This window comes from Ictalurus punctatus, chromosome 7, assembly GCF_001660625.3.
Source record: "Ictalurus punctatus breed USDA103 chromosome 7, Coco_2.0, whole genome shotgun sequence".
Taxonomy (NCBI): domain Eukaryota; kingdom Metazoa; phylum Chordata; class Actinopteri; order Siluriformes; family Ictaluridae; genus Ictalurus; species Ictalurus punctatus.
In genome coordinates this window covers 4,054,704-4,176,599 of record NC_030422.2, presented here as the reverse complement: position 1 = coordinate 4,176,599, position 121,896 = coordinate 4,054,704, and the positions used below count along the sequence as shown (strand labels likewise).

Below are 121,896 nucleotides of genomic sequence, written 5' to 3'. Positions count from 1 at the left end.
CAAATCTGAAAGAACACTGAAAAATAGACTCCCAGAAGGAAAAAAGGTATGGCATGTTCTAGTGTTGATATGTAATAACTTCAGAAAATAGCAATGATAAAATAATTAAATAGTAGCGTTGGTGGAATTTCTTTACACTCAATTTGTGATCAGAATTGACCTGAGATAAGGAGGGAATTCAGTGGTTTTGGAAAACCATGCTATAGCACCTCATTTCATTCAAACTCAGTTTTAAAATAGGAAGGCTGAAATGGAGTGTCAACCATCTTTATTCCTCACAATCTTGTTATAATGTTACAGAACAGTGACAACGGCAAAAATTCAGCGTCTCTGTGCTACAAAATATTGTTTACATCAGAGCGAGGCCATAATGGCAAAACAGTGTGGATAAACAGTAGTCATTGGCAAACATGAAATAAGATTGTAAAAGAGCAGGGCTTTGAAAGAAACTGATGATCTGACAGAATATCTGTCCGAGCCACTGTATAAAGAAGCACGACGTTGAGAGTGGATTAGTTAGGACTGACGATGTATTTATTAGGCTATGAATGGGAAACACTGGTGATGGATCAACACTCTAGACTGCACTAAGTGTAAATTTACACCAGAGGGATAAAGCTGAAAACATACTCAATATACTACATGGCCAAAAAGTATGTGGACACCTGACCATCACACCCATATATGGTTCTTGCCCAAACTGTTGCCACCAAGTTGGAAACACACAATTGTATAGAATGCCGTAGCATTACAATTTCATTTCAGTGGAACCAAGAGGCCCAAACTTGTTCCAGCATGACGATGCCCCTGCGCACAAAGTGAGCTCCATGAAGACACGGTTTGCCAAGGTGGTAGTGGAGGAACTCTGGTGACCTGCTCAGGCCTCCTCCACCGACATCAATGCCTGTCCTCACTAATGATCTTGTGTCTGAATGAGAAAATCCTTACAGCCACGCTCCAAAATCTAGTGGAAGGCCTTCAGAGAAGAGTGGAGGTATTGTAACAGCAAAGGGGGAAAAACTGGACTGGGAAGTTCAAAAAGCACACATGGGTGTGATGGTCAGGTGTCCACAAAGTCTTAGCCATATAGTATAGCATGAAACAAATATATTTCTGTCATTTTCAGTCACAAATTATTGGTGACTTTTTGTTATTTCATTGGTGTAAAGCTGATGTGACCCCCCCAAATAAAAATAAAAAAAAAAACAGTCAGCCAGTTTGTCTTCTGAACCTGAACTTAAATCAGACAATATTAAAGCAAACAACAACAACAACAACAACAACAACAAAACCCAACCTGAGTTCAAATGAAGCAGTTCAAATTGGAGATCAAAAACATGGAAAACTTGAGTTATAAAATCGAGTGCATAAAACTGCCTTCTGTTGGTTTGTCCACATTAGTAAGAGCTACAAAAACCTCTTCTATGTGCTTTCATGGCATCTTTCTTTTTTTCTTATTTTATTTTAAAAACAGTTCCATTATCCTGATATGTACATATCCTCAATATATCATATCATATATATCTTAGTTTCACAATACTTAAAAATCTTTTAGACTGCAATCTTAACCCTCATGTATGGTATTATCTGTATTTAAAACGTAAGATCACTAACGCAGTATAACAGTACATCTCTAAACCAATTTAAAACTCTTCTAAAATGATTGACTCCTTTCTGTACAAGCCCAATGCAAGATACAATCTATATACATTGTAACCAGACATTCCTTGCATAAGATTTTATGTAGTAGTCAGAGAACATGGCCACCAACACTGCATCTCAGTCCAAAGTCTAACTGGTGTTAGTGATCCTGTGTCTGAGCATGGACGAGCACAGTTCAACAAGTGCGAACGTCCTGATCAGCAGCTGCTGTTCTTGAACTCTCCATTCTCTGTGATGGAGAGCTTAGTGGGATTAGTGGGTGAGATGCCGTTGCGAAGGTTGTGCATGCTGTAGCGCTCTTTGACCTGAGTGAGGGCGCTCATGAGGCGTGAATTAGCTGCATCAAGGGAGCTGATCCGCTTTTCCTGCAAAACACAGACAGAGACACGTCAGTCCCTACAGACACAAGACAAGGAAAAGTAAACACATATCTTTTAATCACAAAATGAATAAGCTAAATAATGACTGGAATGGCAAGTAGCAGTGTTTGGCCACAGCCTTGGTGCATTTATTAAAATAACTCTATTCTAAAACAAATGTATTTTAAAGACCGAAAAGCAACTGAAAGAAAAATATCTTTGTCCAGCACAAAGCATGCTACAAAGTCTGATTACCACCTGTAGTGAACTCAGTGAAACGGATCTAAACATAACGTGTAAACATAAAAAACAAACATTTAAACATCAAAATGAAGAACAAGAGCCAAGGAAATGACAGAAAACTGGGCTGAGGGGGCTGGAAGAGGCAGGATGGGGGTACTCTGGGAAAGCAGCCAAAGCTCAAGCTCTCACACACTCACACACAACAGCTAGTGAAACTACTAAGAGCACCCCATTCAACACACATTCCTCAATATCAGCGTTTTATTAGGATGTGAGATTCACAATCAAATAGTTACAACAAAGTACGCATCAATACTCAGACACAGTAAGACTAAGTAATGGAATAAGCCTAGTTCAGGAGAAAAATCCCCGAAAGCCATGCCGCCCTCTCCGCTACGCCCAGTGAACTCTCACATTTATTACTTAAACATTGTCAGACTGTCATGAAATGAGCGCAAACACAATGAACTGGATGTAAAGCACCCCAAAGGTCAAAATCTCTCATTAATGGCAGGGAGTTGGGATTGGCCACACTTTGCTCTCGAGTCTTCATTAGACTTCATTAGTCTTCATTAGTCCATTTTGCCAGAGCGATCTCCTGAGTTACAGAAAAGCTCTTAGTACTGTTAGATCAACATATCTCTCCACCCTAATAGAAGATAACAAGAATAATCCTAGATTCTTAATTTTATACTGTAGCAAAATTAACGAGGAATAGGACCACCGTGGATGCGTGCACACCATCGGTATGTAGTTGTGATGACTTCATGAATTTTTTCAATGACAAAATGAAAAATACGAGGCAAATCATTACGACTGTTAATTTAACGGCAGACAATTTGATAACTAAACATGTAGACAACAATATAACCATATCAGATCAGCCATTAGAAGGTTTAACTCCCATTCTAGAGACCAAACTAATTTAACTAATCTCCTCATCAAAATCATAAACTTCTTTACTAGTCTACTTACTATTTCTTCAAACATATAATTCCAGCAGCAATCAAACCTCTTCGAAAAATAATCAATTCTTTCCTTAGCACTGGCTATGTACCTAAATCCATTAAACTAGCAGTTATCAAACACCAGATTGAAAAACCTGACCTCATCCTCCGTCAGCTGTCCAACTATAAACCTCCCTTTATCTCTAGACTCCTAGAAAAGGTTGCATCAGCTATGCTCGTACCTACATAGGAATAACATTCCTGAAATGTAACAGGCAGGATTTAGCGCAGAGACAGCACTGGTTAAAGATCAGTTTAACCAGCGACCTGGCTTACCTACTGCTAGTCTCTAATCAGGGTTGTGTCTCCTTGCTTGTGTTGCTTGACCTTAGTGCAGATTTTGACACCCTTATTTAGTCTACTTGATAGACTAGAACATGTTGGTGGAGTTAAGGGAGCAGCCCTCTCCCGGTGCACGTCTTAGTTTGATTTTTTTGTATTGATTCTAAAATACAACGATTGACCTATAAAGCACTGAATGGTCTCGCACCGCAGTACCTGAGTGAACGTCTGGTGTTTTATGATTTGTCACGCCTACTTTGATTAAAAGGTGCAGGCTCTTTGTTGGTACCTCAAATAGTGAAGGCTACAGCATGGGGAAGAGCTTTCTCTTACAAAGCCCCACAGTTAAGGAACAGCCTGTTTGTATTACCTTCTGGCTGTCCCTTTTAGTTATGCGGTCATAGCTAGTATTGCCAGAGTCCGTGCTTATACCTACTAATCTGTATTTCTCTCTCTCTCTCTGTGTCTCTCTCAATCTGTCAAGCAACAAATGCTACTCCCGAGATACCAGTGATACTTAAACCTTCTGCTCTCTCGTCCTGCCTGATCCATCTATCGATGCCTCACCTCTGGTTGGAGTTCTCACCACCTGAAAATCACTCGCTGCTGGAGCATGGCTCACACGGACAGCCTAAAGATCAATGAGATTACTGTGGATGGTACCACAGAAAAACCATAAAGATGGCTGTGCATGTTCTTCCTTGGATAGCCTTAGGACTGCAAATGCTAAGAACAGTTTTGCTCTCAAGTCTCCATCAGAAGTTCTCAGCAGTTGATAACGTCAACAAAACAGACTTCAAGTTAAAACTATAACAAATTGAAAAATTACTCATATTCATAAGTTCCTGTTAACACAATTACAGTTTTTGACTACATACGTATTATACAGTTATAAAATGGAAATTATCGACAATTGCACTATACGGTGTCACCCAGATGGGTTACCATTTGAATCTGGCTCCTCTCAAGGTTTCTTCATGTCAGCTCAGGCAAACTTTATACATTTATCCCTAACGAGCAAGCCAGACGTTGCTCATTAGTGATACATTTATACATTTAAAATGTAAATCTGGAATGTATACATTTTTGTAAAGCTGCCTTCTGACAATTTCCACTGTTAAAGTGCTATTCAAATAAAACTGAATTGTTATTACTGAATTGAGAACTGAAGTCTTTTTGAATCTGTCACCGTACTGCTTCCCTATTTCTTTCCTCAATGCAAAACTGTGCTGTATATTCACTCTTGCACTCGGGGGTTGGGGTTAAAACCTCAAAACAAAAAACTGAAGTTGTAGCCAGGCAGGGGTGTTGGGTTTTGGTGGCGCTCACACAAGCATAGCTGTCCTGCAGCAGTTCCAGAGTTCAGAGTTCACTGCTCATACTTGCCTGCTTGTATAACCTCAGCTCCTTTAGAGACCTGCAGTTTAGTGGGACACAAGTTACAACAAGCCAGTCAACAGCCTCTCTCAAGGCCACAGATGAACACACTGCTCCTGTCTTTACTGCACTAATCCACAGGTCACAGGTTTTATTCTCATAGCCAAAGATTCAGAATTATACATAAATAAAATAGAACACAATACACAGAAACTGCAGACGAGTGTACATGAGTTGTGATTTGGCCTTGTCGTACCTGTGCATCTATGATCTTCTGCTTTGCATCTATAACCGCCTGCATCTCTGCATGGTCTCTCTTCAGCTCCTCCTCCACTGCCATTAACCTGTTGTGCCAAAGGAAGACAGAACACCATAAGCAATAAGCAGACGTATTGACATGTTTGTTGCATGCTAATAAATTCTTAAAATGAGAATTGAGGTAAATGCCACAAGATCACAAGAAAATGAATTTCAATATGAGAACAAAAAACAAAAATATAGTCAGACCATATTATATTGTATAAAGCACAGGTGTCAGACTAATTTAACCTGCAGAAACTTATCAGTACCCAGAGGATCCACATTAAAGCAGAATTAACACAACATAATGAACCCAAATTTACAGGTTAGAGCAGTAGCATGTGCACAACTGCATTAACTCCTAGTATTTATGTTTTTATTTTCAGTGCTAGTGAAGCTACCTACAAATAGATCATAAAAGTTGGAATCGAATGAAATAAAAAGTGACGACTTTTATGGAAGTGCAACATCGCTTAAAGAATGCAGATTACATCACCACTATGACACAAAACTAAATATTACAACTAAAGATGAACTGATAGTAAATCAGATATTAAAACTGATTAAAACCTGGAGGATCATCACACTCACCTGTAGTCTCATTTATCAACTGTACACAAGTGTACAACCTTCTTCTATGCACACTTTGATAAATGTGACAAAGTCTTTGCAAAATACATATTTTTAATGCCCTTTGAGGGTAAATACATATACCAGAGTGGCCCAGGTAGAAACAGAGTTTGACATACACTTTGCATTGCTTTTAGTATACACACACATACCTGCAGATAATGCTCTTCATTTGGCTGTCCTTTTCATCCTGTTGCCGCCGCAGGCGCTCCTCACTGTCCTCCAGGCGAGACTTGTACTCCAGCAGCAGCCTCTGCATTTGCTGCTCTTGTGCCGCAAGCCGGCGTTCATACTCTTCTAAGCGACGGCCAGACACACGCAGCCGCTCTTTCAGCTTTGAGATCTCTTGCTCATACTACGAGTGATCATATATAAAGAATATGGTAAGAAGGAAAGGAAAATATTAAATATACATTTTCATACATATAGGGGTAGCAATTCTAGTGATTGATGATTTACTGTAGAGTCCGTTTAGTGTCATAGTACTAAGTAAACATTCTTTTGTGAAAGTCATGCCTAGCTGGCATATCTGAAAAACTCCGTTTTCAGTTTTTTTTTTTATTGGAGCAGTTTCTTGATGCCTTGACAGGTACCTTCTCCACATGCTTGCTTTCCTTCTTGCTCTGGCCATCCTCCTCGTCCTCCTCATACTGGCCATTATTCAGCACCCACGCTGCCGTCCGCTCAACAGGAGACATGGTGACCGACTCGACAGGAGAGTGCACCTATATGTATGTGTATATATACATGTATACATTATATATATATATATATATACATGTATACATTATATATATATATATATATATATATATATATATATATATATATATATATATATATATATATATATATATATATATATATATATATATATATATATATATTTTTTATATGTGTGTAAATGTATATATACATACACATACATACACAGGGGGAAATAAGTATTGAACGCGTCAACATTTTTTTCAGTAAATATATTTCTAATGAGATTATTCACATTAAATTTTCACCAGACTTTGGTATTAACTCAAGAAATCCTAACATTAAAGTCAATAAATGTAGTTACGTGTAATAAAGAGGAATGACAGGAAAAAAAGTATTGAACACACTAACAAATTTATTTAATACTTAGTGGAGAAGTCTTTGTTTGTAATGACGCTTCAAGACACTTCCTGTGTGAAGAAATCAATGGGCCGCAGTATTCAGGTGTGATTTTGGTCCATTCTTCTAAACATACATCCACTTACTTCTTTTCAGGGTCACGGGGAACCTGGAGCCTATACCAGGGAGCATCGGGCACGAGGCGGGGTACACCCTGGACAGGGTGCCAGTCCATCGCAGGGCACAATGACATACACACTCACACACCCATTCATACACTACGGACACTTTAGACACACCAATCAGATTACCATGCATGACTTTGGACTGGGGGAGGAAACCGGAGTACCCGGAGGAAACCCCCGCAGCACGGGGAGAACATGCAAACTCTGCACACACATGGCCCCGGCGGGACTCGAACCCCAGACCCTGGAGGTGTGAGGTGAACGTGCTAACCACGTGCGCCCTCTTCTAAACATATTGTCTTTAAATCTTGTTCAATTGGATTCGAGTCAGGTGACTGACTAGGTTTTTTTTTCTCTGAAAACAATTGTGAGTTTCCTTTGCTGTATGTTTGGATCGTTGTCCTGCTGGAAGTCCACCCACATCTCATCATCATCCTGGTGGATGGCAGCAGATCCTTCTCAAGAATCTCCCAGTAAAGGGCTCCATTCATCGTTCCTTCAATTATATGAAGTCTGCCAGTACCATGTGATGAAAAACAGCCCCACACCATGATGCTTCACCTCCACACTTCATTGTTGGTGTAGTGTTTTTAGGGTGAGATGCAGTGACATTTCTTCTCCAAACATGGTGTGTAGTATCACAACCAAAAAGTTCCATTTTGCTCTCGTCTGATCAGACTACACTCCCCCAGTATTTCATAGGCTTGTCCAAATGAGTTGTAGCAAACTTTAAACGAGCTTCGACATGCCTTTTGTTTAGTAATGGAGTATTGCGTGTGAGCGTGAGCAGTGGAGTGCATTGCCTATTGTTTTCTCTGTGACGATGGCACCTGCTGCCTCCAAGTGTTTCTGGAGCTCTTTCCAAGTCGTCCTTGGCTCTTGGGCTACTCTTCTGACTCCCTGGTCAGAAATCTTGTGAGGAGCTCCTGTGTGTGGCCGGTTGATGACGGAGTGATGTTGCTTCCACTTGAGGATAATGGCCCCAGTGGTGCTTACTGGAAGATTCAGAAGTTTTGAAATTCGTCTGTAACTGACTCCATCAATATGTTTCTCAACAATAAGGTTGTGAAGGTCTTGGGAGAGCTCTTTGCTTTTACCCATCGTGAGATGTTTCTTCTGTGACACCTTGGTAATGAAAAGCCTTTTTATAGACCATCAATTTACTAACCCAGCTGATATTAATTTGCACAGATAGGAGGTATAATTACTTATGGATTTCAGCTGGTTCTTTGCCTTGGAGAACTGCTTTTTCTTAGCGTGTTCAATACTATTTTTTCCCGTGTCATTCCTCTTTATTACACATAACTTTATTTATGGACTTTAATGTTGTAAATTCTTTTTATTTGTGGACTTGTGGAGTTAACACTGATATCTGGGGAAAATTTCATGTGAATAACCACATTGGAAATATATTTATTGAAAAAAATGTTGACCAGTTCAATACTTATTTCCCCCCACTGTGTGTGTGTGTGTGTGTGTGTGTGTGTGTGTATGTATATGTGTATATATATATATATATATATATATATATATATATATATATATATATATATATATATATATACACACATATACACACACACACACACACATATACACATACACACATACACTATATTGCATATATACAGTCATGTGAAAAAATAAGTACCCCCATGGGAATTGTTGGTTCTTTTGACATATTTACATTTACATTTATTCACTTAGCAGATGCTTTTATCCAAAGCGACTTACAGATGAGAAAGATACAAGCAAAATTTGGACAAGTAAATTTGGACATATTTGACCCTCTTTGAAACAGTGCCCATTAATAAAGTTGATACACTCAACACACAAAAGTGCCAGTTTGTAGTAATTTTCACAATTCAAATGAACAAAAAAACAGATCAGTCACATGGAAAAAGTAAGTACACCCCTACATTTATCACACCTTCCATAAAAATAGAATCAGGTGTTGAAGATTGGTTCCAGTGATTAGAACCTGTTTAGGGAGTGCAGGTGGAACCGGTCTTATTTATACCCCTCTCATATCTAGTGTCTGGTGTTCCTTTTGTTATTGAGGTGTGTGATGTCATCATGCCAAAATCTAAGGAGTTCTATAAGGCCTTCAGAAAAAGGTCGTGGATGCCTATGAGTCCGGCAAGGGATTTAAAAAGATCTCCAAATTATTTGAAATGCATCATTCCACTGTAAGGAAAATCATCTACAAATGGTGCAGATTTGAAACGACTGCCAATTTCTCCAGGACTGGACGCCCCAGCAAATTCAGCCCAAGAGCAGACCATCTGATGCAAAAAGAAGTCTCCAAGAACCCCAAAATTTCATCATAGGATCTGCTAGTAAGGCTAGTACCCTGCATGGGAGGCGTGGCAGGAAAAAGCCTTTCTTTCTAAAAAGAACATCAGAGTAAGACTACACTTTGCCAATGAGCATATGGAAACAACCAGGCCTTTTGGAATAATGTGTTCTGGACAGACGAATTAAAGATAGAGTGGTTTGGCCACAGTAACAGCAGACATGTCTGGCGCAGACCAAAGACAGCTTTTCAGGAGAAGCACCTCATACCAACTGTGAAGGATGGTGGTGGAAATGTTATGCTTTGGGGTTGCTTCACTGTCTCAGGGACTAGACAGCTTGAATTCATTGATTCAACTATGCAGATCATCAAAGAGTGCTTGACGATAATGTGTGGCCATCTGTCCAAAAGTTGAAGTTCAACCAAAAGTGTTATCAACAGGATAATAAGCACAAAAGGATCTTAAGCACACTAGAAAATCCACTGCTAGAAGAAATGGAGGATTATGGAATGGCCAAGTCGAAGCCCGGATTTGAATCCTATAGAAATGTTGTGCGGGAATGTTGTTGAAACGGGCAGAACATGCAAGAAAACCCTCAACCATCTTTCAACTGAAAGAATATTGCATGGACAATGATGCAAAACACCTACAAGAAGTTATTTCTGCTAAAGGGGGCAATACTAACTTCTGAGGCCAAGGGTGTACTTACTTTTTCCACAGAACAATATATCTATTGATATTTCTGTTGAATAAATGGTTGAAAAAAGCTATTTTTCCTTGTGGTTTTGTTCATGTATATCAACTTTATTAGGCACTGTTTCAAAGACGATCAAATACTTGCTTGTCTGAATATGTAAACAAACAAAAAAAACGACAACAATTTCCATGTGGTGTACTTTTTTTTTTTTTCCCCACATGACTGTATATAGTATATTGTATAATACTGTGCAAAGGTCTTAGGCACATGCAAGAAATGCTGTAAAGCAAAGATAGCTTCAAAAATAAGTAAATTAACATTTGTACAATTTGTGCACTTTTATAAAGAAACGAATTCTTCTGCAGACTTTGACTGTTCCACTAGCTTCTTTTTTTATTCATGCAAAACCCACCAGCCTTTGTTTAAAAAAAATGTCGGTATATGATGCTTTCTTTACTTGCATACATTCTTCTGCAACATTAAATTTTCTGTTGAAAAAGTAATATTTGGAAAACAATTTTTCGCCTGTTGTAATGACTCACTGATGCAGTCTTAAAATAAACATCTATAACAAAATTTGTACTGAAAATAAAAAAAATGGTTTGCTCAAGACTTATGCCATCACACCTATATGTTAGGAAGACCTATAGGTGTTCCTAAAACTGTTGGCACAAAGTTGGATACACACAATTGTCTAGAATGTCTTTAATGGAATGGAATTAAGGGTCCATATTGTTATGCATACCAGCACAACAATTATGTATAGATAAACTGTTCCATTTTGCCAAACTAAACTCAGCAAAAAAAGAAACGTCCCTTTTTCAGGAGACTGTATTATAAAGATAATTTTGTAAAAACTCAAATAAGCTTTACAGATCTTTATCGGAAAGGGTTTAAACAATGTTTTTCATAATTGTTCAATGAACCTCAAACAATTATTACACATGCGGAACTGTCCTTAAGACACGAACAGTTTACAGGCGCTAGGCGATTAAGGACACAGTTACAATAACTTAGGACACTAAAGAGACCTTTCTACTGATACTGATACTGATCTGATAAAGATTGGTTGGTATCAAAGGTATCAAGACTGCCTTACAATGGTTCAGCTCATATCTGAAAGACAGGTCCTTTTTGGTAGCGTTGGGTAATTTCTCCTCATCTTCTGCTCCTATTATTAGTGGTGTACTTCAAGGCTCCATTCTGGGCCCACTTCTTTTTAACTTGCGTCCTTTGGGGAATATTATTAGAGCGCACAATGTCTCTTCGTTTATATGCTGATGATACCCAGTTGTACATCCCGTTGTAAAGCTGGTGACTCCATTCAACCACTGTTGGACTGTCTCAACGATATAAAAAAATGGTTAACAAATAACTTTCTCCAAATTAATGAAGACAAAACTGAAATAATTGTTTTTGGTCCCCGGAGATTGAGAGATGGTCTCAGTTATGAGCTTCGTAATCTCTTCTCCTCAATTTCTTCTCAGGTTAGGAAGCTTGGTATCATCCTAGAATTATGCTTAACCGAGCAAATCAGTTCGGTCGTTAAGAATAGTTTTCATCAATTACGGATTATTTCCAAACTTAAAACATTTTTGTCTTTCCAAGACTTGGAGAAGGTTATTCATGCTTTTATCACATCGTGGATAGATTATTGTAATTCATTGTACTCGGGTCTTTAGTCATCTCTTGCTCGTCTCCAGATGGTTCAGAATGCAGCTGCAAGGCTGTTGACCAGGGCAAAGAAATATGATCATGTCACCTCAATTTTAGCATCGCTCCATTGGCTCCCGGTCCAGTTTAGGATCCAGTTTAAGATTCTGTTGTTCGTCTTTAAAACTCTTAATGATCAAGCTCCTTCTTATCTCAAAGATCTTCTTGCACCAAATTCATCCAGCGGATTTTTAAGATCTTCTGATAGGTTTCTTCTGTAAGTCCCTCGATCCCGTTTAAAAATGAAGAGGGATAGAGCTTTTTCAGTCTCTGCCCCTCGTTTATGGAATCAATTACCACTGGACATCTGCCGTGCACCCTCAATTATCATTTTAAAAAAGAGGCTGAAAGCATATCTCTTCTCCCAGGCGCTTTAATCTAATTTCAATCTAATCTATTGTCTGTCTTTATTTGGTTTTATTCTGTTTTCTATTTTACTTTTCTTACTCTGTTCAACACTTTGGTCCACTTTGCTGTGTTAAACCTGCTATATAAATAAAATTTACTTACTTAGATACAGATGTAGCCAGAGCAATAAACTGTAATGTCTGTAATGTAAGACGCCTAACACAGTGCTAGAGGAGACAGGAAGGACAGCTGATTGTACTTGCAGTGGAAAATTACGTGTAAACATGTGTCCGTCCCATCCCCCCCACCCCCCCAACCCCCCCAAGACGTGATGGAGAACTTGCAGATGGAGAACTTGCAGATGGAGAACTTGCAGATGGAGAACTTGCAGATGGAGAACTTGCAGATGGAGAACTTGCAGATGCCTTGGTGGAAGAGTGGAGTAACATCTCACATCAAGAACTGACCAATCTGGTGCAGTCCATGAGGATGAGATGCACTGTAGTACTTAAAGCAGCTACTGGCCACCAGATACTGACTCAGGGACTGTTCAGGGACTCATTATTCCATTTGTCTTCCTTAAATGTCTGTGAAACTTCTTCAGTTGTTGAATGTTTGATATTAATACAAATATTTACACGTGTTAAGAAAATAAAAGCAGTTGAATGTGAGAGTTTCTTTTTTTTTTTTGCTGAGTATATTAACCACACTTTCCAGATTTATATTGTTATCTGATACTGTCTTTGTTTGTGTTCATGCCATAATCCCATACATCAAAGCATACTGTGTGTGTGTGTTTGCACTCCTGTTGGAGCCATGGCTGTGTGTTTGTTAAACTGAATGAAATATATACTATATGACCAAATGTATGTGGACAGCTGAACATAACACCCAGAAAAAACACAACTGTCAGAATAACAGTGACAATTGACAGAATGCCTTTGTGTGTTGTAGCATTATGAATTACTTTCACTGGAATTACAGGGCCAAGCCCAAACCTGTGCCAGCATGACAAAGTGAGGTCTATAAAGACCTGATTTACCAAGGTTGGTGTAGAACAACTTAAATGGCCTCCAGAAAGCACAGACCTCAACCCCAGTAAAACACATTTGGAATGAACTATAATGCCAACTGCCAGTCAGGCCCTCTTGCCAGATATGAGTGCTTGACCTCACTAATGCTAAAGACTCCAGTTATAGCAGCAAAAGGGGAACAATTAATGCCCATGGTTTTGGAATAGGATGCTCAATAGTCAGGTGTCCATATATTTTTGGCTGTATGGTGTAGATACAAATGAATGTGCATACCTGTCTGTTAGTTCTGTTGCTTGGGATGGGGCTGTCTCGTGAGCAGATTGACTGTTGTCTGGAGCTAGCTTCACTTTGCTGTTTTGGGTCTGTATTGACACTGCTGCTGCTGCGTAGTGAGGTGCTATGAGGCAGTGAGCGTGACAACCCACCATTTGTTCTACTTTGCTGTTCCACCTTTACAATATGTGCTGTCCCTGCTCCACTCTGCCTGGCTACAGCCATTACCTGTGGCCCTGACTGGGCTTCAACTAGGGCTGTATGCCAGCAGGGAGAGCGTGCTTCCTCCTCCTCAAGACTGGTGGTGGAAGGTAACCTTTTCCTGGGCGTAGTGCTGGGGCTTGCACTGTGCAAGCTTGCTGTGCTCAGGTTCTCTGAGCTGGAGTGGGCCTGAAGTGACGTCTGAGCTGAGCGGAGTGCATGCATGTTGCTTAGCTGGTATACAGGGTTCTGAAAGCAGAGAGGCTGTAGGCTGCGTTGCTGGCTTAAAGATGGTTGCAGAGGCCGGCGGACCTGTGGTGCACTCTGAGGTACGTTTTCCCTTAGCGTGACCACTTTGGCCTGCTGTTGCTGTGGATGGTGGTGATGGAGGTGAGGAAGAGGGGAAGGCAGTGGACCGATGGATGCTTGGGAACCTACGCGACCTATTCTCGATGGGGCATCATGAAGAATGTGCGAGTCCTGTAGGTCCATCAGGGAGATACTGCGCCCGTTAGGGAGGTGGCTCTCTCGATCTTTGTCGGAGAAGCTTGTGCTGTGCAGGGATGGTTGCTGGCACAGTAAGGGTGCCTTTCCACGTGACAGAACTTCTACATGATCTTGCACTGGAGATTTAGCATTCCGAATTTCACTGTGAAAAATGAAAACATAAGGAAAATCCTTTAAGGCTCACATAACCCCAACTGCCACTGCATATGTACGCTATTAAAAACTATTCTAAATCCTCTCAGGCTGGCAAGTCCCAATAGCAGTACCAGTGATGTGCTTACAGGGAAGGCTATCTACAAAGCTATCCATCTGTACCTGTCATTTGGGTCCTCAAATATCCTCTGTAGTCCTGAAGAGACACTGCCATTGATGTTGTGCATGGAGCCATGGTCTTGGAAATGTCTCAGCTGCTGCTGGATTGGTGTGGGGCTGGACAGTGAGCGTGTGATGTCACCCAGGATACGTGGCAGAGGCCCCAGTTTGGCCACTGTCGCCTGCAGGAAGGAATTGTCACCCTGGGGTTGATGTATTTTTTCAGCCCGAGCAGTTTAAGGAAGGGGATGGCCAACATAATGGTGGAACAGCAGAACCAGGAAACACATTGCGTTGGGTGGAAAAATGGAGAGAGCAAACAGAGGAAGGTGGAAAAGAGAGAGAACAGAAGATGGGGATGGGAACACAGAAAAAAAAGATTTAAAATTAAGAATAAATAGAAAAAAAAAATAACACATGCTTGCAAAAATTATGAGCCATTCCAAAATAAACCAATTAAATGGTGGGATTGAAAGGTAAAATGCAGTGCATGCATCAAGGCCAAATATCAAGTCTGAATGTCTATGATGTAGGAAGGGCTAATGACCAGAGGTAAACATATCACAGGGAAGTCAATGTTAATGAAGTCAAAACATAATCAGGCTACAAGGTTGAGGCCCAGGACCAGCAGGGGTTAGAGTTGGGTTAGAGGAGTGGGAACCAGGAGTGTACCACCCATGTTGTTCCTGTTGACATCAGCAGGTTTAACCAATAACATATTGTAACCTGGAGTTACGGTATACTGTATTGTATACAAATGTAAAGATGAAATGTAAACACAAACAAGGAATTCAACAACAAATCATATCTAATATGAAAGATAACAAGTGGATGGAAGTGTCAGTGCATTTCAGTGAGTTTAATGGGGAAAAACCGAAACAAACAGATCCTCATGCTCGATCATTTGGCACAGAGCCCAAACACGAGTAGCGCTGCAATGACTACTTGATAAGGTCAATTAAAAAAGGTAAAATCGTTAAAATACTGGTTAGAAGTTTCCAGAGGTACTGCTGCAGTGCCTTAATTGACAGTTCTGTACCTTGTCTAGCTGAGACACCACCTCCCACAGCAGGGCATGCAGCAGAGACAGCTCACGGCCTAAGTCAATGTATCCCTCAAAGCCTGGGGTGTTGGAGATGGTTTCGAGGTTGGAGATCTCCAGCAAGAAGCGGGTCATGCCTGCCCACTCATGCTCCAGGAAATCATTCATGAAGGCCATGTACTCCTCTTTATTGCCAAACCTGAGGACATGATGAGATAGACAATATATGATTTAAGGGATTTATATATATATATATATATATATTTTTTACACTTTTCTGAAAGGTCTGTACAAAGAAGAGAGACAGAGAGTTCACAGCTTTGTTTTTTTTCATGATGATAATATAAAAATTTAACAAATAAATAAATAAAAATCAAAAGGCCTTTCATTACTGCAGAAAACACAACTAATAAATAAATAAATACATACATACATACATACATACATACTGGTACTTGTTCACCGGCTTTTCTGTCTCACCTACTGCAATCACACATGCTCTCTCTCTCTCTCCAATAACTGTCTATCAATCCAACAGTTCAAGCGTCCGCTTCGCCTTGAGGCCGCATTACCACGTCACGTGGTATTTTATTTTTCTAACAATTCAATGGCCTGTCGTCAATTATTACTTACTTATTTCTGGAAAATCATTTTGGCATTTTGTTTGTTGTTAAATGTGTGTGCTGTGGTGGACAGTAGGCTAACTTTTCCATTATTTCAGTTAACTTGATGAAGAAATATGGAACTGTAATGCGGTCAAGACCTGACTGGAACTACTTTAGCTGTGAATTTACTTAAAAATAATTGCACATCTCAGAATGTCTGTTAGCAATCGAGAATTCAGATTCGAGAATTCAACAGCGCTGTGGTATAAGTAAGGAATAATCCAGGGTTATGTATATATTGCATGATTTTAATCGGTAAAGAACCTCATGCTTATACCACGGTCACTTTCCAGCATTGATAAGTTAAAGCAATCATTCATGTTTGACTGAAAGAATAAAAATAATGGTTAATTTTAGTCGTTAGATCTAGAATTCTGCCTGCTCGGTGATAAGATAGTTATAGTTAGAGATAGAGAGAGAGAGAGAGAGAGAGAGAGAGAGAGAGAGAGAGAGAGAGAGAGAGAGAGAGCGAGGGAGAGCAAGGGAGAGAAAGGGGGAGAGAGAGTGAGGGAGAGAGATGGAGTGAGAGAGGGAGGGAGAGAGAGAGAGGGGGAGAGAGAGAGAGAGAGAGAGAGAGAGAGAGAGAGAGAGAGAGAGAGAGAGAGAGAGAGAGAGGGAGGGAGGGAGAGGGAGAGAGAGAGGGAGAGAGAGAGAGACTCTGTGTGTGTGAATTACCTGCATCTGTGCCGGGTCTCTACTAATAATGAACCTGTGAGTATAATTACTGTATGTAACTGTATGTGACTACAGTTTTTTTTAGGCAGAACTTTAATTCAGAATGGTGATTAAACTGACTGGAACTACCTGTGCATTATATGGTTTGAACACACACCTTCCAGCCAATCAGAATCCTGTATTCAGACAGCCCACGGTATAAAATGAATTAAAGCGTGTATACTCTGTTTGAGGTGTGCTGCATACTTGGTGAAGTTTGCGAGGTTCTGGATGACTTTAGCGATGAGGGTGAGTGTGCGTGAGGTACGGTCGTCAGGATATTCCTGCATGAGGTTGAACAGGGATGGTGACATGATGGCTGGACAGAGAAAGCGCAGAAATAGTGAGGCACTGATTAATCTTTGGCTGATGTCCTGCTTCCCCCGAGCATGGCACTGTTGCTTCCATGAAGAAAACACCTCCTTCAGCTCACGGGGAAAGACACTAAGTGAGAGAACACACAAATTAAAGGAGAGAGAATAAGTCTGGGTAAGGGGCTTTCATAATCTCTGTAAATCCATGTACCATCTGTTCAATCCACATCAGTTTTGGATTAAAAAAAAAGGATTTTTTTTTTCTTTTTTGTTTAATGATTTTAAAATATATTTAGTTTCATATTTAAGCATTCAAATCCTGAGTGTTCTTATATTGCATTTCCCACTGGAAATAGGAAATATGATTTAAAAAATGTATTTAATGGAGGATATACAGATTTAATAATAATAATAATAATAATAATAATAATAATAATAAAAAAAAAAAACTAATTTCCTACACACACAAGTCACCAGTAGGTTTGAGGATCTGAACAGGGAAGATGCAGGGAAAATAGCTAAAAGATGCTGGAAAGATGGCATCCTTGGAGCTATGTCAAAATGTTTGATGATGGAATTACATACACTGATATGTTTGCTAATCTGGCTCCGTGTAAAGTCAGTGTAGAGACATGTTCGGCCATGAACGTACGCAGGTTTTGCCAAGACCACAACTTGAGAAGGAAAGTGGATGACAACCTCCGAGAAATAGCAATGGCCAAATCAATCATCATAGTAACCACAATGATAACATGGGCTCAACAAATGTACCTAATTTACTGGCCAGGTCACTGCCATTTCTGTGACGTAGTCATCAACTTGTCCTTTCTTCCAGGTCAAAACTGATGAATGGTCAACCTGTGTGTCTACAATTCAGTATATAGACTAAAATTCTACAACCCATACAGACTGGATTGTTGGGTTGAGTTTACCAGTAGGAGTTGATGATCTTGCAGAAGGCTAGCTCACAGCACATTTTTAAGTTGCTTTGGTGTTCAGGCAGCTCACTGCTGGGGCACTTTGATGGATCCACCTCACAGTTCTCGTCCGACTCATACAGAGCTTTGATGAACTCTCCTTAAAAGAAGGGAAAAGGAATGGGTTATGTCTCGACAGGTGCTGGTTATTTTCAACAGACACACATCTACTGAACAATCAGACATTTATTTTAGGTAAATCAGTGGTCAACCAACATCGACGTTTTGGTTTGATGACAAACGTTGCCGATCACAGGATGCCTCATATAGAACAGTTTTAAATACAGAGATAATTGACAGGATTTTCATGTCCCTGTGTGAATGGTAATCTATATAAACTATATGATAGCTGCAGTGAGATGTGAGCTCAGTGTTCACCCAAGAACATAAAGCTAAACACCTTTTCTAGCTTTTAATGATTAAATTAGACCAGAGGTTCTCAACCTTTTGTAACTAAAGCCCCCTTAGCCTCCTTAGGGAGGCACAAAAAGGTACTAGATTTGTCGCTGTTGCAAAAAAAAGTCGCTAAAGGGGCCTGAAAGGTCTCTAAGTTGGCAACACTGGTCTGCACTGACAGCTAGTTGAAAGGCAGCTAAGCTCCGCCTCTTCCCCAACAAAAAGAAAATACAGAAGGAGATAGAACGCAGAGTTTTTCCCATTTATGCACAATATGTTTGAAAAGCAATAAAATACACAGAGTACCCAAATGATGCCCTGTCTGTGTTTTTTTTCTTGAAAACAATTTGCGCCCCCCTGGTTGAGAACCCCTGAATTAGACCACAGCTTAAGGAAACCCAGGCAGATGTCACTATTCTGAATGACATTTTGCTTAATATTACCCATATTCAAACCTTTACTTTAATTATCTTCTGTGAAAGATTTTCTATGTAAACCACAGGCAATCTGATGGTTTTCTACATGTTAAATAAATCAGTAGCAGTAGCATTCACCTACAGTGCATCACGCAGTCTGATTTTACCACTCCAAACCACCGGGGTACAACTTCTTATAACTTCTTGTGTGCAGATGCACACATTTGCGTTACTTCTTCGCACTTTCACATACACGTTGGGCATTTCTCAGATTATCTGCTTGGTCCTACGGTTGGAGCTACAAGTGAGCCTGTTCTCCAAAGATACCGTTAATCTTCAATCGGTTACAAGCTGTTGGATTAATGTATGTTCCACTTACATAACAATTACAGCTAGCTATGGCATCACTAGGAATGCTGAGCCCTCAGGGTAGTACTGTGGCATGGCAGAAGGCCACAAATGTAGTGGAGTGGATTGCTGTAATTCCATGCTCTTATCGCTGAGTCACTAAGTTAGTTAGTGATCCTCACTAACTTGCATATAAACTCAGCAAAAAAAAGAAACATCCCTTTTTCAGGAGAATTTATTTTAAAGATAATTTTGTAAAATCCAAATAAGATAATTTACAGATCTTTATTGGAAAGGGTTCAAATTATGTGTTTTTATGCTTGTTCAATGAACCATAAACAATTATTGCACCTGTGGAATAGACCTTAAGACACGAACAGTTTACAGGCGGTTGGTGATTAAGGTGACAGTTACAATAAGCTAGGACACTAAAGAGACCTTTCTACTGACTCTAAAAAACACCAGAAGAACCATGCCTAGGGTGCCTGCTCACCTGCGTGAACATGCCATAGGCCTGCTGCAGGGAGGCATGAGGACTGCAGATATGGCCAGAGCAATAAACTGTAATGTCTGTAATGTAAGACGCCTGAGACAGTGCTACAGGGAGACAGGAAGGACAGCTGATCGTCCTCGCAGTGGAAAATTACAGTGCATGCAGTAAGTATTCACAGCGCTTCACTTTTCCCACATTTTGTTATTTTACAGCCTTATTCCAAAATGGATTAAATTAAGTATTTTCCTCAAAATTCTACAAACAATACCCCATGATGACATGAAAGAAGTTTGTTTGAAATCTTTGCAAATTTATTAAAAATAAAAAACAAAAAAAAGCACATGTACATAAGTATTCACAGCCTTTGCCATGACACTCAAAATTGAGCTCAGGTGCGTCCTGTTTCCACTGATCATCCTTGAGATGTTTCTACAACTTGACTGGAGTCCACCTGTGGTAAATTCAGTTGATTGGACATGATTTGGAAAAACACACACCTGTCTATATAAGGTCCCACAGTTAACAATGCATGTCAGAGCACAAACCAAGCCATGAAGTCCAAGGAATTGTCTGGAGACCTCCGAGACAGGATTGTATCGAGGCACAGATCTGGGGAAGGGTACAGAAACATTTCTGCAGCATTGAAGGCAATGAGCACAGTGGCCTCCATCATCCGTAAATGGAAGAAGTCTGGAACCAGCAGGACTCTTCCTAGAGCTGGCCGCCCGGCCAAACTGAGCGATCGGGGGAGAAGGGCCTTAGTCAGGGAGGTGACCAAAAACCCGATGGTCACTCTGACAGAGCTCCAGCGTGTCTCTGTGGAGAGAGGAGAACCTTCCAGAAGAACAGCCATCTCTGCAGAACTCCATCAATCAGGCCTGTACGGTAGAGTGGCCAGACGGAAGTCACTCCTCAGTTAAAGGCACATGACAGCCTGCCTGGAGTTTGCCAAAAGGCACCTGAAGGACTCTCAGACCAAAGATTGAACAAAGATTGAACTCTTTGGCCTAAATGGCAAGCGTCATGTCTGGTGGAAACCAGGCACCACTCATCACCTGGCCAATACCATCCCTACAGTGAAGCGTGGTGGTGGCAGCATCATGCTGTGGGGATGTTTTTCAGCGGCAGGAACTGGGAGACTAGTCAGGATCGAGGGAAAGATGAATGCAGCAATGTACAGAGACATCCTTGATGAAAACCTGCTCCAGAGCGCTCTGGACCTCAGACTGGGGCGAAGGTTCATCTTACAACAGGACAACGACCCTAAGCACACAGCCAAGATAACAAAAGAAGTGTCTACAGGACGACTCTGTGAATGTCCTTGAGTGGCCCAGCCAGAGCCCAGACTTGAACCCGATTGAACATCTCTGGAGAGATCTGAAAATGGCAGTGCACCGACGCTCCCCATCCGACCTGATGGAGCTTGAGAGGTCCTGCAAAGAAGAATGGGAGAAACTGCCCAAAAATAGGTGTGCCAAGCTTGTAGCATCGTACTCAAAAAGACTTGAGGCTGTAATTGGTGCCAAAGCTGCTTCAACAAAGTATTGAGCAAAGGCTGTGAATACTTATGTACATGTGATTTTTTTTTTAAATAAATTTGCAAAGATTTCAGACAAACTTCTTTCACGTTGTCATTATGGGGTATTGTTTGTAGAATGTTGAGGAAAATAATGAATTTAATCCATTTTGGAATAAGGCTGCAACATAACAAAATGTGGGAAAAGTGAAGCGCTGTGAATACTTTCCAGATGCAGTGTAAATGTAAACATGTGTCCCCCCCAGACGTGATTGAGAACTTGAAAATGCCTGGAGGAACATCTCACAGCAAGAACTGACAAATCTGGTGCAGTCCATGAGGATGAGATGCATGGTGTTGCAGTTATTTATAATGATAATCTAGGCATCACAGGAAAACCTAGTGATACATTCAACTCTTACGAAGTTCTTTATACTAGTATAACACAAGTAGCCACAAAAAATATCTACTGAGTCGATTCCGCTAATTATTATTTACAGACCCCCAGGGCCATATTCTGAATTCCTTGGTGAACTTGCAGATTTCATCTCAAACCTTGTTGTTTCTCTAGACAAAGCATTAATTATTGGCGACTTTAATATTCATTGTGATAACCCAGAAGACCCACTGAGAACAGCGATTGTGTCTATTCTAGATTCAGTTCGGGTTAATCAGAATGTAATTAAAAATCTAAATCGTTTTTTAAAAAAAGTGTCATTAAAGAAATTGAGTGAGTGATCCCAAGGGGAGATTTGAGCATACAGTAGCGAAGAAACACGGGACGTTACTGTGGAAGTGGGGGTGTGGTCAGGGGTCGGCTGTGGACAGAGAGGAGTCTGGTCGAATTGCTGGCTGGAAGTTGTTGCTTGTATGCTAACCGTTTCTGTGGTAACATTGCAGTCTGGGTTGGCTGCCTGGAGTAATCGGGAGCAATAGGATTTTGTTGACAAGCTCACACATATTACTTGTGCTTTTCTCCTTCATGTGCGATTCCACGGCCTTAACACCTACAGAGCCAAGTTTAAAGCATTTCTTAAAAGTGCTACAGCAAGCTTCAAAATCATTTCCCGGTACTGGTTTTAGCCAGACTGAGAATTGATTATTTTCAAGCCACTAGCTGTTAGGCTTACATTTCCCCATTACTTCACGTCCACCTCGGTGCACGAAACTACCATCCCCATGTTTGGGGATACCATGGGGATGGTACCATGGGGATGGTAGTTTCGTGCTTTGGGCCCGTTTTGCTGCATCTGGGCCTGGATTTGTTGAATTGGGTTCTCTTTATCTACTTTTAGGACTCTAGGACTTTTAGGACAACCCAAGCTGTGATTTTTGCAGTAAATTGAGCGTGGTGTATGGGGTTAGAATCACAACAGGGTTTTGCTGTGGATTTGGTAGCAAAACATTGGTGAAAACATATATTCCCTTAAAATAAAGAACTTATGACCTATAATGTTGCTTGTTTTATTTTAGAATTTGTTACAATGATTCTGCTAGATGGTTAGAACCAGTCAGTGTGCGCAATGTGGCTCTTAGCTGATTGGTCTGAGTGGATGGTGGGTGGAGTCCACCTATTTGTGGAATTGTATGCACGTCTTGATGCTAGAAATGTTTCAAAATCCACAAATGCACAGGAAGTGATCCACAAATGAATGCCAGGGAGGACTCATGTGTAGGCTGAACAATGTTAGGAGTTAAAAGTCTCTATTATATGCAACTCCTCCCTAAGAACGTGATCTAGATATTTAGGGTTGGCTAGGTAGTTTCTTGATGTAGAGTTTAGGAGAGCTAGTTTTGGTAAAGTAAATTAGGCATGTTGGCTGACTGTTAAATTAGTAGCCCACCAACTTCTATCCTGCTTAGCGTGATGAAATGGGCACTGCAAAGCTGAGCTCCTTGGACCAAAATGATCCCTCCTAATCGGTGTATGATTCGACAATATGCACGACGGGACATTTTAGACAGCAAATTCTTGCTGACTGAGTGATGCATCTCATGCAGAGGTCCGGACTGAGCACAGTAGTGTTAACATCATGTTTAAATGCTGACAGTAAACAATACAATACCATGCAACAGAATACAACACACCACAAATAATATATTAAATTCTACTTCTCTACAATTAGGACTATTCATTCAGCAATATATTAATAGTATTGACTCCTGGTAGATGTTTATTTATTTGGTTTGCATGCCATCTTGTTTACAAATCATCGTATTAGTCTTTTTTTTTTTTTTTGTTTACTTTTAAAATGGCCTCTTTTGTTACATCACATTGCATCTGATTCTTCAGGCTGTACTTTCTATCACCTGTATAAAAGTGGTGAAATAGACACTAGACACATCTCAGACACCACTACTCAAGAAAAACCTCTCAACCTTAAAAGCGTCAACATTAAAACCTGAACTACTATCGGGTTCGGTTAGACTAGAGACACCCAGGCTTGATTACTGCCAGCCCTGTCGAGTCTAAAGATCACTTAAATAGAACTTTCCAGCAATATAAAGTAGATAAAAAAGTTCTCAACAAGCAGCACACTATGCTGCCGTCAAAAGGAATTATGGAGGTTTTTGAAATATATCAGTCTGGAATGGGTTACAAAGCCATGTCTAAGAGCCTGGGACTCCAGCAAACCACACTGAGAACCATTATCTCCAAAGGGCATACTCAACTTCCTCCATCGATCACTCATCCAGGAAGACCCAGGCGATTATCTAAGAAACTGCAGGACTCACTTGACTCAGATAACGACAGAATTCATGATTCCACCAATAGAAACAGGGCAATGGTACAGTATCAATGAGAAAGTTGCAACCAAGAGAAACACTGGAGACTCTACCACCAACATGCCAAATTAGATTCGCCAAACACACATCCTGATGACCCCCATGCCTTTTGGGATTATTTTCTGTGGACTGAGGGGTCAAAACTTGGCCTTTTTGGAAGACATGAGTAAATACATTGTTTTCTGTTTCCTCATGTTCTTCTCATCTTATATTACATTTTTTAATTACATTTGGCCAATGGCATCCATGGGCATGTCTCTGCCACAAGTCTAGTCTTTCTTGTTATGAATTTATGTGCTAGAAATACCCTTAAAATACTTTAGATTTGAAGAAAAACTGTTTCAGACATTTGACCTTGACCCTGTTTGGATAAGTATGTAAATACAATCAGTTTATCTGCTGGTCACAATGATAAATAATAACTTCATATGAATCCTATAATCATTCAACTACTCGTTCTGGAGATATCACACTAATGATAATCTCAGACGGATGGACGGACAACCCAAAAACATAATGCCAAACTGTAATAAATCTTCTAACAGCATTCATAATCAGTAAATCGAAATCATGATCTGTCATTTTAATGTCATTCATAGAAAGGATTTAATTACAATCCCAATACTGCCATCTTATGTGTCTTTAGCCTAACTGCACTCTACATACATCGCTCAAAGAGTAGTTACTGAGAATCTGTTTAGAAGGAAAATTTGCTCAGTTTATTTGAGCTACACAGGAGCATGTGTGTTAAGACTAAAAGTCTTACAGTGACATTAACCTCTGGCAGCTTTTCACTAAACATTGGCAGCATTTGTACTTTGTACAGGGTTGACACAATATATAAATAAATTTAAACAGGAAATACAAATATTAATATGCGCACATGTTCCTTACCTAGGGCATCATGCAAATACTTCTGACCCACAAGTTTGAGATACTCTTCTATGGCTTTGGTGGCCAGTGTGTTCTCCCGGAAGATCAGCACGTCATGATCTGCACACCGATCCACCTCAGACATGACCAGGTCTGTAAGAAAGTCCTGAGGAAAAGTGATTATAAATTGAAGACAAACACACTAGATAAAAGGAATGGTCACATGACTAACCTTGTTAGAAAGAAAAAGTATTGACAATGAAGGCCATTCACCTTTGCCCGGCCGGTGCTCTGCAGTATGTGCACGAGCGCGCTGGCCATCTCCTCCTTATTCTTCACACTGATTACAGGCTCAAGCACTGAACACAGCATAGTGTAGTTGTTGGTGATGAACTCTGCAAATTCCTTGTACAGCTCCATGGGAAGGATTGCGACACTCTGAAAGCGGCACTTGATACGGATGGAGGGGCCTCCGCCTTTCGCCTTGCTGCTGGTGGGTGTGCTCACTGGGTACCACTTCTCCACAAACTGGCGCCCACTCACGGCCTGCACCGGGATGTTCACCAGTCCAACGTAGTTGCTCTTGTCTTTTTTCTTTTTCTTGTCGGCGTCGCGGTACACGTGCACGGTGATGCTACTGATGGCAGGCAGACCACCGAACTCAAAGTGCTCACCCCAGAACAGGCAATCTGAGCGCACCTTGCTGGTGGTGCGTGCGTACAGTACATCATCAAGGCACAGCTCGCAAAAGTATCTCTTCTTGGGTGGCAAGTCTTTGGCCTCAATGATCCACAGGCGCAGCACATTCTCTGCACGCCGGCAGTTGTCCTAAAGATGATTGATGCACGATTTATCTTTCAGGAAGCTTTTAAAACTCAAGATAGCTTGACCTGCTTCTGTTTTGCCAACATCAGGAGAAACTAGCACACCATTCTTTTGACTTTAACAGTAAGCGACAGAAACCCATGGCGCAGAATGCAGAGATAAGAACTATACCGAGTTTTATCAGCTAAAAACAAACTGGAATTAAAAAGGAAAGAAGATAGGACCTTATTTGGTTGCACAGTCCTCCTGATGTTCTCCATCCATTTGTCTCTCTCAGAAGCTGAGGAGCAGCTGAAGCACTTACTGCCCCCTGAATATGTCACCTACAGAAAGGAGGACAAAAAAAGAGACTTCATAGTCAAAAATGAACCATTAAGATAAGAATCAAGTGTAATCCATATGTCTGAAATGAGTCATGCCACATGACGTGGACTAGAGATAACCAACATCACTGTAACGTACTGTTAGAATCACTGAAACAAAATACGAGGATATTATCGTAAATTAGACTTTCATATGTTTCATAGCTTATATGAATCCCAATAATATAAAAACGTGAATAGTACACATGATAATATATAATATAATATTATATATGATAATATAGAAATAATGTCAGGAAATCCCTCAGACTGTACCTCGAAACAGAACTCCTGTCCCAGCACGCTGCTGTGGAGCGGTTTAATGTACACATCCTCCTCCATGCTGAGGTCTAGTGCCTCCACAGCACTGCTCGGACTGAGCAAAGACTCGTGTGAACAGGACTCTTTCAGCTTGGGCAGGCCTCGCGACCTATAGTCATAACAAACGTCTTCAGCTAATTTGTTTAAAGTCAACCATATTCAAACATCAGTGAACAGGCTGGAACAATTAACTGAATCCTTTCACCCAACTCTCATATCTTATCCTGCTTCCTGTCCCTGTAAACAGTCACGAGACGGGGTGAAAAGGAAAACATGGTTAATTACACAATCAGCTGGGCGCAATTTTATCCAAAGGGTTTAGCTTTTTCTTCAGCTACTAAACAATAAATAAGAATACTTGACGGGAGCAAACTCTGTAGACTGTAAGAGGAAGTAGTTAGTCCTCAGAGACGAACACAAATGTTCCCGACATACCTAATCTTTAAACGTTCTCAAATGCTCAAGCATTCTCCTTATTTCGTCAAACATTAGTCACCCAGCTGGAAATTCAGTAATACAGATGGACCTTGCTGTTTTCCAGGAAGAGAAAGCTAATACCTACGAAAAGCAACTAAAGATCCACTTGAGGGAGTCTCCCCAGAGCATATCAGTGGCTCATATCATCTGCGGAATCCACAATCTTCTCTACGAAAATAAATGCCTTTCAGCTGGCCGCTCCATATCGGTTGGAACCTGCAGCGCGATTAAGGTGCGGCAGTAGGTGACTAGGCTTCAGCATTCGGCTGATAAACAAGGGAAACACTTCTGAAGCCCAGGAGAGTGTCACTATGGGGATGTGCCTAAGAGGAGTGGTGGCCAAGGAGCCTGGAATGAGTTGTATGCACAAACATCTCAAACAATACTGTCACGCACACACACACACTTATACCTGCACCGGTGCCAGCTGCTGTTGTGCACATTCAAACCTCACCATTTATTAAAGAAGTGCCTCCACCTCAAACAAAACATGCCATACAATAGTAACATCAGCGACTGTCAAAAGGAATGACCCATTAGTGATCTCAGCGCTAAGCAACATGATGTTCATGAATACACGGAGGTGTGAGAGATTCCGTCTGCTTCACCTAGACTCTTTAAAAAAAATCCCTCGGCCTGAATCACCACTCTGGTATTTCCTGCAATAAAGACTTGAATGAACTTTATGATGTTTGTAAACAAAGTGCCCAGAGATTTCCTGCGTCATTAGTTATCGGTTGCCTCATTTTCTACGGCTGTAACAAATCTAAACAGCTCAATAGATGTCCTCACGACAGCGTATTTCCACAGAACTGCACACAGAGCTGTTTCATATTGTTTATGAATACAATCAGAATGAAGTGGCCTTTTATGGGTTCAGGAAAGATAATCTCACGAAGAGAGCTAAATTATAGATTCATCAGCATAACGTCAGCAGTATTCCTACACTGCTCACCCAATTTGGATGTAAATACAAATTAAAGCTGAAAGTCTGCATTTCATCATATTTATGATTTAATTTCCACTCCAATATGCTGGGGCAGACCGCTAAAATACCACCACAAATGTCCAAATATTTATGGACACGGCTGTAACACCAAGTTTAGGTATATAAGAATGGGGTCTTGTTCTGTTTCTTTTGAAGTCTCTAAATAAAAATGAATTATTTTGATTGTCAGAATTATTTAAATCTAAAAAAAAAAAAATCTTTTCAGTATAAATTAGGACTAGTATTTCATTTTCATTTCAAGCAATCACTCTAAATATGTTAAACTGAGTATATCTCTGGTTTATTTGAAATCCACCTGTGTCTAATTGTACGGCTGTAAAAAAACAACAACAACAACAAAAAAACAAACAAACAAAAAAACACTGACAGCTAAAACAGCAGATCAAATTAGTCTTGCTGTCATGAGGAAAAAAGAAGGGGAAAAGCTGGGGAACGTTATAAAGAGATCAGCAAAGCTTCGAACCATCCGAGGAGCACTGTGAAATCCACTATTACAAAGTGGAAATACCCACACCAGCGAGATCAGGCAATTCTTCCAAACTGAGCACCCAGGCAAGAAGGGAAATTGGGAGAGAAGAGTCCAAGAGGCCAGCTGCGCCACTGAAGGAGCTACAGGGCTCACTGGATGAAATAGGAGAACCTCTGCAGACATAATGAATATCACCAGCTCTGTACAGATCTGGCCTCTGTGAGAGAGTGGCCAGGAAGAAACCACTTCTGAGAAAGGCTAACACAAAGCATGCTGGGAGTTTGCTAGAAGGCACGTGACAAAATCTGAGATCTTTTGGACAGAGGTTTCGAGTCATTTGGTCTAAGAGCAAAGCGTTATATTTGGAGGCAGACCAAATACAGCCAGCACTCAGGTAACACTATTCCTCCTACCATCAAGCATGCTGGTGGTAGCATCACGCGCTGGGTTGCTTTTTAGCAGAAGGAACTGGAAATCGTGTCGTCATCAAAGGGCAACACAGAGGGAGCCAAACACAAGCAAATTCTTCAGAGGCACCTGTTCCCGTAAGCCAGAAATCTGTGTCCCGGGTCAAAATTACATCTCAACAGGACAATGAGCCAAATCACAGAACAAAAACAAAGGAAGGGCGTGAAGAAAAGGCGGCGTTTGTTTTTGAATTGTTGAGTCAAATCCCAGACTGAAATCCAATTGAAAATCTGTGTCATGAACTGAAAACTGCTGTCCACCAACGATCTCCATCCAATCTGGAGCTGGAGAAATGTTGCATTAAGGAATGGAAGAAAATGTCAAAATCAAAATATGCAAAGCTGAGCGAAATATGAGAACTCTGTATTCAAAGATACACAATATGCCCAAAAGTATGTGGACGACTTACTGTCATACCCATATGTATTTGTTGAACATCCCATTCCAAATTTGGTCTGCCCTTTGCTGCTATAGATTGATAGATATGGAGAGTGGCTGTGGTGATTTGTGCTCATTCAGCCACAAGAGCATTAGTGAGGTCTGGGTGAGGAGGCCTCGGCGTTCCAATTCATCCCGAAGGTGTTCAGTGGGGTGAACATCAGAGCTCTTTGCAGGCCACTTAAGTTCTTCAACACCAACCTTGGCAAACCATGTCTTCATGCTAGAACATGTTTGGGCCACGTAGTTTGGGGTAGTCCATATGAATGCCCAAGGTTTTGGAATGGAATGTCCAACAAGCTCATACAGGCATGATGGTCAAGTGTCCACACTTTTGGACATACGCTGTATATAGTTCATGGAAAATGATGACTAAAGGGGCATTAAATGAAATTGGATTTTGTCCAAATAGTACAGAATGACTATAATTATTTACACATAATAATCTGCCTAATCTATGACAGTTAGTAATATCATGACTAGGCCCATCACAGAAACCATAATAGCGTAAAATTGATGGTTATTACACTTATTTAATATTAATTCTGGGTTAATATCATGGGTTCTTGAGACCTTTGTGTTCCCCATGAGCAGCAAGGCACGCATACCAACTTTCAGACGTTTTGGCCTGACAGAGTAGAAATGCCATTGTTTTGAACGTGTCACCTTTGAGTCATGGCCTGTATCGCTCCTATACTCTGTTCATGCCCATGCTTTCTGAGAAGTGTAAGTCTGGACTCTAGTTTAGATGGTGGCACAGTAGAACAAAATTGACAAAATTGACCAATCTTCATGGTTCTGGAGAAGAAGACTTACTATTTCTGTTAGCATTAGCTGTGGCCAATCAGACATAGAATGTCTGCTTATAGACGGTCTCTTGCCAGAAAGCCATGGATACGTGTGCGTGTAAAGGGCCTGAGGAGTCGGTGAGAATTTTGGCGTGCACGCGGATTGCGCAGGAACGGAGACATCCAGTGGCAGAGTGCACTAGCATTTAGCCGAGCATGCGTATTTCAGATATTCACGATAAATCTATTTTTCTTACATTCACCCATTTCTCAGATTTGTTACTCAACATTGTCAAGAATCTCCATATGAACTGGTGATTGAATCGGAGTGTCCGTTTTATGACTAGCAGATGTGTAAAGCATTATTTTACTTCTGTTTTATTCCTCCATCAGGAGGAAACCTATTGTTATTTTGTAACTGTTAGTCTTCTTTTTCTCCTCCTCTTATTATTATTATTCTCCTTATCTCCCTAAAATGCCCAATAACTCAAGACCAGAATGGTAAAAAGTTTTGAAATTTGGTACATTGATACTACAGGCCACGAGTAACTCACACTACGTGAGCATATAGGTGGCACTACAAGCCACGGCCAAAGTCTACGTGATTTTCCCTCTGCCCCATAAGTCCAAAATGTCTGAAAAATGGTATACATGCCTTATTTCTCATGGGGAACAAAAAAGCCATTGGGACCCATAAAGTCTGCCATGATTTAAATTTTCCACGACAGATGACAGCTTAAACTGATGCAGATGATCAGTGTGGCAGTAAAGAACTGGAGTGACAAGACTCATGCACAAAAACTACAAAAGTCAAGTTTTCAAGATCAACTCTTTGTAATAGTCTTCTGGAGTAGTTTTCCAGTTACAGTATCTCCAGGATCATCCAGTCTGAAGAATTACAAAAGACCGTACTGTTCTGCATACCAACCAACCAAACCAATAAATCACACCGGTTTTCATGCACGGACTCAAAATACAACTTTCGCAACAGGTGAAAGGTCTGCAATTAAATTCCCTTCGCTAACAGAGTATAATGTAATAAACGAATTTTAAAAGACCGGTCCCTTTTCAGGTCTAATGTCAGAAACCGCTTTGACATGGCTGTTTTAAAGTAGGTTTTGCTTAAATGCAGAGTGTGACATAGAACCGGAGTGATCATAAACAAATCGTCACTTTGAACAGTGGACAAAGAAAACGTCGCACCTGTCGTTCTCAGGAGCCCGCAGTGATGGTAGCCTGAAGCTTGGGTTCCGCTCCAGTTTGGTCTGGCTCTTTGTCCTCTTGATTGACCCTTTCAGTCGCTTACTGAAAAACCCCTGAGAGAGAGAGAGAGAGAGAGAGAGAGAGAGAGAGAGAGAGAGAGAGAGAGAGAGAGAGAGAGAGAGAGGGAGGTAAAAGGTGACAAGTCTGCTATTGTAGTATACCATCAATGTCTACTTTCAGTAGGTAAACTATTGGCTCTGAGTACGTGTCCACTTTGCTGTGTACAGGGACAGAAAAAAGTGTTTCAGCCTTTCATTTACAAACAAATAATGCATAAACAGTGCTGAGAAAAGGTTCCTATTACCGACACACATAAGACCTTTCAACAGACTAGAACAAGACTAGCCTAATCCAGGCTAATAAAACTGGCAACCTGGTCTTTCGGTGCACCTTAACTTGCAAATCACCCAAGAATGTGAGACTTGCTCAACGCCTCATGGAAAAAAACTAAAAAAATTAATCAGTAACAGAGTATGATCGTTCAAACAGCAATGTGCAGGTCTGACAAATGAGGACGTGTGTCAGTGTTCCTCATGACGTGTGGGTTAAAACTTCACATACCTTGAGGATTATTTGGGGATGTGGGGACAGAGCAAGCTCAGTCTGTCTGAACAACTGAAGAACAATGTTCAACCTTGTCATCTGTCTAAACTTCACATCATGATCACTGTGATCATAACTTAAAAAAAAAAAAAAAAAAGCCCCAAAAAACCGCCCACTGAGATCTGAAGCAATATCTGGCACACTTCCTGATGATTAAACCAAACATGCCAGCCAAAAAGTGACGTGCTTGAAGAACGACAGACCACTAAGTGAATTTGCAGAATGAGAATCACCGCAAAACTGCTGAAACGGTGATCATCAAACTGCACTTATAAGGCTGGTTTATATTCTTCGATTTCATGCTGATTCAAGATGGCGCTGTGCTAGTGGCAGCTGATTACAGCAGCTCCTGTCTCCAGAGACATTGTATCTTACTTACATTACCTATATGAGGTTTTTGGAAGTGGAGTGGTATGACACTCCGCTCTATACGTGTCGCTCAGTCGCTCACAGCACTTTAAAACGTCCCGCTCCGACATGAAATTTCTCTGTAGTTGACTTGTTTGTAATACATTGCTTGAATAAATGCCTCAATTAAAGCAGTAAAACATCATAATGAAGATATTTGTGGGTGACATTCTGTTACAGGCTGTGCCTTTTATTAATTGAGCTAGCGTTGGGCAGAATTGAGAGCTGTCAGCCAATAAGAAACGAGTATTTCAACGTGTTTTCCTGTAAACCCTGCCTGATTGGTCACTGAAGATAAAATGCAACAGTTCGTTCACAAAACTACAACACTGCCATCTTCTTTTACTGACGTTTAGTTACGTAGTGACAATGCATTATTTTTTATGGATGCACAAAAAAGCACCAATAATTAAACTACAGTCCTAAATTAATAATAAAATCTCACTTTACGGTTTCCGTTACTCACTGCCTTTAGGCATATTGTTTTACTCATGTTTAACATTGTACTTAGATATTACAGATATTACTAATGCTACAGTGCTCACCACATCTACATTGTGAGTGTGGAGCAATGCAGCTTCGTTACTAATAGATTGCTCCTGTATAGTAAACAACGGAAGTTACACTGCAAGTGCGCAGATACAGCATACAATGGACAATAAACTTGAATTAAACTAAACCTTTCAAGCAACTCGCACCAATTTCTCCAAGCCCTTGCAGCCTGTGGAGCATTTTGGATATCAACACAAGTTTGTGCTCGTGCATCACTGTTGTGTTTCCATGCTACACAAGCTCCGCTTTGTAAAGTTTCCCGACGTTTAATATAAAACCTTGAATTAGAGGAACTGGAGGTCGCACGCTGTTTTCCGCCGTCACTTGAAGATTACACTGCTCTGACGGTATTTGTCTGATAGTGACTGAGGTCATATTGGGAATAAAAGGTAACGCTGATATAAACAGTAAGCTGGAGAAATTCACTGTCGGTGACTCTGGGTATTCTGCTAAAGCTAACGTCACTACGTGCATTTGACATCGCCTTCGACTGGGAAACGGCTTATACGTCCGGTTAGCGCTCGTGTTCCATTTGAGATGATACTACCCTTCTGAAATGCATACATTAGACGGTAGAGTATGTAGTGCATAGTGCAAGTGTAAAGTACATCATTTGGGGAAAAAACTTCGGTCTGTACTCTCCGATGTGTGCGATCTCTCCGATCAGCTGCACCAAAGATCTGACATGCACTCCGGAATGCGGTTCAACATTCCTGAAGAACTGCTGTGTCTGTACAGATGATACGGAGCTGGAAACAAACAAAGGCAAAGAGACGGCGCTACAAGCCCTTCATTCCCATCATCATGGGAAATGTTACTGGCAATAAGATGGACGAGCTCAACATACTGAGCGGGACCCAGAGGGAGTATCGGGAATGCAGTGTGCTTAGTTTCACTGAGACTCGAATGCTTCTATTTGTTTTCAGACAGTAAGCGCGGACAGAGACGCTGAACTGAGTGCCAAGAGGAAAGGTGGAGGGGTCGCACTGTTTGTAAACAACAGATGGTGTAACCGGGGACATGTTACTGTTGGTTCACCTCCATATTATCTGCCAAGGGAACTCCCGGTTGCCGTTGTGGTTATTGTTTACATCCCACTTGCAGATGACGCAGAAGCGGTGTTTGACGTCATACACTCGGCTATTGCGACATGAGTGTACGGAGTGACTCCAAACTTGCCAGCTAAACTCTTTCATTGTCATTTCTGGGGATTTTAAATCATGTGTCACTGTCCACTACATTAAAATATCAGCAGTGTGTCAACTGTGTTACCAGAAATGACAGAACACTGGATCTCCTGTACGCGAGTGTGAAGGGGCATACACTTCCTCTGCTCTGCCCCCACCGGGAGCCAGCACACCGACCACATCCTGGTTCTACCGACACCCACATACCGCTCTGTTGTCTTAAGGCAGTCTGTTACAAAGAAGACCATAAGAAGATGGTCACAAGAGGCAGAGGAGGATCTGCTCTGAGACCACGGTCTGGGAAGTGGTACGTGACCCGGCGGGGGAAGACATCAACAATATGACAGAGTGCATAACGGACTACATCGATTTCTGCACGAACACTATAGTTCCAGTGAGGTGTTTTCCTAATAACAAACCCTGGATCCTCAAGGACCTTAAGGAACTACCAAAAAAACAAAACAAACAGGCTTTCACGAAGAAGGACAAGGAACAGATGAGCAGGGTGCAGAAGGTGAGACTGAGGGAGAACTTAAACGCCTACGGAAGGAAGCCGGAGGGTAGGCTTCATCAGAACAATGCAAAGGAGGTGTGGGCTGGCAGGAAGCAGAGCACCAGCTTGAAAGCAAAACATCCACCTGTGGGGTGCAATCTACAAAACGCTAATGAGCTGAATTTGTTCTTCAGTAGGTTCAGCATGATGCCTTCCCCCACCATCTCCTCCACTCAACACCACTCAACCCCAACTTCCCCCAGGATCAACCACCTTTTCCCTCCTGGTCATCCACACCACAGCCTTCTCTAGAGAACTCACAACTCTACCTTCCCCAATTACCCCCATTACCTATGGCACTAATATATATATATATATATATATATATATATATATATATATATATATATATATATATAAATATACATACACACATACACATACATCCAGAACATCCTGTTCACCTGTTTTTCACTGTAAAATGTTCAGCAATTTCACACACAACAATGTTAAACACACAGAGTAGCTCTGTTAAAACTCAATGTGATTGCTGTCATGAGCTGCAATTCAAAATAAAAAAAAACTATGACCTTACGTTCAAAAGTCTTTACTAATCGAAAAAAAAAAAAAAAAAAAAATCAGAAGACTGGTCTGTCAGACAGATCGTTCTGTTAGCGTTAAACCAGTTAGCGTTAGCACTTAATACCTGTCCAGAACAGTACATGGGTATGCAATTCTGAGACAATTGTTTGTTTAGTCAGTCGCAGACGCTGCATCACACGGCTACACTTCTCCCATTATTTACAATGATAAAACACCACATACAGGCACAGCGTTAGTTTCACGCCAATCGACTGCTGGATATATATGGCAGCCATCTTGTGTATGCATACACAGGAATAAAAGCAAGTATTGTTAACTGCCTTTAAAATACAGCACACCCGCGTTCCGGAACCTTTTAATGTGGATCCGGCACCTCTAAAATACAGCACACCCGCGTTCCGGAACCTTTTAATGTGGATCCGGCACCTCTAAAATACAGCACACCCGCGTTCCGGATCCTTTCTATGTGGATCCGGCACCTCTAAAATACAGCACACCCACGTTCCGGATCCTTTCTATGTGGATCCGGCACCTCTAAAATACAGCACACCCGCGTTCCGGAACCTTTTAATGTGGATCCGGCACCTCTAAAATACAGCACACCCGCGTTCCGGATCCTTTCTATGTGGATCCGGCACCTCTAAAATACAGCACACCCGCGTTCCGGAACCTTTTAATGTGGATCCGGCACCTCTAAAATACAGCACACCTGCGTTCCGGAACCTTTTAATGTGGATCCGGCACCTCTAAAATACAGCACACCTGCGTTCCGGAACCTTTTAATGTGGATCCGGCACCTCTAAAATACAGCACACCTGCGTTCCGGAACCTTTTAATGTGGATCCGGCACCTCTAAAATACAGCACACCCGCGTTCCGGATCCTTTCTATGTGGATCCGGCACCTCTAAAATACAGCACACCCACGTTCCGGATCCTTTCTATGTGGATCCGGCACCTCTAAAATACAGCACACCTGCGTTCCGGATCCTTTCTATGTGGATCCGGCACCTCTAAAATACAGCACACCCACGTTCCGGATCCTTTCTATGTGGATCCGGCACCTCTAAAATACAGCACACCTGCGTTCCGGAACCTTTCTATGTGGATCCGGCACCTCTAAAATACAGCACACCCGCGTTCCGGAACCTTTTAATGTGGATCCGGCACCTCTAAAATACAGCACACCTGCGTTCCGGATCCTTTCTATGTGGATCCGGCACCTCTAAAATACAGCACACCCACGTTCCGGATCCTTTCTATGTGGATCCGGCACCTCTAAAATACAGCACACCTGCGTTCCGGAACCTTTCTATGTGGATCCGGCACCTCTAAAATACAGCACACCCGCGTTCCGGAACCTTTTAATGTGGATCCGGCACCTCTAAAATACAGCACACCTGCGTTCCGGATCCTTTCTATGTGGATCCGGCACCTCTAAAATACAGCACACCCACGTTCCGGATCCTTTCTATGTGGATCCGGCACCTCTAAAATACAGCACACCTGCGTTCCGGAACCTTTCTATGTGGATCCGGCACCTCTAAAATACAGCACACCCGCGTTCCGGAACCTTTCAACCCGAGGTGACGGCACAAAAGCTGATAGAATGTGCGATCCGTACACGTTTCCCTTTCTACTGAGAACACTCACTGCTATTAAGTCTGTTATGCTTTACGTCACTGTAGCAGTGTGGTCGATTACAATGGCCTATCTATCAGCAGTGAACATCACGGGCTACGTGACATACTGGAAGCACTCTTACATGTCTGTAAGGTCGAGGACTGTGACCTTTCCCACGCCTCCCGACCTGCTCGAACACTACCCAATTAGTGTTTCGGGACCTTTACAAATTAAGCAAACACACGACTAATCTCTTAACTCTACCACAATGACTTTGATATAAAAACATAACCGGACGTGTCTCTTTCCCTCTATCCATCACGATGGGTTTGTTTGTTTACTAACAAATTTACTACAGGATATCACGATCAAAAAACATAGCTGTGCGTGTGAAATTAAAAACCAGTCCAGTTGAGATCATTATAACTTGAGTGATGCAGCTGAGGTTGAGGACCTGTCAGAACCAGCATTCACAAACCATGCTGACATGGCTGGTAGTTCTACACCTCTGGCATGGGGTTCATATTTAAATTATACTGCCTAAACGTTAGCGAGTGTTACTCCAGCGTAGATTGGTGCTGTACTGATCGATCATAATATTTAGTCCATTAGGATGCAGTTTTCAATTCTGCAATCGAGAAACCACAACAAATATAACCATTACTGCATCTTCTCTGTAAAAGACATAAAATCCTGATTATCCAGCTCGTAAACTGTGATTGTAATAACCGGTAACACTGGACGCAGTGTTACTCACTGGCACTTTGAAGGGTGAGGAGTTGGGCCCGTCCACTGAGATGTTCTTGTCAGAGCTGCCAAGGCCAGAGATGCTCCTCCGCCTGGGGGAACGATCTGAGGATACTTCTGTAGAGAGAATAGAGTAAAAAAAAAAAAAGATCAGACAAAGAAACAATGAGAAGGAAACAGAAATGATACACAAGGAAAAGTAATGTCTTTGTTTCAACAGATATGAAGATTGTAGTTAAAAACAAATAGACGTGTTTCAGTCACGTGACCTGACTCTCGTGGCTGCCATATTTATGCCCCCAGAAAACAATGCAGAGAATTTAAAAACATCTAAGGAACGACACGTACAAATACACCGATCATTGGTTTTGGTCCAAGGAAAAATATATACAGATCTGAAGTCAGCACAGACACTGCCACATCTAACATCTGCAGACATTTACATATACACTCAGCAAAATACTGCTTTTATTGTCTTAACACGTGTAAATATTTCTATTAACGTAAAAACATTCAACAACTGAGACATAAACTGAACAAGTCTCACGGACATTTGACGAACAGAAACGGAATAACGAGTCCCTGAACGAAGGGGGGGGTCAATATTAAAAGTAACAGTCAGTATGTGGTGTTCTCCAGCTGCTGTAAGTACTACAGCGCATCTCATGCTCATGGACTGCACCAGATGTGTCAATTCTTGCGGCGAGATGTTCCTCCACTCTTCCACCAAGTCGATTACAAGTTCTCCATCACGTCTGGGGGGAGAGACGTGTAATTTTCCACTGCGAGGACGATCAGCTGTCCTTCCTGTCTCCCTGTAGCACCGTCTTAAGCCTAGTTCACACGACGCGATTTTAAACCCGATTTGCACGTCGCCGCGCTCGCCGACAAAAACCCTTTGATCAGAGGGAACTCTGTCGTTACGTGTGAACGACTCAACGACGCATCACCGACGCCATGCAGATATTTGGCGTACTAAATATCTGGAGCTGTCATGTGACTCCACCTGTGGTGTGAAAAGTGTCATCACTGGAGGGATTGCGGCGACGAGCTCCGGCCAATGAGAGAGCGAGGCATGGGGTGAGGTCAGCGTGAGGAAGGGAAACCTGTGAAACCTACGGGGGATTAATGGGAGAAGCGGTTCGACGTTTCAACACAATCCCTGCTGCCTGCGTATGCTGATCCATTCTTTCACCAACTTTCTTTTGCTTTTCGGGGTTTCTTCAGCACAGATCATCACACAAACAGCTCGCACCGCTTGTTCCTGTCCTACGTCCATCTTCAAATGAACAACTCGTGTTTCACGTGTGGTTTTCACATCTCATATCTGTGTCGCTTCCCGCACGTGTTTTCGTGACAAGACGTACTTCGGACACCGGATAGAGTCGTGTAGAGTGTGACCCACTGTGGCTGAGCAATAGTGTGAACACCACAACGACGTCATGACTCCTGATTACAAAACAGGAAGTCGTGTGGTGTGGACAGCACAGCAGTCTACCCACGTGAACGCCATGCAGTGTGAACTTAATACAATAATTGTTTGAGGTTCACTGAACAAGCATAAAAACATTGTTTAAACCCTTTCCGGTAAAGATCTGTAAAGCTTATTTGGATTTTACAAAATTATCTTTAAAAGACATTCTCCTGAAAAAGGGACGTTTCTTTCTTTTTTTTTTTCTCCTGAGTTTATTTAATCCACATTCCATCTCCATACACTAGCGAGAGTCTGGTTGGTTGGGCAAAGTGAAAAAGATAAAACACTTACTATTATCTCCGGTCTGGTAAACAAACAGCAACATGGCTTTATAAGGTTTTCAAAACTGACACAAAAGTTACTTGCGAGCTAAACGTAGATATGGCCAGCAGATACAGAGCTGTATACAGCACACGCAGAGCAAAGATGCCTTCAAACATAACGAGATGAAATGTTTCTACAGTTTTTAAAAAAATCATAAAGAGCCGTAAACAGAAATAAATGAAAAAGTCGATATTTGTTGTGACGACCCTTTGCTTTAAAAAAAAATGATTAGTAATCTCTGCTAGAAAGAGTGCAGTTTAATACGGAAGTGAGCTGTAAGTGTTATTGAGCATCTTGCAGAAGCAGTCACGGTTCTTCTGGAGTCTTATTTTTGCAGCAAAACCCAGCAGGCTTCATTGTGGATTTTGTCTGAAAAGTGTCTCTTACCACTTACTACGCTGCGTTCTTTACCGACATACAAACGTTTTTCGGTACACATTTCATTTTGCACTGGAAATCTAACGCTCGTGAATCTGAAATGTTTTCGTACTGACTCGATAATGTAAAAGTCATAAAATAAAAATCTAAGAAAAAAATATTAGGGTGCTAAAACTTTTGCACAGAAGTGTATGCACATGATGTGATCATTTATTATTCATCAAACCCAGCTGTAAAGCAACAAACAATGTTAAACATAATCTGTCACAAACCATTTGTTCAGCTCAGCACATGTACCGCCACCTAGCTACCGTTAGCATGCGCAGCCAGTGTAACTAGCCAGCCAACTTAGCCCATTTTAAAGAGCTCACTACAGAGAATGAAGTGTTCTCTGGGTTTCTAACGTCACTGTGCTGGAAATCATCTTCAGTGTCATTCAGGGTCATTTGGAATGGAGTAACGCCGACCACTTTTAGGTGGTTATTGTCGTATTTGACATCACTGCACACTGAATGTGAATATATCAACACTGCTCAATATGCGCTGTCAATATTTCAGTCACAAATATGGTAGCATGGCTGTATCGTGACACGGAACAGATGAATACGATTTGGGATCATACGTGTATATGATAAATAATCAATAAGCTAGCATATTTAGAATATAATCACGGCCTCTCGGGCTGTCACATGAATAACAAATTTAGCAGTGATGCTCATAGTGTTTGTGCATGTTTCCCCCTCTCCTAAAACTATCTGTAATATCTCACCATCTTGGGGAAGTCTGGCAAATCATTTTCTGTTCCTGTCAAATTTGGCCAATTTGCTCTTTTGCACCATCATGAATAATGTTTATCTTAGAGGTGCTTCACTGTCCACCGTTACACAGACAAGTGATGGGACTAATGCGACTAATCGAGTGCTTGTCATGCAAGCCCCTATTCAATTTGAGTAATTCTGCAGTACAATGAACGTCACACACACTCAATAATTCCTCAGGTCTTCTCTGCCTACAGTTTATTTTGTATTCCACCACTACAAAATTCACTAAAATGCCAACTTGGGGCTTTACTGTGACTCATGGCTTCCACCAAAGTGCCTTGTACTTGAGCAGACATCAATCCTCCCTCGTTTTACCAACTGCAGCCTGAAATAACCCAGACGTGTAGTGTGGAGATAGAAAATAAATCCAAAACATTGTTGACCCCAAGAAAAATAACACACCAATTTTTAACTCTGAAATCAGAATCAAGCAAAGATCTCCATTTGGTTTTCTTTAGCGGTCGACTGAGGCCGGTATATCGGCCGATATTTGTCATTTTTTAATTAATCTCATCGAACGATAAATGTTCCTGTTCTGCTGATAGGCGACAAGCCAGACTTTTGATGCCATATACGTGCTTTTTTCCTTATTCTGGCCTAAAAAATGGCCACTCTGACATGAGGCGCCTTTTAATTGTCCAGATTAATGTAGTATCATGTGCACTCTGCCTTTTCATGTGTTCCAGTATTTTTTGATGCTGAGCTGCTACCTAAGCGTGTACTGGTATAAAATGTACACTTTTTGTCACGAGGGCTTGTGTAATTTTTGATAAAAGAGACAGACAAGCAAAACACACAGATCCACACACAAGGTGTATCCTGTACTTTGACATAAGAAAGTAAATCAACCCGTTATTGACTAAAGCATTTATGAGATTTAGGAGTAAGTATGTATTGTAGATAAAATACATCGAAACACACACGATATTTCTGTCTTTAATTCATGACTATTGGTAAGATTTGTTTATTAAATTAATTCTAAAATGTTATATACAGTGCCCTCCGCTAATATTGGCACCCTTGGTAAATATGAGAATAGAAGGCTGTGAACAATTGTCTTTAATGTTAGAACTTTTGATCTTTTGTTTAAAAAAATTCAGAAAAATGCTCTGCTCTCATGGATATCAAACAATTACAAACACAACACAGGTTTATAAAAAAAAATATCTTTGTCAAATATAGTTGTGCAACAATTATTGGCACCCTTTTAGTCAATACTTTGTGCTAGCTCCCTTTGCCAAGATAACAGCTCTGAGTCTTCTCCTATAACGCCTGATGAGGTTGGAGAATACATGGCGAGGGATCTGAGAGCGTTCCTCCATACAGAATCTCTCCAGATCCTTCACATTTCGAGGTCCACGCTGGTGGACTCTCCTCTTCAGTTCACCACACAGGTGTTCTATGGGGTTCAGGTCAGGGGACTGGGATGGTCAGGGCAGGACCTTGATTTTGTGGTCAGTAAACCATTTCTGTGTTGATTTTGATGATGTTTTGGATCGTTGTCCTGCTGGAAGATCCAACCACACCCCATTTTAATCTTTCTGTCAGAGGCAGTCAGGTGTTCATTTAATATCTGTTGATATTTGATGGAGTCCATGATGCCATGTATCCTAACAAAATGTCCAGGTCCTCTGGCAGAAAAACAGCCCCAAAAGATTAAAGATCCTCCTCCATATTTAACCATGGACATGAGGGACTTTTCCATACGGCTACCTCTCTGTGTGCTCCAAAACCACCTCTGTGTTTATTACCAAAACGCTCTATTCTGGTTTCATCTCACCATAGAACCCGATCCCATTTGAAGTTCCAGTAGTGTCTGCACACTGAAGACGCTCGAGTTTGTTTTTGGATGAGAGTAGATGCTTTTTTTCCTGAAACATTTCCAAACACCTTGTGGTGATGTCGGTGACTTCAGATTGTAGTTTTGGAGACTTTCTGTCCCTAAGACACAAATAACATCGGCAATTCTCCAGCTGTGATCCTTGGAGATTTTTTATCCACTCGAACCGTCCTCTTCACAGTGTGTTGAGACGATATAGACACACGTCCAATTCCAGGTCGATTCATAACATTTCCAGTCGACTGGAACTTCTTAATTATTGCCCTGATGGTGAAATGGGCGTTTTCAATGCTTGTGCTATTTTCTTATAGCCACTTCCCTTTTTGTGAAGCTCAACAACCTTTTGCCGCACATCACAGCTATATTCCTCGCTCTTACCCATCGTTATGAATGATTAAGGGAAACTGGCCTGAGTGTTGACTCTTATTTATACCCCTGTGAAACAGGAAGTCATGGTTAAACAATTTCCTGTTCCTAGTTAAATATAAAATATTAATGGGAAATAAACCTATGTTGTGTTTGTAACTGTTTGATATCCATGACAGCAGAGCATTTTTGTGAATTTGTTGAACAAAATATCAAAAGGTTAAACAATAAGGACCATGTTTCACAGCCCTCTCCGCTCATATTTACCAAGGATTAGAAAATCAGGTTATACATAAGTTTTTAACTAAAAAGTGTTTTCTTTTTTTTTTATTTATTCTGCTAGACGGCTGGACAGAAAATAAATCCTCTATGGGAGCACTACAGCCAACAACAGTACAATATTTACAGTGACATGCTGAAAACAACGGCTGCAACGGGGAACACAAGTACTGTGCACAATAAATGTTAATTTCGTTTCACCAATTTCCTGTATGTCTCCTTTACTGTAATTAAATTTGCGTTATCTGCCTTATATCAGCCAATCAGCCGCACTGCCTTCTAGATATCTGCCAGTTAAATACCCATATCGCATGACCACTCGTTTTCTTATTCATCAGAATAAAATACAGCAACCATTAAAGTCCTTCAGAAAATATTACAATTATTTAAAGCAACAAATTAAGGAATATAATTCATTTCCTTTCTTTTTTTATCTTATTAACAGGTTTCAAAATGTTTAATTTAATGACATCTGTTTTGACCTGCATGAAGGACACGGAGCTGAACGTGCTGCCGCGGCCCAAACTTTCGGGATTCCTTTAACTGAAAATGCAGCAGCTGCTGACGTAAACAAACAAACAAACAAACAAACAAACAAACAAACAAACAAACGTTAAAACTGAGTATTTTAAACTTTATGTCGGAGAGAGCCATCCACCTCTTACACCACAACGATTTGCAGACAATTATTATATTTTTATTTATTAATGAATGACGCAGCGAGCCTTTTAACCGTTTAAAGTTGCGGATGGCGCACGAGACTCAAGTCTACAGGACAGAGGAGTCGATGCATTCCTGTTTCTCAGGAACATGACAAAACAATAGAGCCTGTTGAGGGAATGTCTGGGTGAAGCTCCTAAAATGTAACAGGAATTAACTTCCTTGTTTGGAAAACCTACTGACTTTTACAGAGCGCCTACGCTTCAGACTTACACAAAGGTTAAACTTGTTAAATAAACGTCTCCTAATGATTACACACATTTCTAATCTGTTTCTGTGGAGTGTCCACCATACACGTCCCTGTGAAGGAGCCGTTACTATAGAAACCCGGAAATTTCACTGTCAGAGCTAGGGATGTCCCGATCTGATCTCAAAGATCGGTATCGGGACTGATCAAAGCACGGATCGGTAACGGCTTTATTCAGCACTTATGTAAGCCGGATCCTTATTTTTTTTTTTACATCGGCTGTCACAGAGAGCGCAATTTGTGGCAGGACCACACGGATAAAATGTCTGCAGTGTGGACATAATTTAAATAGGAATATGAAAGCAGTCCAACAGCCACTTGTAAAGTCTGCAATGCAAGCATTTCACGAGGCGGTAGCAATAGAGCTGCGTTCAATACCACCGGTTCAGTGCGGCACCTCAACACTCAACAGCGAGCTCACGCTTAACTCAGGCAAAGTCTGCACTGAAGCTAGACACACTGAAGGATACTTTGAAAAGGAGAGAGAAATTTCCTCTGCTGGAATTCTTAAGATAAGAGCCATATAAAAATATTTACTTTATTTTGTAAATAAATGATTAATTAATAAAAAAAAAAAAAAAAAAGATGTAACTATAAGGAACAGTTTGAATCCAGGCCATTTTTTATGCGCTGCAGAGCTATTCAACTGTCAAGCATATACGTACACTGGACTGATTTGAATAATTTTAAACGTACTTGAAGTGTGCACATAGCCCTAGGAAAAGACTAGTATCGGATCGGACTCTTTATCTGCTCAAAATGAAACGACTCGGATCAGGATTGAGGGCAAAGACGACTTGATCGGGACATGCCTAACCAGAGCTGCTGTTAGAAAATGAATCCACACCTTCTGATTCGAGAACTGAAGCGGATTTATAATCACTGTAATCGACACATAACCTCTGTTAAGAGAAATTATCTGAATATCATTTTGTGTGATGTCATAGCACGCGCCACATGCATCACTGCAGCACCCCAGTGAAGAACGCCTTCCTGCGCCTCTGGTCACATGTCTCCTCGACCTATCTTCAGTGACAGCAGTAGGTATTCATATTTTCACCAGTATATCTAGCCCAGACTAGGGGCCTAAATTACTTCCAGGGTGCCAGTGTATAGCCCAAAGACATAAGATGCGTTCCAAATCACACACTTATGCCCCATTCTATGCCATGCTGTAGTATAAATAGTGTGATTAGTGTGTTCACACTGAAAAAACCCAAAGTGCAGTTTAAGTTTCCGGATGATGCACTCATTCAACCGAAAAAACGAAGTGTGGAAAGATGGACACTTCATGCACACGACGGTCGCGGCGTTCCTTACGTAGCGGATGGGGAGGGGCTATATCAGGCTCAGATCCCGAATGAAAAACAGACGACGTTTACATTTCCAGCAGCCACAACTTACTATGTTGATTTTAAATCGTGCGAGGAAAATTCACCTGCGGAGACGATCACGCCCCCGTCTGACGGTGACCGAGGTTATCACGAACTTAAAAAATGAACATAGACGGTAAAATGTGCCAATACGTCAATACGTTTCCGTTATCCGTTTAGCTATTTCGCTAATGCGAGCACCATCGCATTTCCTGTGTTTGACTGGGAAACAGCATGCACTTCCTGGTTAGTACAATACAGAAAGTGTGCCATTTGAGACGATACTACCCGTCGAAAATACATACACTAGACAGCAGGGTATATAGTGCATAGTATAAGTGTATATAGAATAGAATGCTTTTTTCCCCCCATTGTTCCATTTTATGATTTCGGCACATTATTTTAATAAACACAGAGAAAAGAGATCATACTGAATTTCCAAATATTTTGAAATGGAAACAATTACTCTTCAACAGCTTTTTAAATAATCATCAAACCATTTGTTTTTTAATTTCAGTTTAAAAATACAAATCATGAATAAATGGCACCTCAAGTTCACAGACCACACGCTATACAGCAGATAGGCTACCGACAGCTACTTGCAGCACTGACTACTCATTCAACTAAAGAGGACAGAGTTAAATCCTTGATAAAAACATGCCAGAAGCTAGACGATGGCCTGGACACCCGGGGCCGATGGCTTAACCCTGATGCCGAACTGTCCTGAATCTGTCTGTGACTAGTACTTCTTAACATGGGGATTTCAGAAACATCTTTAAAGAGGTTAGTGGCAGTAAAATCTTTTTTTGGAAACGGATATTCAGTGTATGTGTGTCAAGGATGCACAGGGACACAACCTACATCTGCACTATTTTCCCTGCAGCAGCTCCACAGCACCACATCCAGCTCAGTTCATAAAACCTGGAGCAATCAATGCGGGTTTAAAGCCCCAACGAGGATCCCGAGAAATTTGATCTGTTCTAGTTGAATAAAATTTAGTAAACGTGGGGTTAACGTGGCCACTTAGGGTTTTTAAAAAAATTTTTTTTTAGTGTATTTAGTGATCAGAAGCTGCAATGGACCATGTGTGCTCAGAATGCTAAAGAGAAGCAGCTGCCAGTGGCTTGGTGCCTTGAGCCCATGGGGTGGCTGGAGTTTCAGTCTCCATGGACCCAGTGGTCCTACACAATGCATGCACGTTTTGGAGCTCGGCCCGGTGGTGCTCTGTTTATTTACTGCCATAGCCTTCTGACTTCCAAATAACGAGTGCTATAATGTATACACACATGCTTACTGCACAAGCCCGTGAATCCGTCAATAGCTGGTAGTCTGTCATTTTCTGCAACTTTCACACAGATGACATTGAGTATCACGACTTCTGTCCAAGCACTGAAACTTGGCCGAGCCGACTCTTCTTTCTTCCTCCTTTGGCTAAATTCATGGCTCGCCTTTAAATTCAGAGTGATGAGGGGAGAGATGTGGTGTGCAGCAGTCAGCACTACTGAATGGCTACTTGCCAAAAAGTGAACTGTTCAAATTCTCCCTCATTCTCAGTCTTACTTCAGAGAGCTGCATCATTCACGGCATCTCCACACTGTGCAGAGATTGTGTGTGTGTGTGTGTGTGTGTGTGTGTGTGTGCGCGTGCGTGCGTCTACACTCTCAGCTTTGCATAACCTGAGAAAGGAGAAAAGCCAAATGACTCAGCAATAAACAAGCCTAACACTTGCAGCGTTTAAGAATAAAAGGGACTTGACTGAAGTTGAGGGTCAGTGATGCAGATGCAAAGTTCAACTTTTGCAGCATGACCCGTACAACTTAACAAGCAACTCGCACTGGACAGAAAAGAAGGCATAAATAACCTTTATCTTACAGAGCAAAACAGAAATCTAATTAGAAACAGTAGATGAGAGAAAGGAGAGATGGAGAGAGAGAGAGAGAGAGAGAGAGATACCTCTATCACAGCTGTTGCCCATCACCTGCTCAGTAAATGTACCAAGTCAGCATCGCACCAGCCAGAACATGACCATCGCCCCTCATCCAATGAGCTGCAGTGCTTTCTTCCTAATTGTCCATTATTCCACTAGACACTTTATGAGTAGCCTCTTCACAGAGCCTCTGCCTTTTGTCTCTCCTCTCTGCTCCTATCTCCTCTCCCACTCTTTCTAGAGCTCCATCTCTCTCTCCTTCCTCCCAAATAAAGTCTTACTCACTCTTGCAAAGACCCTCCTGCATCTCTCTCAGCTGGAGTTCCAGCATTCAGTCCGCTGGCCTCTCCTCATTTCGTTTTTTGGCCCACCAGTAGAAGAGATTTTACCGCATTTATTTAATCAATCGCTGTAACCTCACTCCCCTGTTCCTTTCAGCAGAACTGTGAGCACTTCCTTTCTCCCTGCTCCTCGATCAGCCTACCTCACACAGGCTTTCTCCCACCCTCTCTTTCTCCTTATGCATCAGGCTCTTGTTGCAGTAGCCTCACACACACACACACACACATACGCATGCGTGCCCACACACACACACACTCACTCACACACTTTAGAAGGATAAGCATTAGGACAAATTAGGAGATGCACGCTGCCAAAGGCTTAATAAAAAAAATTTAAAAGCCACAGGACACGACTCTGGGGCTCTACATGTTGGAACTACAGATACAGACGAGTCAATGAGGCAAAAGCTACTGCTTTACACTTAACCATCGTAATTCAACAAAACTGCACATTCTTTGAACAGCTCAGGACATAGCACGCTGGACAGGTCACAAAATCATAAAGAAGATTTGTCACTCAGTCCCATATTTCGACAGCAATTTCAGAAAAATCATAAACAATATGTTCCTGTAACGGAATGAAGTTGGATCCTTATTTCTCTAAACAACAAACAAAAGCCTTTAGAAAGGAGTCCTGGCAAAACCGGCAGCACTTCAGTGAGGCACTATGACGAGATCAGCACAGTGAAGACATAAGAGCTACAAACAGGTGAACTGTTCTTCATCACCGTGATAGAAGGGGCGGGGTCACGCGTCAGCTGTGGACAGAGAGGAGGCGGGTCGGACTGGCAGGTAACAAGAGATGATTCTCCTCATTACTGCCAGTCACCTGCTTGTGTCTCTTTGCTTTCAGCAGCTGCTGTAACCGGTGAGAGACAGTGTGTTATTAGCGTTTTGGCAGAGCTAGCGAGATGCACGCACGCGCCCAGAAGTATGAACTTGAAACTGACTGGGCAAAAGCTGCGAGTCCGGAACAGACCGGTTCACTGTCATTGTGCCGTCATTGTTGAGCTTTGAGTGCAATGAAAGGCACAGAACTCGGCTTTCCAGAACTTGTCTCTGTAAGCCGAGATGCCAGAGCATAGCTGTCATGAGCATTTTGTGAACTATTTTTAACGCATTTGTGAGAATGAAGTTGAATGTATATAACTGAAAACACCCACAAGAACTCAGGACCTTGTCTTAGTTTGGCCCTTTAACAACCTCCTTACAGTGGATACTCGGAGAAGGACCTCGAGGCTTAAAGGAACCTAAAGCGATATCAGCGGCCAATACATGCGTAAATTTTCTTCATTATAGGTACATGTACAGTGACCATTATAGAAGCTGTGCTGCAATCCAGCTGCTGGCCGTCTGTATTAATCAAATCAAAGTATGGTCTTATTAATTATTAAGCATTAATCAAAGTATGGTCTTAATCGGGTTAAGAGTGGATTATTGTTGTCCATCTGCTAGCCAGCTCTATTGTTCTTGTATCCACCTGAGCAATATTGTCTTATTCAGAATAAGGTCAGTAATTAGATTACTGCTGTCCATGTAAACATAGTCAATGACTACATTTACATGATCAGCAGTAATCTATTTATTAACCTTAATCTGAATAAGACAATATTGTGATTAAGGTGTTTACATGAGTCGCTTTTAGAATACTCCTGTCATGTTCCCGTTTTACATGTTATAGATCATAATTAGATTAACGGCCCGCGTCATTACGTCACCGCGCCACGCCGTCCCTCCAGAATTTCACGTATCTACATACAGTTTTGGGTGTTTTTATTAAATTTTTTTTAACGAACACTTTAAGTGCAGTTAATTATTCGTCATGCTGTACGTGCAAATAGACGACCGCTTGAAGCCGTGGCTGCGTCTCAAACCGCGTACTTACCGTCTATACAGTAGCCGAGATACATGTATTTTTCCCCACTACAGACCTTATAGTAGGCAAGTATGCGGTTTGGGACGCGGCCGAACTCTCTCGTTCGCCGTAAAACGGTTGAGCACGGCCGTGTGTGATCGTGTCCTGTCGCAAAATGCGGTGAAAACTCTCACGCAACGTTAATAGTGTGATTAAGATGTTTACATGTCTGTAATACACATCAATAATGCCACTAAAACAGGAATACTCTACTCATCTTAATTCGATTAGAGCTTAATTCGAATGTGACCTTAATTAGATTAAGGTAAGTAAAAATAGCTGTTTAGATGGTAGTTTCTTAATCAAAGTATGGTCTTAATCAGATTAAGAGTGGAGTATTGTTGTCCATGTAAACGCAGCTAATGTGATGTCTGAAAAGACATAATTCCTAAGATCAGCTTTGTGCATTCGTTATGATGAGATAATACCTGATATTAAATGTACCACAGCGCACATGAATTATTTATATTCACTGGGACATCAGCTGAGGTGATTGTGAACCTCCACCCATACTGAGGTTTCTGCCCGGCACAGCTTCCATTTCTCTCTATGGAACCACAGAGTGAATGACTTACAGGAAAGCCTCGTATTGCAGCCCTCATCGAGTTTTGCTCAGTAGAAGCTTGTCCTACTACATCTTGTTACTCATTTCATCTAATAATTATAGTGAAATTGTCTGTAAGCAGATCTCAACACAAGCACAAATGTAGCGCTTATCTTTTCAGTGTTTAGCTTCTGCACTGCGTGTGTTTGTTGTTGTGGACATGTAGGGAATTTGATGTCACAGCACACTAATGGCTCTATACTAGAGATGCACTGATGTATTGGCTGATAAAGGCTATTTTTCACGCGATCGGCCGATAGTTTAAAAACATGTGATGATCAGGGCCGATTATATCCTGTCAATCAAAAGAGGGCGGGAAAACACATGGGTTTGGTGCTGTGTGTAAAGATGATGTCTCTTGTGTGGAATGAGGACCAAAACTGCAGTGTGTAATCTCTGCACTGATAAAATTTTACACCGGACGCTGCAGCAGTGAAGCGGGAGTTTCAGTGTCGAGTCGAATTTTATTTCCCCGAGCTACTCATGCTGAATTAAAGGGCCAGTACACCGCTGAAAGATTTAAATGAAGATGAGTTGACAAAAAAGTAGTATATATTGCACAGAAAAATATTTGTAGAGTAGTGTATTTCATATCCAGTTAATGTTCATATATAAAAAGTTGATATTATATATGACCCGTTTGATGCTCAGTGATGAAGTAGAAATGCTTGTGTGTGTGGAGAGTGAATGTGAGACGAACAGGAGGTTTTTAGAATTCAGTCAATGTTAATATGAATTAATAACTTTCAATAAGTTAATAATCTTACTTTAATCTTCAGAATTGAGTTCATGTGTTCATGTTCATTAGAGTAATGTGTTAATGTTTATGAGACCGGTTACTGTGAAACAACTTGCTGACATGGAGAGAATAAAGATTTTATTCGCATTTCTTTCAGAATTGTGGAATTAATTATTATTCATTTAAAAGAAGGCATAAAAGGCAGAACTATCGGTTATCGGTATCGGCCGATATCACTCTGAATAATCGGTTATCCGTATCAGCTGAGAAATTTAGTATCGGTGCGTCTCTAGTCTATACTCAAATCTGTGCATCTGCAGAATGACCAAACAGACAGTAATGGAAAAGTACAACTTCGCTGCCTTCTTTCTGCATCAAACTTTACAAACATGGCACTTCCTGTACACAAAGAAATCTCACCAATCTGATGAGTGCCAAGGCATACTCAGATACCTGGACTGATCAATTTAAAATTTTTTTTAAAAAACCCTCCAAAAGCTTAACATAAATGAATAATACTGACAGGAAAACGTCCAGCTGTGAACTGCTGTTCTAACTGTGCAATCGGAAAACTCACCCATATACTCCATATTAACCTCGACAGTCCAACATTTCATTTACATCCGTCAGACCAGACGAAACCAACTGACTGGGGAATTAACAGAGCCACTGTGATTTTCTGCGCTGCTCCGTCTTTCACCCTTGGCTGGAATGCAGAAATACCGGCATGCCGGATCAGTCAAAGCCACCGGGCTTTCTGTCAGACTACTGAAACGAGCCAAACAAAAGCAGTGCTGACGCGCGTGCCGGCAGAGCGCTGCACTTTGTGAAACATGCGCGCAAAGCAGTGCTGCGGTAATCAACACAGACGGACACAAGCGCGAGGCTCAGTCTCAAATACCTACCTGTTGCATAAAACAGTGCGCCACAGCAGGTAACGCCATAATTTAATACTCAACGTGGAGAAACCTGGGAGGAATTTCGAATAGGAGCGAGCGATACTGATATTTTACTTCGCATTCCAAGTACTTGTGCCTGAAATCAGTTCGTCGAAGCCCGATGTGATGCTACAGTAATTAAGAAAGCAAGACTAATACAGATAATTAAAAAGAAAAAAGAAAGCTGTAAGAGCACCGGTTTTTATAACCTGCTGGTCAGCTCGTAACGAGTTAAACTGACCTTATTATAGCTCAGTAAACAGTTCCCATTCAATCATTCCTTCATCCCCAGTAACCACCCTATCCTGGTTAATCCTGCTAACACTGGGCACCTCGGGTGGGTACGCCAGTCCACACGTTCAAACCTGGGGCAGTTTAGAATAGCTGGGGAGAACACGCATAACTCCACACAGACAGCAACCCAAGCTCAGGATGGAACCAGGGCTCTGGAGATGTGACGTGTCACACTACATTTATATCCTGTCTTTTGTTGATATAAAATATTACACTGTGCTGATGAGACAATATAAAGCAGAAACTGAGGAAATCATACGGGAGTTTAGGGAAACACCTGAGAAGAGACATAAATGAAAAGACCCACCTGAAGCATTACTAAATAACGCACATTAAATACGTGCTCATTAAATCAGATCACTTCCAAAGTCAAATAATCAAGAATAGATTATCAGAATCTAATACATACATGTCAAATTTAGAGTTCGGGTCTATAATAAACAGAAGTATTGCAAAAACACACACAACCCTGTATTCCCTTGTGTGTGAATCAGACGTTCCACACACACCAACCGAACAGAAAATCCCAACGTGTTAGCGGTTCCTCCTTTTATCAGGAGGCTCACCATACTCGTGTGAATAGCCACAGAAATCCATTCCTTTCTCCGAGCCCCGGGCGACTCATTGTTGAAACAGCACATACATTAACATCTAAATAACCCTCTCCCTCTGTTCGGACCTGAAAAGGTCAGGGAAATGAATGGCGCTCTCATATGCAGGAGTTTGAGGCATTTTTGCAGCCGTTGTCCTCAAACACAATGCCCAGTGCCCTGTTTTGCACCCACAGGGTCAGCGGCCACAGTGAGGCATGCACGCTTCAGAGTGGCAGAGAGAGAGGGACAGAGACTGATATATAACGTCTAACACAGACGACGATTCTATTTTCAAATTCCAAAACCCACCCCTACTTGCAAGTATCCACCCGCCCACGTTAGTGAGAAAGTGTAGGACTCGGTCCAGTTTAGAGGACAAGTTTACCGTGTTTATAGGTTTTCGTTCATCGGCTACTGTTAAACAAACAAAAGAGAGGAAGCGGCTGAGATACGTTTAGAGAGAAAGAACAAACATCTGTAATGTTGCACCTCCTGAATTTCTTCTGAAGCGGTCTTGTTTTCAGACGTGCTTGGTGGTTCCGTAAGCCGTAGTCGAGCTGCGAGGCGTCTACAACCCGGTTCCTCACTGTAAAACTGCCGTGTCCTCATAAGTCAAAGTCTTAAGCTGGGTTTACACTTCACGATATTCAGCCTGACAAAACCAAAAGTCTGCAACTAAAAGCTGAAATTACATACGCCTCATGTTCTCTGTGGTCCCACAGCAGTGATATTTAACATGCCCAAGTTTTCCTGCATAGATCCCCCCAAAATTGTACATTTCCTGAAGTGTCTCACCCAACATGGATGCTGCCTCTGCTGGATACTCTGGGAACTGTCCTTCAGAGGGCACGCTGACTGTTCTCCTCAGGCTGCGGCCCTGGGACGAGGACGCTGTGGGGCTTTCGTGCACCTCCGCAGGCATCTGGGAAAAGGTCAGAGGTCTTTTAAAAAGAGGTCACAAGGGGGTGTGCACTTTCACAGCACAGCAGAAAAGGTCGAAAGCAAACTGGCAGTTACTATGACAACATTTCAATTCAGCCCATTATACGTCAATATAAATGAAATCACAGCCTGAGTAAATGCAGCTCAAAGTGACGCTGCATAGCACCACAGATTAAAGTCAAATCACAGGCCGGCAGATTTATCTTCCTTTCATGAAATGATGCTACAAAAAAATGATTTTTACTGGGTACTGTAGCATTCTATAAAAATAGTAACACTAATATGTAGCAGTCTTGTATCTTAATGACACAGTTTCACCCAAGTCCAGACTCGGAAGTTCAATCAAAACAGGACAAAACAAAGCGATGGCCCTAATCAACTGCTTCCTGAGAAAGAGCACCACCTCACCTTTTACAAGAAAAACATGCTATAAAAACTCAGTGCTCAGTATCCCCTTCCTCTCCATATCCCTTATCCTGTCAGCGGGAGAAGGAAGGAGTTACAAATAAAGGGGTGCCGAAAAAGCTCTCACCTCTTCCTCACGGTTAAGCAGGATGAGCTGGTTGTCGGTCAGAATGCAGTACTTCTTCTCCCAGATGCTGGGCTCGGAGAAGGGTGACTGGCCACAGGAGAAGCGGTGGCTTGGTGGCCCTTTCACATCTGCACACAGGGGAAAGAAGAGACTCCTTGGTAAGCAGAACCACAGCACTGAGCATTCCGGGAAACCAAATACTGGAAAAAAATGCTCTCAGAATATGCAACTTGGCTTAAGTTTATTTTAAAAGGTTTTTTTTTTTTTTTTTGTAACAGGGTTTAATCTGAAACAAAATTCATCTAATCTCAAAAACATGCAATACTTCCGTCATGGTGGGAAAATGAAGTAGGAGTGTGTAATGATGCATCATCAAGTGCAAACCGTGGGAATGTGCGCTTCATATTATAGGATTGTGTATAGGAGTATTTTATTGATGTAATTGCACTGCTTGAACACTAGAGGTCCCAATCTGCACAACCTAAAAAATATACACTGAGCACACTGACCAATAGCGATCAGCACACATATTATAGGTTATAAGGTTACACAACATCTTATAAGAGCTACAAAGAGCTCTTCACTGGCTTTCAAAGCACACCAAATCTCATTTTTATCCATAATTTATATTCTTAGACGGGGATAGAGAGGTTTCGCGGTTAGCACGTTTGCCTCGCACTTCCAGGATTGGGGGTTCGATTCCTGCCTCCGCCCATCCCTCTGCTCCGCATGTTCTCCCTGTGCTTTGGGGGTTTCCTCTCCCAGTCCAAAGACATGCGTAGCAGGCTGATTGGCATCTCTAAGTTATCCGTACTGTGTGTGAATGTATACATATACATTTTATATATACATATATATATATATATATATATATATATATATATATATACACATATACACATACATACATACATACATACACATATATATATATATATATATATATATATATATATATATATATATATATATATATATATATATGTGTATGTATGTATGTATGTATGTGTATATATATATATATATATATATATATATATATATATATATATATATATATATATATATATATATATATATATACACATATATATATATATACACACACACACACGCACACACACGTGTGTGCATGCAAATGGGTGAGTGTGTGTGCAGCTATGCCCTGTGATTGGTTGGCACCCTGTCCAGAGTTTCCCCGTCTTGTGCCCCAGGAAGAAGGATAGGCTCCAGGCTCCCTATGACCCAGTGTAGTATAAGTGGTACGGACAATGGGTGGATGGATTTAGATTCTTCTAAATATATTTCTAATAATATAAATGTGTTTGCTTATGTTTAATATATGGCGAACGTGTAGTACATTTTGTTTACAATATTAAAACTCTGTCCAGAGCAATTCTTTTAAAAGTGAATTTTACACAGACAAAAGTGCAATCAATTTTACACAGACAAAAATGCCAATCAGCCTGCACACTATTTTGCATTGTTTATTATACAGAAATTTAAAAAAAGTAGTCTTTTCAGTCATAACTTTTCTTAATCTAAATTTTGTTCAAAACATTCGTAGAATCGAACTGAATCTTGTCTGGTGAAGGCAGCCAGCAGTGAATGGAATGGTGTGTAGTTGCACTAAAATGAAGTCATATTGAATTCATTATAAAGCGATGTGATCTGCAGGGGGCAGTATTGGACAATTCACAATTAACTGCAAATAATTTTTTTTTTTTTTTTTTTTTTTTTTTTTAAAAACACCTACAACCCAGGGACAGCACAAATTGAGGAAAGATACACAAATAGAGTAAGACGTCAGACATTTTCAGAAAATGCCCAAGACAATCAGCTAGTCAGTGCAAGTGAAAAATCACATCCACTTGGGCGTAGTCCTGAAAATTCCTGCCTTATTTTATAAATACACAGCTCAGGAGGCTGAGGTCAGAGGTGAGCTGCCCGGTGTCTCTCTTGATAAACAGAATGGCCTATTAACAAGAGATCCAAATCACTGAAATGCATGGCTAACACTACCACACCACAGTGCCATTTAAACACCGAGTGAATAAACCACGATAGAACGACTGGCCTGAGTGAGAGGAGTTTGGGAGGAAAAGGAGACAAAAAGAAAGATAAAGACAGAAATCCCAGAACACAGACACATAGGGAAGTGGAAAGGCTCGGCAGGCATGAAAAGGATACTAAAGAAAGCTGCCGCTCCAATTTGGCACTCTCACAAGATGTTTTTCCATCTACTGCTTTTTCCATCTTCTGTTACACAAACATGGAAATAATGACCAAGTAAACATACATGTTTTTATAGGCACTATGACAGAGCGGGAGAGAGAGAAAGGTGTGGGAGAAATGGAAACAGGCCTGGGAGGCTGAGCGACTCGTTCTTTGCACGAGATGCTAGCTTACGTTGGGTACAGCTTCATGCCAGAGCAGCATATGGCATCGTAAGATAAAGAGCTTCCATGAAACAGATCATATGCCATTCACAGACGCGTTAAAACCGATTAGGGAACCGGTCCACAGCTCGGGTGCCAACACTCGCTCAGAGTGATGTCACACGTTTGTTCTTAATCAGTGCGGAAACAAGACCGTGAGCTCCTGAATCACTGCTCTCCAGCAGCTAGCACAGTGACGTCCTCGTGAATGCTAATAAACCTCGGCTCTGTAAGACAGCGTTAAAAGGGATTTTGTCCATGAGAAATGACGTGTCATATTACCAATATAACAAGCTACTGTTCCAGACTGCAAGCAATCTTAAGTGTTTATATAAGTTGTAATAAACTGGTTGCATAAGTATGCACACCCTTTCACAACTGCTCAGAATGAACCTATCACATTCAATCTCATGTGGAAAAGTAATCATTATACAGCTGTCGTCACTGAGATGATCCTGATTAACCCCAAATACAGATCGGCTGTTTCTGTAGGGGTTTCTTCACATCTTCTTGGTTTCATCTGAAAGCTGAAGCCATGGTCTTGCTGAGCCTGTACAGGATCTGACAGTTGAACGGAACCGATCAGGAGAGCATTACTCTCTGCATGTGACTACAATCTCTCTCACGGTCCGCCACAAACACCGGCCAACTGTAGTGCAAAACCTTCAGGTAGTAATCTGAATGTCTTACAATCTGAAGAGAGAATCAACATGTTGACAACTAGCGTTGAATAAATATAGAATATAAACTCGAGACCAAATCCCTTGTGTTGTGAAGACACACTATACCATGAGCCACACATTCTTCTGTAGTGTGTGCATTCTCCGTGCTTTCCTGAGGTTGTGCCATTGCTGTGTGTAATGCTTAAGTGCTGACGGTGATGGTGTACCGTCAGCGTGCTGGTGGTTGTTCGGCTCTGCCGAGGTTCTATTCAACTAGTGTCCTGGACACTGCTGTGTGTGTGTGTGTGTGTGTGTGTGTGTGTGTGTGTGTGTGTGTGTGTGTGTGTGTGTGTGTGTGTGTGTGTGTGTGTGTGTGTGTGTCTGTATGGCTGTGCTGCCTAAAAACAATTATGGAAGGGGATGTGTGCCAGATCAACACAAGAGCCACCAGTCTATGACCCATGGTGGGGGTTGAAATCCACAAATAGCTTGCCGCAGGGAGGGCAGGAAAGGGTTTGTCATAAACGCAAAGGACCGTGTGTGTGTGTGTGTGTGTGTGTGGGGAAACAATACTATCTTAGTATGTTAGACTAGTCAGCACTATGAATGTGGTTAAAGGCGGACTTTTTGGGGTTCTGAGCGGATTCACTGATCCACAGTGACTAGTCCGTCATGCTGAATGACCGGAACACGTGCAATAACATTAATGAACATTCGCTTCCTTTAATACTGTCTGTGTCTCATCAGGAAGCAACAGAACATCGCAACAGAAGCTCTCACCAATCGTAAAACGGTGCCGATGTGCGTTATAGCCATTGATAAGAACTCATTAACATGTTTCTTGTTACATTCATTTATCCAAAGTGACTTACAAGCGAGACTAGAACTGTAAAAATAAGGAATTAAGAACGTGAGTTATCGCTCTCTGCACTTAATCGCACAACTTCCACCGCAAAACCTTATCTGCTGACCGACTCCTCCTTATACAGAAAGCCGTATACTCGACTGACTGTTACAAGCGACGAGACATGTGTCCACCTGTATGTGTGCGCCTGTATACGAATGTGCAGAATGTCCCTGACGAGGCCCAGACTGGTCCGCGCGAGTGTGTGTAAGAGTGTATGCGTATAGCATCTTGTCCCGTCCGGAATGTCTGTTACTTGGGGAGTGGCTGTGCCACCTGTCCAGGATGGGGTTTCACAGCCAGATTGCGTCGGCCTGCTAATCACCACCAAAACAGCAAGAGCTCAACAATATGCCCTCCCACACCCACACACACACACACACACACACACACACACACAGTTCATCTTATTTATACTAGGCTAAAGCAATCCTTTCTGAAACTCTGGTAAGTGTGCTAATTAGCAAACAATGAACTAAACCCCAGAGCGCGGCAACAGAACACAGTGTTTTTCTTTATTATTTTTTTTTACATAGCAGTCAGTAGAAAAGATTTCTCATTCTCTGTAGAAAATTGAATTAGCTTGTTAGCAAGGTTGTGTGAGAACCAGTGAAAGAAGAAGTATCACACAATCACACAAACAGGGAAGAAGCAGCTGTTGGGGAACTTAAAATATGGATGTTGTTGCTGGTCAAAGGACCTATTTACAACCAGACGGCCACAAGGCACGATTCTATACAGCACGCACACGCTCGTCTGCTTTTTATTATTATTAATGTTTTAAAAAATATCAATTAAATATTAATAAAAAAATTAAAATGATTATAAAGATGATTTCATCCTAAGGCCTGGGTTGCACAGATTTTCACCAAAACAAACAAAAAATTCTTTGCCCTCATATTTGTAGACGAGTATAAAAATAGTAACAAACTCATAATCAGTCCCTATATTTGGCTTTTTTGATTTCACCACCTTACTATGCCAAATTCCCACAGCATTTGCCAGGTGCAGGCACACACACACACCCCAGCGTAGAGGAGAACAGAAGATGCTTTGTCCTGTATACAACTAGCTGGTTGTCATGACAACCTATAAACACAAACAACTCGTCCAATGACAGCGCTCTTACATCATCAGAGTGGAGCGTGCCGGGGGGATGGTTGTATCAGAAGGTAAATAATACAGTGAGTGGATTGGTTGAGTGTATAGTGTGTGTGTGTGTGTGTGTGTGTGTGAGAGAGACAGAGACAAGGTGTGGTACTGATACTTCCTTAATGCCCTTCACTGCATGTTGCGCTCAAAAAGCTGAACGCAGTTCACTTATCCCATACAAAATATTAGTGACACGCAGTTGTAAACAATGATTTAACAAACAAACAAAAAAAAGAGCTTTTGCCTGAGTACGGTGGTGACACCTTACGATCTCTGAATTCAGCATCCAATATATTGACTATAAGACTGAATAATAAAAAGCAAAAACTGACTCATTGTCAACAGTGATCATTTCACATACACAACTCGGACACATTTTCCTATCATTTCACATTTTCATCATCATCATCATCATCATCATCATTTCATTTTACATGTCATGGTGTCATTAAAGGCAGAGTAAGTGGACTCATGCCTGCTGTTGCCTTGGCTAGAACATCTACTGTAAATGCTCTGAAGTGACGGGCAACATGACCTACAGGAACGTACAGCATGCGTCGATCGAGGGGTTTGTGATCTTTTGGGAATTCTGAAGGGACAGGAATTTATTCTTCATAAAATCCATACTAGCAAAAGTCATGAAAGAGTCAATTAATGTAAGAAATCAGTTGTAGAGACGTTTCAACACTCTCACTGTAAGTGGTGAAGGATCTGTTGCTCTAGTATCTCTTAATTACACTGATGCTGACTACAGAGCTGCACATCGTGATCCCACTTAGAGACGGCTATTTATCAGTGCTGTACGTTAGCAGCGTTAATTGCTGTCTGGGGAGAGGGGAAAGCTCACAGTCTGTACAGTAAGGAGACGGCTGAAAGGAACAGATCAGCAGGTCGCTGTAGCTTTGTCAGAAGGTTTATATGCGTGTGTGTTGCCTCTAGCTGACGAACACGAGGGATGCTTAGAGATGCTGGGCTTTGTTTGGACATGGCTGGTTGTAATGGGCAGGTTAGTCCATCGGTAAACTAACGGAGGGATTGGATCTGTAGAGACACGTCACATACTATCCCGCATTCGCACTAGCAAGCAAACAAAGCAACACACAACCATTCAACCCGTGGTGCTGATTTGCACAGTTCCGTAACAACCGGCATGGTCACAAAGCAGCTTTACAGAAACCTGAATGGAGATTTAGATCTCGAACGGGTGTGCCAAAGGAGACAGGGGCAAGGAAAACCCCCCTGAGATGACGTGAGGAAGAACTCTTTAGAGGAACTAAACTCACGAGAGAATGAATGCTCTTCTGAAGGATAGTGAGATTACAAATCTTCACTCTTCTACAAACACTAAAAGGCAAACAGTTCTCAGTGTGTTGAAAAGATGTTTGGTGTGAGAATACTGGAATGAACACAGTATGATTACTGCAGGTACAAATCAGGATCTGGAGACCGCAACATGCTACAAACTGAAACGAGGCAGTCTTAATTTGATGCAAACTAATAACTGTGTTCACTTATAGTAGTGTCTGGATCAAACGGAATAATATTGAAAGTATACGTTACAAATCTCAAGGATCTTAAGTCTTCAGTACGTTAGCAGCTAATCTGCTGCAGCCTGGTCTTTGTAACAGAAAGGAGGCGGAGCCAACTGTGGGTGCTGCGGGTAATATTTCACTGAAAGGCTGATGCACAGAATAACACAGCTAGACCACAAATGTGGAGCGAAACATTGAAATAGGGGTGGGTTTTACAACGGGCTCTTTTGCTCATGTAGTATAGTTCAGTGACAACAGGTGAACTCGGAGAGTTAAAATCTCACGACGTCCGACACGGTAAAGTATAAGGCCTCCAATGATTGCCACGAAATAAGCTGATCTATTCAATCTTGCTGTATTCGTATTAGCATGAAGGACCACCTAAAAATAACACAATGGCTTTAGACTGTCTTCTTTAATGAAGAAATCATTGAATACGGTGGACACGGTTATGTCTCTTTCAGCAGAGTGCACGTGTGTGAGTGTGTGTGGATCTGGAATGCTCTGGGGGTGTGCCATGTGAATTACAGGAGAGAACAGGATCATTTATAATTGAGTTTGGTGTCACATGCTGCTGTAGTAGAGAGGGGTGCTGTGAGAAGACATTCATGTATCTGAAGACACCACAGGGCGGAGGGAAAGTCAGCTCGAATTTCATTATAAAGGAACGAGCTTTCCATCACTCACACTACAATGCTATTGTACAGCTTGTGAATATTAGGTGTTTATACATATACTAGAGTAAATTATAGTAAACTTTGGATATAGACCTGGAGCCTCTGACAACTGCCCCAAGTTATTACCGTAGGCTCTTTGCATAAATACAGAACTGCTACAATGCTGTGTAGAAAGATTTCACTCCTTCCGTTTTTGTGTTTACCTCATACTAAAGAGTTGTAGATCATAAAATGAAATACAACGTAAAACAAAGGCAACCGGAGTAAACACACAATACAGTTTTTATTTATTTAATCGAAGCGCAAAAAGTTATCCAACACCTATTACCAATGTGAAAAACTAATTGCCCCCTTAAACTTAAAATCTGGTTGTCCCACCTTCAGCAGAATAACTGCGACCAAACGCTTCTGATAACTGGAGATCAGAGTTTCACTTACTCCTAGGACTAGGATTTACTGCTACGCTTTGGAGCGTTGTCTTGCTGCGTAACCCAGCTGTGCTTCAGTTTCAATTTACGGACTGAAGACCGGACGTTCTCCTTTAGGATTTTCTGGTAGCAGAATTCATGTTTCTCTCAATTACTGCAAGTTGTCCAGACCCTGAAGCAGCAAAGCATCCCCACACCATCACACCTCCTCCACCATGCTGGACCGTAGGTATGATGTTCTTCTTGTGGAATTCGGTGCTTGGTTTAAGCCAGATGTAACGGGACCGCTGTCTTCTAAACAGTTCCACTTTCGACTCCTCAATCCACAGAACATTCTCCCAAAAAAATTTAAGGATCATCAAGGTGTGTTTTGGCGAAATTCAGACGAGTCTTAATGTTCTTCTGGGTTAGCAGTGGTTTTCACTTCACCACTCTTCCATGGAGCCGTTTTCCCCCAGTGTCTTTCTGATAGTGGAGTCATGAACACTTACCTTTACTGATGCAAGAGAGGCTTGTAGTTCCTGTGATGTTGTCCTTGGCTCTTTTGTAACTTCCTGGATGAGTCGTCGCTGTGCTCTTGGAGGAATTTTGGAAGGTCGGACACTTCTGGGAAGGGTCGCTACTGTGCCGAGTTTTTCCATTTGGAGATCCCAAAGAGTCCCAGAGCCTCTGAAATAGATTTGTAACCCTTCCCAGACTGATGTATTTTAATCACCTTCTTCCTCATCATTTCTGGAATTTCTTTCAACTTTGGCACAGTGTGTTACTGAGTAAGACCTTTTAAACAACTGCACACTGTTGAAAAAGTTCTATTGAAGTGTAGATGTGATGGAACAGGGTTTGCAGTAATCAGGCCTGGTTGTGTTTAGTCCAGCTGAACCCCGTTATCAATGCAGTTTCATAGATTTGGGGAATTAGTAACTATGGGGGCAAATACATTTTCTCACAGGTCCAGTTGGTATTGGATAACTTTTTTGTTTCAGTAAATAACATTATCACTTAAACACTGTATTGTGTGTTTACTCAGGTTGCCCTTGTTTAATCTTCGATTTTGTTTTAATTTCTGAAACAATTCAGTATGAGTCACACAAAACAGAAGAAATCGGGATAGGGACAAATACTTTTTCACAGCACTGTGTGTCCATCATGTAATTAAGATGGTATTTGTGTTTACACTCATTATGCTGTACAGGACAAGCAGTGATATGTATTTATTTTTAGCATCTCATTAAGACTGGCCTAGGTTTGATCACTGTTTATTCATAAACTAGTCTGAAGACCTGACGGGGTCTTCTGCCGCTGCAGCCCATCCGCCTCACTGTTCGACATGTGTATTCCGGGTCACCGTTGTTGTAAAGAATAGCTACACTTCTCTGATTTCTCTCATCACCAAGGTGTTTCTGCTCACAGAACTGCCACTCTGGATGTATCTCGATGATTCTCAACCTGTGATCCCACTAGTCATTCGCGTAATTCATTTAGAGACAAACATCTGTTATGCTAAATAAACTGCACTGTTGGTTTGCACCTCGTTCATTGTGATCATGATTGGGTTTCTGAGGCCGGGGGGCAGAGAAAGTGCTCTTTTGCATCTCTGGCTTTTCTTTTCGCCAGAGCAGGAATACCCGTCACCACCCCAGTTTCCACAACCCGGAACTGTACTGAACACTGAAGCCCAGCACTGAGTAAACAATAGTAGTGTTTTGTGTGTTGTGGCTCCATTATACAGCTTAAAACTAGACAAGTGGTATGAGAGCAGGTTCAGTGAGATGATAGTGGCTCTTTCCAGCAGCGGTAGAGGTTTCACATTGGGCTTTTCCTACCTACTCTGGGCTGGGAAACGGGGACATTCCTGGAGCTATTCAACACTCAGCACGAGGAGAAATGTGTTTGCTAAATGAGTCCTTAAGACCGTTAAGAAAGGTTTAAGTAACACTTTGACCATCCAGCGTTTCCCTGAGATCAACTCTATGCATCCTGCTGTCCATAAACTGCCTCCGGTTTGAAAAAGCAGAGAGCTTTGTGGTTTTTCTCATGACTTCTGCTAACCAGCCTTTGTGACGATAATAATGCTTCAGGTGGTGTGGCTTCATTCTTTGTTTGCCTGCTGAAACAGTTATTTGCATACAAAAAGAGCAGAGCAACTTCCCTCCTCCCTCTCCCAGGAAAAAAGAAGAAAACTGGAGCAATGAGCAGATTTGGGGGATGGAAGGAAAAGGACACGCATCAACCAACAAACTGACGGCCGACTCCAGGAAGTGCCGTGATATTGCTAAAGACTCTCAGGAACCCAGAGTACTCCTGATTAAATTTATTGCATCCAACACAACACTCGAGTCCTTTCGGATTAGCGAGTTTGACATGTTCTTCTTTTGGGTTTTAGGAACTTCTTATTTCTGGTAATTCTAAAGGGAAAATCCAGTTAGTTGCTGTGGGGAAAACAGCGACATCAAATAAGGAAGAGAGCCTACTTACCTACAGTGAAGTGAAACACCAACGTTAACACCATAACCATACTAATGACATAAGCTGGAGTTAAGCTTAAATAAATCTGTCAACTTTAAACTTAATGATATCTACGTGGAACAGCAGGAAATCCCCTAATTTTCTGATGACTAGTCATATACATGGTGGATTTTGTGGTGAATTCCAGTCCCATCCAAAGAGTTGCATAAGAAATATTCACTTCCTGTCTCAAAACTCTCAAAATACACAGATGTTAGTGGTGATAGGACAGAATGCTTGGTAGGCTTTTAAAAAGCTTGTTTCAGCAAGAATATCTAACAGAGCAACCCGATATTGTCTCTTGTGATATGGACACTTTCACTGTGTCATCACTGCGTGTAGTAACATGCCCCAAAAAAAAATAAATTTTTTTAAAAGGTTTCTGTTTAAAAGAATCCGGCTTATGGTACACTCATTTGGACAAATGGGTTGATGGTCTCCTCTTATAACTCACAAGGGCAGTTAACACATCTGCCAATGCTAATGTTATTCATGACCTACAACGTAACCATAATAAACCTCTGAATTCCAGGTCAACATGGATCTAAAAGACATGCTGTACTTTTGAATAAGAAGTTCCTACCAGCTTCTGCTGTCTCCATAGACTCTGGCTCCTCTCTGGCTGTCAGGATCCTACTTATGCGCCGTGACATGGACAAGAGTATCCCAGAAAATGGAAGGCTACTCGGTTTCCTCTGTAGGGGCTGGGGTTCCGTTATAATGCTGGTACCTGGTTCAGAGGCTGAGCGTAAATATGGAGCTCTTTTGTAGGCTGAGCAGGGCAGGTCAGGTGGAACGTGTTCCAGTAGCATGCCTGAGCTGGTGACGTTACGGACATCGGGGAGGTTGGCAGGTAAGGTGTAGCTGCCGCTGGTAGAACAGGTCAGATCCTGGACGAGAACAGGATGCTTGGACCGGATTCTGCTCTGAAGAGTGTCCAAGGACTCCATTGGGGCAGAGTTGGAGCGGTGTTTTAGAAAGGGCCTGCTGAGGATGCCCCATCGATGAGGACTTTCTCTGTCAACCAGGCAGCGAGTTGGGTTTCTGCTAGAAAACAGCTGTTCAGCAAGGGTAGCTCTCCGTTCCAGACTCATTTGGATGAGTGAGAAGTCAGATAATCGCACGAGGTAGAGAGCTCCACTCACAATATACAAGCAAGACAACGAAGTCTCCAATGCCAGAGTTCTTCAAATGAAGATCATCACCTTTGTTTCAATCAGTCTTGTCTGCCATTGGAGTTTTAAATCCGAGTCAACTGGTGTAACCAGTGTGGCCTATTTATATGGCAAAAATGTTAGAGAAGGAGATACGCAATAAAAGGTTTAGATTCCATTTTGTCTAAGAACACATCCACACATGTTGCTTCCGCTATCACTTCCTACTTGAAGTGAGCAGTAGTGCGCTGCTACTCTGCTTCCTGGGAGGAAATGGGGTATGTATACACATTGACGTTTGCTAATGCTATCCAATCAGACAGCATAACCCCACAACGGTGCCACTGGTTGAGGTTTTGCTCATGAAATTCTGATGAATTTTAGTTAAAAAAAAAGAGAAGATGCCAAGAAAGAATAAAAAAAAAATGATTGTCTAAATAAATCAAAAGTCAAAAACCATGGACAGCATAGATTTAGTTTGGGGCTAATGTACATCAATGTATGTTAATGTATTTTATTCACTATACAGTGGAGGAAATAAGTATTGAACGCGTTAACATTTTTCATCAGGTTATTCACATGAAATTTTCCCCAGATATCAGTGTTAACTCCACAAATCCAGAAATATAAAGAATTCACAACATTACAGTCCATAAATAGAGTTATGTGTAATAAAGAGGAATGACACGGAGAAAAATAGTATTGAACACGCTTAGAAAAAGCAGTTCTCCAAGGGAAGGTAAGGCAAGGAACCAGCTGAAATCCGTAAGTAATTATACCCCCTATCTGTGCACATTAATATCAGCTGGGTTAGTAAATTGATGTAAATTGATTAACATACATTGATGTACATAAAAAGGCTTTTCATTACCATGGTGTCACAGAATGAACATCTCACGATGGGTAAAAGCAAAGAGCTCTCCCAAGACCTTCACAACCTTATTGTTGAGAAACATATTGATGGAGTCAGTTACAGACGAATTTCAAAACTTCTGAATCTTCCAGTAAGCACCATTGGGGTCTTTATCCACAAGTGGAAGCAACATCATTCCGTCATCAACCGGCCACGCACAGGAGCTCCTCACAAGATTTCTGACCAGGGAGTCAGAAGAATAGTCAGAAGAGTAGCCCAAGAGCCAAGGACCACTCGGAAAGAGCTCCAGAAACACTTGGAGGCAGCAGGTGCCATCGTCACAGAGAAAACAATAGGCAATGCACTCCACTGCTCACGCTCACCACGCAAGACTCCATTACTAAAGAAAAGGCATGTCGAAGCTCGTTTAAAGTTTGCTACAACTCATCTGGACAAGTCTGTGAAATACTGGGAGAGTGTAGTCTGGTCAGACGAGAGCAAAATTGAACTTTTTGAGGTTCATGAAACATCACGGCCACACTGTGCAGTGAAAACTCAAAAACTTCGCAATTTAACATCGCCAAGGGCTTTTGGATAAGGCTGACCGAATAGGATGTAGATCGGATGAAATATCGAGGAGGAATTCATTAAAAGTACTCCTAATTACAAAAATTTAGGAGCACGTTTGAAGTTTAGTTTTTTTTTTTGTTTTTTTTTTTTAAAGAGATGGTAACGTTAATGTGCCACAATATAACACACAAGTAGGCATGAGAAAACTTGAGCTTGTCAGTTATAACAGAATTTAGGAACATAGTGTGAGCCATGACAAATTAATTTACCTTCTGATAAACTAAATCTAATATTTTCAGTTAATTTTACAGACTGTATGCAAAAAAACAACCGTTAACCTGTTCCACCTTGTAAACAAATACAATAAACCTCAGTGTTCAGTCTTTGACGTCTGCTCCTCTTAAATATATTTAAAGCTACACTATTAGACATTTTCCACGGTCATGGTTCTGGGCTGGAGTCAGTTCTCGACCCGCTCTGTGTATATTGTGTATATATCTGAATAATCTCATATAGGATGTGATTGGGTGAGTTCATTTACCCGTCAGATGCAAAGCGCTTTAGTTTAATGGTGTTCATTACTGATGCTCTGATCAGGATTTTTACAGCCGAAACCGATCCAGAAACCAATCTTTTTTTAGTTTAAGCTTTAATCAGGAGGTCTATCATAAACAGTTAAATGTAAGCTCTCTGCTCATGGTCACTGTTAATTGAGTTAAAATAATAGCAATGAGAAATACTGTTGGTTAAATAAACAATTATTAAATATTTATTTAAAAATATCTTGAACAATAAAGAGTCCTAATTAAAAGTAGATTAACACAAAAATGATCCATATTAGGAAAACGGCTAATAGCTTTCTAAGGAAATAGCGGACTAAGCTTAATGTCAAATTGATATTAAATGCAGCCCATAGTAATTAAATATTAATTCATTTATCGTTTTATTTATATTTTATGAATTATTATAATCTCTATTTTTTTTATATTAAATGATTTATTTACAACTAAGCACATTTTCTATCTTCTTATTCATTTTTTGTTTGTTTATCAGTTGATCCTTTTAGATCGGTTCCCCAGTACAGTGTTGCCATGTCTGCTGATAATATTGTGTTTTTGGGGGGGTTAAATTAGAACAGGAAACTGGAGTTGACTTTTCTAGTGATATCTGGCAACCCTGAGTTTAAATTAAGTGAATGCGCGGTCTATTAGAGTTAGTGAAGAGAGTGAAGGAGAGCGGCAGCGTGCTGTTTGTTTACAGACTGAACAGTTGCTACACTTGATTATGATTGGTGAGGAATTATTTAATAAAGAAGTCTGAATTAAACCCATCTTGTAGTGTTATCATTATTATTAATTTACTGTCTACAGTGTCTACACGAGCAGGTCAGTCACAGGTGCAGGTCATTTTGCGTGATCAATAAAAGATGGCGGTTTGTGAGATCGGGAAGTTGACAGAAGCAGATGATGTTCAGTGTTACTCTTCATCATAACGGCTTCTTTACTGTGTTTGCACACTTGTTGACTGAGGAGATGAAACGCAGTGCAAAAGTAACTGTTGCACATTTTGGACTTCCTGTAGTTTTTATTCCGATCGTACTATACAACTCCGAACAGGTCACTCGCACCAGTGCGCCTATATATTTTTTCACAGTCGCACAAAGTACTTTTCAGTCGCAAATGCGCATGAATTGGTCGCACTATAGAGCCCTGTTTGAGTTATAACAACCTCCTTTTTCATGGCGAAACATCAAAATTTGTGAGAGCGCCACGCCCACAACTCAAAAGCTTCGCAATTTAGCGTCGTCAAGGCCTTTACATGGGAATGACCAAATATGATGTCGATCTGATGAAATGTCTGGGAGGAGCTCATTAAAGTCCGAGGCCTGGAAATGGCAAAAACACAGCAAAACTTTAAGAGAAGAAAAAAATCAAAATGGCTGACTTCCTACTGAGTTCAGCACATGGGTTCATGAGACTTTTTTGTACACATTGGCATGTTGCACACGTTTACCGAATTTCGTACATGTAGGTGAAACGTAGTGCGAGGCGCACATTTTGTAGGTGGCGCTATCGAGCCATTTTGCCAGACTTTTCCAATTCTGGAATCCCTATTGGATGTAAATTTCACCAGTTCTGATGCGTCTGCAAAGATTTGTGAGATTTTTTGTATGGTAGGCCCTGTAAAATGCGATTCATTTGGGAGGAGGACGAGGCGGTGCACGGGGAAGAGGAGGAGAAGAAGAAGAAGAAGAAGAAGAAGAAGAAGAAGAAGAAGAAGAGGAAGAAGATCCGATAGGGCCTGCTCGGGCCCTAATTAACTGCTAATCCTAGAGGTTCACATACTTTTGCCACTAACAGATGTGTCATATTTATGCAGATAGAAATAAAAAATCCTACAGGGCTCACAAACTTTCAAGCACCACCTATTTGATCATTTTAGCTATTTTTAGAGCTGGAGTATGAGAATGAAGGACAAGTCAATATGCTTCCTTTAACCCATTTACATTTAAGTTATAGCAGATCAACACCACTTACGGTTTATTGGACTCCAAACATGAGCACGGTCAAGTGAGAAACGCAAACCAACAAAATACTCCATTCTATGGTAATAATGCCAAAAGAGTCTGGACACGGACCACGACTCTCTTCCCAGTCCACACCTAGCTTCAAAACATAGCTCAGGATACTTGGTATTCACCATATGCACTTTTTATATAGCCCTGATAAATGACTGCTGCACTCGCACCGTCCCTGACCCTCACCTGCACTCTCCAAGTGTAACTGAACTGCTGTGTGCTATTTCCACTCCACATGCAATACCCAAGATACTGGTGAGAATCTGAAAGCATTCATAACCTCAGAGACTGCTTCATGTAAATGCTTGAAGTACAGCGTCGAAAAAGCCCACCAAGATCACCGAAGATTGTGTTTATAGCCTTGATGAGAGTTTCACGAGTTGGTACAAACACTGACAATGGCAGTTTAGCAATTAATTCTACAGTCACATTTGGTCATTTTGCCATCTAGGATCACATACAAATCAACAATGTGGAAGAAGAGCGTGGTTTATTTATTTATTTATTTATTTTAAATACCGGTTTCTCCATCAAGGGGGTGTGTTAACTCATTATCTTGGTTAACAGCACCTGAGCACATGCAAATGATTAGGTTCAAGCTATGCAAGAAGCAACTGGAGAAACATGAGGGAAATCTATTCAGGAGCGCCACGTTCACCACCTGCCCCAATACAGCCCTGGAGTTATTCTTCAAAAAACTGAAAAATGGTTGACCCATATCTGTTTTTTTTGTTAGTCGTGAGAGCAGTCTCAATGAAGCAGCTGATACGTGCAAATGTCAGGGCCGCCTGCAAGGCACACGGCCGTTTCCTTACTCCTGTTTCCTGTTTACATACACTTTACACCTCTTAACGCTACCAACACAAATCTGCCACAGGGAATGTGATATATTCTCAAAGAAACCAAATGCAAGTAGTTGATTTTGGTTGAGAATGAAAAACATGTCAAATATTTGGACTTGGACTAAAAAAAAAAAAAAAAAAAAAAAAGAATATTTTATTATTTCAATAATGCCGCAAAAAAGTTGTTTTTTTGTTTATTTTGCAGGTATCCTAATTGTTTAGAACATGAACGTCATCTTATTCAAAAAGATGACTGCTAAAGGCTTGGATTCGTGTAACACTGAGCATTTCCGGTGTTCTGAGAGCCCTCAGGAGGAGCTGTGTCTGGACTGTAGCAATTAACGCCTTGTTATAGCTGCAGCACGAACCAGGTGCCCAAAAGCTGGGTGTGAAGGCGGTCATTAAACACCAGCACCCCCTGAGCACTACTGCAGGACTGAAATAGTTCCAGCACCAGTGCTCAGGGACAATAAGAACATCATCTACCCACAGGATCTAAAGCATGACAGGCTAAAGGTCACTTTTCTTTTTAGCGTTTCAGTATGAGTAATCTGAAAAGCAAACAGAGCCTGAGAAATAGGCTCAGTCACAAACTTTACACTACTGTACTGAATAATATACCAATAGATTACGCCACACCTGCTTAAACAAGCAGGCTACAATACACAACTAAACAGTAGAGATCATCATGCAGGGCTACCATTTAGTAGTACCGTATGTGGCTCTGGATGTAGCTTTGGATTATTTATCATTGACATTTGAGTTTTTCATCACATTTACATTTATGGCATTTGGCAGACGCTTTTATCCAGAGCAACTTACATTTATCTGATTTTATACAACTGAGGGTTAAGGGCCTTGCTCAAGGGCCCAACAGTGGAAGCTTGGCAGTGCTGGGGCTTGAACACCCGACCTTCCGATCGGTAACCCAGAGCCTTTAACCCCTGAGCCAGCACTGCCCGTCACCTCTTCATTTCCAAGCATTTCAGCATCATTAAATCTCCATATCTCTGTGCGTTCACACCGTTTAACCTCTCCTGAATAGTGGGATCGTTCAGGACCTCACACACATTTCAACTCAATTTTCATTCTGAGGATCATAATGTGATTATTTATCAATTGTCAAGATTTCATGGTTTTTTTTTTTTATCAAGGTTTATGATAAGAGTTTGATTTGGCCTTTTTCTTCTCCTGGCTTAAACTATATAAAATATGCAATGGAACATTATGTCTTATGGAAGCTGACAGCTCTAGTGTAGAGTGTTTATCTTGCTTCAGAGATATTTGGCATAGCGGACATTTAAAAAAAAAAAAAAAAAAAAAAAAAAAAAAAAAAAGCATTTATGCACAAGAGTGTTGTGAAAAGTATTTCTTCTGTTTTGTGTGTCTCATAATAAACCGTTTCAGAAATTATAACAAAATCGAAGATAAAACAAAGGCAACCTGAGTAAACACACAATACAGTGTTTAAATGATAATGTTATTTACTGAAGTAAAATAAAGTTATCCAATACCAACTGGGCCTGTGTGAAAATGTATTTGCCCCCGTAGTTACTAATTCCCCAAATCTACAAAACTTTTTCAACAGTGTGCAGTTGTTTAAAAGGTCTTACTCAGTAACACGCGATGCCAAAGTTGAAATAAATTCCAGAAATGATGAGGAAGAAGGTGATTGAAATACATCAGTCCGGGAAGGGTTACAAAGCTATTTCAAAGGCTCTGAGACTCCAAAGGACCACAGCGAGAGCCGTTATCTCCAAATGGAAAAACTCGGCACAGTAGTGAACCTTCCCAGAAGTGTCCGACCTTCCAAAATTCCTCCAAGAGCACAGCGACGACTCATCCAGGAAGTCACAAAAGAGTCAAGGACAACATCACAGGAACTACAGGCCTCTCTTGCATCAGTAAAGGTCACTGTTCATGACTCCACTATCAGAAAGACACTGGGGGAAAACGGCTCCATGGAAGAGTGGTGAGGTGAAAACCACTGCTAACCCAGAAGAACATTAAGACTCGTCTGAATTTCGCCAAAACACACCTTGATGATCCTCAAACTTTTTTGGGAGAATGTTCTGTGGATTGAGGAGTCGAAAGTGGAACTGTTTGGAAGACAGGAGTCCCGTTACATCTGGCTTAAACCAAGCACCGAATTCCACAAAAAGAACATCATACCTACGGTCCAGCATGGTGGAGGCAGTGTGATGGTGTGGGGATGCTTTGCTGCTTCAGGGTCTGGACAACTTGCAGTAATTGAGAGAAACATGAATTCTGCTACCAGAAAATCCTAAAGGAGAATGTCCGGTCTTCAGTCCGTAAATTGAAACTGAAGCACAGCTGGATTACGCAGCAAGACAACGCTCCAAAGCGTAGGAGTAAGTCCTAGTCCTAGGAGTAAGTGAAACTCTGATCTCCAGTTATCAGAAGCGTTTGGTTGCAGTTATTCTGCTGAAGGTGGGACAACCAGATTTTAAGTTTAAGGGGGCAATTAGTTTTTCACATTGGTAATAGGTGTTGGATAACTTTTTGTGCTTCGATTAAATAAATAAAAACTGTATTGTGTGTTTTCTCCGGTTGCCTTTGTTTTACGTTGTATTTCGCATGATGATCTAAAACTATTTAGTATCTACAAAAAAATATAAGAAATCAGAAGTGTATTTAAATGTCTAATAATGACATTTCATGCACTGATTCAGAATTGTTCAAGAAAGAAACAATTATTTTCTCCCAATTTCCCGATGTGTCCTCGTACTCCTGATGTAAAGTAGAGTTGAGAGATGTTGAATTAGAGGGAAAATGAAACATTCAGGACGTTTACATGGACAACACTAATCCGATATTAACCCGAATAAGACGATACTCTGATTAAGAATCTAGCATGTAAACAGAGATTATTGATGACCTTAATTCGACTAAAGTAAACACAAATGGAATTAAGACGAGCGGAGTATTCCTGTTTCAGTCGCATTATTGATGTGTATTACAGACGTGTACACACCTTAATCACACTATTAACGTCGCGTGAGAGTTTTCACCGCGTAGTAGGCGAGATACACATATTTCAGCTGCTATATATACAGTAAGTACGCGGTTTGGGACGCAGCCCACGGCTTCAAGCATTCGTCTATTAGCACGTACAGCATTACAAATAATTAACCGCACTTAAAGCTTTCGTAAAAATAAAAACAAAAACACCCAAAACTGTATACGGTACCATAACGAAGACCAACTGTATGCCGATACGTGAAATTCTGGAGGGACGTCGGACGGCGCGGCGTGGTGACGTAATGACGTGCTGTTAATCGCTCTATGTTCTATAAACAGGAACATGACAGGAGTATTCTAAAAGCGACTCATGTAAACACCTTAATCAGAATATTGTCTTATTCAGAATAAGGTCAATAATTAGATTACTGCTGTCCATGTAAACGTAGTCACTGACTACGCTTGCACTGAGGCCACTGTGCCAGCATCTGCTTTCAGCATGCCTATACACTGTGCAGGAAGCTAAGGGGAGTAAATATATAGCATACATAGCACCTCACTACAAACAGGTCCTGTAAGGCAGAGAGAGAGAGAGAGAGAGAGAGAGAGAGAGAGAGAGAGAGAGAGAGAGAGAGAGAGAGAGAGAGAGAACACAAGAGGCAGAGGTAAAGGCTGCATTTAAAAGGCTAAAAGCTCGCCAATCCAGCACTAACAGAATTAATTTCCACACTGTATTGGTTCCAGCTGAAACATAAATCCCTCTTAGCTGAGCACTAAAAACAGGCAAGTTGCAAATGGCTTCTCACTATAAATAGGTCCAGGAAGTCAGGTGGAGCAGAGAAATCTAAAGTCTGCGTTAGGAGGAAAACAGCTATGCTGAGGCTGGACAAATCAGCATTAGAACGGAATTAATCTTTCTGGATCTAATCTGTTCACACCGGGACGTTTTCTTCAACGGCCCATTTAACGCCCCGTGTTCACACCCATGCATAAAACACGCGTCATCACAGTGTCGAATCTTAACGTCTCGAGGTCCGTGGTTTTTTTTGACGCACCGCGTTAGAAACTGGCCGACCAATGGGATCTGCGCCTTTGTTCTCGTGCCCGGAGTCACTGAAGTCACATTTAAAAAAAAAAAAAAACACGACTGGAGGCACGCAAGCGCCAATAAAATAATCTGGGTCTTCCCACAAGCATGTGAATGCTATTGCTGTGACTGATATAATTCAAATCATTACTTATTTAAAAAGAGCACATTGTTTAAAATGAAAGCTTTAAGGGTTTACCTTTAAATTTGCAGTGACCAAATCACCAAACACGTTCGCAAACGTGCGTATGTGCTTCAACTTGGATAGAACATGTCATGTCAAAAATATTATACATCAGTGGCTGTAGTGAGCGCTAAAAAACCTGACACGTGGAGGCGATAGATATGATTCAGATTTATTCAAGTTCACCAAGAAATTATAAGTAAAGAGAAAAAACCTTCACGATACAGCTTCAGCTCTTGTATCAGTCGACGGAACTCCACGTGTCCTTCTCTTTTCATAACTATGGGGGTGTATCCAATATCGGCGTCTTTCCCCTCGTCTTTCCTCGTTCAACAGAACAATTATTTCTTCGTCGCTGCTGCCGTTGCTTGAAAAATCCATTTCCTGTTAGCCGGTTCGCACAAAGCATGTGAACGTCTTTTTACAAACGCTGTCTCTTGTCTACTCTAGTGGTGTCAGAAACGGAATGTTGTGCAGTGCCACCTTGTGAACCGGGGTATTCCGATAAGCGCCACCTACTGTCAGGGAGTGAATCTGCGCTTTCATTCAGCGCCTCAGCCGTGTCTAACACGCGAGTGTGAACACACAAAAAAAAAAAAAACACATCGAAAAACGTAGCATTTAACGCGCTGAAACAGTCTCGGTGTGAACCTGGCTTTAGGTGAGACAGATTTTTTTTTTTTGTTATGATCCAAGCTCACATGCAGTAATAAAAACACACATGCAGTCACCAGTGGAACTAAGGTAGGGCTCGACATTAACGCGTGTCCACTAGTCCAGGACAAGTGATTTTTTGGACAGGCAGGTGAAAGAGAATCTTACTTGCCCGACCGGACAAGTTGCCTGAAAATGTCAATAACAACAACAAAATCTGCCTTCGTAGGCTGCCGCATACAGCGGAAACCAGGAGAGTGTAGGTTTAAACAAGCAGTTGCTTAGAAACAAGCTTGACCAATCAGAATTTGATTCGACTTTAGCTCGAATCACGCGCCTCGTAAAGCATCAACCCCCCCAAAAAAGGACCGCGGAATCTAATGCAGGTTATGAAAATAAAAGGGAGAGAGAATTTATCCCTACCTGGAGAGATGAATCGGACAGGACATGCTAACTGTAGCTAGCGACATCGCTACCCAGTGCAAGTCTACTTTTCTGCCGCATAGAATCCGGTTTATTGCATCTGCACTATGAAGGGGTCTTTTATCATTTTAGAGGACATAGAAACAGAAAGTTTGACATGAGCATGTAACATGTTATACAACGAGGAAAGTAGCTAATATATTTATATTGTGACTTTAAGAACGTGAGAAGTATTCCTCTATTACAGCTCATGTTCAAGTGCCTTCAGGCATGGCACACTTCTGTCTCATGACAAAAGCAAACAGCACCAGCACAACACGAAGGCAAACAGGATTAGAAAAATCAAGTTGAAGCGTTTGATCTTTCCATGACTGAAGCTGTGACATCACTGATTGGAGTGGTGCTGTTTAAAGCTGAATGTCTCAAGTGAGGTGTGAGAACACTGATGAGAGTATATTGCTTCTAAATAATTATTTACACCACAATTCATTTCCCCCCTTTTCTTTCTCTCCCGGCAAGTAACTTTATTCATTGGAAAAGTGGATGACAACCACATGACCATGCTTAATGTCAAGCCCTGACATGCATGCTCATAGAACAGTAGTAGTGATCGGTCGAATGTGAGCAAATTGCACCATGTGTTTTTCCCACTAACAAGGGCAAACCTCCTCCCCCAAAATAGGTGGGAGTGTATTTTTAACCGACTGAAGAGAGTAAAACTCTTGTTTCGTCGCTCGACCGAGGGAAATCCTGCCACCCCCACCAATGAAGAGGCCATCAGACCTACACAGAGGCAAAGGGAGGGACACACTGACCTCTCCATTTCCTTTCACAGCCAGGCCAAAGCAAACGGATTTCATACAAAATAGTTGCTTTAGTAGCGGGTCCCACATTTCCTAATGAAGAGGAATCAGATGGGGTGCAAAACAGCACTACAGCATATCAAACTAGCTTCATCTTTTTAAGAGACAGACATTCTGAGGGGAACTGAAGGAAGGGCCTTCATTTTTCCTGAAAGTGGCTGATGAGCCTTTGTGTGTTGTCCTGCCTCTCCTTATGGCGTCAGAATGCGATGGGAAAAGGATGTGCAGGACGAGAGAGAGAGAGAAAGAGAGAGAGAGAGAGAGAGAGCGAGAGAGCGTGTGTGTGATTACTCCAGCAGAGCTCTGTTCTAAATCTGTTAACTGCACACCCCTGATAACAGACAAGAGGGCACCAGAAGTTCTGTGAGATATGTGACCTTCGCTTCACCACAATAGAGACGTTTCCTGTTTGAACACATGGCATGACTCTCACAATTAGAAAATTAAACAGAGAAATCATTTCAACATGATTACCGACTGAAACTCTATACACAGCGTCTAGACGGCCGGTCTTTTCCTTCTTTTCTGTCTGTTTATTCAAAGGCGCCACATCAGTAAGCAAATTGTACTGGTGCCAGTGATCACCTCGAAGAAACCTATTCGTCACTGCACCTACAGTCCATCAACGCGCCACATGGCACTCGATCGGGTCATCAAACTGTGCTCCCACATATCCTTTGTACAATGCTACCTACTGCTTTACAGCATCAGACAAGCAGATACAGGCCACACACACACACACACACACACACACACACACACACACACACACACACACACACACACAGACAGACCTACAAGTAGGACAGTCTCCATCTTTTATGATGTCCAGATATTTCTTTCCTAGTAATTTCATATGTGGAATAAAAGAAAGTTTACTGTTAAAAGTAAGTCCTAAAAATGTGGCCCTCAGTCTTTTATTTATTTTGACCTTTTCATATAATAAAGAATGTGATCACATGGACAAAGGCCGTTTACAAGCAAGGATTTTCTCCAGTCTGAATAAATTCATTCCGACTGCAGATTCCTACTAAAGTCTTTGTCAACAAAGTCCAGTTTAGCTTGCTTATAATCTTCACTTATATGTAAATTACAGGATTAACTGCAGGGTTAACTGCCAACTTTATAATAATAGCAAGATTCACTCTGCTTGTGTTTTTAAAGAGTTTTATATTTTTTCCTTCTCAGAAAACGATCATCCAATTGTGTGCGATTATTAAAGCACACCTATTATTATTTTTGAAACGTGCCAAATTTTGTTTTAAAGGTCTCAAACGATAGTTATACGCATCCGAAATAAAAAACACTTTAACGTGCTCATCATTTAAACTGCAGCGTTACCTTTTCCCCCCACAGTGTCACAAACGACTCGTTCAATGATCCGTTCTAAAGGATTCATTCTAAACCCCTCCTTTCAGAGAGTATACTCTGCTCTGATTGGTCAGACGTCCCAGTCTGTTGTAATTGGTCTGGTGCTGACAGCGTGTGTCGAAAAGGAAACGCCCACTACCGTAACGAGTTTCAGCTCTGTCCGTCAGCGGGCAGGTGATGAAGACCAGAGGCGGGGCTTGGTAGTACAGGAAGTAAGTCTGGAATCATTAATGAATCGATTCAGCTGTTCAGAATCGCTTCCTTCTTTTGGGAGTCGATAACTCCGCTTTGAATTTTGAAACTTTGCAGACTTTTTAACATTCACAAACAGCTCTATAACACACTACATGAAAGGGGATATCTGAAAAACCATAGTAGGTGAACAGCAAAAAGAAAAGCTTGTGACTGAATAAAGCTGCTCAACATGAACTATTTGTCTGAAATTCTGGAGCAAGGATGCTTCAGAAAAATGTACATACAATGGAGATAAAAAGTCTACACACCCCTGTTACAATGGTAAGTTTTTGTGACGTAAAAAAAAAGGAAACCAAGATAAATCATGTCAGAATTTTGCCCACAACGCCCCCCCCCCTTTTCAGGGGGAAAAAAATGACAGTACTCCACTAAATTAATACTAAGTTGAAGCGCCTTTTGATTTTATTACACCACTCAGTCTATCACTGTGGCACATCTTGAATGTTTTTGCAAGAAAGTGTGGGAAAATATGTCAAGAGTCATCAAATGGTAAGGGTATCTCCTGCGCCATTCCTTTGTTGATTTGGATGTATGCTTTGGGTCAAGATGAAATTCCTTTTCATCTCCAGCTTACTAGCAGACACCTGAAGGTTTTGCGCTAAACTCAGTGGATCTTTGTAGCTATTCATGATTCCCTCCACTTTGATCAAACTCACAGTTCTGGCTGAAGGTGTTCATGGTACATGTAATGTTTTTGGACATTCTTTTATACCCCTCTCCTGATTGATACCTCTCTACAAGTGAGATGCCATGCATGCTTCGTAAGCTCTTTACAGGCCATGGCTTCAGGAGTCAGACAAAACCGAAAAAAAGTGAAGCAACTCCTACAGAAACAGCTGATCTTCATATGGGGTTAATCAGAATCATTTCACTGATGACAGCCTGTCTGATAATTACTTTTCAACATGAGATTGAATGTGATTGGTTCATTCTGAACACAGCCATGTCCCCAATTATAAAAGGGTGTGCAGACTTATGAAACCATTGTAACTTTTGCATTTTCCCCTAAAATGTTTCGGAGAGTTTTTTCCACTTCATTTGTACACGTTCTAATTTCACACTGAGCGTGGGAAAAGTTCCGACAGGATTTCTCTTGTTTATTTATTATTTATTTTTAATCACAAAATCTTGATATTTTAAACAGGGGTGTGTAGACTTTTTAGATCCACAGTGTAATATAAACTCACCGAGCACTTTACTAGGTGTTTTCTTGGCACACTTTGGGCCTTTTAATACCAATCGTTCATCGCTTGAATGCCAACAGCCTATTTGAGTATTGTTGCCGAGTATGTTTCCCCCCACTTTGTACCTCGTATGCACAGCTAAATTGAATGCAGCATTAGATCAGCACTCTGAGAACACTGTTAATAAGACACTCAGGTCGGGCCATGTGAAGACTTGATCATGGACGGCATCGTCGCACGCAGTCACCACCTACAACATATTCCACGGTCTATGATCTGTACTTGGACACAAATTTTACTTTAACTTGGGGCACAGGAATATTTATTTAACGCTGAAGACTATGCAGAGAATACTGCTTGACCTTGAATAACTTAATAAACTAATAACCCATAATAAACTATAACCCCATTTTAGAGTGCAAGCTGCATTAGCCACGTGCTGAGAAAGTGTAATTTAATTGGTGTGATCACATTACAGAGATTCATAAATGCAAATCCCCAGATACAGCTGTATTTCAGGTGAAATGAGTAACAAGAAATCTGAGCTTTAGGGCTGTTTTTACAGATAAACCAATTATGTCAATGAATCTGACATTATTCAATATGTAAGCATTGGTCTTTAGGGGCTTGTGGAATAAAGCTGGTGAAGTAGGTAGAAAGCATGCAACATCCTAGTTGTGGTGGTGAAATAAGCTAATCGATAGCAAACAGAATCATGATGTTTGCTCCGAGACCTGCCCCATTGGGAATTAATGTCCAAGTGACAAAGCCGCCAGCAACGGTGGCCTTACGGGCTATGTGAGCTCCCAGAGAGCTGCCTCATGCAAATAACCCCAAGCAGAAAAACATGAATGTTTACTGAATCTAATCTGAAAGCCAAGAAGCCCGTGTCCAAGCAGCTGGAAATACTAAATTCAAATACTATGTCCGTTGTATTTATGGTTAGAAATCAATTCTGCAGAGATGCATTCACTAGAATATTAAGATGACTCTAAATGTGACCCTTGACCTTAACCATTTCCCTACTGTATGTAAAGCAGACAGACACAGCTCAATGAAAGATCAGGAATTGGAATTGAAAAGAGGAACTCGGAGGATTATTTCTGGTGTACCCAGTTAAGGCCTGAGAATCACTGCAAATGACTCTAATACAACTCGGCAAAAGTTTCCTTGATAAATTGAACACAGTGGTGTAGGCCACATAAAGGTATCATACAAAGTAATCTAGCCTACATCCCACCACACTCTGCTGAATGTTATAAATGTAAACAAAGAGACTTTTAAGACTGGACTAGGTAGAGGAAGCAAGTCTAAACTTGGTTTGAGACCATGTGAAGTTCGTGTGACTACAATGAGACAAACGCCATGCAAACAATTTGGTGCTCGAGACCTTTTCACCAATAAGCCTTTGTATCAGCTGACTTCAAAATGTCCAACACGAAAATAAATGTGAGCCTTGAGTTTCCTTGATAAATTGAATTCAGTGCTCAGGAGCAGAGATCACAGATCATGGGGATCAATAACTGTCCCTCGTAATATGGTCACTTGTACAAAGCAGAGAAACACAAAAGATAAACCCTTGCCTCATCTTTCTCTACATTCATTCATCCATCCATCATTACTAACTGCGTCATGGTGGATTTGTTGCCAAACACATTCACACACTTATTTACATCTAAATTTCTAGCAATAGTCGCAACTAAAGAATCGAGTAAAGAGCAACAAAACAATTTCAAGAAAGGGGGGTGGGAGACATTGCCCTTGAATGTCCGTATGACTTCAAATGAGTCATGTTGACAAGAGGAGCCAAGAGGTGGGCCATGCTTTTCCTAAGTGAGGAAAGAGACATACAAAAGAGGAAAGGAAGAGCGAGAGAGCTGCAGTACGGGCCTTATTGAGTTATTTCAGCTCTGGAATGCAGTGACGAGCCCATTGGTTCCTGCCCACTGAGGTCATTCACGGAATGGCTGCTTACATCATACCCTCAATCCTGGATTATGACACTCCCATCGAACCGAGTGGCCGAAGGGGATTTGAGGGTGGAGGGAGGGATGATGGGAAGAAGGTGGGCGGAAAAGCAGGGACACACATCTCGAGAGACGAGAGGGCAGGAGTTTTACACAATCACACTATTCACAGTAGTACTAAAACCAAACCTTTCCTCCCCCGTGGCTCTCTTAGCGTCCTCAATAAGACCAAACACTTCTGAGCAATGACGTTGTAAATACAGCATACATTAGACTCCTGTAGCTTTGGACAGAGAGAGCCATTCACCTTCACTAGAAGATCACTGGCCCGTGCGTTTAACAAAACTAGGAATGGCAACTGTGCCAAGAACTAGAAAACATCCTACACTGGACAGCAGGCTTTTGAGCACACTTTTAAGCTCAGGTCCCATCACCTTTTGCCTTCCATTGATAAATCAGGGACACTGATTTCCCAGGTCTGTAAAGAGCTTTGTGTGAGGGAGCGTTTTAACACAGCTCTCCATTTGCAATCAGCTGCCAACAAAAACAATACTTGAGCCACAAAGACCAAGCCTATGCCTAAAACCAAACATGTTCGCGTGAGGAAAACACAGAATCCTACAAAAGATCGTGCTGTCTACTCAAATGAAGAAATGTGCTCTCAGTTTCCCAGGGACAAATAAAAAGACTATAAATAGAAAAAGACACTGCATGAAATTCACGTCTCCCCCAAAAGAACAATACACTCTAGATAATTATCTTTCATTTATTTATTTGGCTTCCTTTATAAACAATCTTTCCCCGCTATAAAACACAACTTTTCCATTGAGTAGAATTCATGGCAACTAAATCTATGGTAAACATGGAAGAGGTTGTGATCACGGGTATGATCTGGCTATGACTCATCCCTGTCTTAGCGCTGCACCAGTTTCAATCAGCACTGGTAGAACTGCAAGAGAGAGTGATAACACCATTGTTATAACAACACAATGGATCTGAAAAGGCCGACAGAAGTATTATGTGATATGAGGAAGCAAGTTAACATAAAGCCAATCGTCAAAAAAAAAAAAAAAACAGGAAGAAGAAGAAGACAAAACATATCTGGCATTACTGAAAATGTCTGCAAAACTTCGACATAACATTAAGACACTAGTTTCCTGATGATGCCTTGAATCCTCTCTTTTTCCTCCAGTATGTAAATTTAGGAGATTAAACTAAACACTGAGGGCATCTACAGGTAGACAGAACTAGATGGTTTTTACATTACAGGACTTCTATAATACTTCCATGACAGCGGGACTACAAGTACCTGACACACACTAAACACTGACCCACACCTACGCCACATTACCTGCTTCAGCCATGGAATATTACTCAAAAAACATCGTACACGTGATTGTGTGTTGAACACTGGACAGAACCCGCTTCTGATGTTTCGCAACAAACATAGTGTGAGGATGTCAGTGTTGGGTCAGTGTCAGGTTTCGGCTCACGTTCAGAGCTCTGATATCAGGATCGAATTGAAAATTGTGGAAAAAGTGGGATTGGTGCATGGTTATAATGAGACCTGACGTGTTTTTTTTTCTTTTTCTTTTTTCCCCCCAGGATTATCCAACGTGTGATGAGATAAATCACATGTAAAGAGATTGACAGATCCTAGGTGTCAATACAAACGAATGACTAATCCCCAGACTTGAATGCTGTCAAAGCCCACTGATGGCCATCCCCTCCAGCACTTTCTTATGGCACTCTCTTTCTTAAATCACATTACACACATCCTACGCCAGCCAAGCACATCAATGGCATATGATCTGGAAGCAGACAAGAGATTAGATTAAGACTAATCACAGATGTGAACAGTTACAGTGAAGCCACAGGCCATGTTATATTACAGTGACTACGTTTACATGGACAGCAGTAATCTAATTATTGACCTTACTCTGAATAAGACAATATTGTGATTAAGGTGTTTACATGAGTCGCTTTTAGAATACTCCTGTCATGTTCCCGTTTTACGTTATAAAACATAATTAGATTAACAGCCCGCGTCATTACGTCACCACGCCACGCCGTCCCTCCAGAATTTCACGTATCTACATACAGTTCGTCTTCGTTATGGGACCATATACAGTTTTGGGTGTTTTTATTACATTTTTTTAATGAACACTTTAAATGCAGTTAATTATTTGTCATGCTGTACGTGCTAATAGACGACCGCTTGAAGCCGTGGGCTGCGTCCCAAACCGCGTACTTACCGTCTATATAGTAGCCGAGATACATGTATTTTTCCCCACTACAGACCTTATAGTAGGCAAGTATGCGGTTTGGGACGCAGCCGAACTCTCTCGTTCGCCGTAAAACGGCCGTGTGTGATCGTGTCCTGTCGCAAAATGCGGTGAAAACTCTCACACGACGTTAATAATGTGATTAATGTGTGTACATGTCTGTAATACTCGTCCATAATGCGTCTAAAACAGGAGTACTCCACCTGTCTTAATTTGATTAGAGCTTAATTCGAGTATGACCTTAATCAGATTAAGGTAAGTAAAAATGGCTGTTTAGATGGTAGTTTCTTAATCCCAGTATGGTCTTAATCGGATTAAGAGTGGAGTATTGTTGTCCATGTGACTCTTCACATGAACTCCTCAGCCATGAAAGGGAGCCTTTATCATAACGAGGCATAATATATATTGACATGTATGAATCATTTAAAGTATAAAAGTAGAAATCCTAGTGAGGAAGTCATAGGAGAGGTGTTTTGATGATGAGGATGATGAGGAGGAGGAGGAGAGTGAGGAAAGGCGTGACGCTAACATGTTGCTTTGTTTACTCTCCGTGTTCTTCACGGTCTCAGACACGCTGACTAGCCCGCTAGCGTCCCCGCTCTCAGTTCCTCAGGATCAACACCGCACATGTTGAGTCGCCGTCATTATTTTCGGCACAAGTCCTGCCTTGTAGTACGGCTTGATGGGACGTGAGGTGAACAATAAATGCGGGGATTGTTAGAGAACACTGAGGTGTCCGTGTATAAAACTTACCATAGACACGCACCCATCCCTGCTGCTGGCAAAATCCGTCCAGCAAAATGCCGTCGAGCGGCGGCTCCACAGAAAAAGAGACACCCTGAACCGAGTCCACGTCTCCGGTCACCGAGTCCGTGTCCATGCCGGTTACACCTCCACGGTAAATTCCCGACAGAGACTCCATCCCCGGGGCGAGCTGGTTTAACAGCGCTCTCCACAGCAGTCGGTCCGCGCCGGCTTCACTCCCGTCAGCACCGGCTGGGGTGGGTTTACCATGGGGAGTACACGAGCTAGCAGTTAGCTAGGACCGTCCGGTTAATAAAGCTGGACATGTAACCTCAAAACGGCGATTTTATTGGCGTGTCTAAGTATAATCCGACCCAGGAGGTGTCTCTCAGCGTGTCCGAACATTAACTTCTCATCTTCTTAGCTGTGTACTGATCATTCAGAGTGGAAGCAGGAGGAAGGACACGCCGTGCGCCGTGTGCCGTGTACCGACTCAGAGCCGGCAGGGGATCGGACACTCAGGCGCTTACTCAGTCTTAAAAAGAAAAAAAAAAAAAATCCGATGTCGGATGTAATGTCCTGAATTCACACCCACAGCAAAGCGTCAGAAGTTTTTCTACTAAAGTTTTCCGCGCGTCTGGTCGGACAGTGATGAGTTTAAAGCTGTTCACAGATCAGTGCTTCAGGCGCGACGGCTTCCGGTCCGTGAGGAGATTCTGACACGGTCCAGGTGATTTCACCTCGCGGGTGTGTTTGAAGTTACTCTTCCTTATTCAGTCCGTGACTCGCAGAGCTTTCCTTCGGTTTAAAAGCCAGTCCGCTTCGCAGCTCGATCACATGGCGGCGCGGCTCGGGACTCAGGGGCGATCAGAGGATATCCGAAACAGTCGATCAGATCGGACCTGTCTGAGTCTGGGGGCAGTGCTCTGAGCGTTTCACCAAACACTTCCTCTGAGTTATTTATTTAACTAAACAAACAAACAAACAAACAAACAAATAAATAAAGCATGGGCGATTTGTTCAACCTCTGGGTAAATCTGATTTACTTTGACTTGTGATATTGTTTAAAACACACAGCTGTGTGTTAGTGAACTCCGGAGACACCTGCTGGATGAAATCAATATCGAGTGGTACAGCTCGCCTTTTCTTTCTTTGGGAAGAGTTTGTTGTTATAATCAGGGGATTGTTAGTGAGATTGTACATGAATAACGTGTGGAAGAGTTTGTTGTTGTAATCAGGGGATTGTTAGTGAGATTGTACATGAACAACGTGTGGAAGAGTTTGCTTTTCAGTTTGAATACAGAAGGAAGCAGATTTCACACAGAACAGCTGAGGAAGAGGGAAGAGCTCACCTCCGCAGAGGCACTCTGTCGCCATCTAGTGTTCATTCTAATCAGAAATCCTCCTTCTGGAATCTGTCGGTGTTCTTGACTGATGGGGAAATGGGTGGAGTTTACAGGCCTATTGGGTGAAGTGCAGGTTTTTAGGTCAAGACCACGCAAACTGTCAAATGGCCTTTATTGCATTACCGCTTTTCATAGGCAATAATAATCAAGATGATAACTATAATAATAAGATATAGAAAAATGTAAGAAAAAATAAAAAACAAACAAACAAACAAACAAAACAAACCTTTTGTTTGCTTTCATGGCTCTGCTAGCTGAGAAGGTTCCCGATTTTGACTTCAACATCACCACCACTAAGCTTCATAACACTACAATAAAAATAAAAAAAAACCCACTACAACTGGAAAATACGATAAATTGATCTACAATCTACAAGTTGGAATAGTTTGCAAGAGCACGAGTATAAACACAACGAGGCTGTAGTGGATGAGTTCCTGTGATGATGTCTGTAGTCCCTTGCCCTGCGATGGATTGGCACCCTGTCCAGGGTGTACCCCGCCTTGTGCCCGATGCTTCCTGGGATAGGCTCCAGGTTCCCCGTGACCCTGAAGAAGGAGTAAGCGGTAGAAGATGGATGGATGGATGGATGGATGGATGTCTGTAGTCCCATTTAGCCACTTACTTAAAAAAACTGAACAAAATCACGAGTGGGGGATTACTGATGTACGTTATGTCACAGAATTGTGACCTGTTTACTAATACGTGTTGTAATACTTCTCTCGGGAGACTGATGTAAATTGACTGATAGCGCCATCTATTGGTGTGGAAGAGGAAGTTGCTCAGTTGCATTTGTGAGAAAATCAAGCCAGCCAAAAAAATTTTCACATTTCTCACAAACATAACAGAGAGGTAGGCTATGTATTTGTATGTGCTGGATTTTTATTTGCTCAAAGATTTGTAGAATGTATTGTATATATTTTTGTGAAATATATATATATATATATATATATATATATATATATATATATATATATATATATATATATATATATAATTTGTGAAACACAGGACATTTATTTGTTACACCTCTGCATTTTCTCTCTAATTGCCATTTGTATTTGCTTTCTGTTTGTTTGAGAGTCGAGTTTTCCTTTGCAAAGCAGATTTGTGAAATTGTGTGTTTATTTGTTTAGTTTTGGCACAGATTTAACTCCATATAATTGAATGTTGCAACCTGATCACTGCAAACGGTTTCAAATATAAATACACAAGCAGTATGATCATTAAATATACACAAATACAATGACGTTGTTTTGTGGCGATGTTAACGTTGTATAAAAACGTGGGGTGAATTTAGGGTGTATTGGGTCATCAAATTGGGAAAATTAAACATAGCAGCATTTAATTTCCGGCCTGAGAAATGAAACTGAAAACTTCTGTTTCTAAACCCTTTCAGTGGAAATGCCTGCTAGAAATAACATGACTTGGTGTGACATGACATACACACCAATCAGCCATAGCATTAACACCAACTGACAGGTGAAGTGAATAACATTAATGATCTCATTATAGTGGCACCTGTGGAGGGGTGGGATTTATTAGGCAGCAAGTGAACAGTCAGTTCTCAAAATTGATGTGTTGGAAGCAGGAAAAATGGGCAAGTGTAAGGATCTGACCGACTTTGACAAGGGCCAAATTGTGATGGCTAGATGACTGGGTCAGAGCATCTCTAAAACGGCAGGTGTTGTGGGGTGTTCCTGGTATGCAGTGGTTAGTCCCTACTAAAAGTGGTCCAAGGAAGGACAACCGGTGAACCGGTGACAGGGTCACGGGCACCCAAGGCTCACTGATGCGTGTGGGGAGCGAAGGCTAGACCGTCTGGTCCAATCGAACAGAAGAGCTTCTGTAACACAAATTGCTGAAAAAGTTAATGCTGGCTATAATAGAAATGTGTTAGAACATACGTACCACCTACCTAAACATTGTTGCAGACCAAGTACACCCCTTCATGGCAACGGTATCCCCTAATGTCAGTGTCCTCTTTCAGCAGGATAATGCGTCCTGCCACACTGCAAAAACAGTTCAGGAATGGTTTGAGGAACATCACAAAGGGTTCAAGGTGTTGAGTTGACCTCCAAATTCCCCAGATCTAAGTCCAATCGAGCAATCTGTGGGATGTGCTGGACAAACAAGTCTGATCCATGGAGGTCCCACCTCACAACTTACTGGATTTAAAGGATCTGCTGCTAACCACAGCATACCTTCAGAAGTCTTGTGGAGTGCATGCCTTGGTGGTTCAGAGCTGTTTTGACGGCACAAGGGGGACCTACACAATATTAGACAGGTAATTTTAATGTTATGGCTGATTGGTGTATATGCATAATAACATGATGCTTTATGTAGTCCAACCAGCACAGATCTAACCCCTATTTAAACTACGATGTGGTCATATGCCTGTGATGTCAGGAGGCTGTAGACCTTAAACAGGGACTGAGATGCAATGCCTCTACAACCCACCGTGTAAATATTTATACATTTAATAGTTACATCCCAAATTTAGATATTTCTTTATAGCTGCTTTGTGACAGTGTACTTTGTTAAAAGCACTATACAAACGACTAAGCACAGCACTAAACATAGCAATCAACATACGGTGAGGATTTTATACAATATGTTGAGCTCTGTGCTTAGTGCTGTGCTTAGTCAGTGTTTGTCTTGTTTGTAAACATCGCGCAGAAACCTATATTAGTTAAAGCATCTTGAGGTTAAAAACTCCACACAAACTCCACACATTTTTGGCAACTACATTTTCTGTTGTTTTTAGGTCCAGCCACTGCTGTGCATTATAACAGAAAGTTGGTCCAATATTTTTGTAGTGGAGGCTACATGCATGCACCTCACGATTCTTCATGCTAATTTTTCAATGGGTTTATTTTCAGACGTGAAGCAAAAATGTTTGGGTTAGTGGGCACATTTGGAGAGATAATGATAACTGAGTCAGTGCTTTCTTTTTCTTTTCTATTGCATACTGACTAGACCAGTGTATTGTGAAATGACACATTCCCTCCAGCTGGTTCCTTAAAGCCATTCAGGCTAGGGTTCTGTCATCGCTGGCCTCAACTAAAGTGTCATGAGATTTTTGCATATAGACCATGACGCTACGATGCCGTCCATTTTATTAAAACTAAATTGATTTTCTTCCATGTTAAAATAAAATGTTTGATATACCACCTCTGGTCATTCATTTTATCCCTGCTTCATCAGACTGAATTAAATAAATGCATTTCCTATGCCCAACAGTAGATGGTGCAATTTAGTAAGACTTGCTACCACTAGTTCCTTTTTTTTTTTTTTTAACCACATCCTCATGAATGGAACAAATCAATGGGCATGGATATGATTCACGCTTTGAATGAATAATCCTTTTCAACAGTTTTGTCGATGTCACTGTCAACCATTTTAAGATCCATGCTTGTAATGCTGGCTAGCTAAAGGAGTGAATGAATACTTTACTATAATACATTGGTTTAATATTGGTTTAATATTGGTTTTTGGTAAGTAGCCAGTCATCAGTGTGTATATGTAGCTATTCTTGTTCTTGTTATTAGGTGATATTAGATTATATCCTCTCTTTCACCGTACCAGTGTAGATTTAAATTTTATATTGCATTCCAGATTTTTTTTTACAGTCTTGCAGTCTTGGCTAGGCCTACTGCTGAAAGATGTGTACCAGCTATTGTGGACCAAGATGGGTCCAGATATTTCAAGTTTGTCGGGATAGATGGCAGATGTTCACATTTGTTTCATATCTATGGAAATGTTGGGGGGGGGGAGGGGGGAATGTATCCTAATGACTCCTGGGACTGTTAATCGAGAATTGATTTATGACACCTGAAATTATTTTCTGTTATATTAGCCTACAATCTGTAAATTATAAATTGTGCGTTTAATGTGTTTGATATGAATAACAGTGTCATTAAAATTCCAATGTAGAAATTCTAAATAAAATGTTCAAATTCATAGATCATTACACTATGATATATATTACATTAATTAATATATTATATTATATATAAAACTATTAGTTGACACCTCATGTGCTCTCTCTAAATAACGTGTGTGTGTGTGTGTGTGTGACCTCAGCTGATGACAGAGAAAGGAAAGTAATAGAACAGAGAACTGAGTTGTTGCAATGATTTCCTTGCTGACTATATCAGAGTATTGCATAATAATGGCACATTTCCTCAAGCTCGGTCCTTAAAGTCATTCACTGGGTTTTGTCATCACACATCCGGTGAAGGGTCATGTGAACCTTGTGCAATGTGCCTTGATTCTGTGCCATGATCATTCATGTCAAATGGCTACACTGGAACATTCCTCATCGAAACCACTGAGAATGTCCAAAAAACAATGATCTTATCAAATGCTTATGTATATGAATCCTGATGTCCTTTCAAGGTCGTCAGGGAAATCTCACTTCAAAGATATCAGGAATATTTCTGGCCTTTGTTTTAAACGTTGTTCTTCTTCAGATAAAAGATTTCTGTCTTCTTTGGATTATATGCAGTGGATACTATTTGTGGGAAAATTGGTGAGAAAAGTTACATGTTGCTGCCTTTAGGTCTAAAATGCCTCTGTTAGTGATACCAATATATTTTATGATATTGTATGTCTTTTAGGACCAGATGATATTGCATCATCTTACCACAGAGAAATCTCCACACAAACTCAGACATTTTACACTTCTTTAAAAATCACACTCCAGCAGTTCCTTATTTAGATAGCAGCCTATTCATTGTAATGATTGTCTGACACCAGAGACCTTAATTCCTGATTTTATCGTGTAAAGGTGTAGTACCCTTACTGCATCATGTCTATATAATCATTTACAGTAAAGTGCTTATAGAAAAGCTCGAATTCTCCAGCAGGGGGCAACATTACGTTATAAAAACAAAACGTATCCATGGACAGATGAGTCATGCTTTTGGGCGAATGCTTTATAAACAGTACCAAAAGGCCCCTGTATGTCTCTGTCCTGCTGATAAGGATGTACCAGAAGAGGATGGGTTCTGCTTAATTTTGGTCCATCACAAGATTTTTTCCTCCTCTCATTTCAGGGAGTTTTTCTTATCATTGTCGAGAATCTAAATCTACATCTGGATTTCTATAAAGCTGTTCTGTGAAAATGTCTATTGTCAAAAATACTGTACAAATAAAATGGAATTGAATTGAAGTGTACCTGAGTTACATACTGCTAAACTGGTGATAAGGGTGTAAACATAGTTCTGGTAAAAAAAAAAGAAAAAGAAAAAAAAGAAAGAAAATCCCCCTAAAAGGTAGAAAAACGTTGTAATGGAATGAGTGACTTTGAACAGGAGTTAATATTCACTACTGATGTAGGACCAGATCCACCTACAATTTGAAAGGTTAGAAGATCATCTGAATGTAACCTTGTAGGTTGTGAATGTAACGTGTTGGGTGTGAATCAATCTACTGGAATACCCACTGAGCAAAACAAAAAATGTTTTCCCTTCTTACCTACAAACACCTTTCTATGGATGGAAGATTATATCCTGCCTTTATTCAAGCAGTTGGAAATGAGAATTTGGATGTTACCCAGTGAGTGGTTTAAAATGAAAATAAAAAGGTATAGCTGGAATGCAGAAGCATGTAGTCGCCCCACCTGTAACTGCCAACTCATAGCTATTTCTCCACAGCTACCACTGTAATTGAGTCCTTTTTTGTAGCATCAGAGTGAAACGTTAGAGGTAATTGAGTTTCCAATTGCAGACTCTTTGATAGAAACATAGCAAAGGATCTGAAGTTGCAGGGCTGTAATTATTGTAAACTAATGTGCAGGCGGAGACGAACACAGAGAGGAAGGGAGAAATGCAAGGAAAGCATGTGACAACCACATGGGTCTGAGCACCCTGATTCAGATGCACACTTTAAATCCTATAAATCCTAGAATTTATTTCAAAAAATACATTTCAACCAAAGAAAGAATGTCTCTAAAGACACTCCCTTAAACTAGATTCCTATAAACCAGCAAGCTGGTGCTTTAATAAGATTCATCCAGTCATTAATCTCTGATAAAAGGAGACACATCCTTCGTGTCTCACTGTCAGTTAACAGCTGTATCCCCCTCTGTTTTTAACATTCAGTTTCAGCCTGTCATTGTCCTTCCTCCAAGCCGTTAAAGCCCTGTTTCATCTCGTTGGAGCGCTTTCACATAACAACATCTGTGCTTAGTCAAGGACATCAAATGTTACTGAGCTTACCAAGACCTAAGAGTTGAATTAATACAGACAAACACAGAGCTGCAGGCTTAAATGATGTATATTTTATCTTTCAGTTCTCAGTCCTTGACCCTGCTCCTCTTAGGTTCCTTGATGGATGCAGGAGGATCCCATTCATATATTATGTCTGTCTTGGTTTTGCAGTTTCATTAGATTTAAGACCCTAATCATTGAATGTTCTTAAACTATTTTGAGGTTATTTTAGTCTCTCAACTCATTACACTGTATTCCGTCTATAGAAAGCACTGGAACTGTTATATCGACTAAAGCCCTGGCATTAAACACAAACATATTCACCTCACAAACACAGAAGAAAGGCCAGAATAAGGGTCTCTGACGGGAAGACTTGAGCAGTCAGGAAATAGAAAAGCCCCCCATTTCAACATAGGCAGTGTTTCCCACATCAAGAGCTCTCAGGCAAACTCCTGCCTTTTAATTACACTTGAATCCAGGGCTGACGTCACACGCTCCCTCTGCTTCCACTTTTCTTCGTCTTTCGTAATTACTGGCTTCATTCCACTGTATGCTGTCCTGAGCCAGGCTTCTAGTTGAATTACACAGCATGAACTGAATTCTGAATATGTTTGTGAGAAGGATGATCAACCAAAGCGATTAAAGAATGACACTCCCACAAGCTTCATTCATGTAATTTAAAGTGAGACCTCAAACTGTAAATCAGGGTGTGAAATGTCTAGCTCGTGTGAAATGCTTTGAAAAACAATAATAGTGCATTGATTCTCACTATGCAGAGCTTATATGTGCTAATATTGGGATCCTGTTTATTGTCAGTGACATGTTGTGTTTGATATTTATTTCTGTTCGTTTGGGATTTTAACCCTTGTTGAGTAGTGACATGATGGATGAAATTTTGGCCACACCTGATATGGGTTAAAAAGTTCCATACCTTAAATACACATCAGGTTATTTGGGAATGAAAACCCTGGTGAGACCTAAGGTATTGACCTTTTAGTCAATACTTTGTGCTAGCTCCCTTTGCCAAGATAACAGCTCTGAGTCTTCTCCTATAATGCCTGATGAGGTTGGAGAATACATGGTGAGGGATCTGAGATCATTCCTCCATACAGAACCTCTCCAGATCCTTCACATTTCGAGGTCCACACTGGTGGACTCTCCTCTTCAGTTCACCCCACAGGTTTTCTATGGGGTTCAGGTCAGGGGACTGGGATGGTCATGGCAGGACCTTGATTTTGTGGTCAGTAAACCATTTCTGTGTTGATTTTGATGATGTTTTGGATCATTGTCCTGCTGGAAGATCCAACCACGGCCCATTTGAAGCTTTCTGGCAGAGGCGGTCAGGTTTTCATTTAATATCTGTTGATATTTGAGTCCATGATGCCATGTATCCTAACAAAATGTCCAGGTCCTCTGGCAGAAAAACAGCCCCAAATACATTAAAGATCCACCTCCATATTTAACCGTGGACATGAGGGACTTTTCCATACAGCTACCCCTCTGTGTGCTCCAAAACCACCTCTGTGTTTATTACCAAAAAGCTCTATTCTGGTTTCATCTGACCGTAGAACCCGATCCCATTTGAAGTTCCAGTAGTGTCGGCAAACTGAAGACGCTCAAGTTTGTTTTTGGATGAGAGTAGAGGCTTTTTTCTTGAAACCCTTGAAAATAGCTTGTGGTGATGTCGGTGACTTCAGATTGTAGTTTTGGAGACTTTCTGACCCCAAGACACAAATAACATCGGCAATTCTCCAGCTGTGATCCTTGGAGATTTTTATCCACTCGAACCGTCCTCTTCACAGTGCGTTGAGACGATATTGACACACGTCCAATTCCAGGTCGATTCATAACATTTACAGTGGACTGGAACTTCGTAAATTTTTTTTGCCTTTTGCCACACATCACAGATATATTCTTTGGTCCTACCCATTGTTATGAATAACTAAGGGATTTTGGCCTATGTGTTCCTTCATATTTACACCCCTGTGAAACAAGAAGTCATGGTTGAACAATTTCCTTTTCCTAGTCACCCAGGTGTACTAAAAAATGTCAAATATCAGTGGGAATATACTTCAAATATATTTTATCTCATATGAATTCATAAAATGTTTGATATCCATGACAGCAGAGTATTTTTGTGAATGTTGTTAGCAAAAGATCAAAGGGTTAAACAGTACAGACAATTTTTCCACAGCCTACTTTGTTTCTTATATTTACCGTGGGTGCCAATATTAGTGGATGGCACTGTACTTGTATCAGTGGTGGCGTTCCCGTACTGTTCTACCACATCTTTGTTTTATTATTTGTCATTAGGGGGCTTTATTGTCACTCAAGAGCAATTCCAATTCTTCATTAGCTCAGATGAAGCTTGTTTGACCACATGAAGGACTGAGATATTGACTCCACAGAACTCCACAAAAATAGTCGCACTTGCACAAAAGACAGCATGAAACTGCTGTGAATGTATACAAGAGCAATAAAGTATTAAACGCTTCAGAAGACTATTTAAATTGCATTTTACTTACAGTGAGACCACTGATGTCACTCCACTCTTTCTACTACTAGCTAATAGTTATGCTAGACCGTTAACATATATACGTTAAATATATTATTTGATCATTTACTTGTCTTAAAATAGCATTATTTTACACAGGGGAAGTTTTCAACGCAGCATGCCGTTTATTAGCCTGCACAGTATAAGCCCTGTCAGGTAACTTCAGGTCAGTTTGCACCACTTGCCTATGCAGCTAAAAGGTTGCATAACATCAAGATTTAGCATAAAAAGGCAAATATCATAATATATTTCATGAAAGTCTATAAACACTTTGGTGTGTTGTCAGTGGGGGACCGAACAACAACGGGTGCATTGCGCAATAACTACAGCTTGCGAATGTGCACCAGTTTACAGTTTTCCATTAAAGCAATACAAATACACCTATAATAACAATAGTCATTTCAGTAATTCCTCTTTACAGAAAAAAACAACAACAAACATTTACACAGCAATTCACACATTCATTTATTTAATTGATGGACACAGTGACGTATGTTGTTCAATGACAGTTGAGTTTATGTCACTGAGCCCAGTCCTTGGTTTATTTTGGTCTGCTTTCACATTTCATTCAAATCATCAGTAGGTCTGTAGTACTGTTCATCCGAGTTATACAACAACAGAATACAACACAGCATCATGATTAGCAATTCATAGCTACCAGCCTTTTCTTACATTCTTAGAAAAAAAAAAACACCTAGAACTTTTAATGGGCTTCTATCTGTTGCAATGGGGAAACTCTTATAGGTTATATGTATGTAGAATACAGTACCAAAGAAAGGGCTCGAACAAGGGTACTTTTAGGAAGCTGCAAACACTTAAATTCTACCTTGTGCAGTAAAACATAAATAAAACAAAACCTCTCTCACTCTTGTGAGAACAGATTGCAATATTCACTGTATATATTGCAGTCAGTTACCATCACACTTTGGCATATATAAATATATATATATATATATATATATATATATATATATATATATATATATATATATATATATATATCTGTCCATAGCAACACAGGTGGTTATGGAACCGAGCGATATCTTTCATATCATGTGTCACGAAACAGTCATTCAGAGTCACGGAACGAGATACTTATCAAACAGTAGGAAATTCTAGTGTGTGCAAACACACACAACTTTTTGAGTTGTCTCATGTCTCGTTTGGGTGATGCTAAACCACTCATTGCAGTTCACTTCTCAGCCTCCTTTTTCCCGTAGAGGGCTTTGAAGTCCTACTTAGGGAATGACACATATTCATTTGCTGTATGTGTTCCTGTAAGCTGACAGCACACACCTTCAAATCTTTGGTGTTGTAGGTAAAATATGTGTTGATGTCAAAGGAATCACTTCTGTTACTTTCTTCAGGCTATCTTTAACAGATATAATAAATAAACAAACAGTCAGTATTGTTTGAATACAAATGTTATGTTCTGTTCGTATCTACAGATAAATAGGCCTCCTCATTACAATGGAGCCTAACAGCCAAATGTCAAGTTGTCTACCTCACCATCATCTGACACTTTAAGTTGATTAGTGTTGATGGAGTTGACAGTGGTCGGAAAAATATAACTACTATTTTAAGAATGCTGCTTCAGTGCTGATCACACCACGCAACCACAGAAGTCAACAGGAAGCTGACTACCCAGAAAATATTGCACTGGTACACATTTATGTAGGCAGGAAACGGTACACAAACAACTAATGTATCAAACAGGCTGTAAATATAATATAATATATATATATATATATATAATATAATATAATATAATATAATGGATGTTCATATTCAGTTTACAGTGGCATACTTTAGAAATGGGGTTAAATTGGAACTGCCTGATGAACCTTGCTGGCTTGCAGTATAACCCCAATACATGACCTACTCCAAAGCATGCTCTGCACACACAACCGAACACATCATTCTATTTATAGTCATAGTTTGATGTATATTGGGTGCACGTTGATTGTATTTAACATCTGCAGATGTACAATGTGGTGTGTGATTATCAGCATATACGCTATATGGCCAAAGCTGACTGACCATCATGTCAATTGAAACAGCCCATTCCAGATGTAGTCTTCTCTATGCTGTTATAATATCCTCCACTCTTCTGGGAAGGCTTTCCACTAGATTTGTGTGTGGCTGTGGGGATTTCTGCTCATTCAGCCCCAAAAGCATTACTGAAATCAGGCACTGATATCACTCGAGGAGGTCTGTGGTGCAGTCAGCATTCCCATTCATCCTAAAGGTGTTCAGTGGGGTTGAGGTCAGATCTCTGTGCAGACCACTTGAGTTCTGTCACTTCAATCTTGGCAAACCATGTTTTTATCTGTCGTGCTATCTGCACAGAGGCATTGTCATGCCGGAACATGTTTGGGCCTCTTAGTTCCAGTGAAGGGAAATTGTATATTCTAAATACATTCTATACAATTGTGTGCTTTCAACTTTGTGGCAACAGTTTAGGGAAGAGCCACATATGGCTATGATGGTCAGGTGTCCACATACTTCTGGCCATAGTGTATGACACAGTAGGTGGGGTTGTATTGTTCACACACAACTGCTACGAGATTGCTTTTATACACCTGCGCTATCACAGAGAAATTCAGCTTATGAACTGTGTATTTTGTGGATAATTAGGTGGTTGTGGATTAGCACATCCAGCTAAAGCTCTTTTCCTTGCAAACCTATCAGGCTAAGTTAGCGCAGTGCAGCACTCCAACTGCAGTGAGAGAAGATTGATCACACTGACGGCCTGACAGCTGGGTGTGCTCCAGCGTTCTCATCTCTCTCTCTCTCTCTCTCTCTCTCTCTCTCTCTCTCTCTCTCAATATATATATATATATGCGCGCACACACACACACACACACACACACACACACACACATATATATATATATATATATATATATATATATATATATATATATATATATATATATATATATATATATATATATATATATATTTGTGCCATGGACAATAACTTCTAGCTAGATGTTACCAAAGGTGTTTCCAGTTGATAGAGTTAAATGCAAGGCACTCATAGCATGTGGTTAACACACATATTTCACATACCTTACATTCAGGAACAGATGAGTAAGAAACGGTTGGAGGGAAATATGACAGCTAACATTCAGCTCACACTTGATAGTCAGGATTTTGTTCTCAGGTGAAGAATTTCTCTGTAAGGTTAAGTAGTGAAAGTTCACCAACATACAAAACAGTAAAAGATGTGACAGTAAAAGTTTTGACAAATATTATAAATATATCAGGGTCATGGGAATACTTCTGGTGATGAGAGCAAAAAAGCCAAGCACAGTGATGAAGTAATGGAAGTAGAACCTTTGTCTAAATAAGCAATATCCTCTTGAACAGGGAGCTAAACAAACAGTCCTGCGTGGTACATCCTGCTTGCTAACCTAATGACAATAATAAGTGCCACTATAGTGAGTGCTTCAGTTGCTTAGTACACCATTTGATGGATTTCTGTCAGTCCTGGATGGGTGGGTAGGGGGGCTGAGCGTACTAATAGAGTCCAAAGCGTCAAATCTGTGTGGCTAATTCACTACATTGTCAAATAGCAAAAAAGTGACAATGTACGTCATCCTATACAGAACAGAAATATACACTCATCGACCACTTTATTAGGAACACCCATATTCATGCAAATACCCAATCAGATGGCAACAGGGCAATGCATTGAATCATACGTATACAACGCTGTAAAAAAAGTATTTGCCCCATCCCGATTTCTTCTGTTTGTGTGTATATCATACGAAATTGTTTCAGAAATTAAAACAAAATCTAAGATAAAACAAAGGCAACCTGAATAAACACAAAATACAGTTTTTAAACGATAGTTATTTATTGATACAAAAAAGTTATCCAATACCAAGTGGGCCTGTGTGAAAATGTATTTGCCCCCGTAGTTACAAATTCCCCAAATCTATGAAACTGCATTGATAACGGGGTTCAGCTGGACTAGACACAACCAGACCTGATTACTGCAAACCCTGTTCCATCACATCTACACTTAAATAGAACTTTTTCAACAGTGTGCAGTTGGGTAAAAGGTCTTACCCAGTAACACAGTAGGCCAAAATTTAAAGAAATTCCAGAAATTATGAGAAAGAAGGTGAATGAAATACATCAGCATTATGTTATTAATGCTGTAATAAAGCATAACGTTGATTTGGACAATTTAAATCATATATCAAACCTTCCCTTTTTGGCTAAAATTTTAGAACATGTTGTGGCTTTGCAGCTGCACAATCACCTTACTGTTAATAATCTTTTCGAGCCCCTTCAGTCTGGTTTTCGTAAACTTCACAGTAGAGAGACAGCTTTGGTCAAGGTCACCAATTATCTGTTAATAGCCTCAGATTCTGGTTCTTTCCATCCTTATCCGTCTTGATCTTAGCACTGCTTTTGACACCATCAATCACAACCTCTTACTCAACCGACTTGAAACTGTCTTTGGTGTTTCTGAGACTCTTATAACCTGGTTAAGATCTTATCTCTCTGATCGCCGCCAGTTTGTTTTTATGAGTGTTTTCAGGTCTGAGATTGGCTCTGTTCCTACTGGTGTCCCTCAGGGATCAATTTTAGGCCCCTTACTGTTTAATATTTGTATATTTCCTTTTGGATTGCTCTTAAGATCACTCAGGCTTAATTATCACTTCTATACTCAGATTTATATTCACTCTAAGCCTGGTCAAAATGTGGATGTTTCTTTTCTCTCACGTTGTATTTCTGAGATAAAAACATGGATGACACAAAACTTTTTGTGCCTTAATAGTGATAAGACTGAGGTTTTGCTTATTGGCTCTTCTTGAAGATGCTGTGCTTCTTCACACAAAGCTTCACACAAAGCTTCACACAAAGCTGTGCTTTGGGGTTCCAAAATAAATAAAAAAAACCTAGGAGTCATATTTGATTCGAGTTTGTCTTTTGACCCACACGTACAATATACTGTCAAGGACTCCTTTTTTCATCTCAGAAATATCGCCAGACTTCGCCCTATGCTATCTTCTCCTGTGACTGAAGGCTTATCAACACTTTTGTTTTTTCTCGTATTGATTACTGCAGTGCACTTCTTGCTGGGGTTCCTAAAGCCACACTAAATAAACTGCAATGTGTGCAAAATTCTGCTGCTAGGATCCTGACTGGTTTCAGGAGAAATGTACACATCACTCCAATACTGAAGTCCTTGCACTGGCTCCCAGTCTGGTTTCACATTCATTTTAAAATCCTTATGCTCATATAAGGCACGGCATGTTCTGGCCCCTCAGTATCTGTCTGCGCTTTTATCTTTATATACTCCCAAGTGTCATTTGCGCTCCTCTCGAGCAGGTTTACTGGCTGTCCCACAGACACCGTTGAGATCTGTGGGGGACAGGGCTTTCTCGTCCTATGCTCCCAGACTCTGGAAAGCACTCCCTGATCATATTAGAGATGCACAGAATTTGATCATTTGTAAATCTAACCTAAAAACGATTTTTTTTTAGGTTAGCATTTTCTTAATGGTTTTAACCTTATTGTATTCAAGTCCGTTTTTGTTTTTTGTCTGTTTTGTGTTTTTATCTGTGTATTTTTTTCTTGGTATTTTCTTATTGTGTAAAGTGCCTTGAGAAACTGCTTTAAAGGCACTATATAAAAATAAAGTTGTTTCTTCTTCTTCTGCTTCTTCTTCTTATTATTATTATTATCAGTCTGGGAAGGGTTACAAAGCTATTTCAAAGGCTCTGGGACTCCAAAGAACCACAGCGAGAGCCGTTATCTCCACATGAAAAAAACTCGGCACGGTAGGGAACCTTCCCAGAAGTAGCCGACCTTCCAAAATTCCTCCAAGAGCACAGCAATGACTCATCCAGGAAGTCACAAAAGAGCCAAGGACAACATCAAAGGACCTACCCGCCTCTCTTGCATCAATAAACATCACTGTTCATGACTCCACTATGATAAAAATGGCATCCATAGTGATGAGGTGAAAACCACTGCTAACCCAGAAGAACATTAAGGCTCATCTGAATGAGCGCATCACCTTGATGATCCTCAAACCTTTCGGGAGAATGTTCTGTGGATTGAGTCGAAAGTGGAACAGTTTGGAAGACATCTGGCATAAACTAAACACCGAATTCAACAAAAAGAACATCATACCTATGGTCAAGCATGGTGGAGGGAGTGTGATGGTGTGGGGATGCTTTACTGCTTCAGGGTCTGGGAAACTTGCAATAATTGAGGGAATGGGGAAAAACTGTGAGTTCTGTGACTTCTGTGACTTGTGCACATGGCCTGATTATTGCTGCCAGACTGGCTGGTTTGAGTATTTTAGAATCTGTTGATCTCCTGGAAATTTCACACACAACAGTCTCTAGTGTTTACACAGAATGGAGCAAAAAAAGATAAAACATCCTGTGAGCAGATGGTCTGCAGGCTGAAACACCTTTCTGATGAGAGAGATCACAGGAAAATGACCAGACTAGTCTGAGCTGACAAGAAGTTTATTTCAACTCAAATAAACACTATTTACAACCATGGGGAGCAGAAAAGCATCTCAGAATGTACAACACAACACAACACAACACAACACAACACAACACAACACAACAGAACAATCGGATGGGCTACAACAGCAGAAGACCACATCAGGTTCTACTCCTGTCAGCCAATAACACGAATCTGAGGCTATCACGGGCACAGACTCACAGAAACTGGACAGTTGAAGGCTAGAAAAAGAGCAAGTAATTTTTTTCCCCACATAAATCACAATATTTCTCCATTCTGATGTTGGATATTCACTGAAGCTTTTGACCTGTCTCTGCATGATTTTATACATTGTGATGCTGCCACATGATTGGCTGATTGGAAAACTGCATAAATGAGCAGGTCTACAGATATTCCTATTACAGTGTGTGGTGAGTTTATATTTTTATTTATACAAACAGGACTTTGAGTTTGACTTTGATTTTGAGTCTTGCCTGTCTCTGCCAGTTGACATTTTTAAACAATTTATGTCTTAACAGCTTGTACAGTCAAGACTAAAACGAAGGCTAACGTCTCATAAAGCAGCATTGGATTGATTTTATTCGGCACTTCTAGTTATTCACGTCCTTGAAGACTCAGTCTCAGGTGGCATCTGTTAGACCCTTAAATAGATGTTTACTGAATAGAAGGGAATGTGTGGGCTTGAGGAGGAGGTGCTTTTGTGGTCATGCTAATCTGTTTGTATTGCCACTCTGATCCTTTTCTCCTCCCATTCAGACCACCTGTACATTTTGCTCAGGGTGACAGTGACACCAGACTGGAAGGGCAACAAAATTAATGGCCTGCCTTTGAAAGACTCAGAGGCCTTTCCGCTAAGAACCCAGGGTGAAATCAACGTGATGTGAGATGCAGTATCCTCTGAAAGGAACAGCAATATTGTATTATTTTTGCCATACACTGAAGACATTTGGGTTTGAGATCAAAAGATGGATATGAGACGATAGATCAGCATTTCAACTTTCATTTCGTGATATTTACATCTAGATGTGTTAAACAACTTCGAATATGGCACATTTTGTTGCCAATTTGTAGGTGAACAAAAGTATAAGAACAGATAGTATTAAAGTAAATGAAAGTAAATAACACTTCACATTTGCTTGCGTATCCCTTGCTTGCAATATCTGCATCAAGACAGACACCCAGTGACATCACCAAACTGTTGTATTCTTCTTCTGTGATACTTTTCCATGCTTGTATTGCAGATTCTTTGGTGTTTGTTTGTTCATTATTGTCGTTAGTTTAGTTTTTCCTTCAGGAAGTGAAATGTATGCTCAATTAGGTTAAGGTTGTTTGAGTTGGCCAGCCTAAAACCTTCCACTTTTCCCCCCTGATGAAGTCCTCTGTTGTGTTTTGGGTCATTGTCTTGCTGAATGAAGAAGTGGATGCATTTCTCTGTAAAGTGGCAGACAGGATGTTTCTGCTGCCACTGTTATGAGTGAGCCTGTTCCAGAAGCAGTCATGCAAGCCCAGGCCATGACACTACCTCCACCATGCTTGACCAATGAGCTTGTATGATTTGAACCATGAGCATATTCTATTTTTCTCCACACTTTGGCCTCTTTCTTTCCATCACTTTAGTATAGGCAGAGGTGGGTAGAGTAGCCAAAAAATTTACTCAAGTACAACTAAAACTACTGATAAAAATGATGAATCAAGTAACAGTAAAAGTAATAATGTTAATAATGACTTGAGTAAGAGTAATAAAGTATCCAATGAGAAGACGACTCAAGTAGCAGGTTACTAGTTACTTCGGATCTGATTAAAATGAAGGGAAAATCCTGAATCTCAGACTACATGAAGCACTGAAGTCACACCTCTCCTTCAAAGTCTGTCTGTTCTGTTTATATGATATAAAACCTGGGTTCAAGATGAAGCAGCGTCTCCCGGTCCTGTGACACAAAAAATCTCTCTCACACACCCCAAAAAAACCAAACATTTTCCCAACAAACATGTTCTTTTTTCTCAATTTTTTATTTATTTATTTATTTATTTTTTTACAACATGTTAACAACATAAGCTTGTCAGTATCTGCATTGAAACAAGACAACAGAGAAGAAAGGAGCAGACTGTGGAACAGAACAGAAACAAAAGTGTGTGTAGAGAGAGAGAGAGAGAGAGAGAGAGAGAGAGAGAGTGTGTGTGCGTGCGTGTGTGTGTGTGTGTGTGTGTGTGTGTGTGTGTGTGTGTGTGCGGCCATTACCAGGACTGAGTCACTAAAAAAATGAGCGGTTGTTGCGTCTGCCTTCAGACCACTGCAGCTTATCACAAGACTCGCAACCTCATTATACGTGATATAAAATAATGATCAAGACTACATATATTCATTAATAAAGGGTGCACGGTGGCGTAGTGGTTAGCACGTTGGCCACACACCTCCAGGGTTAGGGGTTCGCCGCTGCCCTGTGTGTGGAGCTTGCATGTCCTCCGGGTACTCCGGTTTCCTCCCCCAGTCCAAGGACATGCATGGTAGGCTGATTGGTATGTCCAAAGTGTCCATAGTGTGTGAATGGGTGTGTGAATTGGTGTGTGAATGTGTATGTGATTGTGCCCTGCGATCCTGAAGGATAAGATATAGAATATGAATGGAAGTAGAGGTTCATCTTGGTTCCAGAACTTTTGTGGCTCATCTCTGTATTTCTTTGTGAATTCCAATCTGGCTTCTGATTCTTACTGCTGATGAGTGATTTGCATCTTGTGGTACGGCCGCTATATTTCTTCTATATCTCTATATACTTCTATATTTAGGGGATTGTGATTCCTTGACCCCTGCCCTGTGGAGGTTGTTGGTGATGTCACTAAGTGTTGTTTTTGGGCTTTTCTTAACAGCTATCACAATTCTTATGTCATCAACTGCTGTTATTTCCCTTTGTTGATCTACTTGATGTCCGGTTGTTAGTATACCAGTCATTTCTTTCTATTTGATGACATTCTGTTGTATGTTTTTGTAATGGCTCGGATCAATTTTCCCTGTTTTCTCAGCTTCAATATGGCTTGCTCTTCTCCCATAGACAGCTATCTGGTCTTCATGTTGGTTTATCCTTTTTAACAACAAATGCAGTTTTCACAAGCAAAACTCAAGGCTCAAACCAAGAGCAGACATTCAGAGCTATGAATTGTTTAAACAATCAGTCTAACAGGACACACCTGCGCAACAAGAAACATCTGTCAGTCAGATGTTCCATTATTTTTGATCACCGGAAGAATGGGTGGGTTCAAACCAAAGGTTGTTTAACACATCTAGATCTAAATATCAGGAAATAAAAACAGATATTCTCAGCTGTCATTTCATATCCATCTCATATTCATCTTTTGATCTCAAACAAAAATGGCTTCAGTGTATAGCAAAAAACAAAAGACCTGGCCTTGCTGTTCGAATACTTTTTGAAGGGGACTATATGTAGACATACAGTTTCCTGTTTGGTTTGGTGAATCTCAGTTATGTCATCACTATATTATAAACTTTGGGGCAACAATTGTGTGATAAATGCTTCACCAACTTTAAAAAGATCATCTCCTTATAATTCAAACATCCTCATCTTATTATTCATCCATCCATCCATTTTCTATACCACTTATCCTACAGGGTCTCGGGGAACCTGGAGTCTATCCCAGGGAGCATGGGGCACAAGGCGGGGTACACCCTGGACAGGGTGCCAATCCATCGCAGGGCACAATCACATACACACTCACACACCCATTCATACACTACAGACACTTTAGACACACCAATCAGCCTACCATGCTTGTCTTTGGACTGGGGGAGGAAACCGGAGTACCCGGAGGAAACCCCCACAGCACGGGGAGAACATGCAAACTCCACACACACATGGCCCTGGTGGAACTCGAACCCCCGACCCTGGAGGTGTGCCACTAAGCCACTAAACCACTGTGCGCCCCCCATATTATTCAAATCAATTCAATTCAATTTTATTTATATAGCGCTTTTAACAATGGACACTATCACAAAGCCACTATACAGAACTGTGGATATAGATTTAAATTATAATTAGCAAAACATAAGAGATAGTGGCAAGGAAAAGGAAGGGAAGGAGAGAGAGAGAGAGAGAGAGAGAGAGAGAGAGAGAGAGAGAGAGAGAGAGAGAGAGAGAAAACACAGATTATTAGGTATATTCTTGTCCTGACATAGAAGATGTAGATGTGCAAGCAGGGACTCCAGCAAGACTAGCTATGACACAAAACTAAAAGACCAATAGTAGGCCATTTACCACTTTAACCAGCGCTGTCTCAGTGCTGTGATGAGGTTGAAAGATTTTATGAATGTTGTTCCTCTGCACATATGAGTCTAACTGCTGTGCTACAACCATTTCTAGGATCTTAGCGATAAAACAGCGGTTTTATATAGGTTTATATTTAAGACAGCTGACAGGGGATGAGGTCAGACTTTTTTACGAGGTGTTTGATTAGGTAGTGCCGAGAGAGGAACTGATTATTGTGGTGAAAATCAGTGAAATTAGTTTGTGTTAGTCATTAGATTGTGACAATGTCTATTGTTCAGCACTATACAGAAAAAAAAATATTAAAAAATGTAAAGTTTAGTCACTTGAAGGAAAGTAAAGCATTCTAATCACTGAACAGATGTGTATATTGCTGTTTACATAGTTATTTATCAAATTGCGCGACTTTGTTAATACTCTGATGTTTTTGCTTCATATTTTGAATTTTGTCATTTAGAAAAACACATAAATTCATTACGCTACTCCTCATTAGGCTTCTACAAACTGTGCCGTTTTATGCTTCTATGCTGGTCTTGTTCTTAGTTAACTCTGCTACAGTATTAAATAAGAATCTAGGATTATTATTTATTTTGTTATCTTCTATTAAGGTGGAGAAATATGCTAATCTAGCATATTAAAAGACTTTCTATAGCTCAGAAGGCTCTCGTTACATTTCATTTGGAATACGACTAACTTAGTTTGATGCCATTTACATACAAGATATGGCTTAAACTTCTCTCTGACAATGGTCTATATTATAGTGTGCTACTTATTTTCGGTACACTCTACGCAGAGACGTAGCTGATTGCGTTGACATCCACTCTAGGGTGGGCGATTACATGAGTACTTAAACTTCAGAGAAGTGCTGCATCTGGGTTAAGTCCACAGCTTTCTGACGCACATGGTTAAGCCAGACATTGTTTAGATCTGCTTGTGGTGTCAGTCACACCCAGTTAGGTATGTGTGAAATACACACACATATGAGTGTCAATATTTTCATTAAGTGAGCCATAACCACAAGATTTTTCAGCCAAAACAAAACCTGTTTTGTTTTTTGGTGGTTTTGATGCCGGAAGTCAGTGCTCATAAACACCATAAGGGTTACATGCAGTTGCTGGTGTATTGTAGTGAGTGACTGACTGCGTGAGTGAGTGAGTTACTCAGTATATTTTATTTATAAAGCATGCTCGAAACAATGTCCATTAACAAGTGCTGCACAAAGTGTTATATAGTATTTTCCACCAGTTACTGCTCTAACATACATTAGACAATAACTTTTTCAAACATTTGCATAAATAAACACAAAAATCATGCACACACATATAACATGGATTCAAGCATTCTCCACAGCCACGGAATGAAAATATGTTTTGAGCTTTGATTTAAAATGGACACGGAAGAAGCATGTGTGACGTCTTTTGGACTGTTCCGGAGCCTCGAGCAGAAGCAGCAAATGCATTTTTACCTTTCTGTTTTAACTAATGAGGAACAGTCAGCTGTAGCAGTGTGGTGGACCTTAAAGGTCTAGATGCAGTATGTATACAAAGCATGTCTGCAGTGTAAGAGGGGCCCAGTCCAGGGCTTTAAAACAAACGATAAAACCGATACACTTAATCCTAATGTCCATGATCAATGGAAATTTCGTGATAGTCTTAGGATAAGAAATATTGTTGTTCTTAGTAAAGCGGGAGGCATAGATGGAGCATGCAAGAACATATTCATAGGCTGACTTCAGCGTGAGTAGTGTTTGTACTGGCACTTTCACCACAACTGCTTTGATTTTTGTCGGTAGAACATTCAGCTGCTTTGACGGGTTTTGATTAGATTGTAATTCTGCTTTAGTGTTTGCCAGATAAATAACTATAATGTAACTAATTTCATCATCTCTAAAAATCAGTGTAAGGTGTACAAAACGTTTCACAGATATTATCACCTTCATATCCTTTCATATCCAGATACACCCAGTTTAAGGTGTGTTCAAGATAAAGCATGCTAACCATGTGACTGTGAGTATGATTGCATGTGTTTATGGCAAGTCTGAGCACGCCGAAGAAAAGTGTGACAGTGTGTGTATCCACAGCAACAGCAAGTATCATGCAGCATAAAGCTTATCTGTGAGTGGGGGTTCCTCACACCTTGAACTTCTGTGCGTCATCACAGCGTCTTTTCTGGCGTTTCACAACCACCTACGGGCCTCTGGGTTCCTCGGCGTCTTCTGACAGCTCACACTTTCATTGCTGCATCACTACCAGGTGCTAGAATCATGACGTGAGCTGGGCTTTCATACACATACACAGTGAAAGTTACTAGTAACTTTATTAGCTTTTATAACTCATTCATGTTTATTCCATGAATAATTTCTCAAGAAATGCTGGAGAGTTTATCAAAAACTTATGTCAAACTGTAATATCAGAAACTACTATCATAACTAGAAACTATGTTTCCCATCAGCCACTGCACCATGTTACATGCCTCAGTCATCTGTTTCATGTTTAGCTCATTAGCACTGGTGTGTATATATAGTCATGTTCAGCACTGCACTGTTGTCTTGCGTTGTTTGTTCTGTCCCCATGTATCACGTTATGCTTGTCTTTGATCCATGTTTTGTGTTGTGCAATGTTTGTCACTTTATTAAATGTTTCACTTATATTCTGCAATTCCATCCACCTCTAAATCCAAATCGTGACAGAACACAGGACCGAATCAATCGATGCAGTAGATTTTTTTCAGTGTGCAAGAGGCCCTTTTTGTGTGGGAAAAACCGCAGTTGGAGAAGGAAGGGAGATTCTCCATGATCAAGGCTAAGACGTCCTTCTTTTCTTTGCTTCGTGTCATATGTCACGCCCCCTTCCTGGTACACAGAGGACATCGCTCCCCCCTCATGCTTCGCAGGGAGCATCACTCCCTCATCTTGCCTTGTGGAGAACTTCGCCCCCATCCCCCCACCTTAGCTTCACGGAGAACTTCACTCCCCCCTCTGACCTCGTGGAGAATGTTGCCTGTTTCTGTGTATATCACACACTATATTTTTTTCAGAAATTAAAACAAAATCTAAGATAAAACAAATACAACCTGAGTAAACACAAAATACAGTTTTTAGACGATGATGTTATCCAATACCAACTGGACCTGTGAGAAAATGTATTTGCCCCCCGTAGTTACTAATTCCCCAAATCTATGAACCTGCATTTATAATGGGGTTCAGCTGGAGTAGACACAACCAGACCTGATTATTGCAAACCCTGTTCAATCAAATCAACACTTACATAGAACTTTTTCAACAGAGTGAAGGTGGTTAAAAGATCTTACTCAGTAACACACTATGCCAAATTCCAGAAACGATGAGGAAGAAGGTGAATGAAATACATCAGTCTGGGAAGGGTTACAAAGCTATTTCAAAGGACTCCAAAGAGTGAGAGTCATTATCTCCAAGTGGAAAAACACGGCACAGTAGTGAACCTTCCCAGAAGGGTCCGACCTTCCAAAATTCCTCCAAGAGCACAGCAATGACTCATCCAGGAAGTCACAAAAAAGCCAAGGACAACATCACAGGAACTACTCTTGTATCAGTAAAGGTCAGTAAAGGTCACTGGTCATGACTCCACAATCAGAAAGACACTGGGCAAAAATGGCGTCCATGGAAGACTGGTGAAGTGAAAACCACTGCTGACACAAAAAAACATTAAGACTCGTCTGAATTTTGTATTAAGGAGTCGAAAGTGGAACTGTTTGGAAGACAGGGGTCCCGTTACATCTGGCTTAAACCAAACACCGAATTCCACAAAAAGAACATCATACCTACGGTCCAGCATGGTGGAGGGAGTGTGATGGTGTGGGGATGCTTTGCTGCTTCAGGGTCTGGACAACTTGCAGTAATTGAGGGAAACATGAATTCTGCTACCAGAAAATCCTAAAGGAGAATGTCCGGTCTTCAGTCCATAAATTGAAACTGAAGCACAGCTGGGTTACGCAGCAAGACAACGCTCCAAAGCGTAGCAGTAAATCCTAGTCCTAGAAGTAAGTGAAACTCTGATCTCCGGTTATCAGAAGGGTTTAGTTGCAGTTATTGCTGCTGAAGGTGGGACAACCAGATTTTAAGTATAAGGGAGCAATTAATTTTTCAAATTGCTGATAGGTGTTGGATAACTTTTTTCCTTCAATAAAAAAATATTTAAATTGTATCATGTGTTTACTCAGGTTGCCTTTGTTTTATGTTGTATTTTGTTTGAAGATCTAAAACTATTTAGTATGAGATATACATAAAAATATAATCATACTTTTTCACAGCACCATAAATCCACCAATGTTGTTTTAGAAAATATCCATGCAAAGCTTATGATTGTGTTATGAAGGCCCAATGTAGGTATCCTTAGTGTAAATAAAGTGCTACCAAGTTACCATTTTAAGGAAATTTATGATCATTTTGAGATGACTTGACTTTATCCACGCTATCCTGGGGGCATAGGGCAGCCATCAATCGCCAATATTCTCAGTACTAAAACATAGTTAATGTTACGATTCCTTTGTGGATTCGTGATTTTATTTACAGCAGTTTGTATGTTTCGACAAAAAAAATAAAATTTAGTAAATCAGGAGCTCTCTGTGGAGTTTTGTATGTTCTCCCCGTGTGTGTGTGTGTGTGTGTGTGTGTGTTTGCAAAATGAAAGTGTGCCCTGTGATACACAGAGAATGCCTGTATCTTTCAGGTTAATCAAGTGAGACTGAAGACCCTGCCCCATTCACCCCAGGAGGGAAGTGACAGATGGGGCCTCTTGAACAGCTGCACAGGGTTGGGGGTATGAGAAGGGCAAAGGTCGGCTCCTTTAGACAGACACAAGAGCCACACACATCACACACACTGTATCAGCACTAAGATCAGACACTGGCAAGTTAAATAGTCACCACTGAGACTTTGAGTGTGGAATTCAACCTGGTTGTTTTCTCCTGACTACTGTTACCGTAAATCATGCAACTTGTAGGACCCAGGTGTGTGTGTGAGGACAGTTTGAACTGACAGTGCTGACCTGTGCCTTAGGACAACTTGGAATAACCTTCAAAATAAAAGGCTTGTTTTCCTCTTCTCTCTCCCCTAATGTTAGATCAGGTCAGTTTAACTTACTACCAGAAGCCTAGTCTGGCAATAACATTAAACGTTGATAATACACATGACTTATATACACTAGTATAATAATTTCTAATATCACTCCAAAATATGGACACTTTGAGCTTTCAGCCCGTGGACAGGTACAGACAGAGATGATTATTGAAAAATATTGATTTTGTGTTTATACCATTTCTGTGTTGATTTGGAAATATGTTTGGATCTTTCTGTTATTGAAAGCTCTATGTATGGCCCAAGGGCATTCTCTATAAATAAAAAGCCAAAAAGCACAGAGGAGTGTGTGTCCTTTTGTCACCACTGATGTGGTATAAAAATAGCAATGTTACACACCTCATTAAGATTAGTAGAGCTTGGCTTGAGCCAAGAACAGCATAGGTCAAACCATCACTTCCCCTCAGCTCAACTTTCATCATCAGAAGCTGGTTTAGGGCACATTTCTATTGAGAGGGAGAGAAATATCAGTATAGGGTAAGAAATGAAGTTTGTTTGTGCTCCTGAGAAACAAGAAACCCAACTTACATTTACACATCTAGCAAGTTAAGTACAAAATTCTGAAAATGTTGTAAACATTGTACACTTTAGATGGCTGTACATGTTAAAGCTCATTTCACACAAGGAATTATGAATTATTTGTACAACCCCAATTCCAAAAAAACAGTTGGGACGCTGTGTAAAATGTAACTAAAAACTGAATGGAATGATTTGAAAATCTCATAAACCCATATGTTCTTCACAATATAACATAGAAAACATCAAAATGTTTAAACTGAGGAAATGTACCATTTTAAGAAAAAAATAAGTCGTTTTGAATTTGAAAAAGTTGAGATGTGGGCAACAAAAGGCTGGAAAAGTAAGTGTTATTAAAAAGAAACAGCTGAAGGTTAATTGGGAACCGGTCAGTAAGATGATTGGGTACAAAAAGAGGATCTTAGAGAGGCGGAGTCTCTCAGAAGTAAAGATGGGCAGAGGTTCACCAATCTGCGAAAAACTGCACCTACAATTTGTGGAACAATTTCAGAATAATGTTCCTCAACGTAAAAATTGTGATGACTATGAATATATCATCATCTACAGTACATCATCATCAAAAGATTCAGAGAATCTGGAGAAATCTGTGTGCAAGGGACAAGGGTGAAAATCTATACTGCGTGCCCGTGATCTTCGGGCCCTCACGCAACACTGCATTAAAAACAGGCCTGATTCTGTAATGGAAATCACTGCATGGGCTCAGAAACACCTCCAGAACTCATTGTCTGTGGACACAGTTCACCGTGACATCCACAAACGCTAGTTAAAGGTCTATCATGCAAAGAAGAAGCCATATGTAAACATGATCCAGAAACGCCACTGTCTTCTCTGCGTCAAAGCTCATTTAAAATGGACCGAGGCTAAGTGGAAAACTGTTCTGTGGTCAGGCAAATTCTTTTTGGAAAGACATCATCAATGCTGAAGGGTATATAAAGTTTTTAGAGCATCATCTAGTTCCATCTAGATTCCCATCCCATCTTTAGTTGAGAGACTCCGCCTCTCTAAGATACTCTTTTTATACCCAATCATGTTACTGACCTGTTGCCAATTAACCTAATTAGTTGCAAAATGTTCCTCCAGCTGTTTCTTTCTAGTAACACTTACTTTTCCAGCCTTTTGTTGCCCCATCGCAACTTTTTTGAGACGTGTTGTGACTATGAAATTCAAAATGACCTTCTTTTTTCCTTAAAATGGTACATTTCCTCAGTTTAAACATTTGATATGTTTTCTATGTTCTATTGTGAATAACATATGGGTTTATGAGATTTACAAATCATTGCATTCTGTTTTTATTTTCAATTTATTTACATTTCACACAGCGTCCCAACTTTTTTGGAATTGTGGTTGTATTTGCATAAGGACTTTTGTTTAAAGAAACCATGAAAACTGGTTTTGAGCAATGCTTACAATGTGTTTCTGGCATCAGGGAAGAAAAATGTGAGAGCTGGTATGAGAATGAGAATTCCTGTCATTCTATATGACCTTGATGTTTCATACCTTTCAGATGTCACATCCAGGTGAGTCACATCTCAGACATTTCATGTTATGAGAAGGAAAACCTTCGCACAATGTCAGCTCATAACAGGAGTCGGTAAGAAAAAGAGCACTTTAGAGTAATGCATTATTATAGATGCTGGTCAAAGACCAACACCATTTGTTTAAATGATTTTGACTTTTGGCTTCAAAAATAAAGCAAATTTATGTTTAAGTCAAGGGCTTCTGAAAAAAACAAACAAACACATAAGAACTTAAACTCAGTGTGAATTCTTTTAACACCTTTAACTCCCAGCTCTTTATTCAGTTATTTGTCCTTAAGCATATTATTGAGTAATTACTATTAACTATTCAGGAACTGTCTGTAGTCATAGCAATGAGAAATGTCGATCTGTGCCTGCCAGTTTAAGGTCATATCTCTCAAGATTCGATTCAATACGTGGGACTGCATTTACCATTAACACCAGACATCTCTTTTGTTTTGTAGCAACGCAAGTGTGAAATATTTCTTTTCACATTTACAAACGTTTTAAATTCCACATTGAATATCTTCAACTGAAATATGATTGTAAAAATGTACTTGTAGTAAAAAAAAAATAAAAAATGAATGAAAAATGGGCACTTTGAGCTGAACAATACATAAGAGTCATGTTAAGACAGGTGCACACACACACGCCTACATGTGCAGTCAGTTGAATAGTTGTGTTTAGCTGAGTGAAAGGGTGCGATGACGGCCTGCGCACGTTTCCTTATGATTGACGGGAGAAGCAGACCCTCTATTGTGTGTGCAGCAGCTCAGGGCCCCTCTCTCCTAGACAAGCTGGAGGAATGGCAGATGGAGGTTAGACCCCTGTCTCTTACACCAGACCTCTACACACAGAGTGTGTGTGTGTGTCTGCTCCGCCTTTCAAACATGCACAAAAGCCCGGGGCCGCCTCCCAAACGGGATACCACAGAACCTCTTTTTACGCAGGGAGAAAGCCGTGTAAACACAAAGCACACTCATATTTAAAATAAGTCCATCAGAGGTCGCATGAATACTAACAACATGCAGCTGTTATTGACCGCAGACCAACTCTTCTTCTGCAGTTATGCTAAAACTGAAAACCAATGAGAAATAAACGACTTAAGTGCTAGAATAATTACGTCCTTGTCTTTCAGGCCCAAAGCTAATTGTTTTTGGTGTGTCATGGTTACGTTATTGTACAGTGCTGTATGTAATACGTTACATATATTTTTTGAGCTATCTTCTTAACAGACCCAATCACTTCATTATTGTCTCTTTTATATATCCTTTAAATCTTGTGCAATGAAGCTGCATTTTGAGCATTACAATGAAAAAGGGTTTCGGCTGAGTATTTTGCACCCAGTTGCAGAATAACAGGATTTAATGGCCCCTTCTGCTAGCTTTGCCAAGAGAGATGACTATTATGTAAGCATGCACTTAGCTGAGCTCTGATGGGATTGTGCATGGCACACGCGTCTGGTGGAGATGACATCATTGTGCAGTGTCACGCTTGTGTTTGGATGTGTGTATGTATGGCATGCTGCAACACTCTAACCCAGCATCAGGCCTTTTCACTCTCCACAGGCACTGCATCCAATAGACTGCAGTCAGGGTTGACAGCAGGGGTCTGGATGCCCAATGTGAGTACAGTCTTTTAATCTCTCTCTCTTACTCTCTCGTTTCTCTTTATGCTTGACATGTGTAGCGTTCTAAAGTCTGGCAAGTACTGGTCACTCCCTGCATATGACAATACGCTCTTGTATTCTTCACATGTCTGGGCTGTGAGGTAGGGTGGCTAGATGGAAGCTCTTTCTCACAAAAACAAAACAAATCCAAACATCCAAGCCCTCCTAAATCACCCCAAACTATGTGGCAAAATGTGTTATGGTAGAACTTTTGGACATAATTTTAACAGAATATGTTTTGTGCAAAAACAAGACAGCTAATCGTCCAAAGAATACCATACCCAACGTGAAGCATGGGGACGGCAACAGCATCATGCAATCTGACTGCTTCTCTTTAGCTGGGGCTGGGGATAAAGAGACACAGCCGCACTGCATAAGAGAGAGAGCATTCTATGTTGGCACAAAAATGTAGGCCTCTAGAAGACAGCTAAAGATGAAGAAAAAGTTCACTTTCCAGCATGACAACAACTCAAAGCACAATTCCAAATCAACAAAGAAATGGCTTCAGAAGATCTGTGTTTTGGAATGGCCCAGTCAGACCTCAGCTCTACGTCCTATTAAAAAAAAACGGTGGAACGACGTTACGAGGACTGTGCTCAGGTGATCCGCTCACATTTTGATAGATCTGGAGCATTTTTGCACGGAAGAGTGGAATAAAATAGCCAAATCAGGATGTGCTAAGTTGGTAGATGTTCACCCAAATAAAAAATGTACTTTAACAAAGTATTAATTAAGGGTTGTGCACACTTCTACAGACAGGTTTCTTATCCTTCTATTGTTCTAAACGTTTCAATTTGTTTTTCACTAGAACTGTGTTAGATCTGATATGATTTATCTTGGTTTCATTTTTTACATCACAAAAAACCTGAAATTATAACAGGGGTGTATAGACTTTTTATATCCACTGTACTGAGCATCATACTAAAAGCATCTATTTAATGTACTATAGGTGAGTTGCTTTGAAGTGATCTAATGCTGAAGAGAGATGTTGTATGTCATGAATATGTGTGATAAAGAAACACTAAAAAAAAAAAAGGCCTGATGTTATTAAGTGCAATAAAAACGGCATTTTGTCCATGTTTTCCACTTTGTTTCCTAATTACTACTCAGCCTGTGTAAAGTACCCTCACTCTGAAGTGCTCAGGGACACTGAATGAGCGTGCAGTCATGATCATCCTCTCAACCTATTCCTGTTATTTTATTTTTCTGATGTGCATGTAATACGACCTCACACCACTTATAGACCTTCAATGAATAAATTAAAGAATGAATGAATGGACGTGAATGCACTGCCTTGAGAAATCCAGGAAGGGTTTCTTAGTGAGAGGGGAGCAAGAGACAGAGTAAAGTGGGAAAAGAGCAGGAAGTCCATTAAAGTATGTGATGCATAACCTAATTCCTGTGGCCGAAGAGTGCACCTCACAGAAGAGGAAATGATGCCATTCTCCCAAGCTATCATTGATCTTCTGTCAGCCCACGATTGATTTGGTATACAAGACAGAGAGATTTCTGCAGGAAATATGGCTGCTCTCAGCTCTAAACAACCTGCCAGTTCATTTGCTGGTGGAAATGATGGATAACTTCAGAGAATTGGGGAGCTTAAATTAGGTAATCCTGCCAAGAGGTTCAAATGCATTTAGCTTTACTCTAAAAACTTTTTCAGGTGAGGAAATACTCATCAACAATCAGAAATAAGAGCATGCTGAAAAACAACAACAACAACAACAACAACAGCAAAAGGCACAACTAAACACTAGAAATGCTAGAATATATCATAGTCTATCTCATTTAAAAGGCCTCTATATATTTTATATATGTATTTAGCCACTATAGAGAGTGTATGACTCAACATATAACTCATGCCTATATTTTAGCCTTTCTCTGAATCTCCGACACCTTTCACTGACCATTAATATTCATAAAGAAGACCCACAGTGTTCATTAATATTCATTAGCTTGTAGTATTCTTCTTAGAAATGATCCTCTTGTAATTTGTTACAATTTCAGATCTGACTTTGTGACACTGTATACATACATATATCCATTTCACATTTACTCAGCATTTCTGCAAACCATTTCAGTCTAAAAACCACCAGGCTATTAAAAAAAACTACATTTAATATATATATATATATATATATATATATATATATATATATATATATATATATATATATATATATATATATATATATATATATATATATGTATATTTAAATAAAAGCCCATTTAACTAAATAACCTGTTTATGTAATATCCCCCCTTGCTGGAATGCATTTTTAAATGTAATCAGACCTATTTAGACCTATTGCAGAATGTCTCTAACAATATGGCCTTCACTAGCAATGGTTTACACCAGTAATTAAAACATTAATTGTATTAATGTTTTAATGTATTGAACAGGTTTAAGACAATAAGGCTGTAGCATCACAAAAAATAAAGTTTCTGCAGTGCTCTCGAATGGTTTTCCTCGCATCATTTTATTTCAGTTGGAAAAATATCATGTGAAATATGTTTGCATTAACTTTCTTTATATGATGTGAAATGATGTGAAAAAGATCAGCAAATCAGACAAATGAAACATTATTAGAGCCAAATGTTCCATAATGTTTGGATAGCATTCTGTTATTCCAAAGATATTTGGGATCATCTTTAAAATTTCGTACCACCTCAATTGGACCAGCCTTTGCATTTCATAAAATAGCATAGAATTCATGCCCTGCACAAATGCCCTCCATAGCAGTCTTATTTACAGTACAAGATGTTAAACATGTCTGTGCTTCCTCACCGTTTTTTTTTTTTTGTTTTTTTTTTCTAGATACCTGAGCAAACCTCCAAAATAATGTTGAATGTTGAAATGAACTTCAGTGACCTTGGCACACTGACTGTAGATAATCCATAAAGGATTGTTAGTGCTAATAGATAATGATATTAGGCCATTTGAGATAACTTCATCCTAAATTTGATCTGTGGCAGTGAGGCTTCAACAGTCTCCTTGAGTAAAATGAGTCTGAAAAAACTCTTCCAGAGACCAAACTGAAATCTCTAGGGCAGTTTATGCATCTCCTTGCTAATCATTTGAGACCAAAGTTAATGGTTTCTGAATGCTCTGGGCTGTTACTGGCCTTTCCTTCTGTAATATAACTTTTAAAAATACCATCAAGCTTTATGGAAAACGCTACTGACTTGTTCAGACTTCCAAGCCACATACTCATTGTGCATCTGTAAAATTTAGTAAGGATTATTGTGTCTGTATGATAGAAACAAAGCTTCATTATGCTTATGATTTATTCATTGTCTTATTTGGCTGATTTAGATTATTCATTGCGCCACAACAAACGTGTGAGTTCACTGACAGTCTTTTCTGACAGTCAGTTCTTTATGTATAGATAAATGACAAGAACCTATTGGTTCTTCTGTCTCAAGTATGACTACCTCTGGGTCCCACTGGGTCAGGTGAACCCACTGTCTTCCTGGCAAGAAAACTGACGTGGAATTTTCTATAGATTTCATATTATAGTGACCACAACCTACAGCATATACAAACACTCCATATTTTGTATTTTCCCACAGGATGTAATATATATATATATATATAGTATTATATAAATAAAATATAGTTTGTCAAAAATACAACAATTGTTTTATTTTTTTTAAACATATTACATTTTGTTTAGTTCTGTACATCCCCTGAACTTATCAATACAATACATAGTTACATACTGTGCTAACCCATTGTGCTAAATGTAAAGACAACTTACACCAGCGTGATGAACTCAAAGAGTTTATTCAATCATTGGTATATTTCTGTAAGTAGTGACTTCATGTAGCCCAGCAGTGCTCAAGAATAACCTCCAGCTCATCCCGGAGCCTCGTCAGCAACGCCAAGCACTCTATACGTCCGCCCGTGTGTGCGTATGTGTGCTGACGTTTACTCCTTTGAACAATTACTGCATGTGGTACATGGCCAGTGATATGACAATGCTGCTGCTACTGCTGTTGCCATGGCAACCAGGTTCTTGGGGCTTCTTTTAAGTGGTCTGACGAGCTGTGCTAACACTGACAGTCAGTGGGGAAAGAGGACGGAGAGGAATTAGTGTAAAAGTGTGCCACCTAACATTAATGATTCATTGCTAGTCACATGATCGGCTCACACGAATAACTGGCCGCTTTTGGATTTGAAAGATGGCGAGATGTACCAGTTAACTGGCAGTATATTTAGGCAGTGTAACTAAGCCTTTTCCTCAAAGCATCTTCGTTTAAAACAGTATGCTTTAAACTACTTTGAGAATTGGCTACTTCTGTATTTTAAACAATTAAAAACAAATAATACACATCCTATAATTAGTTTACCATTCATCATGTAAAGTGTTGCGATTTTCATTCTGCATTTTCTGAACACACACTGCCTACAAAAGAGCCCCCCCCATTTCCATGCCACTGTATAACTGATTCACAGCATTGCTCACTGTCTCCTAAAACACAAGTCATCACATATAGCACCCTCTGTTTCACAAACCTTCGCCTGGGCTTGCAGAGGAAGTCATTTGGAAGTGTGATCACACCATCCTGCTGCCTGCTCTCATGAGACGCTGCAGTAAATACTAATTCACCAATATTCTATGGCAAGTATACAGCAAGGTTGATGAATAAACAAAAGAATCATTTGTATGACAGGTGATCATGTTAAAATATTACAGTAGAAAGCGGGTAAGAGTGTAAAATTCACCCACACACCTAAGCTTTAAACATCAACATGTTCCTATACTAACAGATATATAATTATATAAGTATATAAGTACAAGTTAATATGTTATAAGTATATAATTTCTTCTTCTTTTTTTACTGCTTCTGTAAGTTGTCATGTAACAGTTCAACATACAATGAGTATTGTGCTAGGTTGTATACAATATACAGACTTCGTATACTGCTTTCTTGTATCAACAAACGTTAGCCACCTTCACCCATACCCACTGACTAGCACTTTACAAGCATCTATACGAAAGTTCTCAGTATTTGGAGCAATGTCTGCTGTCTGTGTGAAGAATTCTTGTGGTGTGTTATTTCACTCGGGGTATGTCACTGGTTATGTAGCGTCTCGCACCTACAGGCTGTAAAGTTGGGAGAAATGGTGGTTGGGTAAACACTCTCACCCACACAGGGTGACAGTTTTTTCAGTTTGGCATTTACACTCCCCACCCTCGGTGTGACTTGCACAGCATGGGTTATTACTCTGGCTCAGCATGCGTGTGCTGCCAGAAATGACAATAACATCCCAGTTGAGGGGCGTGAGGACTGCACATACACCAATAAGCCATGACTTTAAAACCACCTGCATAATATTGTCCACTTAGTAATGCAAAAAAAAAAAACATTCTGAAAGAGGCATAACAAAATTAAAAACAGAAAGAACTGACCATGAACTGAATATAAACCAGCACTGCTATGGATACTGTATTAAATCTGAATTATGATTACTGGTCTGTAGGTCTTTGTGGTTATAAGTAATTGATCAGACCAAGCAATGTGACACATTTTCACAGAAGGTTTTATGTGGATCACCAAATGACATGCCTAATGATCCATTTACCTCATGATTTCCCTTTTAAATCTCTAAACAAGCCCAATCAAAATGTGTACAGTAATCTGGAGGTTAGGAAAGACGAGCTCAAGTGCATTTCCGTCTTTCAGCATCGAATTTCTTGTCAATCAGTCACAGAGGCTGTTGGTGATGGTGACGGTGCAGTCTCTGTTTGCTTGCAAGTCTTTTTTTGGTTGCAAACATTACCCACAGATATTAGTATAAGAATGTGTTTGTTAGTGCACCTGGGGCTTGCTCATTCCAGCGCAGAGTCATTCCCCCATGCCTTGAATCAGGAATCTCTGAAGAGTGGGTGGTATGAGGTGAATGCTAATGGAGAGAGAGCGGGAGAGAAGCAAGCAGCTGAGGTAGTAATATGTGACTGGAAACTCAATAAAGAGCTCTCTGACTCTGCCTGCCTCTGGTTCATAAACACACACACACACACACATTCACTCTTACTCTGTCCCATGGCAGCCAGACTTGACTGTGCTGTGATTAATTGATAGCGTGTGTTTAGGTCGCTTTGGGAGGTGAACACACAGATCACTTGAGAAACCAAATGGTGGATGGCATTTTTTTTCCTGGTGGGCAAAAACTCTGGGATGTGCTCTTCAATCACACATTACCGTTACACATTATGTGCTTGACTACTCAAAAGCAGAGAATAACTGATACTAGGCCAGACATTGTTTGCTGGTGATCATTAGCCACAAAGATGAGAAATAATGCATATGTCAGGCAGCAGATGGACCGACTCATATTGCACCAGTATGAATTGTGTTTTGCTGTTGCAGCATAAACATGTGATAGATATCTTTGCCACGAAAATTAACCAGGAGACAAAATGTTTTTTAAGGGTTCTGTTGGCTGCTCATGTGTTTATGCTTCTTCAAACTTATCTCATAGGGGAATTCTATGAGGGATGTAAACTTTTGCACCCAGCTGTACAAATAACAGAAACAAGACGCTTGTTGAAAACAGAGTCCATAAAACACATTTATTGCAATAGGGACCTGGCCTGCAGCAAGGGCCAAGATATGTCATAGACTATGCACAGAGAGATAAAGCTGTAAATTCCTGGCTTATCTTTCCCTGCATAGATGATTCATAAATGATTTCTTCATAAACAGTACTTTATTTTGGGAAATAGTTTTATTACACACGCTCTACGCTCCCATAAAAACCAAATATATCCACAAGCTCATTCAAAAACCAAATATACCACTTATTTCTAAACACTGCGTATGCACACTCACCTTAACAGCAATAAATGTAGAGTACACATTTGTCCTCCTCTTTTTTTTCTGCTTGCACTGCTTTTTTCTTTCATTCACTTCTTCCATTTCCCCTTTCTTCTTTCTATAATAAGGCCAATGGAGAAAAAGCCTATGAGTGGCCCAGTGAGCACAAACACAATTAAACGACTTTTAAAATACGTGAAAAAAAGTTCAGAAAACATTTTTTTTTTTTTTATGAAGTTTTTAACATGTGTACAGAGGACATCAAAAAGGTGACTATTTTGGTTAAACTTTGAGTTAAACTTACTCCAACAATGTTTGAAAGACAAACTTTATTTATGACATTTTCTCTAATACATGCAAAAACATTAGAGGAAAAAATATAGCGAACACGGCTAGAAGATGGCTAATTCCCCTAAATCTACACATTCTCTCTGTACAGGTTTTAGTATCAAGTCAGACAGATGTAGGCGAGAACATTAATTTTCCAGCACGTTAGAGTAAGAACACGGTGTAAGAGCACAGTGGTAAATTTCGAAATCTTTGAGTTGTTCCATTTGAACAGCTTGGAACAATATGGAAACTGACTCTCACTTGGCCATAGCTTGGAAATCAAAGGTCACTGGAAATAACCTGAA

The 121,896-nt window shown here is 40.6% G+C and overlaps 1 protein-coding gene and 1 long non-coding RNA gene across 8 annotated transcripts; both read right to left on the bottom strand.

Moving 5' to 3' along the window:
- Positions 1-251: 251 nt before the first annotated feature.
- rasal2 (RAS protein activator like 2) lies at positions 252-85,677 on the bottom strand. Of its 7 annotated transcripts, XM_017472148.3 has the most exons (19): positions 65,235-66,047; positions 54,354-54,481; positions 53,675-53,801; positions 37,717-37,823; positions 31,433-31,545; positions 26,536-26,689; positions 26,122-26,220; positions 25,346-25,900; positions 25,094-25,238; positions 18,199-18,343; positions 17,160-17,396; positions 15,571-15,772; positions 14,535-14,734; positions 13,512-14,361; positions 6,454-6,585; positions 6,013-6,215; positions 5,187-5,274; positions 4,940-4,970; positions 252-2,027 (listed from the first exon to the last, which is right to left on the bottom strand). In XM_017472148.3, the coding sequence occupies exons 1-19, from the start codon at positions 65,743-65,745 to the stop codon at positions 2,005-2,007; spliced, it is 4,050 nt and encodes a 1,349-aa protein (XP_017327637.1). In that variant the 5' UTR covers positions 65,746-66,047; the 3' UTR covers positions 252-2,004. The 7 variants fall into 7 exon arrangements, with proteins under 7 accessions (XP_017327637.1, XP_017327639.1, XP_017327635.1 ...); XM_017472150.3 differs by lacking the exons at positions 4,940-4,970; positions 65,235-66,047 and adding an exon at positions 84,657-85,677; XM_017472146.3 differs by lacking the exon at positions 4,940-4,970 and having other exon boundaries at positions 65,235-66,046.
- A 32,457-nt stretch (positions 85,678-118,134) lies between these two features.
- On the bottom strand, positions 118,135-120,581 carry LOC124628306 (uncharacterized). Its single transcript, XR_006982764.2, has 3 exons — positions 120,263-120,581; positions 118,956-119,056; positions 118,135-118,495 (listed from the first exon to the last, which is right to left on the bottom strand). It is a non-coding gene; the product is annotated as an uncharacterized LOC124628306 (long non-coding RNA).
- Between the last annotated feature and the right edge of the window lie 1,315 nt (positions 120,582-121,896).

Bases quoted from the DNA above. Each gene is read 5' to 3' on its own strand.
- rasal2 (XM_017472146.3), bottom strand. From the start codon at position 65,745: ATGAGTCTGGAACGGAGAGCTACCCTTGCTGAACAGCTGTTTTCTAGC. The intron at 54,482-65,234 runs GTAGGAACTTCT...CCCTGTGTGCAG, and splicing joins TATGGAGACAGCAGAAGCTG to ATGTGAAAGGGCCACCAAGC. The intron at 26,221-26,535 runs GTACAGTCTGAG...TCCTTTCTGTAG, and splicing joins GACAGGAGTTCTGTTTCGAG to GTGACATATTCAGGGGGCAG.